We start from the raw sequence: 144179 nt of genomic DNA on the forward strand, positions 1-144179 counted from the left end.
CTTGTCAGAACCAGTAGTCCTCAGGTATGCACCGTCATAGATCTAAGGTCTAATTCCATTCTGAACCTTGTTGCTCTCAGCAAACCAGCCTGCGTTCACACCCATCAATGACCTAATGATCAGCCAGTTAAACCATTTGTCCGAGAACCAGATTGGTGTAGCTATAGGTCTGGCACGAGCCGTGTCAATGTGAAAATGCTCAGGGAGACCAAAGCCTTTTAAGTCATAGGACGCCATTTTGGCCAACTAGTGAAAGTATACATCCAACACGATAGCTACTGAAGCTTTCAGACTTGCTCCACAGAGCAGACACCATTACTAGATGGCCATCAGTGCTAGAAAACAACAAGCACATTGTGTATCCATGTTTTCTGTCACTCTGGATACGTCATTCGGATCACTGGTCTGATTGGTTGTAGGTTTATCCAATTGCGTACCAAGGCAGTTTCATGCACATCTGTCGGCCATGCCTCTTGAAAGTGGGAGGTGACCCTTTTCCAGACTCATACTCAATCTCAAATGAGAGTGAGATTCAGTCTCTTGTTAGCCAGGTTTCTGGTCACACACAAAACAGTCGCACAGTGACAGAAAGTTGACAAATGACTGAAGGCACAACAAGATTGGTTACACAGGACTACGGACCAAACTGAGGGAGGATTTTGCAGACGCGACGAAAGATGGAAAAATAAAAACTCATTCTAGATAAAGAGTAATTACAGTGAGTACATAAACATGTCAAGATTGTGAGTTGCGAGTCATTTTTAGCACAATTTAAATCAATGGCAGCGAAGCAAGAAAAGACGCACTGCAAACTAAACGTTCTCCGAAATGCATAAACACCTAGAATTAAAGACGCTCACGTGATTTTATTGTGTCGCGTTGAAAAATAACATTTTTCATTTATGACTGTCATTGTACCATTAAAATCTATAATCAATACGACTCCTAACTAGAATAGCCCAACACACGCACACACTGTTTCAGTCAAAATTATTTTTTAGATAGATGTTGCTATAAAATAACTACAATGTACGTTGCCTCTCCCACATTTCTCTCTCTCTCTATAACCAAGCAAGCTCATTCTCACACACACAGCCTCTGTATCTCCCTCCCTCCTCTCTCTCTCTCTCTCTCTCTACTCCTCTCTCTCTCTCTTTCACATGAATGTCACCTCTACTGATGGTGGCTGCTGGAATTCACGCACACATACTCTCACAGCCACTTGCTGACTTTGGATGGGAAGAGGAGAAGGAAGAGGAGGAGGAGGAGGAGGAGGAGGAGGTGGTGGAGGGGGGGACATGTTGAGGACTGTGAGAAAGGACTGTGCCATCAGAAGAGGCAGAAGAGGAGTCAGTGTCTGTCTGTGTCCATGTCTTCGCTCTGTTCCCAGCGTCTTCCTCACAACGACAGCCAACATCCCTCCTGCTGTTCCAGCTCTGGATCTAAGTCGGCTGGGTTACCGCCTGGACTCTCTGCTCATTATTCATACATGCCGCCGTGTTTAAATGGGAGGCAAAGTTGGACCTTCATGGACTGCAGGAATGGTGATAAAATGTTTGATTTCTCTTGCGCTTTTACGAGCTTCTTAGCATTCAAAATGACTTCACTTTTCTACAGTAAAAACATTTTTATATGTAAAATCTGAACTTCTCTTCTTTGGTATTGCCTCTTTTGAATAACTTAGTTATTTTGCAGTATAAGATTCAGAATTTGGGGTGCATTTTGATGTGAAAAATGAGTGGAGAAGGAGGGTAGCAATACCTTCATCTTCCCCTTTTTTGAAAGTCAGTCACTCATTGGTCTTCAAAGTAAAAATGTGACTGTGGCACTTTTTCTGAGTGTGCTCTGTTGGTGTAAGATATTTATTTTTGGTAAAAGGAGTGGAGGCTTTATGTTGGACCGGAGGTGAAGTTTCACCGCTTCCAATTTGTCCCTCTCCAGGGGAACACTCCAACTAAACTCTTCCCCGTTAACCCACTTAGACGCCCAATCTCCCCTGCGGGGATTTTTCTGAAGCACCCATCCTACTCTAGTTTTTTTGAGGAAAGCAATAGCAAAAACCAGCCAAAGGGGGCAGTGAGAAGGAAGGCACCCCCCTCCCTAAGGTGTGAGGGGGGGAGAAGATGGCAGCTCTCGCCAGCACTCTCATTAGACAGAAACGAGCAGTCAAGGACGACCACCCCAACCGACCGGTAGCCAACAAGCGCAGGCCCTGTCCTAAGAGCAACAAGTCCTTGTGCCAGAAACAGATCCTGGTCCTGATCTCCAAAGTGCGACTATGCAGCGGTCGAAAAAATCAAAACGAGAAAAGGCCAGGTAAGTCACTGCTATTTCCATTTTTCTCTACTTTTTCCTCTTTTTTTTTAAGAATCAGAAAATCTGAACCAGAATATTAGGGATGAGCAGATGGATTGGATATTGGAAAAACAAAAATAAAACATAAATCTAATACGATCCAAAAACCTTGAATATCACATAAATACTTCACAGCAAACAGGCTGTAAAGGAAGACATGTGCCACCACCATCATGTGCCCAGAACATGTAGTGATTATATGAGTTATAATTATTTTAAACTAAAGGAAGGGAAAAAAAAACTATTATTTATAGTATTTTAGTATAATTTTGTTAAAAAAAAGAGACATCAGTAGAGACTCAAGGCTGTGATATCCGACATGATAAAGTATCCCTACAGAAAACTATATTAATTAAAAAAAAAAAGACTTGATCATGTGTTAACTCAATAAGGGGTATAATGTTACACAATTATTATACAATTAGGCCTACTTATGTTATTTATTTGACTACAATGAGTTTCTCTTCCCAAATCAAATTCCCTCTCAGTCTATTAAAGTTGCCAGGAACAACATTCTATGCTTAGGTCCTCTTCTTTGGTCTTTACTGACATTGATGCCTTTTTCATGTTTTACCACAGAAGCCTCAAACTCAAGGCCCGTGGGCCAGATGTGGGCCTCCAATTGACTTAGTGTGGCCCTCCAATTGATATCAAGCTATAATTCTTTATTTTTTTATTTTTTTTTTACAGATTAACAGATTAAATTTGCATCATAAATAAGTTATTGTGAACTAACAAACACTTTCATTTTTTAACGTTGAATATATATATAAATAATATAATATAATGTTATGCTCATACCGTCTACCCCTACTGAACAGTTGCTTTTTACCCAAACATTTGAACGATAGTACAATTGATTGCCCCCCTCCTGACCAGACTAGATGCTCATCTCATTTGTGGTGCTGTCTGTGTGACAAAAACACTCACTTTGGACAGTCTTCTGTTAAGCTTAACTGCTGTATAAGCCGTTTAAGCTGGTTAAGGGAGGGAAAACAAGGGGCCAAATGAAATTCTGATTAGAAAATGACTGACAGTGATAGTACAAATATAAATCTTGCACCCAGACCTGTAATTTTAAATACGGATAAAAAATATCAGTTCCTCTGATCTATGCCTCTTTGAAAGCATAACTTCCACACCAAGGCTGTGAACATGTCATACGCTGTCAGTCTCTTATCAAAACTTATTGATATGTCATAGCGCTTTTTTGTTTTGATTTTCTTAATTGGCATCCCTTTTGGTGCGACTGGTAGACCACTTTATTATTCAATACACCGTGAGAAGGGTTTTTCTTGGTAAGCGGTAGCATACTTTAGTTAAATTATGCATAATACAGAAATGCCACTGCACAAAATATGTTTCATACAGAGGCCCGGATACTTTCATGGCTGATGGAGGCAGAAATAGTGAATTTAGAGTGTTGTATTTCCCCTGGAGGTAAAGCCTGCATCTGAGCATTTTGAGTGTGAGAACGATGAGCGATGAGCAGAGCTTTGTGCTGTATGAGGATTCTCATTTCGTTGTGCGTCACTCAGTCTTTTGATACCGCTGTGCTTGGCTTCAAAACACCACTGTAATTCAAAAAATTTGGGAAGAAAAGTTTAGGCAAGGGCCTTGCCTTGGAGGCCACCATCTTGCGCCACCATGTTTCTACAGTGGCCCAAAGGGACATGCATTTTATGTCTTCAAGGGGAAAGTCTTCCTGCAAATGGAGAAGAGCGGCTGCACCCACATAAACCAAGACGAGACAGAAAGAGTGGCGAGAGTTGTGAAGGATAGGTTTACATCCCACTGGAATGTGAAGGCCAGCATACATAGCGTCATATGTCCCATTTAATTTGTGTGTTCAGTTGTTTGCACACTATGTTGGTCTGGTGTTGCACCGTTAGGGGGTTGATTATGGATGAAATCATTTCATGCTCACATAATACCATTACTATCAATGCTATATCATTTTTATAAGAATGACATCTGTGATTTATTTATTTTTTATTTTTAGATATTCTGTTTGCTGTTTAAGCCAGAAGGTTCTGTGTCATGGACATCAACCTCATCAACAACTCTCACACACATTGGCCCATGGCAGGGTATCATTTTCCAAGAAGTCCTGACTGTATTTTTTTGTCATTTAGAAATATTAACAATTTGGAAAATTCACTATCTGCTTTTGTACTACTGTATTGTCCTATTCCAAATTATGATATGAAATAGCCAATACCAGGGTATGAGATAGATGTTCTACTGTGAACCTGATAATGCTGCCACCCACAGGCAAGTACAATAATAGACACTACAATTAAAAAAATGATTATTTTTCTTTGGCTTTATACCGGGAAGAAAGATAAATCAACCTCAATCAGCTGAAACATTTAAAGTACAAGTCATAAAAATATCCCCTCTGACTTTGTCACCCCCACAGGAAAATATGTTACTAACCACCTTTGCAGAATGATTAAAAATGTTGCTAAGTGTTTAAAAATTAGGTTTCAGATCATGTTTAATTCAGCAAACATTCTTTGCTCCGAGACACTGGGGGTGTGTGTCCACTGGAGGAGACAAACACACACAGATTTCTGCCTCTGTGGGGACCAAATTAGCTGTACTGTTCCTCAGTGATTGTACAGAATACTCATGTAAACACTCTGGTATCAAACCACATGTGGAGAAGTAACATTTTCACCATTTTGGCCACAGTTTAACAACATGTTCTACACAACTTCTTTAGCTACAGTGCTGCTCTCCGTCTCCCTCTTTCTCCATCAGTGGTACTGCAGCCTCACAGCAGGGGTCTGCTCTTTCCTCTGTTCTTCTTCTCTACTTCATTTCCTCATCTTCAGGAATTCTAATATATTATTGTATTATAGTTTTTTTTTAATACAATCATTTATAAGTATTTATAAGTTCTAATAAGTAAGACACATTTTCAAGCTAGCTAGCAAAACAAAGGTAGTAGTGTCAGAGCAGGCACAGTTAGTGATCAGTAAACCTCTATTAAAGCCTTTTTTTATATATATCATTACTGCATAATACCAACTATAGCTCCAGTGCAACATTGAACCATGCTTTTAGACACACTTAAAAAAGTATGGAACTGAAGACTGCAATATTAATTCCGCAGTTGTGATTTTTTGCTGCGCACGCAGCCACTTTTTTCCATGTAATGCTCGTTTGAAGACGAGAATCTGCATTTTCTTCACTCGGGCTAAATATTTTTCACTATTTTTAAACCAATACTTCATGCATATATAGTTTACTTTAAAATGTCTGTGGGTTTAAGTGCATATTGTAGCATCATATGCATATAAAATGGATGAATATAGTCAATTTGCTATGGTTACACATGTTTCTACTTTCGTTTTAGCGTCACACCCGCACAGTGTGCACACATGAGATACATTTACTACTGCCATAAAGCTAAGTGCCTACTCATTTGGCATAAGGATAGACATACACCCTGCATCCTATATATGTGCCAGGCACAATGTAGAAGACACAGGCAAACCACAGCATCAGCCTGAGTTTGACTTGCCTCTCTGCCCTACACCCATATACACTGCAAAGACCCCAGAAATAGTGAAACTGGTTACTAAGCCAATAAGTACTACACACAGAAATGTAATAAATAAAAGAATGAGGCTCATGTCTGAAAAAGCCACAGCAATAACTACCATTATCCAGTATCTACCAAGCCTATTCAACTACATATTTGGAAAAAGTAAAGGTTCAAGTTGCTGGAGATTTGCATTTCCCACGTCTGACCTGTCGAGCTAGAACTTGAAATATGTTGCAAGAATCTTGCCATAATTTCTAATAACTGAAAAGTGAACATTCCAAACATACAGTTAAAAATAGAGCACATTGGACATTTGTGTAGCTTATTATGTTGGACTCTGTTAACTCCCCTTTGTTCAAAAAGCCTGGGTTAATACACAACAAATGTTTCTTAACAATCATACATCAACAGACCACATCCAGCAACATTATCTGATGAAGAGACTGGATTATAGTCATTTAAATAAAAGACACAGATAGATATTACCTGGCCAACCTTGGGAATTATGGTACAATCACATTCCACCATTAAAGATGATTTACATCCAGAGGTGAGGGAGATTTTCTTACTTCACTTTCACCACTGTTTGTTCAAGGCACTTGGAAAGTAGAGTAGCACCTTTGCATTGTTCCCTGTCTGAGTTTGTGCCTGTAGCGGCGCGATGCCCCAATAACAGTCAAGGTCAAAGACCGCCTCCTCTCACCTCACATTTGTTTTCATGCACATTGGCTTCTTCTTCTGCAACTTAGGAATGGACATTTTGCTAAAAGAAACAAAAGAAATAGGCTGATGGAATTAAAAACAGACATGATACAGAGTGTCTGCAATGAGGGACATTCATGCTGCTGTGAGGAGGACATGTGAAAAATTTGGTGTGGAAAATGAATGATGCTTGGCATTTTCAAGCAAAGAGGTGGGCAGTGACGTTACACATCACTCGTCAGGTAAGCCTGCAGAGCTTTCTGAAACGATGACTCTAGGTCCAACAGTTGGCTTTCGTATATGCTTTACTAGTGTACCAAGAAAACAGAAATCAACACTGCTCTACTGACAAACACAGAGAGTAGAGTGGAGCTGTTCGGCTTAATCAGCATTGTGTGAAATCATGTGACAATGATTTAAATGACATTTGTTACACACCATAGCTTTAACATGCATACATGCAAGAGACCCATTAAAGAACTAATGTGGCCAATGGAAAAAACTCCCAATTGTCAGTAATCTGCACTGTTGCCCTGTTTTCAGATCAATTCAACTAATTAATGTATAGCGATTAATCAATAATCAGCCTCTCCTTTTAGTTCAAGGTGGAATTTGACCTGATATTGAACTGCCTGACCCTCTTTATCACCTTTTAAAGCTCTCTCTAAATTAGAGTAAATTAATCTAAGCACACAACACAGCCAGGAATAGAAAATGCACAACAGACCTCTAGACCCAACATTATGATACAAAGAACAAATAAGGAAATGCAAGTAGACTTCACAGTAATAAAATTATCAAAACACCTGAGAGGGCTCAGTCATTAACTAATGTTAATATATAGTGCTGACCAGTGGTGGATGCTGGTATTTGAAACAGGGGGAGTTCATTTCAAGCCCAGTTATTTATACATCAATTCTTACATAAATTGGAAAGGACATGCATTAATATGTAAACATTTAAATGAGCAAATTCCCTCGCTAAATCCACACAGGCCTGAGGCTCCACTGTCATATGTTTCTGCAATGCTGTCAATCAAAAACTTGTACCACCTTTTCAGACAGCTCCTCCAATCACCATGCAGAAGCCTAGCATTCGTGTCTGCCCACTGCTCTATCGACTCCCAGAGAAGCTGAGCTTCCGTGGAAGTGACATTTTTGCCGCATTTGTCCAATCACCGCCAAGAAAGAAAAAAAAAAAACACCTATTCCGTGCTATCCCATAGCTGAGCATCAAGTGGTTTTTATGCTGCTACAGGAATACAAAAATTACATTAGACAACCCGTCATCCGTGATAAACAGCTCATTTTGAACGAAATCGTGACATGTTTGGCGATATTTCAGAGGAAGCTGAGCTACTCCTGCAATCTTAGAGCAATCGCCACTGGTGCAGACCCAAACACCTTGTAGCATTGAGTGGGCCGTTTGGCTTGGAGGTGCACTGTAGTACGTATGTTGTAGGGGAAAGTATCCGTGAGGATGGTTGACAGTTGGAACACAAATGTCAGCCCTGGTTGGCGGGCGGCAGACTGGGTTACAAGGAAAGATCCAGCAGAGGATAGCATTAAGCTGACCCCCAGAGATCAGGGCTGCAAAGTCGCTTACTCAACAACACCTGATCAGACAATGCAGCGTTAGGTACCTTTTCATCAGTGCTTCACCGACTGTGACAGGGGTCAGAGACAGAGAGAGGTGAGAGAAAGACGGAGGGAGGGTGATTTGGCACAGATAAACACAAGCTTAAAGTGGTGGTTCAGGGTTTTTTTCTAAAGTGTGTAGTTGTATGAGGTATTGACACATAGTTAATGCTGACCTCGCCACGTGTGCGCTCCCACACATTGTCCTCACAGCCAGAGACATGGATGCTAGCCAAAGACCTGGATAGAGCTGAAGTTTTTACAAAAATGAAAGAATATAAATGTCCATGGGAGTGGTGTTCTATCCAGTTCTTATAATACATCCATGATGCTAGCCCTCACTGAAAGCATGGCTCCCTGTGTGCAACAAAAAACAAACTGTATTTAGCCAAATGGTTCACTCAAAAACATCTATGCCTACTTAAGTCTGTAATATTTTAATTCTGATGCTTGTCAGTCATGGCGTGGACACAATGGAACCCAGGAGCTGTTGCTTTGCCGTTGACTTATTGAGTCTTATTTGAGTTGCTCAGGTAAAACTGAACACAGGATTTGAATCACTGAAACAACAAAATAACACATTGGAACATCACTGATGGAGGCAACATCAAAAACTCCTGTGTGCCCGATTGTAAAATTAGCTGTTTTCTCTGGACTTCGGTGTGGAGAGCAAGCAGTTTACAAAGTGACACAAACTTTACTTTACACTTGGATAAGGCTGTCCAACAGCGAGATGAAGCAGTGAAAATAAAGATATCACAGACTTCAAAAGTCATAGATTTTACGTGTCTTTTGCTGGGTGGCTAATGTCTGGCAACCATGTTGTCAGCGAGGGTTAGCGTCCTTGTCTTGGGCTGGTTTTACAGTGTGGATGAGTGTCTGGCACATTACCGCTGCAGTGCATTTCTCTTTTCCTTTAGACACATGATAACTACTGTGAATGTTCACACTGCCCACATGTGAGTGAGCCATGTGGCATGCGTCTTAGAGTGGGCTGAAAAGTTCACAGGCTGACTAAAATTAGTATTAGAGACACCATGGTGTGAACAGACATCTGCAGAAAAAGAGGGTGAGCCCCCAAGGACATTAGGGGATGATGCTCCAGCTTTATCAACTGTGCAATAGTGGGCAGGTGAATTCAAGAGGGTTAGGGAGAGCCTCGAGGATGACTCAAGGTCAGGATGTCCTGCCACAGCCACCACCTAAGAAAACATTGATCGTGTGTGATGGATGTTTGACCGTTAATCAGATAGCCAATGTTGCAAGCATCATCTGTGAAGGAGTACAGACCATTATTTTGTATGGTTTTTGCTCAGTGGGTGCCACACTTTTTGATACCTGATCAAAAGTACACCAGGCGTGTCATGCTGCAGGAGAACTTTTAAAGCAGATTCAGTTGGTTTTCTGGAATGTTTCCTATCTTATCCTGAGTGTTGGGTGCAGCTCTTCAAGACAGAGACAAAAAGGCAGTCCATGTAGTGGAAATCAGGGCTGGGGGGGTCAACAGAGTCTGACGGCTCCGACAGCATTGTGCATCATGTGCGTCTGCGCAATATCATAGCCCAGAGTTTTCCGAAAATATACTACACGAACTCGTGAACTGTTGAGGAATATTTAGATTATTTGGCTCGGAGCATGTCCTCGCACAGAGCGAGACTGAACATAGGCGCTCAGCTTTGCGGCCGAGACACAAATAGCCTGGGGTGCGCCTGCAGTTATAAAACGAATCAGCAATTATTAGACTAAAACATTGAAATATGCCAATTCTGATATGAGCATGTACGTTACCGTTTTTATAGAATATGCCATGTTTGTCGAGCTGTGACATGCAAACTGTTGCTTGCAAACTTTGCATGCAACTTTTTTCCTGCCACCTGTTTTTGTAAAATGCTGCCACACTGCCGATGTCTTTGACATGGATGTTAGAGGAGGACTGACTTTAGCCTAAAATGAAAAGCTCAAAATGAAATAAAACCACCGGACATTGAAGAACGTGGACGTCCTTTAATCTATCTGTCTCTTGTGGATTGGGCTAATCCAAACTAGTGAAAACAAGGGGGGTGTTCTCTGAAGACGCACTGTTACCTGTAAAACAGTGGTGCTCTGAAAACACCCCCATCAGAATTTTGACTTTTAGTGACTATCAGGGTGAGAGCTTCTATACCAAGAGCATCCAAATGCTTCAACACCAATCTAGGAAGTATGCAGACCACAGTGGAGACAATGTTAAAAAATAAACCTCATTTGGTCAAATTTGACCAGTGCATCTTGGTCAGTCTATGAACATTTCAGCCCACCCTTCTACAGCCAAACTATGCATGGAAAATGATCTTTCTTCATTCATTCGTTTTAGTGTCTATATCTATCAGACACAGTATTCCACAAACACCAGTTCCTGTTTCGAAGAAATGTGCAGCAACAACCGATGCGCAACATCATACTGAACAGTCCCCGGGATTGGATTGAGTACAGAGTGGTATTAAGAGTATTTAAAAAAATATGTTTTCTCATTTTCAAAGTCAAATTCTATAAAATCCATAGCAGAAGCTGCAAATAAGCTCAGTGGCAGGAGGCACACACCTCGTGTGAATGACAGATGTGCACAAGATGCAGCAGATCAGTGCTGCTGCCATCACACACTGCACACACATCCTGTGTGAAGCCAGCCTCAGGCTGGTTCCCAGCAGCAATAGTATGCTGGAGGCAAGCACAGCAAAGTCAGCACTAACTATGTATCAGTACCCCAATACAACCACTACACTTCAAAAAACCTAAACTATGACTTTAAGGAGAAAAACAAAGACTGACATCAGTGTGATGTAAGCGAAAACTGAATCTAAAGGTGGCAGCAGTTGGAAGTCATGGGGGTGGACACAAATGAAGAGATAATCAAAAATTCAGAAAGAGGAGTGGGGAATGATACCAATGCAGATTAAAGGAACAATGGGTGGGGGGAAAAAAGGAAGAGTGAATCAGCCTGTCATGGAGGCAGCATGTGGAGAAGAAGATGAGATGTGAAACCATGGGGCTAGATACACTGTATGAGTAAAATGGCTTATTGCAAACAAAGTTCCTCTTGTTTAATAATCTGGCTAGAAATGAGTTCATCTTTCCCTGAAAGCTGATGATGTTTGGCATTATTGATCCATAATTAATCTTTCAATAAAAACAAGTAAAGCAAGTGATCAGAAAGAGAACAACTCTTCTGCACATTATTTTGGCTCCGTTTACAGCTTCACAGCTTAATCTGTAGCATCACAGGACGCTTTGACCAATCACAGAGCGGTTTGGTGAGTGGGTACTAGAGCTGAAACGATTTATTACTAGAGCTGAAACGATATATTTAACGAAATTTAAGATTTCCAATTGTTTAAGCTTCTTAAATGTGGGTATTCTCTTAATTTCTTTGCTCTGGATAACAAAGAAATCATTAAAAGTTAATCATTTTGGTTTGTGGAACATTTGAGAACATCATCATTTCCAGGTTTGACGAACACCGATCAACATTTTTTAAGGTTTTCTGATATTTTATGGACCAAACGATTAATCGATTATGAAAATAATCGTTAGTTGTTGCTCTAGTGGGTACTTCTCTTAGCCACGTGACACCTACTCTGCATACCTTAGGTCCCGTGCAGCAAAAGTGTGACAACGAAGAAATTGGCAATAGGGTCATATATTGAGTATTTAGTATATACAGCAACAAAAAAAGGGCTATTTAATGTTGAGATAAAGTAGCAAACAAAGATACCACAAACTTATTGTAGAGGTGTTGGTTTTATTGACAATGCCGGGATGCTAGTGGGGCTTGTGCTGCTCGAGATGAGAGATGAAGAAGAGAGAAGAACGCAGCGGTGTTACCAATAAGAATTCCAGCGACACTTTTATATACATACTGTAGATATAGTTGTTGTTGTCGAAGGTTAAAGCCATTTTTTGAGGTATCTGCCATTCCCGAGAGTTATGGTGGGAGCATTGTCTTGCCATTCAGGGCTACAATTGTTTGAGCTAATCTTAGCTGAGCCGCCAGGCTGTAATCTGAACATAAAAGTTATGCCGTCAGTTAACGTATCTGTGCTAACCAGAGGAGAGAGGTGACACAGTCATTCCGCCAATACAGCTGCCAGAGTGGATGTTCCATCGGAGCCGTGTTGCCAGGCAGAGCTCACACAATAAGTTCACATGCTGACACACCACACATGACAATTCTTATGCTGATAAAACTCTATGAATGGATGATGTGAAGGTAGATTGCTCTGCATAGCCTATTCATAAAGCTGCCTTGAATTAGCAACCTATCAGCCAATCAGAAAATAGTATTTCTTGTTGCCGGGTAAATACACTGGTTTCAGAATGGATGCGCTGTGTTCTGAAACGCACTGCTCCGCCAACTAATTTAATTGACTGCACTGTGTGGATCCCTGATTCTAGCTGTTTAACTAAAGCTCAACTTAACAGCACTTTTAGCTCAAAGAGACATGGGTACTGCTGTTTGTTATTGCTTGGTTTAAGGACATCTAGAGAGGTAATGATGAGATGAGAAGAGAAGGGGGAACAAATGGGGGAAAAAAAGTCACAACAAGAGAGGAAGGAACTTCTAATTCTAAGGATAAGACACATTGAGGACCCCTGTTTTCACCGAAAAGCGGCCGCATCAGTTTGAAAACTAAATTTAGAAAACTAATTCTGCCATTGTCGTTCTCAGTCTGTTAGTGTAACTGTTAGCAAAGATGTCGGACACTGTGTTTACATTCTGGACTAGCGGTTTAGTTTCAAGCCTCGCACCCTGAAATGCCTTTCATCTCCAAAACACTGGAAAAAAACAGTTGCCACTCAACTCCACTCCTACCTAACCCAAAACAGCCTCAATGACCAATTCCGCCCCCGCCATGTTACTGAAATTGCTCTCATAAAAATCACCAACAACCTCCTCATGGCAGCCGAATCTGGATTATTCACCATTCTCATCCTCCGTCATCCGAGTGCGGCCTTTGACACAATTTCTCTCTCCATTCTCCTCAAGAAATTATCTTCCATTGGCATCACTCACACACCCCCAGCCGCACCCCCCCCGGACTGATTTCACTCCCATCTCTCAAGCCGCACTCAGTTCATTCAGCTCAAATCGTTCAGATCCCAGCCCTCCTCTGTCACTACAGGTCTGCCCCAGGGGTCAGTCCGGGGACCCCTACTCTTTATCATCTACCTCCTTCCCCTTGGCAATATTCTCCACAAATTTGCTTCGCGGATGACACCATGCTCTATTTATCCAGCGAACCAAATTCCACACACCCCCACCCCTCTCCCTCACCAACTGCTTATCTGAAATAAAATCCTGGTTCACCTCTAATCTCCTCAAATTAAACAGCGATGAAACAGAAATCCTCATTATTGGCACTAAATCCACATTATCCAAAGTTGAACGTTTTTCACCTCACCATTGACAGTTCCTCCGTTCCCCCTCCACTCAGGTTAAGCTGACACCATCATTCCAATCCAACATCAATAGTTACCTGGTCTGCATATTCCATCAACATTAATTGTCTCCCCCCCCCACCCCATTACAACTTCAATCCTTGTTCATAGCCACGTCACCTCCCGCCTTGATCACTGCAACACTCTCCTCTCCGGTCTCCCTCACAAACCCCTCCACAAACTTCAACTGGTCCAGAATTTAGCTGCCCACAACCCCTCCATTTCACCCCCATCCTCCAACAACTCCACTGGCTGGTTAATTTCAGACTTGAATACAAAATCTCCCTGTATGCTTTCGAGGCCACCCACAACCCCGCCCCTCCTTGTCTCTCTGACCTCCTCCACATCACTACCTCCTCCTCCTCCGCTACCCTCAGATCTTCCTCCTCCATCCACCTCACTGTGCCCTCCGCCCGCCTCAGCACCATGGGGAGCACAGCTTTCAGTCGCTCTGCTCCCCATCTCTGGAATTCACTCCCACCAGACATCCACAACTCTGACTGTCAAATCACGTGTTCAAAAGAGCTTACTCTCTGAAATGTCACGCAATTATCTGTTCACTGTGTCGTCCTGTTTGTCTGTTTTTTATTATTGTCTCTGTAAAGTGTCCTTGAGCGTTTGAAAGGCACTTCTAAATAAAATGCATTTCTATTATTATTATTATTATTACTATCCCTTATGAAAGCACACCTCTCCACCTGAAGGAATGTGCTACTACTGTACATGCACACGCGATATCATATTATTGATGCAGCCATGTCACATCACTCTGAATACCTTGTGCTGAACATGTCGTTTAGTGCCGCCGATATGTTCCTGTCATAATGCTAATGAGGCACATATGTGAAAGCTGAATGTGTGTCAGGGAGCCAGTGCAGTTCCTATTTGCCTCGTGCTCGACGTGCTCCCGTCAGTGACATTAATATGCAGCAATAACTCGCTCTCACTTATGTGAACCGCTGCCAACGTCACAAGAAATGATTTATGAGTCCTTGAATATAAATAAAGAAGCCGCTGTTGGTGCTGCAGGTGAAATGATGCACCCTCATCCTCTCACGACCATGATATTAAAGGCAAATATTGTGATTTCAAAATAACTTAAAAAATATCTATATGAAACAATGAAAAACTAGAAATAAGCTAAAGTAAATCAGTAACAAAAAAATATAAAATATTTGCAACACCAAAACTTTAAACTAAACTAAAAGCAACAACCATGATATTTCATTTATTTCCTCATCACTATCTTATCATTCAACAACAAATATACCTTGAGCATCAGGGAGGAAGCATATTTCTCCAACTGGCAGCAAAACATCCTATGACAGAAATGCTGTCTAATACAGAGGGACATTTCAGGACACAGGGACTCAACAGGGATGTGTGTGGATAGATACAGGCCAGGATGTAACAGTGGGATTTCCCCTTTAGTGACTTTCCATATCAAGTCCTGCACCTTACCTGGCAGCCAGTGTACTTTGTAATACTAACAAAAACACAAATTTCACATTCTCACAGATTTTACAACTGCATATAAACAATTTATAATGCGAGGAATGCAATTATGCATGTATATAATATCTTGTGTGCACACAATCCATTTCTTGTGAGCAAAAGTTAAAAAGATAATCTCTTTTGGGGACTTTAGGGGCTCCGTATAGGGAAGGAACTTATTAAGCCCTATACCCTTACATTATGTCTCTATATTCTAATGTAATGCAATAGTTAAGTGTTGCTTTCTACATGTACATATTGTTATGTAACACAGACTACTCTCTGACATAGGATACATTATGAATTGGCGACCATCACATTTCTAAGTCGCAGTCAGTTTTGGTTTTAAAATGTCTAACTGTCCAGTCGTAATTCCGTCTCCCCCCCACCGTTACGTCTGGGTCAAAACATGTAGCATTTCTCAGTCTTTGTCTCTGTGTTAACCAACCACTTTTATGGCTTCATCCTTTACTCTTTTCCGTCTCTCTTTCTCCGCCCCCCCCACCATCTTCCCAGAAGATTGATAATTACTAGCAGCACTGTAGAGCTCATGGCCCACTTTAGGAAAGGAAAAAAAAAAAGAAAAAGAAATCATGTTCTCCTTTTATTAGAAGCACAGTGTAACAACACACAAGAGACACAATCCCACTTTCTTGCACATGCGAGTGCATACACAAAAAGCAAAAGGGGAATATATATATATATATATATATGTATGTGTGTGTGTGCGTGAAATCAGAAGATGATGAAATCAGAAGGAGGGAGGGCGGATGTCAGGGAGTCCTGAAAATACAAGCCAAGGAAAACCCCTGTTGTTCGGTTTGGTCAGAGCAGAGGAAGAAATGCCCTTGGCTGCTCAGTCATGCAGGCCCCAAGTAATTACCTCCAACCTTATCAGAAGGACCACTGCTGGAGGGATAGAGGGAGATCAGCGAGCAACATACTGCACTCAAATCAAGCCAGATAAATACATTAGTGTAATGATAACCAGCACCTATGCACCATACATTGCGCCGATTAGCAATAAACCCCAACCACTGCTTATTCTTCAGAGCAATTACACTGCAGCGAAGGCTTTAAATGTCCTTGATTGCAGCCATGATGCATGAAGTGATTACCTTGGGTTCTTATGTGCACTGACCTCATTTGCACAGACACATACATAATTGCTGTGTGAATGCTTTCACTGTAGCACTCGGCTCCGGTCTCCCCGTGGTATTTTCAAAATGATTATCAGCACCAAATGTAAATTGATGAGGGGCATACCTGTGTGTGCTGTGCCGCAGTTACTGCCGAGATTACAGACAGACTCAATTTAATACACAAAATGCTCTTGTGAATATGATGTTTTCACAATGTTGTAAAAATTTGACAGGCAAAAAGGAAACGTCTCAATTCCTGTTCATCAAACATTGGTAAGGAATCTTTAAGGACACCTCCCTATGTTTACATGGACAAGTAATCTAAACAAAATAATCATGACTTCCTGGTTTGGTGCCATCACATGTCTGATCCACGTAAAAGTGACATATTTTCTTTATAATAATATATATAATAATTATATCCATTATATAATTTCCATTCCAAAAAAGAAGAATGAGCAGACACAAAAGTCACAGATGTGGAAGAGGAGTCAAATGAGGCTTCTTCTGCATGTGTATCGATAGCACAATTAGATCATTTCATTTTCCAGCCAACTAAACAATCAAATTGCCAATTGTGGTTGCAGAAAGTTAAAATTTTATAACTTGGCTGTTTATTCTTTGTTAAATTTACCTGTGGGAGACAAACATACTAAACTGAGGCAGCAGCTCCTGGGTTTCCATGGGCTAAAAAAAGCAGATTTTCTCTATGGACATTTAAATGGAGACTTCAATTTTTTTTGGACTATCCTCCAACTATTGGCCATATGCAGGAATTATGACGCATATATATGTTTTTTTTTAAAATAGATATGTTTTTTAAAATAGGTGTCCCAAGCAGTAGTATAAATAACAGCAATAGTTTCCATGATAAGAAATAGAGATCGACGCAAATAAAGCACTCCCTGAACAAGTGCCTGACCAACGGCCTGTGTTACAGCTGCTGCTGTTCCCGCACTGTGCAGCTCCAAAATTCTTGGATATAGTCTGTGTGAGTAACACTCAAAAGCCAGACATGCCAGATATGCAACACAAAAGTTATCCAAGTATCATGGAAACACAAAATCTAATATCTAGCTCTGTGTGTGTATAAGAGAGACAGATTGAGCAGGGACAGGGGAGAGAAAAGTAGGTCATGTAGAGACTGGCAGTGTTTTGATAATTGCTCAGAAATCCACAGGGGGTGACAGATGTTCCACACTGGAGCTTGAAACAGGTGTAGATTTTATTAGGTGAGCCTGATGTCAGAGGCTATAATCAGTTCTTCCTTGTATCCCTGGTGGCAGCCATATTTTCAGTGAGCATAAGTGTCTCAGGATGATTGTCATCTCTGACTATGTGTCAGTTCCTCATATAACCACACTTCAAAAAACCTGAACTACCACTTTAGGGCTTTTTACAGTAATGTGTGGGGAGGGCACTTGGAAATGACCCGCTGATGAGTCAACATCAGGTTTGCCGATGTAGATAAACAGACAGGGAGCTTTCTTTGACACTCCACTGACCTGGAACAGGGACTGTTTTCGGTCACTGAAGCCCACTCATGTCCCCATAATGGCACATCTCTTCACCACAGGAAATAGCCGGTACAAGTCAAGGCTGCATGCTGTGTGTTTGTGGCTGATTTATTGAAAGCTTTACCAGACAGGTGCCAATGTGCTCCCACAGAAGAATAACGCGCAGTTTCCCTTTAACTATACAGGGCAAAGATTCATCTAGATAATAAGACACAAATGGTGGGATCAATCTCGATTCTAGATAGTCTCCAAATGCTGAGAGGGAAGAGAGATGTCGTCTGTGCCTGATACAAATCATTACGTGACTTGTATGTTAATAGGCAACAATGTTTATTTAGCATTTCACTGTTGTCTAGATCCATGGTTATACTGCAGGACATGTACTGTACCAGTTTTCTACTAAACCATGGAATGTGATTGGAGTGGAGTACATGAAAAACAAATAAAGAGTCACATTATCTCTCTCCATTTGATCTAATTTTGCAGTCCCAGTGTCTGAAGTATACGTGAGGAAGATTAGGATGATAAGAGACCAAATGATATTATTGTAAATAAAGCTGCCTTTATTTACAATAAGCCTATACTGCCTATACTGTATACATTGGCGATAATGGTGTTTGAGAGCTCGATATTTTTGAGAACAGCCATGATGCATGAAGTTTGAGAACCACTGGTTTAGATTTATCACTAGTGACTAGTGTTAATATAGGCATTCATTTAGGTAATGTGTTTGACTGGGGACCGAACTACTACAGCATCCAAGAGAAGGACGCAGGCACCTACTGTATCTGCCCTCACTCACTCATAATCTACTGCTTTATCCTACACATGACATAGGGCAAAAGCAGAGTCGAGCGGGAAGAACATGCAAAACTCACAAACCCGTTTACGTTTTCCAACAGTTTTCTTGGCGATGCTTAGGCTAGTGTTTAGCATGCATGCCTTCTTCTTCTTCTTCTCTATATACATTTGAGTTAGATCACCTAGTATGGACAGCGTGGGCAAAGTCGGTAGGGTGAATCCGAGACATCCTCGCATACGTCGTATACTCAAATTGCAGCCGCAAGCGGTTCAATAAATATGGCAAACAGTGAAGGAGAGAGTGGACAAACGTGTCTTGTGAAGTTTGATCATTCAAACATGTTGAATTAGATTGCACTGTACACAATGTACAGTAGAATATGTGTACAGTCAGCGAGCAGATTGGAATTAAAAGTACTAACATAAACTGTTGATTTACAAAGAAATGTTTTCCAACCTTTAACAAATACAAAGGACAAATCTGACCTTGGCAGATGTACACTAGGTTTTATTAAATATTTGATCAAGAATGAGTAAAGACAAAGAAACAATGTGATTCATTTGTTTAAAGCCTGATGTATGAATCCGTATTCCAACAAAATTACCACAAAGGGCAGAATAAATTGAGTGTGTGTGTGTGTGTGTGTGTACACATATTATGCACACTGTTAAAACAGTGAGAGGGGAGCAGTTGACGGAATACACAGGGGGCTGAATTGCATTGCTGCTATTTGATGACACTGTGTTGAGTCAGTGTTATTATTACGCACAGTTTTGTTCATTTGTATGTTATTAAGAGCTTTGATGCACCACTGAATTATTGGAAGCGAAAGAAAGAGGAGGTTCAGCAGATGGCAAAATACGATGAATCCCATAGAAGTAATATATACACTCCACCTATATATACACTTCAGTTTTTCCACAAACTCTGGTCCGGGTAAAGTGGACCAAACAGCTCTGGTGTGAAAGTGCCCTAAAACATTTTCTTGCAACATGTACACCCTCTGCACGTGTGCAGATGTACACCCCCATTTCCCTAGAGGAGATTCCCATAGATACCACGGATTGATAGTGAATTGTGTTAGTTTGTTAAGTAAGTAGGTATTCAGGCTTCTCTTGAAAATGAGACCCTGTGTCTCAATGGGATTACCTGTACAAATTAAGTTTTAATAAAGTAAGTAAACTAACTTAAACATTACAGAGCGCTGACTCACTTTGGTTTACTTGATGAAGCCAACTTCTTTTTTTTGGACAGGTAATTATATTATTATTTTTACTACTATGCTATTGGTTTTAAAATATACCTGTGTATTATATTGTTGTATATATATAAACTGACACGAAGCATTCACAATTATTTAACGTGTAACAATGTTGTTCTCTTTATCCGTCAAGATAAAAACACAAGACACACATATATACACATCCATGGGGTTCTCCCTGGTGCCGTTCACTTACAGTGGGAAAGGCAAGCGGAGTATCCAGCGAACCAAAGAGAGGGAGTGATTGAAATGATTTACGCGCATATATGTGATCTGAAAACATTTAAATACCTTGCCTGGTGTCTGTGTGTGACCACAGTAGCGTCTTTTCCGGTGCAGCTGCGTTTGTCTCATGTACAGAGCAACATGCTGGACCGGAGCCACATGCTCACCGCTTCGGGCGATCAGCTGTCACGCAGTTAGCATGACGTTGTCTCAGCTGTTCAAAAACAGTATATCCAGGGGAAATCTTAGGTCAAATTTGGGGCAACACACCCACAAGAACATTCACGTGCATGTGCAAAGGTGGGGTAGATACACTACTCATAGATCTGCCTGTCTGAAGCAAGTTCAATACTGATTTATTATTAAATCAGTCCGTTACATGCTATCATACATTTTATCCAATTTATTTTTTCGTTGAGCTTCTTCTTTTCCACCATTTTCTGCATTTCATGGACAAAACAATGGATTGATTGATCAAAAAAGCAATTGACAAGCAAACCACTTGTCACTTGTCACAATTTTGTCAAATGATGTATGATGCACTGTGGTCCTAAACCCAAAGATAATTTAGTTTAGATGAATAAATCACCAACTGCAAAAACAAATAAAAGGTCTACATGCACTCTTCAAAACATGCAACAACAATTATTCGTCAAATCATTGCAGCTTCTTATGTTTAGGGCTCAACAATTTTGAATAAATACCTAATTGCGATCATTTTGACAGGAAATGCGATTGCAATGTGATTCGCGATATCGGAGGGAATGGTCATTTTTACATCATTATATTCATTTTCATTCAAACAACAAGAAACAAAGATGTTCTCTTCAGTCTGTAGCATAAGATGTGTAATAATAATTAATCTAACAAATATTGGCTTGAACAAATATTGTGTTCTGGTATATTTGGTCCTCAATAAACTGATTATCTCTGGTCTCAGGACACCATATGACATCTGGGAAATATTTTCTGCATTTCAAGGACAAAACTGTCATCTGATTAGTCTAATCCAATCCACTTTATTTATAGAGCACATTGGAAAAACACCACAGTTGCCCAAAGAGCTGCACATAAACATTAAAACTAAGTAAATAAATAAGTGCTCGAGTGCATATTAAAAAAACACGATTAGTTCACACGGCTGTGAGTAAAAACTACACTTTCCTGCCTCAGCCCTGTGTGGATTGTGCGAGGGAAGTCTGTAGACATGTAGTTGCTTGTGTGTTATTTCCATTTGTACTGTAAATAAACCCTATTATAGCATTTAGGTTTTACATAATTGTGTTTTCTCTAGTTCTAGTTGCTCATTTGCCGAACGTATGTCAGAATGTATGATTTATGTGTAAATAACAGGGCCTGAAATGACCTCCCTCTGTCTCAAAGACCAGCAACCGCCACTGGTGTGGAAATATGAGCGTGTGCCTAATGATTTAAAATACGCAATATTTGCATTGTAATAAGTTGGCAAAAGTCCACAGTGGCCTTTTTCATGTTTTATTTTATCATCTATGAATCTGTAATGCAGTTGCAGTAAAACCCAGACTGTTATTGTTGTCGCTGGGAGCACACTTTGATTATACTGGATCAAAATTTATCGTGCGTCGGTGTACGGATGATGAGGGCTTTTGAAGTCAACGCCAGCACTGCTGAATGAAACATTAGTTTTAGTGTCCCTGACACAGAGCATGGGAGTTTTGATTGCAGCCATATTGGAAAAAGCTGTCCATTGAGTTTCTGCCTCAATGTGTTTTTCTCCTGCATGTACAGCCGTCACTCTAAATGACAAGAGAGCGTCTACTCTTTCACCGTTTCCTTGCTGTCCCTCTCTCTCTCTCTATTTTGCATCAGTGGGGATAAGTAACCCTCCCTGTTCTGATTGGATGACGTATGATGTTATTAGGGGGGGATGAAAGCGCGCAGCTCAAAAGACATGAAATGAGAGAAGAGAAACGACGAGGAAGTTGCAAGAGACACTGAAATGTTTTGAGAAGCAGATTTGAAAGAGAGAGAGAGATAGTGAAAGGACAAGTGGTGACATCAGTGGTGTAACAATGGGATTAGGTCACACTCATGTTTCTCAACCCTGGCACAATCCCACTAGGAAATAGATGCACACGTCTTGTTCCTGCATCCTCCGTCCTTCTCTTGCTCCCTGTGCTACGGTCTGAAAAAGACATGTGCATGTCCTATAGGTCCCTCCCTGGAGACTATGGGTGGAGTTTACCCAGATGCCCCGCAGTACTCTTGAGGCTTTGTTATTAACAGCTTCTTCATCTATGTTTTATCTCCCATTTTAATGCTGCATCGAAGGACACTGGTCACTTTACCGGGCTTGACCGGACTAAGTGGAGCACCAATGATTCTGTCTATTTCTTAAATGAACACAAAGTAGGCTGCAGGGACTCCGCTCATGAAACATTCAGCCGGTCTCCTCCCTCTCCACCACCACCCGGCCCCCTTCATTATATATCTTTTATTTAGCCAGAGACACTTTCTCCCTCACTTGACTTCATCCACTGATGCCCTCTAAAGATCGCACTTAAAAACATACCTGGTCGCAAGACTGTGGATAGATTGCTGAAGTTACGCGTGCATTCTACTCATCACTTAGTTGAATTAATAACTAAGCATTTCCATATAGATTCTACATTAAACAGTCCCAGTGTGAGTTGAATTAGTTCAAAAAACGTCACCTGGGCAAGTCACTTCTTGTCTAAAAGTTATTGAAAACTGAAAGCCTACATTGTCATTGTTATGCTTAATATTTTAGATTTTCATCACCTACAACTGACAAGAGTGATGAATCACTTTCCAGTGTTACCAATGCAATGGTGACATGGTGTTCCATTGTTATTGTTGTTGTTGTTGTTGTTGTTGTTGCGTGCTCAGGGAGAACAGACTTGTCCCAGATCTCCATTTGAATGGTTTTCCGTTCAAGCTTGAACACAGAAACATTACTGGAGTATTTTATGACAGGATAAGGGTTTTCTCTAGTGTTACTGATAAATGATGATCAATCATCAATTCTTCTGTCAAGCGTGTCCGTGAGCAGCCAATTTGAAGCGAATCAATCTTTTCATTTGTTACAAGTGTATGCTTTTTACTTATATATAGACTGAAGTTAAAAGAGCACAACCTTACACTCTTTTCCAGTCAGTGGCCGAATATCTGTCGAGTATTCTCGCTTGCGACCTCACCAGAGCAGGTACTGAAAAAGGTACCAGGTACTATCGCTAATGGAAAAGCAAAGAAAAACTAATAGAGTCAAATCGAGCCGTGCCGTGTCAAGCAGTGCTACGACTGTAGATCACTGTGTCTTGACAGCCACAAGCACACTGTCAGAGAAAACACAGTCATAAGGAACGGCTCTCATCCTCATAAATGAAGGCTCATGAAACTAATGACATGCCATCTCATGTGCCATCTTAAAAATGTGTTCACTGTCTAATCCGCCTTTAGACAAGGGAAACAGAAGACAGAAGATGTATGTCATTTTGGAAACCGCTCCATGTCCCACACCAAAGTCCATAGAGAAAATGTGTGTTTTGCCTGCTGCTGCCTCATAGGTAAACCTGATATAAGGATTTCAAATTCACAAATGGATCAACAACTCCTATGTGACGTGATGAAAACTTTTTTATCAATGGAGCCTTGTGTGGGAAAGTCCGTTTCTAAGATAAAGCAGCATTAACAAAAGTTGGCATAGATATTTTTTTTGTGAGCTTATTGTCGAGTGGTTACAACTTGTTTTTTTGTCGCGTCCCTGCTGGCAGCCATGTGTTCACTGATAGCGTGTCTGACTCAGGCTGGTTCCTGGCACAGGAGCTGTTGCTTAGTGGTAGGATCAGCTTGCTAACACGGTCATATTAATAAAGCCAACATGCAGACCTTTGTACAACAGTAGGCCTATTTCCATTAAATTCAATATCGTCAGGGCTGAAAAAAAATAACAACATGGAAAAACTCTAAACTTTTTCAGGTTAAATCAGCAGCAAGCGGAGATTCTGCTTTTGACGTCTAACCACAGCACCTTTTTTTTTTCTGCGCTTTCTTACAGATCCACAGCTGAAAGGCATTGTTACCCGGCTATACAGCCAACATGGATACTACCTGCAAATGCAGCCTGACGGCACCATAGACAGCACGGGGGATGAAAGCAGCTCATTTTGTGAGTGTTTATTTCCACAGCCTACAGTATCAGCTTTTGTTTCTTGGCAATTGTAATCGTCACTAGCGCCACTTAGAGCAAATGAGTAGAACAGCAGAAGTCTGGACCTTTTTCATATTCATGTTCACATCCAACACACAGTCTGCATTTTAAAACCGCACACAATGATTCCACTTGAACTCAAAAAAAACAAAAAACAAATTGGCTGCCTGTGCAGCCTTAATTTGAAGTTGGTCTAAATAGCTAGATACAGTAAATGTTCACTGTGACCTTTAGCAGTCTAAATGTGGTATTTGGACCAGCCCTAGGCTCTCTTTGCTGTGGCAGAACATGCCTATTATGACCCAAGTTTAGAGGTTGTGTGAAAAGCACAGCGGGCATCGAGTTCGTACATAAACTGAAGAGAGCTATTCCGTGTGGCAGTGACACTGCACTCATTCAACCTCCTCTAGCTTCAGTATTGCAGTTTGAGTTGACATTCTGCTCTGATTCCATTTCTCCCCCTCTCTTCCTCCCCCAATTTAGCACAGTTCAACTTGATTCCAGTGGGACTGCGGATCGTAGCAATTCAGGGTGCAAAGACAGGGTTGTACCTCGCCATGAACGGTGAAGGGTACCTCTACACCTCGGTATGTACGTTTATTTATACATAAAGTCACCGTGTTACGACAATATGTTGCAATGACACCAGGGGACTGTAGCACAAAACTAGGATAAGGGATTAAGCGCTGGCTTAAGTTATTTATCTTGGCGCATAAGTTACCATGGCAATTTAATATTTGCGGTAAACAACAGGATATGTTAATCCTTCTGCTCAATCTGTTCAGTCAGCTGTCACTCTGATCAGAAATAAACATGTTTATCACGTTATTCATGATCCTTTGGATGTTATTTTACCTCAGTTTTATTGACCTGCATTCAAATGTTACAGCGATTACATGTGGTTCAATGTTAATTTTATTATTACTCATGATTTCATCAAAATAAATATACAATACTCATTCATGTCATCTGTGTTTCTATCACAATATTTTAGATGAGGAATGTGCTGATAGGACACAGTGTTTCAGGACAAGTACCTGCATGTATTGATTAATTATCCGGTGATCAATCAATTAAAGTTTATTTATATAGCACTTTACAATATCTGCAAAGTACGCAAAGTGCTTCACAGAAAGAATAAAAAACACTCAGGAGTAAAATACACAGTAAAGGAGACCAATAATCCAATAAAAGAAGAATCAATACATTTAGAACGGAGGGAAAGTGTCACCGTGCTACTGAATTTTAAATAAATACGAGTTACCTTGACCTGGGGGTAGCCAATAGCCACTGAAAGGATGAGCGTAAATCCCTGTCATTTTCACATAAAATCTCTGCTAAATAAGGCGGAGAAAGGCCGTTAAAGGCTTTAAAATCTTAAAATCAATTCCTAAATAAACTGGCAGCCATTGAAGTTCATATAAAATGGGGGTGATGTGTTTGCACCTTGGAGTATAAGAGGCCAAATCAGCACCGGCACTTCAAACAGAGGCATTTGCATGTGCTAGGACCAAACAAGATGCACTCCATTTTACCTTAATTTAAATGGAGGAAATTGTGTGGGAGCCACTGTTAAATATCACAAATACAGTTGTAAAGAGTTGAGGGCATCACCCCCTTGTTTTCAGTATTTTGGATTAGCCCGACCCACAGGAGACAGAAAGACTACAGAACATCCAGTGGTTTTATTTAATGTTGAGCTACAGTCAGTCGTCCTCTAACATCCATGTCAAAGACATCGGCAGTGTGGCAGCATTTTACCAAATTAGATGGCGATAAAAAAAGTCAAATGCAAAGTCTGCATATCACAGCTCGACGACAAACATGTCATATTAAACGGTAAGCGAACTCGTCTTCGTTATGTTGCGCCGTCCTTTTTGAGTATATGATCATATCAGAATTGGCATATGTCAATGTTTTAGTCTAATAATCATCAGTCCATTCAAAACCAGTCTGTAGAATCTCTCAGCAACGCTTTCATTGCGACCACTGTCGCAAAATTTGGAAGGAATTTACTCTACCATGAGATTAGTCCTAAGAAAGACCGTAACGCGACCAGGTCATGTGAGGCTGGGGCTTCGTGGGTAGCTGTGATGTGGTCTGTGTCAGGCAGAACTCCCCATTTGTAAATGACATGGCCTTAAAACCTGAGGCTCGACTGTCTGAATGAATGAACATTGGGGGTTTGCTTCTTCTGGAAAGCAGATGGAGCAAAGGCCAAGCCATAGGGAACACGGCAATAGGGAAAGAGCCCTTTGAGTAATAAAGGCAGTGAGGTTATGACTGTCTTCATGCAGAGGTAGTTCGTGATACACTGAGGCACCCCTGAGCTCACTCAAAAGCTCTTCGATGTGGGGCAGCGGATGACTATCAGCAACAATGGCCTTGTTAGGTTCACTGAGATCAGCGCATAGTCGGATTGTGCCCCCACCTTTCTGGTTGTTACCACTATTGGGGATATCCAGGGTGAGGCATCAATCAGTTCAATTACGCCTTCCTTAAGCATCATGTCAAGTTCATCAGAGACAGCCTGACACAGCAAAGGGGAGTCGTCGGAATTTTTGCATCCCCACGCACCGAGATTGTGAGTGAGTGTCCAGTTCAACGCCCTGATCAGGTCCCTCTCCCCAGCAGAGCAGAGCCTCCTTGAACCACATTGAGAAAAGCAGTCCATGGAAACTTTTAAAACATCCAAGCACCGGGATGTTCTCGTTTAACTAAGTGACAAGCTTAACTTTAGGGTGAGTGAGCGTGCAGAGAAATGTCTTTTATATAAAGTCTCTGGTATAATGGAAACTGAAGAGCCCGTATCCGCCAGTAGTTCACAATTTGCAGCCTCCCATGAAGCGGTTTCAACATGCAACTTACATTGTATCCTGTCAGCAGCAGCATTAGCGTGGCGTGAGCTTGTCATTAGCGCGACTACTTCAGGCACCGCTTCCCTCACACGTTTAGCAACGCGGCAAACTGAGAAATGTCCAGTCTTGCATTTTACTTGGGACGGTGGGCAGTCGGTCGCATTAGCAACCGGTTAGTCGGTTGCACTGCCCTTGCTGCGGACTCTTGTTGTCCTTCCGGTGACGCGGCCTCTGTGGCGTGACCGCATGCACAGTGGCAACACCCACTGGCGCACTGGACAATTGCACAGCATGCTCCACCCAACATGCAAGCGTAATAGCAGAGTCAAGATCCAGGGACGTTTCCATCAAAATTCTCTCTCGCATTTTTGATGAGCTGATCCCTTAGCATCTCATCTTCCTAGCCACTAATTCCCTTAGTGAAGCCATATCTTTACCCATTGGGACCGACTTTTATTTTTGACTGTGTTGCAAGGATTCAGACTCAGTTGTAAAAATGTATTTTCTTCCTCAAACCAATCAGGATTTAGATTTGTTAATATGCTCTATAGCCCTTTGAACAAATTACAGTTTCATTAACTTCGATGCTCAGTATATAACTGCCAGTTGCTTTTAGGTCAATCAGGACGCTGACATAATGACTATGATCAGGTTAAGTATTTAACTGATGCATTAGATTAACTGCATCTCTCTCATTGAGTATTGTGTATGACATTTAAATAGAGAAACATCAGCTAGAGATCATCATATTACAAAGTTAGAAAAACACAGATGGCTGAAAGAGGGGGTTTTCTACCTTTGCAGGAGGGTGAAAAGAGAGATAGAGAAACTCATTTGAAGTGCAATGCCAAAGACGGAGGTGTTGGTATCACAAATTGTTTTGTCTAATTTATTCATTTCTGAAGAGCACTTTGCTAACTCCAAAATGTTTGCTCTTGTCACGAGTTATATTGTGATTTGAGTCACAATAGTTTGCCATCTTTAAAAAGTGGGTCCCCGTATATAATGTTTGGGAAACAGTGGCGTAATCTACAGCAAACCTACTGTAACCCACTGTATGTGGGATCGCTTACTAATCTATAGAGCACACGAGTCAAATATCAAAGGGGATGTAACCGTAGCACAGTGTGGTTATTTGTGTATTGGTTTACAGAACATATGGACAATTGTCAAAGCACTGAATGCAAGTGTGGATTTATGCATATGAGATGTAAAGGAAGGGAGCATTATGTGTACAAGCTTGATTTATGGCAAAAACACCATCTGCTATCATCTTCTCTTAGCCCTTGATTAGCATGCGTTAGACTTCGGAGCCTCGCCTCTGTGAACAGTGAGGAGAAGGGATTTCCTCAGATGTGCTGAATCCCACACTGACCTCTTTACCAGAGTTTTCACAAACACACTCACACAGTCTGGTATCCATGACTTCAGAGGACATTAAATTGATTTACATTCATTTCCTTACTGTACTTAACCATTAACCACCCTAAGTCTAACCTTAACCTCAATCTATCCATAAATGTCTTTACCTTAAAATGTAATCATTTACATTAGGGGGACAACATAACATAACAACGACAAATCCTATAATGTGAGTGTGTAAACAGATTTGAGTCATTCCTTGAGCACACGCACAGGGTTGTGCAGCTATTGTCCTTAGAACACCACACTGAAAAACTTTCATTTGACCTGGTCCAGGTCTATATACGTCTATATGTATACATAGTGGTCTATATATGCTTTGCAGTTCAACTGTCTTCTTCTATAAGACTACACATGTTGGGTTTGACATGATATGGATCACACAGCACAAAAGTTGGATTTGTCTTTCCCTTTAAAGGCATGCCAAGAGAGAACATGTCACTGGCATGAAGTGATTTTTTTTTTATTTATATAAATTAAAAAAGCACATCACTGTCACCCTCACATCATTGAGAAGCTGAGGTGACTGACTGTGGCTTCCCTGCAGCAATTCCTTCATCTTCTTGCATAAACTGCTTCCTCCGTCTGTTGCTTACTGACAGTTATTGTGCTGGTCTCTTCTGAATAAGTCCTTCTCTTTCTCAGGCTAAACGCCCGCTAGGCTTTCAAATATCATGCCTTTTCCTTAAAGTGCAATAGAAAAGAACTGTTCTGCCTTTATCGCCCCACAGACAAATGTGTTACTAAACACCTTGCCAGAGCTGAATCCGTTAAGATGTTGCTAAGTCTTTAAAATTAGGCTTAAAATCATGTCAAATTCAGCAACATCCTCTGCTGTAAAACTAACTGATTAAGACTAACTGTTTACAGCTTGAATGTATGAAGTGGAAAATCTTTTGGTTTTCACACACTTAAATGGGTAAATAAACAGTGATTTTTAACAATAAATAATCAAAATACATCGATTTCTTTTGTTAAAAGGTCGAGTGTGTAACATTTAAGATTGTTTGTTGGCCGAACTGAAATATACTTCTCATAAACAGTGTTTGTATAATTGTAGCGCTGCTTTATAGTCATTTTAGAGAAAGCCTTTCAATTTTGTAATACATTCTGAACTGATCCTGGCTATTTGTTGATCATTAACACCCGTAATCCGCACACAACAGACTGTAGGGCCAGGTCCACTGCTGCTTTGTCTCAAATCTCAGCCTCATTACCTGTAGGTAGTAACAGGAAATGTCTGATCCTGGAACAAAAATCGAATTTGGCATATTCTTGCCCCATTTTGTACTCTGGAAAACTATGCGTAGACACACAAAGTGAGTGTGTGAAAGCAACAAAAAAGGTAAACTCCTGCTGAACTCCAACAGAGCGACAGAGTCGTCTCTTTTACTCACGCGGACGACACGCACTCTCCCTGGGTATTCAATCTGTGATTTGAATGTCGTTAAACATGGTGCCTCCAGCGAACAGACGGAGTACTTGAAATAGGGCTTGTCAGATTTTGGGAGGCTACAGCTGTTATTACACTGTGAGAGCTTCATGCTGCTTTCATCGCAAAGGCTCTACTACTGGTGTGAATGTGTGGTACAAACAAGAATTTCACCATGTTTGTCACACAGCTCTCAAGCTCTCCAACAACGTGCTTCTTATACAGCAGGGATTCTACAAGTAGGGTCTATGGACACCTGGGGTTCTGCAAAAGAATTCACAACAATTTCTGAAATTGTGCCTTATTGGGTATATGTGGACAGCCATTTTAGAATCTTTAAACTATGAACTATAAACTATGTGTTATTAAAACATTTGTGCTTTGCATTTCAAGCAATTTATAAAGAAAAAAAGCCCAAAATATGAAGTATATAGGATTTTGGATTGTATGGGATTTGACATTTTTCCTTTTCCGATATCCGATCCAGCGATTTTGAGTATCGGATTGGTATGGATACAGTATTGGCTCATACCAAGTTTGTATAGGGACGGTGTGGGTGTAACACTGGTGTTACGGACGGACTGTCACCCTGAAGATTAGTGCAACACACATTACCTTAACTGAAATACTGTGGTAGTCTAATACCACATGTAAATAATAAAATTGTTAGACCTTAAATGTCTAAAATTTCAGACTAACACCCAGATGATGCAGTCGGGGACTCGGGTGCTCTGCTCATGTTCCACATGAAAGCGTGTTCCGGGGAAGGCAGAAGGATGACCGCTATGGTAGTGAAGTGAGAGAGTAGGAAACGTTAGGTTCGGGAATTGACCCAAAGCTATCGGAGTGAGGTCGTGAGGTACTGACATGAATGTTGAGAGGTGAACCGTTGGAGTATGGACCTTTCAGAGAGCTCTGCAGGCTCAGTCTGTAGTGTCGCAACGCTACCAGTGACCGAAGTTACACACTGGAGCTTTAATCACGCATTTAAAAACATACTGTTTGACAGTCACTTGCATCCAAATCCATGGAAACAGATCAGATGGCTCTCTTGTTGGAACATTTTACATTTTTACTGGGTTTCTGAGCTACGGAAGAGGAAAACCCCACATCGTATTTCTTGCAGCATCTAAGAGAGCAAACGGTAGTAACCATATGCTTAATCAGTTTAAAGATTAGATGGGACCCTTGGAAAATGTGCTCCCCACTAATCTCTTCATCAGAGAACTGCATTGAGATGCAGGGGGACACCCGCAGCCAGACAGCCTCACTTTTACCTCTGCACAGCAGAAGATGTGGACAAAAAGAAGCAGAAAGAGCAGCAGAGAGAAAAAGAATAACTGGCCAGAACAGGAGAAAGGCAATAAACTGCAGAAGTTTTTACGAAAAATTGAGACTCAGGGAAGGCAAAACTGATTATTCATATGGACTCATGATCTGTGATGCAACCATGGTGATGCTGAAACACAATTGAATCACTCTATTTGGTGCGTTGTGTGAGAAAATTAAAAGCAGGGGGAGACGTGCAGCTAGAAATGGCTGTCAGTGAGGGTCATAGAGGGTGACTTCAGCTTCCACTCTCCTCTGTCAGTCGCTTTATATTGACAGGAGCTTTCCAGCTGTCAATCATCCCAGAGTGTGTGCGTGTGTGTTTGTGTATCATACACTCTGCTCTTGTCATGCGAGTATCATGCCTCGCTAGCCATCATCGTGCAGCATCAGAGACACGGCATATACACATGGTGGTGTTTAGACTTTATTAACTGCCAGTGCAAATCCCTCTCAAAAAAACAAAAACAACTCACAATGCATCAGCAGCATCCTCGGCTGTAGCGGTGGCTTCCTGCGAAAACACTCATGCAAACAGATCATACATGTCCATGTAGAGTGTTGTGACACGGCACTATGGGAATATGGTGGGAATAATGCAGTTAATGGGATCCCACAGGTTACCCGCAGAGCACATGTGCAACAGAGTCAGTGGATGCGGGAAGACTGCATGACACTGTGACCCCTGCTGTCCAAACAAAGGGCCTGCAAATCGCTGCACATCAAAGGCTGTAGGTGGCTTCCCATCAGCTTGATTTTGTGAGCATTTTTGATATGCACATAAAAAGCACAAAATCCAAAAAGGTTTTCAAGTGCCACATTCCACTTGAGGACAGATTTGCATATCAATAAAAAGGGTAGATGTGTACGAACGCAATGGAAACAGATTCACAGGACACTGAGAAATATGAAATTGCCGGACTGTCAAAACAGCAGTCATGGCAAATATAGCAGACTAGAGAATGAATATGTGGCCCGATAAGGAACCTACAACTTTACTCCACCTTGTGCAAGACGCAGATATTTCTAGAGTTATAAATTGATGCAGCAATAAAACACCACCACATATATATTAATAACATTAATGCCACTCTTTATTTATGTAATAGGAACTTTGGTGCCACCTATACTGCTTATTTTAGCGAACTGACTATTTGTGTTTACTTTATAGCAATTGATTGGTAATTGGAAACCCATCTTATGTTCAGATTGCAGGAAAATATGAATATCTGCACTATTAATTGGGAGTGATTTGGGATTGAATGTTGGTTTTTTTGCTGGGAAAAGAGAATCTATATTTATTTTTATTTTTCTGGAGGTCTGAACATATGCCAAAAGAAAAAATGTAGATATAGCTACATTTTCGGGAGTAGTCATTCAAATTCCATGCCTGCGCATACACGATGAAATGAAAGTCAACAAGATATGAAATATGGCTGCATGCATTATCCTTTTAGTCATTCCTCTTATATCCTTATATTGTCCTTATATGCAGGGAAAAAAGGTCAGATTCCAATAGATTTTACCATTCAAGTACTAGACTGTGTCTCATTAGTGCTTCAGTGTCGTCATTTGGCATATCTCCAGTGTATACGGTGCCATGGATAAGCTTTCTGAAGCAGGTAGGATAGATGTAATCAGACATGAGGGTAGGAGAAGGAGGTGGTGTATTGCAGGGAGGAGGAAGTGGGATGGTGCTTTGCATCTTAAGAAGGTTTTTCCAATCTTGGACATCCGCGGCACAGATGCTATTCATTACCGTTCTTCCGATGCTTTCATATAAATTCATTTTTGGCTTGAAACGCATGGAAGAGAAGCGACCCAAGGCTCCCAATAAATCATGGTTTAACGTGGAAACACTCTGCCGCCATTCTCCAAACATTGTGCAAGACTCATCTCAATCTTGTGCACTCACTCAATCTCACAGGTAAATGTGATGGTCTGAGTGACGTCCTCGCCCCGGGGTTTGTCTCTGCACTTCAGCTGAGGTTAACTCAAGGTCAGTTATAGAGATGGAATAGCCACACCATCAAACTTCCATCATGTCTGGGGCAGGGACACTGGCCATTGTCTTCAGACATTATCATAACTCACTTTCTGTGTTGCCTTCTTTTTGTGCACACGTTCTCTTCCAGACCTTTGGTGACTACTTGAGTGAAACACATCAGATCATCGGATCATCAGATTACGAAGGGTTTCTCTGGTGTCCTCTCACGGTCCAAAAACATGCAGACTTGGGGCAAATTGGACACTCTAAATTGACCATAGCTGGGAGTGCGAGAGTGAATGATTGATGGACTGGCGACCTGTCCACGGCGTACCCCACCTTTCGCCCCAAGGTCAGCTGGATTTGGCACCAGCGCCCCCTGTGACCCACATGTGAAGGATAAAGCAGTAGAAGATGAGTGAGTGACTGAGTGAGTGAGATTATGAAGGGGAATTAAGGGAGAGGTTATCACTGGTGTCATTTCAAAGTTTAAGCTGAAGTGTATTGTACTGCAGTGATTGGTACAGTCCAGATGGACATCAGTGTTAGATCCTTGGTCCTGGGGGATTTGCAAAGAAGCAGATCTCTCCTTTTTCTCCCCCCTTTCTTACAATGTCCTTTATTACCTAGCAACCTCTCTGTCCTTTCTGAGTTTCGATGGGTCTCCTTCCTTCCTTCCTTCCTTCCTTCCTGTCTCTTCTACCTTTCCCCTTCCGTCTACCACGCTTCCCATCCCACTTGCTCTCTGGCCTGATTAATAATGAATGAAGCAGATCATCTATTGATCCCATCCTCTTTGTGTTAGCGCAGCAGAAGACCTGTCAGAGGATCTTAAAATAGCGTTGCGATGGGAGTGAAAGAGTTTGTTAAGGGTTGGGGTTTAATTTCTTAAAAGTAGCGTGAAATGTCAAAGAAGATATTTAACATTCCCAAATCAAAATATTTCCAATCAAACTGTTTTATTGTGGACCTCCTAAAGAAAATGTAAGAAAGTAATAATACTAATAAAAAAAATCTTTGTAATTATTATTATAAATAGTTTCCTCTCCATTAGTCCCATGTACTTGCACTCAGAACATCAACATTTACACACAACATCCTCCCAGTTCTCCCTTATCTGTTTAAATCAATCCCATCTCCCTGTTGATTAGTGTTATTGTTGTTGATAGGACTGTTATTTTTATATATACACACAGTATTTAGGGATTTATCATCACTACTCGCATTTATATATTTATTTATTCATTGTCTTATTTTCTCCTATTCTATTATGAATAATTATTATTTTTGTTTTGATACTTTGTCTTCGCTAATTCTGTAAATATAATAAGAAAGTGTAAAGAAAGAAAAAAGAAGGCAGTAAGGGCACAGAGTCCTGGTTGTCACTTCCTCACTGTGAAGGGGAAAAGTGATGATGTGTGATAAGTGTGCAACTCGAGGTCTCCTATACATTCTCAATCTACTCCTGGCTCTTTATTAATGCTCACCTAGGCCAAGTTGTGATCCTTTGGCCCCTCATCTGTCGGCCGGAGTCTCCGAGAAATACTCCACTCAGCCATTTCTGCCCTGCTGCTCTCATTTAATCAATCCAGCAGATTGGCTTTGCTCTCTGACAGGGGAAGGACCCTGACGGAGACTAAGAGAGATGTATACCTGTCGCTACCGGTTAAAATCTCCCATCAACATTATGCAGGGTTCAGTAGACCTTATGTTGAGGACAGAAACAGAGAAGAGAGAGACGGGTATCGCGCTGTGAGAACGTATCATTTACGACGACGAGCAGAACCGTTGGATTTCATCATAATTAGTTTGTTGTCTGTTCAGATTTATCCCGTCATTGACCATTGACAGTAAATGGCAGGAGTCTATATTATCTTTTTTTGTATAGGAGGATGAATTTCAAGTGTGCCGTTACCTGAGGAATACAAACACCGCTAACTCGGTGGATCCAAACATTTCTGGTGACCTCTAAAATAAGGTCATGTGTATTGACCAGGGATGCACAACATTATTGGCACAATATGTATTGTTGCCCATATGGCAACACAGGTATGGAAAATAGTTTAATTTCAAAACAGAACAGACTACATGAATTCTGCACAAGGAAATCCCATTGAGATACAAGATCTCTTCTTCCAGAGAGTCCTGGTTAAAATTTCCGATATAAAACTCACAACAAAATATAAAAGCTAACAGGAAGTAGTTAAAGTAGAGTAAAAAAGTGAGACAAACCAGAGAGAAACCAACAAGATGCTTCATCTGAAGCCCTCAAAAAAGATATGTATAACATGTTTCTTTCACGATGGTCCATAAAATGGCTTTGACGGTGTTTAAAGAAGGCAGCGTCTGTAGTGAAATTAAACAAACCACAATGTGTTCTATATTTTAGATTCTTCAAACAAGCCACCTTTTGCTTTGAGGACAGCTTTGCACTTTCTTGGCATTCTCTCAATGGGAACCCAGAGGTTCCCATTTTGTTTGAGACCATCAGTTGACAAAGAGTGAAGGAAAAGCAACCCACAAGTGCTACACTTCCAGGAACTCCTTCAAGACTGTTGGAAAACCATTCCAGGTCATCAAGCTGATTGAGAAGATTGCCAAGAATGTGCAAAGCTGTCATCAAAGCAACATGTGGCTACTTTGAAGAATCTAAAATATAAAACATCTAAAACTTTGTTTAACAAACAAAGTTTTACACATACATATACACATACATATATATATGCATACATATACACATATATACATACATATACATACACACACACATATATATATATACACACACATATAGATATATATATATATATATATACATATATATATACACACATATACACACACAGATATATATATATACATATACACACACACACACACACATACATATGTATATATATATATATACATACACATATATATATATATATATATACATACACACACGTACTACATTTTCAAGTGCACAATTCTTCTGAAATTCTCAGATAACAGGCTCCACTAATAATTCCATATGCATTCCTTCATAGTTTGGATGTTGTCAGTATTAATCTACAATGTGGAAAAAATAAATACAGAATGATTTGTGTCAATTTGACTATAGGGAGGAAGTCAGTCACATATTGGCATGTTGGATATGGATCTTGCACCCCTAGTATTTACATTAGGGCTAAGAGGATATGTCACTATTCATTTCGATCACGAAGGAAAGGTCATTTTTACATCATTATTCTCATTTTCATTCAAAAAAAAACTTATTTAAAAGGATTAGGAAGTGTGATATTTGTGCAGCTCTGTGAGAAACAAAGACATTCCCTTCAGTCCGTAGAATAAGATGTGTAATAATAATTCATCTAAAATGATATTTTGACACACATTTTGTGACTCCTGCACTTTGAAAATTGCAGTAAACTGTATTGTGATTTTGATAAAATTTAAAGTCATTGTTCAGCTCTACTTCATGGCATGATTCTTAGATTCATCCTGATCCTCTTGAATGATTATGAATTTTCTGGGAAAAGTTCTAATGCTCGAAGATCATGGAGGTGTATGAAGACCTCTATTTACAACCATTAAAAAAAACATACATTAATCTTTCATGGGCAACAATAACAATAATGATAATAATAATAATAATAATAATAATAATAATAATAATAATAATAATAATAATAATAATAAATATAGCCATACTAAATACAGTAAATAAATATGCACATTGTGTCAAAAATTATTTGAATAGTGTTTTCGGGGATTTTCTTCATGACTAATTGTCTTTCACATGTAGTGTATGTACTGTATGTGTGTAGATTTTATTTGTGATTTTATTAGCGTAGGTGTCAGTGTTTCACTGCTTTCATCCTCCCTTCAATGTTCCTTTGGGAAACAGTTATGTTTAGCAGAAATGTTAATGCTGTTTCTCATCATACAGTATGTATCTTTCTCTTGTTGTTCCCAAAGGACCAGGATGTTCTTTTTTTTTTTTCTTACAGTACCACAAAATGTCCAGATATAATTTTATCGTGTTTTTCCCTCAGGAAAACATCACCTAATTAATGTTTTTCACTGCCCGTGTCCGTGCACTTTTTCATCACTGGAGTTCATGATCAAAGCCTTTTCCTTCTGACATTTGTATATTATTATTCTCTTCTTGTGCTTTGTTTGCTAATATGAACGCACATCCCCCCCCCCTCTCATTTCTAGGAGAACTTCACTCCCGAGTGCAAGTTCAAGGAGAGTGTGTTTGAGAACTACTATGTTACGTACTCTTCCATGCTGTATCGTCAGACCCAGTCTGGCCGCTCCTGGTATATCGGTATCAATCGTGAAGGGCAGATCATGAAGGGCAACCGGGTGAAGAAGACCAAAGGAGCCGCACACTTCCTGCCCAAAGTTATAGAGGGTTTGTGTCCTTTATGTGTCCTTTATTGCAGACAACTGATTATCTTAAAGTGATGGGATGGTTTGACTATCAAATGCTTTTTTTAAATCTATTAATATAATATAAAACAACATACTTCTTGTTGTTTAAAGAACTAAAACTATACTGACTGCCAACTAACAACAAAAAATGAAATTATCCAATCTACTGACAAATAGTTTTTTCTAATTAGAGAATTGAGAGAGTAATGATACTGGCGTGTAATTATCGTTTCCTGTCTCCATCTTTTGTATAATGGGATATGAAGAATAGGATAACTTTGGCCGTTTTCATTTCACATGAGAATATACCCGCTGTGAATAACAAATGACATATATAGATGAATGGTTTAAGTCGTTTAAAAGTGATAAAAAGACAACGTCATACTGATATCTATGTCAGTAGATACACAACCTTGCGACACCAGTACACAAAAAAGTGGTACCGAGTCATCCCTACTTGTTATGACTTATGAGGGTAGAGTTTTATTAAGCAAGCCTTTCGATAAAACAGAACTATGCATGCTTTTTGCATCAGCGGTGAGTTTTTACAGCAGTGAGGATAAAGTGGTAGACAGTGGTGTCGTAAAAATGTGTACTCCAAAACTGTTGGGGGAGCTCCATAGAGAAAAGGGTGGAAAAGTGACCAGACTTGCAAAGTTACACTTTAAGTGGATGAAATCTGTTTTTCCTTGTGTCTTCTTTGGCAGTTTTTCAGCAAAAGCATAAGGGTCTACTACGCACCTACATTTGAAAAAAATAAAGAATAATAAACAAATGCTTTAAAAACCAAATCAGTTATTAACCAACAGCATGCATTTCCCGTCTCACAGTTGCCATGTACAAGGAGCCGTCGTTACACGAGCTGGCCGGTGAACCGGTGAGTCCTCCCCGGAAGACAGCCAAGACGTCGGATTCGCTTTCTCTGAAGAGCGGACGGAAAGAAGCCCCCAAGGCCGACGCGTCATAGCAGAGGAGACTGAGGGTGGTACAAACGGAGGGCACCAGTGACACTGTGGAACGCAGTCACCAAATCTTCACTGAGCCTGGCTCAGGGAATGGCTCTCACAGGCCACCATGTTCCAGAAGTACACTACAGGATGCTGAGGGATACAGGGTCAGCAGTTCATCGCAGGGATAGAGAGAGAGAGGGGGACAGGGGAGTTCCTCCCTCACCTTTCACAACGGAGAGAAATCCCAGCATCCCAGTCAGAACTACTACCACCTCCCCTACGTCTTCCTAACACACAGTCTTTCATTTCACTTTCATTTCTCTGTCATACTAAAGCTTCTTTGTCCCGCTGACAATTTAATCTTTTCCCACATGCCTATCTACCGTCTGCTCCATTGTACTGTATATTCGACACACGCACGTTTCCACAGCGCTGACTTGGCATCGTAATCTTTACCCCGCGGGGCCCCCCCGCCCCCGCCCGCCCCATCCTCTCGAGCCCTAAAGTTGGTGGCAGTGTGACTCAGCCCGCTTTCCACCCACCGCCTGCCAAGGAAGCTGAGCTAATCACAGAGGTCAACTAAAGCTCAAAGTGAGATTTAAGCAGCTCAGAGAGGAGCGATATCTGCACGAAGCACTCGGGTCAGGTCAGATCAGGTCAACACAGCAAGATGTGCGAGTAAGAAGTCGTGCGTCTAAAACTACTTTGACAAAAGTCGGTCACATAAAATACAACATTTTATTTTGTATGCTTCATATTTTAAGTCTTTATGTCAGCCAGAGAACAACTACGATAATGACGGTATGTAAGGTAGAAATTGTTTTGAAGCTGAAAAGGGAGCCACTGCCTGTACAATTATGGAATAGAAATAAAAATTAATGTTCTTCCAGGGAAGATGAGCCATAAAAGAGATCATAAATGACTGAGTCTTAATCCCGACTCCAATTAACAGGATCAAAGAGCAATATCTGTACCAGCAAGCCAGAAGAATATTGTCAAACAAGGAAAAAGAAAAAAGGTGTGAATGAGCCACGTGAAGCCTCTCTTCTTTGACAACGTAGTGTTGCAACATCTCATGAAAGGCACCACGTGAAGTACTGGTCTGTGTTTTAAAACTGGAGAGAGAGGAGCTGGAGTGTATTATTTCACTCAGCATCAGTAAAGCCAGGGTTGAAGCCAAACATCAAAGTGAGAGGAGCCTCTGGGCTGCAGCACTTGTTATTCGGAGGATGTTCTGGCAGCTTAAACACTCACTATACTTTATCAAATCACCCTAGACAAAAAAAAAAAAAAAATTGTCTCAGTGTGATTGTGTTCAAATGCTCCTGTGTGTTTGTGGGGGTGGGGGGTAAGTGCACTGCACGCATGCTGAGGTTACAGATAGAGATGCATCACAAAGCCTCTGCTGTGTGCCGCAGAAAGGACACAACACTGTCTATTTGATTTATATCTGCGTTAGCTTACTATATGGTAGAACTGTCTTGTGCACCAGTTTTTCCCTTTGCGAGAGTCAAACACAATATGTGATTGTGTCACAAATTGCAACAAAAAGCAACAAAAAGAACAAATTGATTGCGGTGAAATTCCAAAGTGGGATAATGATGAATGATGAACGTACAGTCCTACTAATTTATTTTAAAGTGCCAAAAAAGAGTGTCTACATCTTTCTGTTCAAGGAAATCCTGATTTATAATGGTCCCATTTAAGATTCTTGTTTTTTTACTCCAATCTGCGACTCATAAAAACAGTTTATTAACAAAATGGGCAGTAAAGTCATTTCAATCCACGCTTAATTATGCAGTGTTTAACAGAACAACAGTTATGGCCTTTGAACATCAGCAGCGTCGTGAACAAATGGCACAAGATTGCAATTAAAGTCATAAGTGAATTTCAACACAGCCTCTCTATTTATATTCATTATTATGTCTTATTATAAAAACCAAGAATTAAAAAAAAAACACCTGGTGAAGATGAGCTGGTGCTCAGTCATTTTAGTGACTAAGAAGAAAAGGAAAACCTGTGTGCAGTCAACACTGAAGGAGACGGGGGAGCTTACTTGGTTCAGGAGCTTAAATTTGATCACTTTACTACTTCAGGGCTAACTTTAGAATGTCTGCAAGACAATTTTTTGAAGATCTGAGGAAGCTCATTTTGGTTTGTAAACAGTCTCAGCTGTGAGCCTTTGCTTATTGGTTGATTTTGATTCGCCAATAACACGCATTCAGATGGATTAAATGTGTACCAGTCGGAAGCCAAACGTCCTCTAAAACCTCAGTTCGAAAAAGATAAAAGCCTTCTGAATATATATAGGAAGAATATTAACAACGTGCATCCAGATTGTATTTCACCCTAATTGGAATTAATGTCAACTTTGGTGTTACCTTCATGTAAAAATGGAGGTAGTCTTCTGGTTGCCATGACCAGAAGCTCACAGACCCTCACCCAGGCTACTATGGGACAATACCAGCTGTCAGTTCCATGAGTGTCCTCTCATATGTGTCGTCCATATTCCTCAAAATGGGATATATAAAATCATACGTCAATACGTTGCGTTCTATTGAAGACCCGAAAACTTGCAGTTGAGATCAAAGGGAAGGTCTACAGGATGGTAGTGAGACCTGCTATGTTGTATGGCTTGGAGACAGTGACACGGTCTAAAGATGCTGAGATTTCCGTTGGGAGTGACCAGGATAGTCAATATATTGGACAAAGGATGTTGAAGATGGAGCTGTAGGTCAGGTGGATGAGGTTCATGAGGACAGTTGGTGTAACAGAAGAGGACACAAGGGAGAAGAAAGAAAAAACAAGTGAGAGATGGAACCTGATAGAAGACGAGGTTTCAGAATAAGGACTGTCAGGTTATCTCAGTGCTGCCTACTTCCGTTAGGTGCTGTCCACACTATGAAAAGTCACTGATGTTTAAAAAAAGGTCACCACAATGTTCTGTTACAGCGAATGCGCATGGATCGTACAAACAAATGCAGGAAGTCCGTAGCTATGTCAAGAAACTGGAGACATGCTCACGACTGGAGCTTTAGTCGTGTTCAGGGTCAAATAATGTGAAGAGGGGTCACAGGAGGTGAAGGTGAGGCCGTATGCATGTCGCGTTTCGAGGGCGAAGCAAGTCTGAAACTGAAAGTGTGTCGAATTGTGGAGAGGTCAGCACGTGAGGCAGTTACTGAGAAGAGTGTGATGGATTAGCAGGTGTATTCTTGAGGGAAGATGATAAGGAAGTTCTGCAGGAACGCATGCAAGATTGTTGGCAGGGTTTCGTGCAGCCGGAGCATGTGATCATGAATGTTAAACAAAGAGAAATGTGTAAAGCACTATACGCTTTTCTGACAGGGGGTCTATGGAGGTAATCAGTTGGGGATTTTTTTTTTCAATTAAGTACTTCCTTTCTAGGGTTTTCCAGAGGGATTTGCTTCAATTTGGATTTAGATATTCTATCCTTGTAGCCGATTTTGCATTGGAGACTTACAAATCTCTATTTTTTAACATGTCCTTTCACCACTAAATTTCTTAGATCCAGTGGGGATAGATGGGTAAGCACAGCATATACAACATTATAGGCTTTTTTCATTATTTGTGCAACCGAGTTAAAAAAAAAAAAAATCTGTGAAAGAGGCTTTAGTTTCCACATCATTGCCTAAATCAAATTACCACCTTATGCCCAAACCTTAAAACAGAATGTATTGTATGCATTGTTTTGTCCAAAAATACAATATATTCAGTATATTGCCATAAAGGAGCGGATATCACAGAAATTGCTTTCATTTTTATGAAAACCGCACTCAAATCTATTAATTGATTATTAAAACAGTTAACTTAATTCACTATTACTTCACTCATTGATTAAATCAATTAAAATGTACAGCCCTACTCTGTCATAATCCATGTTAAAAGCCGTCAATATTCCTCCAGAGACTTCTGAGCCATAAAAAGCAGCCAGTGCTAGAAAGCCAGAGTTAGTTGTCGAACAGTGACACTGCAAGTAGAGTAAAAATGAAGTTGTGCAGAGGAGCAAGTATGAAATGTATGTGAAATGCAAGAATGTAGGACAGGCAGCTGTAAACAGGAAGTGCATGAAGATAAGGATGCAGCCGTTAAGTGAAAAGAGTTACGCTCTTGAATGTAAATGTCACGCAGCCGCAGAGTAGAATGGATATTAAAATGACCCGTGTTCTTTGAAGAAGTCGGAAAGTCCTCCGTTTTGCCACTGAGAATGCATTGGCGTGGCGCCGTGGAAACGTGGGACATGGAAAAATATAGATACCATCCGTCCACACGATTTGAAGACATAATCCCTTTCCTCTCATCCGTCTCTACAGCCTGCTCATTTTATGTTAAGCAATGTTGCCTACACTAATTCAGAGTAGGCTTATAAGGTCTCTGTGTGTGCGCGTGTGACGAGTCAGGTAAGACAAGACCGAGGCAAGGAGAAGAAGAAAGGGCATGAGGCTGTGGAAACAGTGATCGATAGACTCAATAAAACATAAATGAGAGAACAGCCACCCGGGGATGGGTGCAAAAAAAAAAAAAATCTCCCAAGGTCATGAGGAAGGGCTTTGATTTCCATCTGTAAACTATAAATCCACACAATTTTGGTTTTTGGTGTATTATTTCTTTTTTGTAACAATGCTTCTTGGCAGTACATACTGTTAGAAAGCCTGTTTGCGTCCCTTTTAAATGGTGCCACATTTGTAAGGAAAATGTATTTGTGGGTTCAGCAGCAGAGTCGAGTATATGGGTGTGCGCTCATGAAAAACTTGCCAAATCTTCTGTGCCAATAACCAAACAGGTTATTCTGCTATTGACTGTTTTGAGCTTCATCCTCACTGGGAAAACACTCTTTATCACATACTATCTCCAGAATTTGGGATGGTCTGCCCATAGTTCTGACCTTTACCCTTAAATGAACACTCGGGGGCTCAGCGTGCTATTCTCGTCAGAGTGACCAACTCGACCACGTTGGCTGAGTTGCGTCAAATGCTACCGGAGGCCCCCGTTTGTTAAATGAATAAATAGTTAAATTGCCAATATGTCTTGTATCTTCAGACTTCAAATCATCCAATCCAATAAATGATGGCCAAATAAGAGTCAATAGCAGAATAAGCGGTATGGCATTGGCAGAGATTTGACAAGTTTTTCATGGGTGCAACACAGACACTTAACTCTGCTGCTCAACCACAAATGCATTTTCTTTGCAGATGTGACACCATTTAAAAAAGGGAAATAAACAGGTTTTCCAACAGTATAATGTTTTTAGCCAAGAAGCAGAGTTACAATAAAAAGAATCATCCAACACAAATGTCCTTACTTTACAAAATGAACAGTTGATGTGAAGCCACAAGATTTGCGGTTTGACCGACACTATGTCAGTGTTTGACAATTCACAGACACAACCTGCAAACAGGCGCCTGGTGGAAGCTTTCAATCACACTGGTGTCTGTGTGCAGTGATTTATCCTCCATTTTCCTTTAAATTGCAACATAATTCACAACACTGACATTATTTCCTAGTAAAATAAGACACTGACACTAGTGATTAAGTCCATTACGTCCTCAGGAAAATGATTAGAAATCAAGTGAGAGGTAGAAGCTCATTTTTCCACAGACTTCCATTCACACTGAATTGTTTTTACAACAGAGTCGCCCCCAGTGGCTATTCTGTATATTGCGACCTCCTGATTGACTTCACCAAGGAAACCAGAAGACTACAGTCTATGTTGCAACCAGTTTAAAACATAAAAGGGAATTATTTGTCTTGTATAGAAAGGGAATCCCCCTAATTTATAACACAGACTGCAGTCTTCTGCGAGATGTCATCTTCCATTGCACCGTACAACTAAGCAAAACAGGGGGAATTAAGACAAATGAACACTAGCAACATTTTGTTACAGATCCAGCAACAGAAAATAAAATTAAAATCTATGACACAAGGCCATTCTGGGCTAGGTATCTGCCGATTTTACAGATTTTTACAAAACACGAATATGGGATTTTGTTATGTGCTTTTGCTTTCAATCAAGAAAAATGAATACATGTCATATGGTCCAAAATAGAAACAATCTACAGAAATATAATCCATCTGAAATGCAGATTTATTAAACAGCTGCTCATGACTGTCCAAAAACACAGTTATCCTCCAGAGTAATGGTCTGTTAATGTTATGCTGCAGTTGGTTTTGTAGTACCAACGTTTAAAAATATGACCGGTGAAAAGTGTACCATGCAGATTGCCAGAGAATTGAAAATGGAAAATCTGTGTACAACTAGCTCCCTCTAATGGAAGTAGTTGGTTACTAAAAAAAAACTGTGGATGAAATTCCTATTCTTAGAATCCAATTTATGCAAATCCTCCTGCACCTCAAATGTACACCTGTCCTGAAATCGCAATGCAAAATGTGTGCAGTGAGACACCTCGAGGGTTGATGTTTGGCCGCAACACGGTGTCTGCATATTATACAGAAGCTGTTTATTTGTACTTAGTCATTTTGCACCTGTAGTCTGAGATTAAGTGAGCAAGGTCATTGAGAAATGTAAATGTATGGAATGTTTGTGTATGTATGTCAGGCTTTTTTCTCTTTTTTTGCAGAATTGTATTTAAATATTCCATGTTGATATTTGGTTTTCAGTTGTTCCTCCTCATCATGTCTCCTCCACTGTAGGAGGCAGACAGAATAGCTGTTTTTCTCTGAATGCTCCGCCTCCCTTTGGTGTATTTTTGTCTGCATTGCTGCATCCATGCTGATTTGTCTCTTGTGCGATCTCCACCCAAACTGAATCCCACTGTGCGACTGACTTCTGTGTTACTGTGCAAGGTGCGCTCCATTCAAGCGGGAAGCGGCTGGAAAACAACATCTCAAGGCGACACGTGTCCTGGCCTCTCACACCCAGCAATGACCTTAGTGGTCTTTAAAGTTACAATGGTCACGCAAGTCTTCCAGAAAGTTCTCACTCCTACTGTAAAGGACTTGAATTTCTTTCAAACCTTCTTGTCTTCCAAAAAACTGCTAATTAAATAAAGAAAAAATATTAATAATAAAGAAAAGAACAAAAAAAAAAGCCATAAATAAAATGGGCCTAATCCACAGAGAGAAGGTTTGAATCCTCAGGCAGCTCTTGAGTGAAACCAGGGATTTAGACACATGTTGGACTCCTCACAATCAGAGCCAAAGCAAGCAGCAGGAATAGAACTTCTTTTTTTTTGACCACTTGGGGAGGCAGCACAGCAGGAAAGAGGACCAGCAATATGCAACACGGGCTGACTGCCTGCACTCAAGGACAGGAAACAAATTCAACTCGCCGAACAAACTACAATCAGGATTTACATGCTACAAAGGCAATCAGAGGCTGCAATAATTACCAACGGACACGGGACTCTTTAATTGCAAAGTACGCAACGCAAACGCCGTCACATTAGGGACGACTCCCACCAAGTAATCAAGCCCTCCATTCACCCTCGGTCCATGTTTGCCATCAGACCGCTGTATATTTAACTCCTGTATGAATTCAAGGGGGAAGTCATATTCTGGAATATTATTCAATAAAAATAACATATATTTGTATGATTGTAAGCGGTGCCCTTCTGTGATTTGTCTTCTTTTTGACCTTTAAAATGCTGTAAAAGCATGACGTAGGTCAGTGCGCTGAAGGTCATGAACCCATTTGTCCATTCTACTTTCTTATAATGAGCTGTGGGCTGAGATACTGTGTCTGTGTTGTAGTCCATAAAATACATTGTGGGAAAGGTGAATTAAAGAGGTTGTTGCAGTGCATCCAATTGATAGTGATAGTGCAGTGGGATTGTATGAAGTACGACATTAGATATTGTTGCCCCTCTGAAAAAAGTGGATAATCAGAGGAGAGTAGCACCATGGTTTAATTCCTCACATACTAGCACTCTTAAACAAGCTTTATGTAGATTAGAGCGAAAATGGTGTTCTGAAATCATACAAAAAACTTATGTATAAAGCTAGAGCTGCCTATTCATCTTTAATTGAAGAAAATAAGAATAATCACTGGTTTCTTTTCAGCACTGTATCCAGGCTGACAGAGTCCTTGCTCTAATGAACCATATATTCCTTTAACACTGAGCAGGAAAATAGGAAAAAGGATATTTTTTTCTCCCTGAATTAACAGCATTGGTATCATCATCCAAACCTGTCAGATCACATCCCCACCAAACCGTTTAAAGATGTTTTACCTTTAGCAATTCCATATTAAATCAAATTAATCTATCCTTTAACTGGATATGTACGCTAAGCTTTTAAAAGCTTCTTCCCAGATGTTTTTGCCGATTACCAACCTATGTCCAATCGTCCCTTCATTTCTAAAATCCTAAAAAGGCAGATACAAATCAGTTATGTGAATATCTGTGTAATAAGTTTTTTTTTGAGGATTTCCAGTCAAGTTTTAGATTACATCATGGCACAGAAACAGCATTAGTTAAAGTTATTAACAACCTTCTCTCGGCCTCAGATAATGGTCTCATCGCTATACTTGTCCTGTTAGATCTCAGTGCTGCATTTGATGCCATTGATGGTGATATTCTATTACAGAGACTGGGGCAGACTCCTGGGATGTGTGGTACTGCCCTCTGCTGGTTTAAATCCTACCTATCTGATGGATTCCAGTTTGTTTACATCAATAACGCCTCATTGCATACGAGTTAATTGTGGAGTTCCAAAGGGCTCAGTGCTTGGGCTTATACAACATGCACTTCTATTGACGCTCAGCTATATTTATTAATGAGGCCGGATTAAATAATTCAGGTGGTTCAACTCCAGTCAATGTCTCAGAGACAGCAAGTCCTGGATGATCTGTAAACGTTCTACTTTTAAACTTGGACAAAACTGAGGTCATTATACTTGGTCCTAAACACCTTGGAGAAAAACTTTCTGACCACATTGTCACTTTAGATGACATCACCATGGCTTCCAGTTCCACTGTGAGGAAACTTGGGAGTTATTTTTGACCAGCACATGAGCACACCTGAGTCAAACAAGTGACTTTTCAGTGAATAGTACTTGTGTATGTAATAAAAATTACATATTTCTATTCAAGGTAGGTGTTCTGATGGCTCTTGTGTCACAGAGCTACATCCAAACCTACAATGGTCCATTGTTGCTGTGAGCCTGCAAGGTGGAAAACTTTGACTTCCAAGGAGAGGGTGGTCCCTGAAGTGAATGATACAATTTAGGCTTGTGATTAAAAGACAACCATAACAGAACTCAACTCGACTAAAGCTCATTCAGAACTTAAAACTGTTCACATTTGGTTATATTTTATCAAAAGTGGGTATATTTATTCTTATGACAATAAATTACCCTATAACCTGTAGTAACAATACATACATGCCTCTTTTTTTAAATCATTCTCATATGAGGGGGTTTCCTATGTTTCTTGATGGGATAGAAGCACCAGGCAATAAACCCAACAAAACCTTACGTGTACCTGGTGTGCTTTTTCAGACTTTTAAATTCACATTTGCACACTCGCTATCCCCCATCAATGCAGCAATAGCTTGTTTTAGTTCAGACACTTCATTTATTTTAGTCATTCACTTTCTAAATTGCTTATTTTAACCAATAAAGGCTTGGCTGAAGTCTTTTCTCTTCCTCACAGTGCGCTTTTAACTCCACCACCCACGAAAAAAAGTCAGCCTCACTCTCCAAATCCCGAAAGTCCGTGGTCTATTTATGGACGCGCAAACGTCACGTAATGACGTCACACAAAGTTTATTGAGGGAAGTTAAGAGTCTGCTACCAGCATTGGATTTACGCATATACAGACTGTTATGTGTGCATACGATAATTACAATGGCCATTCATTAACCACATACCCCAATGGTGCGTTTGCCGGCATTTGATGATCCGACATCCACATGTCCGCTGCTTGGAATCCCGGTGGCTCCAATAGCTCGCTCCAGAGTAGTTTCTATAGCAGCGTCAACTTCACCTGTCCGCTGTGCAAACGGGTCCGGGTTTTTCTTCATCCAAAGAGGCAATATTCTGCCTATAATAGCGACTAAGTCCCATACTGAGGCGCTACTGGCTGTGGCTTGTTTGCTGTTAGTTCTTGTTTTTACGTGCACTCGGGTAAAAGTCCCGACCACGTTCTTCTTTAGTGTCTGTAATCAAATCAGCGATTTGAATTCCTTTTCCATTAAACAGGCACATTTCTATTTGCAATAAACAAATCAAAAACGAAAACTGTTTGCCTCCAAATTAGCAACACCTGAGTGAAGTGACAGGTGACTCAAATCCCCCAGCATGACCCAGGGCCGGTGTCAGAAATAAAATCTACAGCCCCCTAGTGGTTGGGGTGGGTGGGAAACTTACAACTTAAAATGAGACATGGCTCCTACAGATGGGACTTCTGATTATTGCTTTCATTTCGTTTTTGCTGAATGGGATATCAATAATGTTGTCCTCTTTAAGGTGCTTAAAATCAAAAAATGCTATGTCACGGAAATAAAAAAAATAATAATAATGAAATCACCTGTGGAGGCGTGGAAGAACACCATCCAATCATAATGAACAGTCCGGATTAATTAATTGGATTGCGATTGCTTCTTTTTGCGAGCTTATGTCACCCTCTGCCCCAGAGAAACAGCAGGGACAAACTATAATAATGAGGTTTGTAAACAGAAAACACAAATCTGCACTTTCAAAACAAGGAAGGAATCTGAAGGGAAGTGATGTGTACATAAATGAACACTTATTGCCAGGAAGCTACATGGACTACAAACTGTAAAATATTCCTCAAGCTGAACGGAACACCAGAGGAAGTCAAACGTGATGGTCACTAGAGACATGGAGGACCTGGACACATTTCTACAGAATATTTTTCCTATATTATATACTGTACGTTATGTAATGGGATATAATAAGCAACATTTTTACTTTTTAATATCCAATTCAATCCACTAACTGTATAGACAAGGGCATTCTTGCACTTTGTGAACATCATCTTAGTTATGACTGACTGCTTTTTAATAATAATTTCTTTATTATTAGTTTTAATTGGCTGTTTGCACTAAAATTCACAGACAGCTCAGCCACTTAGCTGGAAATAAAATGGCTGTTTGCAGCCTGGTCCCATGTCAACATTAACCACTAGGTGTCAGCACTGAACTTCAGAGTTATGCTTGTTTGTCTTATGTAACGTCTCCTCCATGTCCTGCACCCTTAGGGTAAACGGAGTGTTGTTATGGTTGCATTAACACACTGGTGCTCATTTCTAATTGTTAAACAAGACTGGACTTACAAAAAAAAACAACAACAAATAAGTTAATATTATCCAATTTGAATTCATTATCTTAGCTGAATATTTGTAAAATCAAGTGAGGGAGTCGGGAGACCCTCATTTTCAATGCCGAGCATAAACATTAAGCAAACTTAAAATATGTAATACATAAAACACAAGATATTTCTGTTTTAGTTTGTCCCGAAGTTGACTACCAAAGATTTATTATGCAAAATATCAGAGGAAATTTGAAGGCAATGACTTGTTTGGGAAAACACATTTTAACATATTCAAGAAATATAGATATCTTCATACATAAACTTGGTTTAAGTATAATTCATGCAGTTTTAGTGTTACACGTGTGTCATTAATTGTCAAGCACATCAGGTGACTCTGACTCTGTTGGGAGTCACAGTAAATGCTGATAATACATTTTTCTTGTTTAAAAAAAAACAAACCACAATTCATCACGGAGGCGAGGTAACCACAATAATGTCTGGGTGTTTATTCACAATTTTACTAAAAGGGGACGTGCAAATGACTACATTTTTGTTACTGTCACGTTAAGATATTTCTGTCTTGTTTGTCTGACCTTTTGTGTATATGCTTGAATGTTATATCTATCTCAATTTGCCGATAAGGACAACAGATATTAAGAAGCCATTGGCTGTAATCTGGCATATTTACATGTTAACAATTCACTCATTCTTTATCCTCTACATGAGAGCAGTAGAGCCCTGCTGGAGCCCACCCCAGAGGATGTAGGGCAGGGGTGTCAAACGTATGGCCCGCGGGCCAGAACCGGCCCACAAGGGGGTCCAATCCGGCCAACAGGATGAATTTGTGAAAGTTTCATACTATATACAATACTTCATTTTTCAGTTCCAGATACATGTGACTGAATGTTGTGTGCCTTTATAAATCCACTGTGATCTGTGAGTTGTAATTAACATGTGTAAATGGCATAATATTGCTGAAATTGCAATTATTTATCTCAAGAAATGTCAGGTTTTTCATAATGTGTTTTGTAAAACAAAGGGAAAAATTAGGGGTTCTTGTTCATAGGTTATTATGCTATTGTTTTACTGCTCTGGCCCACTTGATATCAAATTGTCCTGTATGTGGCCCCTGAACTAAAATAACTTTGACACCCCTGATGTAGGGCAAAAGGTGGGGTACACCCTGGACAGGACGCCAGTCCATCACAGGGCCAACAAACATGGACGAACAAACACTGAACCTCAATTTAGTGTGTCCAATAAACCTCTGCATGTGTTTGGACTGTGGCAGGAGTAAATGAATGCGATATTGTGATCAAATAAAATAAGCTGAAGACTGACAGTTCAACGTAAGTCACATGTTTTCCCTGAAGAAGTAAATAGTCTCGACTCACCCAGAGAGGCCACACCCTGTGAGGGAGTTCAAACACTCTGACATTGTTCCTGTCAGTGTCATTCTGTTCCGTCTCTACATGACTCACTTGATTGGTCGAGAAACTCTTTCACAGGCAAAACCGTCCTTACTCCTAAACTATTTGTTTTGCCAAAACTGTGACTCAGCGGGTGACTGTCAGTATCAATCTAAAAATATATGCAGAGTTGCGTAAGTCTCGTCGTAATTTCAAAACATAGTGCAAACACTGAGACATGGTCATGCTATAGTAGAAAGTGTGAGAAACATGCCTGTCTTAGTTAGGCCTCCATGTATGTGGCACACTGTTTGTTTTCAAAGAAGTGCCGCGGCAGCAGACAGGCTCCATGAAACCTGTTTGACTGGTAAAATAACTGATTCAAGCCCCAGTGTGACATATGAGGCAGCCACTGGTGGGGAAATATAACAGTCAGCATGAATCTGATGAAGCTACACTCAACAAGACTGACATTTACACTTTTCACACTGAGGTATGACACAGAGATTTAATGTAGATGAAAATGTAATGCCATTGTCTTTTTGCTTCATCCTCCACATGAGGGTCGCTGACATCGAGTGAAAGGCGGGGTTAGGGTTCTCTGGCGTCACTTGTCCAATGAAGCTAATCACCAAACTGCATGTTTTTGGGAACCTGGAGAACCCGGAGTGAATTCATGCACACATGGGGACAGAACATGCAAACTCCACACAGAAAGGCACTCGAAAGTCTAACTGGGATTGGAACTGCTGACCTTCTTGCTGCGAGGCAACAATGCTAGCCTCTGCGCCGCCATGTGACAATCAACCGTTTTCATTCCACAAACACAGCATGCTAAGTGCAAAGCCTGCAATTTAATTTAATAACAGATAGATAATTATCTGTCATGTTATGTGAATGTGATCCATCATTGCACATTTGAATTTAAACTTTCCAGGCTTTCATATAAGTTTTGAGTCACTCCTGCAGTTGTTTGAGTGTAACATGTACTGTATTGTGTCTATGGCAGAGGAGTGGAGTTCAATTCACTTTACTTCTTCTTCCCCTTTGAACAGTAAAATTCAAATAAGCTCAGTTATAAAAAACAGTCTATTGAACAATAAAACCTTGGTCCAGTTTCCAGTTGTGTACTTTATTTGTGGTCATCAGCACCATAATGTTCAAATACTTATTTCTCACTTTGTGTATAAAGAAAATGAGTGTAGGTTATATAACCATCACCTTAGCCGATCCGGGGGGAACAATGCTTATAATACATTTGCACTCACAGAGTGTCTTATAAATGTATTAAATATTCTCCCAACAACAGAACCTACTGTTGATATGTTTATTGTTATATGAGAGTTTATTTCCCACTCAGCTACTGCTTACATTAATCTAATTCCCCATTTGTGCCTGTTTGACCTTTAATGCACAGCTTTACATTAGTTATTTAAAAGAGATCTTGGACAACAGCCTTAAAGAGTTTTTCCTACTTTTCCACCATCAGACATTAATAAATGCACTTTACAGGTTATTATAGTTAACAAAAACTAACAAAATAACGAAAACTAAATTTGAAACTAATAAAAACTCCCCAACTGCTATATCCTTGGAACAGATCTTGTTTTTGTATCGCATACAACATAACAGTACATCAATATCACATAAAAATAAATTCAGATTTTCTCAGTCTTTGAGAACCCTGGTCTGCAATATGTCATTTAACAGCCTTTAGTTATTGTGTTCCTTTACTGTGGAGCCTTCAAGCTGCCTGTTAACCTGAGATCACTACAGTCCACGTCAAGAGTAAAATACACTAACCTTTGCCCCATTGCCTCCAATTAAATGTTGTGCATTGTGCTGTGTGTGTGTGTGTGCGTGTGTTTCTGCATGTTCTTGGAGTATGAATGACTGTGCCTGGGCACACACTTTGTGTTCTCTATTTGTGTGTATACATTTGCTTTGCTTCTTCTTTCTTTCGTAAAGTACATTGATATTATTGTCATAAAACGTTATACATATACAAAGCAGCTGGGTGTTATTTGTCCTCACACTCACACATACTTTTTTCCCATGGTCATTTTTAAAATTGTATTAGTTATGAAGTGCTTGTTATTGCATTATATATTCAATCTGTATTTTTTTAGTCACTAAACAGCAATTCTTATGTATGATGTAGTAATAATAATAACAATAATATATATTATATATATTATAATATATATAATATATATTTATATATTATATAAAGAGCTTTTTATTTTAGTTAAAGTTGGCTTTTGGTTTTGGTTCACGGCAGGAACAGACTTGTTGACACTTGTCTGTTTATATTTTTCTTGGTTTTATCATCGCACTAAAGTACCCTCTTGAGTCACAAGACGTACACTAAAGTACCATCTAGGGTGGTAAAAACAAGTGCCATACTGGCTGCCATTCATTTGTGGCCTCTAAAGAAAAATATAAATTTAAAAAATGCATTCTTTCCAAGCCCTCTTGCCTTTTGCAACAAGAAGACACAGGTCTGTGATCTGGTAAATACATAGATGAATAAAATAAATACAGAAATATATGAAAATCGACCATTAAAAACACATTGATAAATACATTTATTTATTCATTTATTAATGTGTTTATTTACCCATTTATTGTTTTATTTATACATTAATTTCTGTATTTATTCACGCTTTCTTTTATTTATTTATTTACTCATTATTTTATTTATTCATTCATTGGTTCATTCATTCATTTATGTATTCATTCATTTTTTTCTGTACTACATTACATTATTTGTAATGTATTTACAAATTATGTATTTAATTATTTATTTATTCTCTCTTTCTTTTGTTTATTATGATAAACATTATAATGTTTATTATGATGTCATCCATGTGACATCCGGGTGTGAGAATGTCCATATTCATTAGTCGCCCCTGCCCTTCAAAATGTCTATGCGCGCCACTGGTGTGCCGACAACTTCACTCCTTCAGGAGGAAACAGTGACGTCATGAAACCTCCGCCTTTCTCGTCGCCAGTAATGAGTCGAAACTGTGTGCGCGTCCCCGCCCACCCACCTGTCTCAGAAACCGCCTGAAAAGCTCGTCCGCGCTCTTCCCTCCCCATTCAAGGTGCGGCTGAGCAACAGGTGCGTGAAGAGGAAGAAGACAGAAGCGCGTTCGCCGAATTACAACACATTTTCGCTCGCTAACGGTCATAAAGTTTGTCAACAACAAACCGAGTTCAGCTACAAAAGCCGTCAGTCAGTGAAGAGCGAAGTTTTTGGTTTGTACCTTCACAACAGGTGGACGTCGACACCCATTTTCTTATTCAAGTCGTTGAAGTAGCCAAGAGGACAAAAAAGAAAAATGGCCAACAAGGGTCTGCAGATCCTGGGCTTCGTCCTGGCTCTCGTGGGCGTCATTGGACTAATTATTGGCACAATTTTGCCTCAGTGGAAGATGTCCGCGTATGTCGGCGATAACATCATCACAGCCGTGGCCATGTATGAAGGACTGTGGATGTCCTGCGCCTTCCAGAGCACAGGCCAAATCCAGTGCAAAGTCTATGACTCCATCCTGCAGCTCAACAGTAAGTTACACAATTAGTATAACATTATTATTCATTGGAAATGAATGTTTTAGTAGGTGATTTGTTATAATTAACAGGCAAACTTTTTTTTCTTAGACTCATAACTCTGTGTGGTGCAAATTGTAATATAATAGTATTTCTTGGCTGTAAAGTGGATTAAAGGTGTGTAATATATGCTTTTTGTTTACTTGGAGGACATAGTAGTGATAGTTTACCTCCCCCTTGAAGGCCCTTTGTGATCTGTTACTAAATGACTGTGGCTTCGGTTAACCGGTTTTGTCACATATTAACTTACCTTGTATTCAAACCATAGTGTTAAACGCACTTCCTGTATTTACAGGGTTTATCAGGGCTCATCTGCTTAGTAAATACCCCCCCAAAAAAAACAAAAAAACAAGTCAAACTGATTAATCAATTCTTAAAATAGTTTGTGGTTAATTCACTATGTGATTATTAGTTGCAGCTTTAGTGTGCATTACTTTTTCACCTAGGTAATGATTAAATCCTGTCCCCTCCTCCTGCATGTGTGAATACAACCCTGTATTTCAAGCCTTGCATTTCACAGGTAGTTGATTAAACAGCACCTGTATGGGCCAGTGTTTAGTCAACATACCTCAGAAGCAGGCCAACAAACGGATGCTTTGTTTATGCCCTGTAGGGTAAAGGCTGCAACTTCCTGCTCTGTGAGGCCAAAACTATGTACTATTGTATCCGAAATGTCTTAAAAAATCACGTTACATGGTGCTTTTACTTTCATTATTCTAATCTTTTGAGCTCATAATACCCAGATTAAATAGGCTATGTCAGCAGCACAAAATTTGATGCATTAGTTAACTGATACTTGTAGAATATATATCACAATCCTCTTTAAGCATGAACCCTTTTATTCTCTTGTTCAGAAATACCTCTTCAGAATATGTAAATACACCATGTTTTTTTTTCCCGGATATTTCACAGGACATCAGAACTGCATAAAACAAAGGTTAAGACCATACATTTTCGGAATATTTTTGAACGCCAACAGACATTCTTCTCATTCTAGAGTAGCCTGCATTTCTAAAATGTCCACCTGCTGAAAAGTGGCCTGAGAGGAGCTGAAATTGGGAGTGGCTTCCTTGTAATGAAACCTGGTCAGACCTGTTTCAAACTTGCGTGCATGCAAACCCCCCCTTCCTCAAGAGTTTCTGTGCTCTTCCGGTTAGAGCCAGTTTCTTTTTGTGTTGCTGAAGGGAGCGGCAGTGAGGCACAGCAGACAGAAGCTTGTCTGTTCTACATGCACAGAGCTTGTTCCGCAGCATGTGAAAGCAAACCTGCTTTAAAAACAAGTGTTATCTTCACAAATAGTTGCAGACGTGACTTTATTTAGCCACTTTTTTTTTTTTTTTTTATAATAGTTTTTCGATATTTTTCACAATTAATAATGAACTCTATCCTGTGCTTTTCATCCAGGTGCCCTCCAGGCGACCCGTGCCCTCATGATTGTCAGTATTATAGTAACACTGGCAGGTTTAGGTGTAGCCGTCATGGGAATGAAGTGCACCACATGTGGAGGAGATGACAAAGTGCGCAAGTCTCGCATTGCTATGGCCGGTGGCATTATCATCCTGGTTGGAGGTAATAAATAAATACATAATAATCTTGTTGGTTTTTCTTTAATCCCTGGATGTGGAACAGTTTGAGTGGTAATGTTCACGTTGTTTACTCTGCTACAGCTTTGTGTTCCATTGTTGCCTGCTCCTGGTACGCCCACGACATCATCCAAGCCTTCTACAACCCTTTCACCCCTGTCAATACCAAGTAAGTTACACACAACACTGTGCTGGATATGTTTGTTTTGTCATTTGTATGAAAACTTGAACTTAGACCAAGTGGAAACCGCCCATGATGGTCATCCATAATAATTGGACCTTGCATTTTGAAGGTTTGAATTTACGTTCTGCAACCGGACGTACTTTGTCGAAATAAATATTAAACACTTTACCATATTTTGTATTAAAAACAATTGTGAAAATGTGCCAAAATCAAGTTATTGTGAGTGGGTTTTTTTTAACCACTATATAATCATATATAATAACTGAAGCAGAGGCCTCTTTGCATCAGATTTTGCTCTTTTTAATAACTGGATCTTTCTGTTTTCAGGTACGAATTTGGATCAGCCATCTTCATTGCCTGGGCTGGAGCGTTCCTGGCTGTCGTGGGAGGAGGTATGCTGGCAGCATCCTGCCCCCGCGACAAGTCCACGCCAAAGTATCCCATCTCAAGACCCCCCAGCAGCAAGGAGTACGTTTGAGCGCGACAGGACTCGGCGTTAGGGGTTGAAGGAACACTTGGACACTCATGCTCGTCTAACTCAGAGATTGAAACTTTGAAATGCTGTATTCCAGGAGGCTTTTTTTTTAAATTGTTTTTTATGTTGTATCTTAGTTTCTTCAGGGTTCCCCTGTGATGTTACTGTAATACTACGAGACGCAGTACAAGTTTTAAATATTAGCCGTTTACTCGTAAGAATTGTCCCACTGGCCTTGCCTGGAACGGCAGAGTGATGTACTTTCCACTCAAGCTGACACTCTAAAGCACTAAGTTAAACACCATTTTATTGTTCAATGCGTTATGTGGTGAATGTTTGACTCGCTGCATTATTGGAGTTCATGTGTTTGAATGCACTGAGCAGAAATCAGACATGGCACTGGACGACTTGTGAGCCATTTATTTCAGTGGAGGCTTCATGTGTAATAGTTCATCATCTGGCACCTGATAAACAGTTTAAATGTATTTGTGACCCATTTACATGAACAAGACAAATCACGGACAACGCTGTAGACTAGTTCATGTTAACCACATGCTGAGTGACGTTTTCATGTATAAACGGCCGCTTACTGACTGCTTTATTGCCAAATATTGTTGTATTTTGCGTACATGCAGCATGCAAAAAGTTGTGAACCATTTCTGCATCCGATTACTGTTTGTGTGAATGGGCTTGGCTTCTGATCATGTTTTTTTATTTACAGTAGCTGTTGCTGCACGTTTTGTTTTTAAAAACTTTTTAATGTGTGATGTGCAGAGTTATTGTTGTACATAAAATAAAAGTGAAAAATATATTGTTTCTGGGTTCTGGACTTTTTTTTTCCAATACAAAAGTTGTTCATCTTAGAATTGAGTTTAATGTTGGCTGCACAATTTAAATATTAATCAGTTCAAAGAGTGGAAATTTGAGTTTTATACAGAATACAAGTTAAAAACAAAAGGGTAAAGACATAATATACATACTAATAAAGTATATGTGCAATATGTTAAGTATAGTACGAGACTAAAAAATCTTGTTCGCTTACCTGTGTGTTACTAAAAGGACAAAATTCAGTACATTAATTTAGATTCAATTAAATTACAGTCCAATGAAATAATACAATCCCATAGGTAATCAACAATTAAAACTGTTTTAGAATCTAAACAAGTATGTCACTCAATCAGTACTTAGCAGTTTTTCAGTTACTATTGTGGGTGGTTGTGTATCATTATTTTGTTCACTTTTTTAAAGATGGGTTGTAAAACACATAATCAGCACTGACTGGGCTTTGTGTGCCCCCTGCTGGCCCCTGGCACTGAGACCCAGATCACAGGCGTGTGCGCTCATAAAGAACATGTTAATGAACAAATGTTTGTGTCACACTATCTTCCTGTTAAACAGCTTTTTTCCTCCCAGGAAACCTACGTTTGTAAACCGCTCACTCCTCCACACCAAATTCCATAGAGAAAATGTGCGTTTTTATCTTGCAGTGCGGGACACGTAGTCTGCTGCTGCCTTTTTTTGGTAAGTTTGTGCCACTGAGGTAAACTGAACAAAGGATTTCATGTACTGAAGTCACAAAGTAACACATTTGAACTTCCTGATGGAGGAAGCAGTTCATCGACAACTATGTGACGATGATGTAAAATCACTGCTTTTCTTCATGGAATTTGGTGCAAGGGAGCGAGTGATTTACAAAACAACACAAACTTTAGTTTCCAGTCAGACAAGGGGAGATAAAGTGGTGGATATATTCATAAAATATTGTAAACTGTGCAGGGATCATTCCACACACACAAAAACACAGTGAATATTTTTGGCAGGTGCTTTACAAACAGAGGTGATTAATCAGGGAGTGGCCTGCAAGATGCAAGTGATGATGAAAGGGTTACAGGAAGTGGGAGTGAAACCAATTGAACACAGTTGATGATACACTAGTTAAAAGCGTGTGTGTATTTCCATGTAAATGTTCGAAATGTAGGAGTATACAAGGACATACTTGAACAATTTAAAAAACAATAAAATGTTTCTGCCGTGAATGCGACAAGGCTTTGGCGGTTGGACAAACGTATTTTTGTGTAACTTCTAGTTTGTCTTTACGTCCCTTATTACATGCTCACCTGTGCAAATGAACATGGTCGCGAACGAGAATGAAAGGCTGTCATCAGTGCGCATTAAATGTTTAGTTAAAACATTGACAGTCGCTAATTGCACTTAATGTTAATTAACGCACCCAAAGAAAATGTCACTGTGACTGTATCACAAACAAGAAACACCAAAATATCCACATTATACGTTTTATTTCATCAATCTGGGAAGAGTCCATCCAAACCCAACGCATAATCAAGTCTGACAAAGTCGTTTCGTGTAAACATGGAATGATGCTGGGTGAAGCACAGACACACTTCACCCAACTTGAACAAATATGACATCATGTGCCGATTCTGTTAACTTCGATGACAAGAGGGCTTTTACTTCTGGACGATACATGCAACGCAGTCGTGCAAAGTTTTAGGCGACTCATAAAAATTTGTTTGCAAATTCTTTCATTCAGTCACTCAATAAGTTTTTACCCCTATTGGACATCAGCTGCATTCAATGAATGGGAAAATGCTTTCTTATTTGTCCTTATTCTGTCATGTAATGGACAGATACATGTTTTATTGTCCGTGCATACAAGTGCTCCTGAAAATGTGGCGACAATTTTATTTACACATTTACAAAGCTTCAGATTTTGAAAGTTGGTTCTCATTTATTCAACAAATGGATGGATTTCTCTGGCCCTGTGAGAGTTAACCGTCACCATCCACATCACTGCTGATCCCGTCTTTTCATACAGGGCGCAGCTCGAGCTGGATTAGACGGAACAGATTCATGACAAGTGGAAGGGATTTGAGTTTGGCTTTTTGAGGGTTTTACGAGGTGCTATGGATATAAAGAAGTCATAAAAAGAGACGATAAAACTAATGGCGTTTATTCGGGCTGTTATTTAGTTTCCTTCAGTGCCTGTCTCCACTTCCACAGCTCGGCAACATTCTGAAAGAAAATACAGGAGGTAAACAGGATGATCTAACAGAAAACACATCTGATCTGCTCTTTCTGCATGTATGTTGCTTTTTATAAAAGTAATTTTCTTCCACGTTTAAAGGAATCAATTGACTTCTCTTTTTATACATCATGAATCAGAAGAAACCTTGAATTCAATACTGTACCTTGGCATCTGAGACTTTATATCCGTTCTTCACAAAGTTCTCAAACTTAGGCTGGAGTTTAGGTAATGTCACTCCCTGTAAAAGAAACAAATTATTTGTCATTATTATAAAACGAGCAAATTAAAACTGTTCACACAGGAGGAGGGGGAGTAATAAAACTTGAAAACCACAAACCTTCTTCACTGCCTCCATTAACTTGGCTTTAATCTCAGGAAGTGTTAGGTTTGCTTTGGGAGTAGGTGGGGTTTTGGGGGACTTCTCGCCTTTGCCTTTATTCTTTTCATATTAGGAAGATGAAAATGGTGACTTTTTAAAAACTGAATACATGGAACATTTATTGACTTCTTAAAAAAATTGAAATGTCCACTTTACGCAAACTAATAGTTACCTGCTTTGCTGGTGTGCTGGGTTTTGAACTCTTGCCGTTCTGAGCCGCTGACTGTTTGGTTGGTTTGGCCTTTATAAAACAAAACAACAGAGACAATAAGGTACAGTTTCGGCTACTGCAGGCAAGAGCGACTCTAAATCCTGTTCATTACCTTAACGGGTGATTCTTCCTCCTCGCTCTCCTCCTCCTCCTCATCATCGTCGTCGTCCCTGAAAGAATAGAATCAAGAATTGGAACCATAGTTGATGTGAATACTACATACCAAGAATTGGAGAGAACAAGGATTAAGTTTTTGATCATTTTTTTCTCCCTACAACAAAAAAAAGATAAGACTAACTAGACAGCTAACTCAGTTGGCATATTTTCCTGGAAAAAAGTCAAATCTCCATTCAGATTTTATGTGTAATTGTATTCCTTGTCCTTTACAGGAGAAGCATGGTTTAAACCCTCACATCACACACGATCCAGCTGTGTCAAATCAGATTCTGCCACTGCGGTTGGCAGCAGCTTCAGGTTAGCAGGAGATGAACACTTCAACACTTCATTCACCCCCGTCCCGTTTATGAAGGGATTTCGATCAACATTCAATTTACAAAGCAAGATCGCGACACCCCTAACATCCAGGTATTTAAACATAAAAGCAGCAATGGTAAGAGGGGAAACACTTTTCCTCAAGTTTGATTTGTAAAGCTGTGGCACATGTTTTAATAAATGAATGAAAATTACTGTTCACATGCTTTCTCCACCAGTGGGAGTGTGAAGAATTTATGACACCTTGTGGCCGAATTGCATATTGCAACCAACAGAAGAACATTTTCTCTAAAACGGGAAAAGGTCAGAACCCGTGTGTTATGAAGACAGACACTCACTCATCCTCGTCATCATCGTCGTCGACGTCCATTTTCATTTTTTTCTGGAAGGAGATAAAGTGCGGTCATTTCAACTGTGACGCAAAGACACTTTATGAACAAGATAGATCACACATGAACAGAGCTGAAACAAACCAGAGATTTAAGTGCAGGAGAGGACGCGGGTCTTTTCTTTGACGCCGTCACACCCTCACCCTCCTCCTCTTCTTCCTCCTCCTCATCATCTTCATCAAAAGACTGATCAGCGTCCATCACTTTAAATGCAAATCAAAAATCTTAAGACTCTCTTCCTCCACTAAGAGTGGATATTTTTTGATACGACGTTCTGGTTTCACGCGCTCCGACAAATACTCACTGACGAGGTGTTGTCCACTGATATGGATTGGACCTGGACCAGAACCAGCCTTCAGACGGAAAACTGCAGGCGGTGTGATTGTGAAACTCCCGAGACAAACCTGTGCCGAGAGTTAAGTGAGTTAACTCTAGAGTGGCCTTTATTGTGTCTCACAGAGCAAAGGATCACATTTATCAGCACGACGAGAAGATCTTGTCTACTCACACTTGGCAGGGTCGAAGGTTTAAGCGAGACCAGGACTGCTGTGACTTTCTGACCCTCTGCGTCATGTCCTTCCACTTCCACTGTGTGGAGTACATCTTTTGTGGTGGAGTCCACACAGGCCTAGAGATAAATATCAACATTCACAATGAATCCTTTTTGCATTGGACCGTGACCACACACATCCTCCATCCACTGATTCTTGATCCTTATTCCCTCTCCTTTAGCACAGATTGGATTTTCTGTGATGTATAGCATTATAGCATATTAGATCAAATGTTTTCCAGAGGCAAACCCTTTAAAAAATAAACAAACACATGCCAAATGTGGCTTAAATTTATATTATATAAATTTATATGCCAAAAAATGCTCCTTGAAATAAAATAACAAATCTTTCCTGCATGACAATAATATACAGTAATTAATCCAAAAATACAATATTACAATTTTAACCAAAATTGAAACAAACATGAAATTGTATCTGTGAAAATTAATGCTTAATTGGGTTTGTATAATTTTCTCAATTATTTCACATATTTAACACAGCTTGTTGATATAATAAATAATATCTTTTTATTATCAATATTTACAACTTCAGGCTTCCATATGTCCAAAAGTGACTGACAGTAATGGAAAATAAGTCTTTATAAAAAAACTCTATGGTGTGTGAACTATGAACCAGCTTGTTCCCGCCTCCTCAGCACAACCTGAACAATAATAATCTAACACACCAAGAGAGGCGGGGCTTAAGGCAGAACAGCCAATCAAAAACTTCAGAAAAAGTGTGGGCGTTGAACCCTCTCATCAGGAAAAGTGTAGGCATTAAAAGAACCGCCCCAAGGGTGCGATTCCCCAGTGTGTGTGTGCGCGCTCATGTATTGTCATTTTAACGCAAAATCATTTATATCGATACAAGCGATACTGTCCTGTGTTATATCTTGTTTAGAAATATATCGATATATTAAATTATCGCCCAGTCCTACTACAAACACATCTATAGCTAGTTAATTTTGAAGTGATATTGTCACAGGCTTGGAGTCGCTGTCCGCCTGGAACTAGTTCCCTGTCGACACCCGAAAAAAATAAGTGTCCAACTTTTATAATCGGACACATTTTAGATATTTACAATTATGATGTCGGCTATCAACTGGGAAAAATCAGGTCCATTGAGCCGTCGTTCCAAAACTCAGTAGCCAGTCAGCAGGCAGCTCGCTAAGGCCCACCCGCAAACCAAAAAACCATAGTGCAAAGAACAAGTGTATTTACAAATAAAATACAATATTTTTGAATGATTGAATAGATTTTACTTGCTTCTTAAAAAGTGTCATTTGAACAATTAGATCGGACACAAATTTAATTCCATAGTTTAAAAAATTCTCGATTCCACCTTTGCTTTCGAAAGTCGAGCTCATGAAGTGGTTTCGATCAGCGACGCCCCTAATACTCAAGTATTTAAACGGTGCTGCTGATTAAGAAAGGTAGGTCTGACTGCTGGAGACAAGCAGCAATGGTAAGGGGGGAAACACAGGCTTTTAGTCGAGTGCAAAGAGGAAGGGTTATTTTGAGGTATATTTAGGATTTTCAAAAATAAAGCCTATGTTTAAGTTTATGTGAAGAACAGAAAGTTACACTGCTCCCTGTATAATGTGTGCATAACACTGTTCATATTGATGATTATCACATTGACTTAACGTTTCTGTTCATGCCCATCACCATTGCTTACCATCCTGAGATCTAGCTGATGCTCAAAGTCGTCATCATCGGGATTGAACTCCACGTCTTTTCCAGCCTCCAACACGCAGCCTGGAACAAAGAGTTCAAATGTTAACAAGCTAATCTAATAAAACAAATGCTGCCTGTGTTTGCAAGACACGAGACATTTGAAGGCATCAAATATTGATCTACATTTTATGGACCAACAACACAATTCATTTCCAAAATAAATGACAGATTGATTGATAAAAAGAATCATTAGTTGCAGCCAAACAAGCGATTATTTGGTTAGTTATTACGTGTTTCTGTTGGGAACAAAAATTAATTATTTTGCGAATGTAGACAAAATAAAACATTTGAGGATGTCTTTCATTTGAGGTTTGGTAAACGATATTTGACAAGTCTTTCTGGGCCAAACAACTGACTAATCAGGAAAAATAACAGGCAGATTCATCTCGAATGTACAGAAAAAAATAAATAACTAAAAAAGTAAAAAAACAACTTCTTATATTTACTGACATCGTCGTGAGACAAACTTTAAGGTGAAGCGAAAGTGAGACTTAAGGTCAGACAAGACTCAGCGTGGTCCACGTGAGTTTCCAGCCACGATGATATTTTTTTTGTAACGTGTGGCATCGGTTCAATAATGTACACGCAGTTAAACCTACTGATGCGTCAGCGTGTGCACATTTTTAATGTTAAGATCATGTGAAGTTACCAGGATCAGAGCTGCTCACAAACCGCAGGCGGCGCCATGTTGATATCAAACACGTGTACGACCACGCTGTTCAGCGGGACACACTACTACATTTACATTTAAGCATTTAGCAGACACTTTTATTCAAAGCGACTTACAAAAAGGAATAAGCTACATAGAAGAAGTCTCGAGGGAAAAAAATCCACTAGATAGGAACAGTGGACTGACAAGAAGGTGAGCGTGCAGATGGAGGTTAAGTGCTAGGACAGAAGATGCTCTTAGAAGAGCTGGGTCTTCTACTACAACCCCCTCCAGCAATTTTACATTCCACTCTCACTAACAACACAACATTTAACACTTATTATTGTTATTTTAATGCGACCACTTAAGCGTCACCCTCCATTTTGAGTAGGAGACGCGGCTACATGACTTAGTTTCCTCGAAATTGCTGTGCTAACAGCAGTCACTCATGAAGACAGAGACTTTGTCCGAGCTTTATATCGCAGAAAAAACACACGTGACTTTATCTCACCGTAAAGAAACGTCTGTGGTGCCATTGTTTCCTCGTCCATGCCGTCCATTGTGGGTGTTAAAGAGCTGTAGGTCTGCGGTGGAAGACTGACAAACTACAACTAAGTGACGAACCACACGTGGCTCAGCAGCAGTCGCCTCGTGTCTTCTTCGGCTTGAACAAAGAAAAAGAGCGGCACAGCGACACCCCACGGCACGGCGGTGCAGAGCAGGGTCTTTTTCTTTTTTTAGGGTCTTTATGGCGGTTGGCAAACAACGATTTGGTGCTTTACCGCCACAATCTGGTATGGAGTGTGGATCAAAAATGCAATTGGAATGTAAATTATTATTATTATTTACTATTATTGTTATTATTACAATAATAATAGTAAATAATTATTACAATAATAATAATAACAATAATAATCATCAAAATCAGAATACTTTTATTATCCCAAAGAAAATTGTTTACAGTTCGTTCATCGTTACAGTTGCTCCATATCAGACTCAGAAGTACCCGTTTTTTAAAGAGCACACAAGTTAAAAATTTAAAATTTAAAAAAGAAATTAAGAAATTAAAAAAGTTTATAATATAATAATAATAATATATGTACGTATGTTTACACTAAATATCAGCAACTATAGCTTACATATCAACATAATATGGGATGTGTAACACAGGGTGATTTAAAACAAACATGTTCCCAGTTTATAGAAATATTCACGCCATGTGTTCGTCACTGTTTTTGCTTGTTGTGGGTTTGTACACTGATAGATTTGACAGTATTGATAGTTTGTTTTTATTCTGTTAAATGCACTGTGATGTGCCTGCCAAATATGATCAAAACATTTCATTTCCAAAGGCAAATATTTTATTCCACCCAGTCATAAAGCCATGTACACACATCCTGAAAGGAATTAAAATAAAAACACCACACCATTTAAAAAATGTACATATTTATTGTATGGCTTAACTTGTTGTTTTTTTACTGCTTGTGACATAAAATAGCACTGCTCTAAACTACGATGGATGTATCACACAGCAAAGAGCAGCTCCAAAAACAACGATGGTTAATATTTTAGTGTCTAAAACTACTTTGTAGCCCAGTGAGACTTCTGTTATGCTGCTTTTAAACACATCATGACTCACAGACAATCCATCTGTAGGAGGCAACATTTCCTGTTTGTACACCATTGTGACAACATGGATTTGGTTTGGACGGAGGAAACAGTGCCACATGTTCACATGTACAGATGGAGCCGTCATCAGGAACTGGATTTCATCCAGATTTTTTAGGCAGTAACCACCATCCTACTGTGTTGTCAGGAGGGCGCTTCTGTTGCTATTTTGTCAATAAATGATCACGTGTGCAAAACGAGAACATTTGTTTTTCCCTCTTGAGTTCAGAATGATTTAACATGTTTAATTTCATCTCAAAATGTACTCACATTTATATCACAATACCTTTTTTTTCTGACACACTGATTTGACCACAAGAAGCAAGACAGCAGGTAAAAATACAGTATAAAGGAACTTTATAAAGCCACTTCTTTCTTTTCACAAAAAAAAACAAACAAAACAGAAAGACTTGGCCACAAAAACACAGTATAAGACCCACAAAATGTGCTGTTTCAAATTTCTTTAACTGTACACGAGAGACACCTAACAACAAGAAACAAATTGATTTCGCAGGCAAGCTACAGGCAGGTCAAAATGTGTGTGTGACACATCATGAGATGACTATAGAAATCCTTATGGCCAAATTCCCATAGCAACCTTTGGAGTTAAAGCAAAAAAGCACTTACCAACATGCAATTATTGTTGCTGATTGAACAAATAGCTTTGCAGTGCCGGAGCATCTTCATCTTTAACAAGTCAATCTTCAGTCTGTGAGAGAGAACTGAGGGTGGTGTGTTGGGTCCCAGTCACTTTGTATTCTGTGGTGAAAACGCCATGACGAGGCTAAACAGCATTCCAGTCCAGTCCCTTCAGTGGAGTCTCTGTGGGTTTGGCTGGATCCTGACGCCAGCTGGATGAGATGGGAGGAGAAGAATGGACTGGACTGGATGTATTGTAGATACGCATCCGCACACATGCACCAACAGCGAGTTGTCTCATTTGCCAAGTCTTTGTCTCCATCGTTTCTACTTGCCCTACATCACATTTTCAAACAGCTGCATGGATCTCATCATGGTTTCATCCTGGGGAGAGAAGAGACAAATAGACATGGAGAATTATAACATACTGAGTGTTGTATGAGGCACTGACACCCTAGACAACCTAGTGCAGGGGGTGAGTCAGTGACACCATAACTACCCCTTTAATGCATACTCAACCGTGTGTAGTAAGACTGCAGCTTTCAGTTAAACTTTATTTGTCTTTCATATAAACGTATTATATTTACTATATATTATAATATATAGTAAATCTATAATAATAGATATATTTTGATAAATTGGTAGCATGTGGTTAATTATTCCCATTATCCTCCTATTACTGAAGAAATGAAGATGATTATAGATGTAGAAGTGGAAGTTACCTCCTGACAGGCTACAACAAACTCCTCTAAAGTCACCACTCCATCTTTGTTTTTGTCCATTTTCTGCAAAAAAAAAAAAAAAGAGAGAGAAGAAACACAGAACATGACATGAGTCAGTGTCAAACTGTATGGACACTGTATGGACCACAGGGATTTTGATGGACAGTCACATAAAATTGAATCAGTCTGTATCTGAAAACACGTACAAAAAGTCGCAATAAAAATAGTTGAATTTGGGAAGCGAGTGTGAGGGATGTCTAAGTGTTTAAATAGCCATGGTCATATAATGACTTGGTAACAAATCAACGTTCACTGTTAACAAAAGCAATGAATTTAATTAATTAAGAGGGACAGTCCAGGTTCTTCAAAGTCCTGACACACAGTCTGTGCTGACTCAACCCTTTCCTACTTAAAAATGAAATTTGTAAACCGCTCACTCGCCACAAAAAAAGCCCATGCAGGAAATCTGTTGGTGTGTTTTTTAGATCACAGCACAAGAGTTGTTTATCCCCTGGTGCCTATAAATGTGTATAGATGAATCCAAACGAGGGCAGCAGTAGATCAGCGGCTCCCCATGAGCTAAAAATGCTCATTTTCTTAATGGACGTCCGTGCACGAGAATGAACAAATGAGATTACAATCTTTAGTTTTCAGTCAGAAGAGGCTGTCTAACGTCAACATCTACTAAAATGCCGAACATGTTATTTGGATACCATAAATGCAGGTGTAGATTTTACGGTTAGACTGGTGCTCATTAAATATTTACTCTAGTTATCTACCCGATGGTGATGAAAAGTATTTTAAGATGCACTAATGTTACAAACTTTCAACCCACCCGTGGGGTGATCGCCAAGCGAGGGGGGATCTTTCTTGTAATAATAATGAAATAATATCATTATAGAATTTCCAGATTATATACAATTTTTTGACTAATACCGTTTTTGTCAAGTAAGATAGTAAAATAGTATATTTGACTCAGTAATCACGTAGCACATATCTCCTATATTCCAGTTGGCATAATCCGTCACTTATACATTCACATAATGTTATATATGTATATATGTATATATATATATATATATATATATATATATATATATATATATATACATATATATATATATATATATATATATATATATATATATATATATGTATATATGTATATATGTATATATATATATACATATATACATATATACATATATATCCTTTATCACTTTTGTGTGTGGTAGGAAAATTATACATGAAAGGTAAGAGGTCTGATGACCAAACAAGGTGCTGGACTAACTGGCTCCAGTGTGCCAAACTCACTAGGGGCTACTCCAGTGACTGAAAAAAGCGTCAATAATAACGTCAATAAACATTTTCCTGAGTGAATGATCTCAGTGGTTTGATGAATGTGCAATTGGGTAAATGATGTTCTCATCGAGGAAAATAAATAGGTGCAAATATAGGTCAAATCTCAAGGCTTCAAAAGTTTAGATTATTATAGGTGACATCTCAACCAGATGCAACTGTGCTGATCATGTGCCAGTATACCTCATTAAAGCTGTTAAAAAATAAAACCCTAGCTTTTATGTTAACTGTAGGTTCAACCTGGAAAAAGGCATCCACATGCTGCTGTGGGACATCCCCCTTCAGTGCAGGGTAGGTGTACTTTCCCATCATGTCATAAATGGCCCTCACGATCTCAGTCATTTCCTGGAAGAGTACAAAGCATGTATATCACCACAGCTCAAGGACAAACACTGATACAGAGACTCATAGCAGTGAAAGCACAGTCGCGGTCTCACTTCTCTGTTTATGTATCCGTCTCTGTTAATGTCATACAAGTGAAACGTCCACTCCAGCTTTTCCCTCAGTGTCCCCCGCAGCAGTAGAGACATCCCCATGACAAAGTCCTGGCAGCAACAGGTAAAGGACAGAGGAACAGGGTCAGATTCTGAGAGCATCATAGCAGGAAGAAGCAAAGAATATATTATATATCGTATAATATTACAATTATAATAGATTTGTATTACCTTAAACTTAATGGCGCCATTGTTTGATGTGTCAAATGCATTGAAAAGGTAATGTGCATACATGCTTGCATCTGAAACACACATAAATAAATGGGTGCGGTCTCGCCTTTGAAAAGAGAAATGTGCATGGAGATATTCAGAAATAGTGCACGTTACCTCCATGAGGGAAGAACTGGGAGTAAATTTGTTTGAATGTCTCCTCATTTACGACTCCGCTCGGACATTCCTGTGAAAGAGGAGAATAAGTGACTCTCACAAGTCACTCTTCATCACCCTGTCCAGTCCGGTGACCCACATCACAGAGTCAGAAAATGAATAAATAAGAATTATGGGCCACAATACATATCCTAGGTACTGGGAGAGGTAAAAAGTTAGAATAAGCATCGATCTCTCAAGCTGGTTCCCAGGACAGGTGGTGCTTCTTTTTTTAAATCAAATATAACATAGAGTGATACAATTTATAGTTGTCTGAGGAGGAATCCTAGTAATATTTATGATCCTTTGATCGTCGTCACGATCGTGAACAAATACCTGCGAAACTGTATCGTGTTACGCCTGAACCAATTAAGTTTATGCGAATAAAAAGTGAAAAAAAAAGGAGTTTGGGATTACATTCTTGAAACCACGATAGAGGATCTGCAGCTCCTGTTTGGTGAAGTTAGTTTGGGCTTCCAGAAGCTCGAGGCCCTCGGGTCTGTGACACACTATCGTCAACTCCAGCTCGTCGTCCAGCTTGTCTGCAGGCAAGAGAAGACGAGAGAAGGACGTCAAGACATTTACAATCCCTGTTTCACATGCAGCCTATCCAATCTTTCGAGATGCGAAAGATGTAATGTGCGGGACAGAAAGTCAGCGAGGCGGGTACAACGTGAAGTCAGCAGGAAAAATGAGGCCAAAATAGATTAAATAGAGAGAGGAAATGATGGGATTAAAGCTGCAGTGGACAGATCAATGGGGGGAAAAAAACTGCTGACTGTTGAGTTTCATGTGCATCGTACATGTGCACATACAGTAAGTACTAGGGTTGCACATTTGTACATTTTTCCTTAACAGTTGTGGAATGAGTTAATAAACGGGAGTGAATTAACCGATCGTAAACAATAAATTATAGAAACACAAGTCTTTTTTTTACATTCTTTCAATTCTAAACATTCTATATTAGCAGCCAATAAGTTATACGAACCTATAAGTACACCATAAGGTCCCAGTAAATAACCCTAATTCATAAATAATGGTAATAATAATAATAATAATAATCTTAATCTGTAAAACTCTGTAGGGGTTTAAGGCTACATTTAATTGAACAATTGCTCTTGTTTAGTAATTAATGGGAGAGAAGAGAGTTGCAGCACCCTAATTTGTTGCTTTTGTCTCAATGGGCAAGGTTGTAACTGTATTATTGATATAAGTATTCCCTATATTAGGCGGACTCTTTTCACTGTGGTAAAAAAAAAATTGGCACTATCACGTGAAATCATCAGTTTTTGCTAATCATCCCATAAGTGAACACGAAAGAAAACCCATCTAGAACATAGTCATCGTCCAACTGACTAAATTAGAAGATAGAGTTACCAACAAGGTTCTAAGGTAACAATGCATTACAAGGGTGAGCTCTTTAAGGTCAGAACATTTCAATATTGACCTATTCCTTGCTTGTTTAAGATTCTTTGCAGCATAGTAAGTTGTTGCCTGCGAGTAGCACTGCAGAGCAGGTGTAGTGGAACAGCCATTAGGAGGCGCCTGAACTGACCTGTGATCAGAAGGTTAAAACCTTCCATTACACTACATTTAGTTGTGTTAAGGGGCTTTGTTAATGGAAATATGGTGCTGATTTTGAAGACAGTAGAGAAAGGTTCTCATTTTGCTGCGGGCAAGGATTTGTCACTGTGACCGACTTTTTTTCATGATTCATTCATTATCTATTACTTATCCTTTTGAGTTGGAACCAGTCCCAGCTGACAGAGGGCAAACGGCGGGTTACACACCCAAGGTCACCTGTCATCATAGGACCGAGAGACAAACAACCATTCACTCTCACTTTCACGCCAATAAACCTACACCCACTCTGCATGTGCATGGGCTGTGGGAGGAACCCACAGGGAGAAGAAGATTTAGGGATGCGCACTTCACATGTGGACTCCAGCATGTAATTACAGCATTGATCCCCTAGATGCTGAGAAAAAATGAGTTGTAATTTAAACCTAAACGCATTTTGATTTAATTTATATAGTAATTCAAATTCCCATTTGCATCATGAGTCGTCTTGACATCATTTATATTTCTGATCTACTATTGCAATCTGTACACATCCAATTTGAAAGTAAATAAGAGATTTATCTTTGTGTCAAATTTGTGTTCTGGCTTCAACTGTCAGAGCTCCAGCAGTGTTCATCACATGTCCCCATGGCTACATATACTGATACTATAATACACCATCGCCATTATACTGTAATTAGCAAAGTCTAATATGTGAATCATTTCATCTCTGCTATATCCTCCTCTGCGCTCCTGTTGCTATCTCCTGGACAGCTGTTGCCATGACGAGGAAAGTGAAATAAAAACCTTTCATCATATGTCGGAGGGGGGGGGGTGCCATTTCTCACTCCATGCGACTGTTTTTTTTATGCTTACAGTGTGATCAGACACAGATGGAATCAAATGAAGGTGAGGAACGAGAAGGAGTTTGAGGTGTTGATGAGAGGAGGGAGGGGTGAGAGAGAAGGTGGGAGTGTGACGAGAAAAAAAAACAAAAAAACGAGAGGAGAGATGGACAATGTGTTTGACGCTCGTAAAAAAATAACATGTTAAACAATTGATCTCAGAGGTAAAAAAAAAAAAAATGAGGATGACGACGATCAGTTAAGTGATCACATATGGAATTAGGTTTGTGTCAATGTCATCAAACGACACTTTTTGAGTTAGTCAAACAACAAGGAACCACAAAATCAATATACACCAATTTCAAACCAAATATTGATTTAATCATTCAAAATGATTGTATTTCATGTGTTTGGGCAAAGAACATGTTTGTATTTTCAAACAAACAAAATGTTTGAAACAAAACAAAAATTTAGAGTTGTTAGTGGTTAATTGATTATTAGAGAATGGTCAATAAGCATGAAAGTAATCAACAGTGATCAGCTGATCATCAGTTTAAGGTTGGATATGGAGTCCGTATAATCAAATGTCACGTTTAGATCATTGCTTTTTAACTAATCAATATAGAGTGTGCAATATAGAGTGTCGTATAGCCTTTTTTCAGCACAACTTAGGCAATCTGATGAAAATAAAATAAAAAATCCACCAACTATATAAACACACCGGAGCAAAAAGCACTCAAAATGTTTAAAATCGGATTGAATTTGTTAAATTGTGACTTCTGCACAATTATAGCTACTTCATATCACTACTGAAAAATGCGATTTAAAATGAATCATAACTTTGACTCAACAACACGTAAGAAGACACACCCCCAGGATGTCCATATAAGGAGTCGTTTATTATTCCCATGGCAAATTACCATGGGTGCACCTGCGGCACAGATTAACTTTATAATAATAGTTAATACATGCTTAATTACAGTTCAGTAATGCTTATTCTGAATAACTTCATAAACTGCAATAACAAATAATAAATGGTTGGTTTAAAACATCAATTACCTGTAAGTAAATAACAGCATGAGGTAATGTTAATTAATGCACCCTTATTGTAAAGTGTTACTACTTACATATAGATATAGATATTTTTGTGATATTTAATGTGCTTTGATCCAACATTTATTATTTAGACGTCGAGCCTTCCCCCAGTTGCGTTTAAGAGCCTGTCTTCTTTAAAAACGTGGACGAGTGAAAGCAGACAGTTCTCACTGCCCTCACCTTGTGAGCGTGTCAGAGAGAGTAATCGCTTTCTTTGCTGCCTCGGCAACTATATTTCTCTCTCTCATGCTGCCAGACATTCATCCTTCATCTTGGCTTGAGTGTTGCTTGCTCGCTCGCTCTTGTATCTACACCCCCCCCCACCCCACAACCTAGTTTCCATGACAACAGGCTTCTCAAGCATACGGCCGGGGAGGTATGATATGTGAGCTGCGTTTTAATTCACAGCCTGAACCCTCCTTCACTCCTCATTTCTCACTTGTTACAATCATATAACACACACACACACACAAAACAACAACAAAAAAGCAACACACACACACAAAACAACAACAAAAAAGCAACACACACACACACATACACACAAGGACAAAGCCAGGGACAGTGGTTTTGCTCTCTAGTTCTCAAGGACATCTGTGCTACACTGTAATCTCCCCTTCAGGACCCAGTGCACGTGTGTTATGCCTCACACCTACGTACAAGTGGGGGAGGACTTGTATCACTTGATCCTTCACTGCTGCTCTCCATGACAACAAGAACAGCTGTTCTTTTTTCCCCCCCCCTCTCCATATTTCCCATAAAAGTGTCAATTGCATTAAACATTTCCATGGAATTTAGTACCAAATGATGACATGCACGTTGTTGCTGCTTTCTGTGCAACACGTAGAAAATCAGAAAAACCAACACACACTATCTCCCCCTTTCACGGTTTAGTCTTTCTATTGCTCTTCTCTCTGTCTCTGTTGACGTACCTCTGGATGGTCTTCTCTGCTTGGTCTGCATGGTCAAAGTGCCCACCACTGCACCCATGTCGTCGCCGTGGAAACCAGCCTGGTCAAACAACTCGCAGAGTAATAGTCATCTATTGATGCCAGGATTCTGCTTCCCCGTTGTTGTGTCTTCATGTGCCGCCGCAGCTCTTGGTCTTAAAGACCCTGCTGGGTCTCGTCCCTGCTCTCGGGTCTGCCACTTATTTAAGGACTCCTCTCCAATTCCAGCTCATTTGTCTTTGGATTACTGATCATTCTCCGAGCTGCTCCCGCCTTCCTGCGCCACTCCCTCTCTACCGTGGCTCGCTCTACACTCATCTGTCAGCCTTTTCCCCCCTTCTTTCTTGCTCTCCCTGTCTGCTCATGCCCTCATGTTATTGGGAGATGCTGCAGTAATAAGACATTTAAAGCTGGCACATCTCACTGCTCGTTACTCTTGTTTTCATCTTCTTACCATAATGTGAATCAAAAATCAAAGATGTCACGGGGACTAACTTTATGTCCACGTGAGGAAGACAACTCACCCTAATGTGAGTGTGTAGACAGATTTCGGTCCCCACAGGTCCAGAAAAGGTCAAAAAGACACACACACTTGTTGAGGATGTAAGTGATGTTACAGATGTGAGTGAATGGGCGTGAAAGGGTGAATGGCAAAACTGTGGGTTAGTAAAACAGCTGTGAGGGGTCATCAAGACCAGCAAAGCGCTATATAAATACAAACTATTTACCATACTGAGTGTAAATATGACAATACTATTTGTTGTGTGTGCTTGTATTTGTCACCTCTTTCTGACCTTTTCTGGACCTTGTCAGGACCGGTAGTCCTCGTGGAGACCAGAGGAGACCAGGATCTGGTCAAGTTAGGGCTAAGATTGGAATTGAGGTTAAGGTTAGGCACTTAACTGGTTAGGATTAAGGTCTCCATTTTTAGTGTAGCATTACAGCATATGTACGACTGCGTTTTGAGTCGTTTTTGGAGGTCTAGAAACATTTCTCCGAAACATTCCCACGTTTACGGGGGAAACATTTTCGAAGCGACAAAGACGGCGTCGCTCCGTTTCCGTGTGCCTTGTCAATGCAAGTCCACAAACAAGAACATTAGAGTGTTTAACGGTGTAGAGGAATATTCATGTTATCGTGTCAATTTCAGATAACTGGACTGTGTGCGGGAAGTGTGGGAAGTGAGTCATGTTTATATCCCAGTGAGTACTGAGATAAATTATTATTCCAAAAAGTGTTCAGTTGGTGTTTGTATTTTTTTCTTCTCCTAATTAAACATTAGTCACTGTCTTACAATCAGTTAATTACCAAAACAACAGATAGGGCACTCTTATAAAGCCATGTAGTGGAAAACAAAAAAATACTCTCTGTGTATAAATGTTACGGCTTCAGAAAAACCTCTCCTGGTTTAAAAAATGTATGCACCAGCATTTTTCCTTTCCTTTATTTTAAACAGTGACGAGCAGCAAGAGGAAAGGTGCACACATTTGCAACAATTAGAAAAGGGGAAATGTCTGATTTATGTCAGCAAGAGGATAAACTAGTCTATCATTAACTCAATATTTATTCCCTCATATACTGTAATAGAGAGTACGTCACTGTCGAGCAGAGGTCTCAAACTCGTGGCCCAGGATAAAGCAGTAAGTAAATGAATGAATGAATGAATGAGTACCAAGTCTCAGTGAAGCTGAAGTTAATTATATGCCATACAGATGGAAAGAAAGCAGTGTATGTGTGTGAGACTACTGTATATGTCACTATGTCACTGCACAGACTCAAACAGCAGAGGAACACTCGTATCATCTAATGCTTGTGGTGTGAGTCTTTGAACAGCAGGGGGCAGCAGAGTCTTAACTATCATGTAGCCATACCATCACCTAGTGTTGTACTGTAGTCAAGACCACCTAAACCGAGACCAAGACGAGACCAAGACTCTGAGGGGTCGAGACCGAGACAAGACCGAGACCGTTAGCATCGCTTCGCAGAATTTGTTTTTGTTTGTGTTTTCTTTTGGAGGTATTTAATCACAGTAATGATATGAACAAGTTAATCCAAAAATGCACAGGGAATGTATTGATATCCCCACAGTTGTGGTCTTGAAATCCGGAGTCTGCTTTGTTCGTGACCGAGACAAGACTGAGTAAAAATGCGGTCGATTCCTAGACGAGACCTTCAAAAAGTGGTCTCGAGACCAGTACTAATGCGCTATTGCTATCGCTTTATTTAATTTTATAGTAAAGTGTGCTGTAATTTTTATTTGTAAAAGGCGCTATATAGATAAAATGTTTATTTACTTACCTACTAAATAAACCAACACCCTATTTGTGACAATCGCCTCTAGGGAAACACATTTATCTAAAACAGATGAATGTGTTTTTATAGAAACGATCAATACATAAGGTGTTGAATCACCTCCAGGGCACACAATTGTTCCCCTGATTGATATGAATGGGTTTATACATTTAGTAATGGGCAACACACACACACACACACACACACACTAGTGCAGGCTCACCACACATGCACGTGCAATTGTGGGCTTTTATAGATGTTCCTTTTGCTTTTTTTCCATTTGACGAAAGACTCAAAAACGGGAAACATGACCTGGAAGTGGTTGTATATCTTTCAAAATAAATGTCTAAGTGATACGAGTGCATATCAGTGTGCTGTTAGAAGACAAATACAAATACATGTATAAAAATGTATACAAATACATCTATAGTTTATAGTAATATCATTTGAGATGATTATATTATTATTCCCATTATGATACTATAAATTATCCCAAAATGTCCAGTTAATTTTCATCAATTCCTATTCATTCCCATGGGATGTTTCCTATTTGGAATATTTCCAAAATTCTCAAATAAAAGTTCCCATGGAAGTTTTCTGGAAATGTACTGGGAATTTCCCTCTCCTTTGTCACCTCAGTCTTCGCCTACACTCCTGTTTTTTCCCGGTTAAGATGACACAAATGTCAACTGCTTAAACGCTGTAGTATAAAGTCAAACGTTTCCATTATATTCAAGTCAGTGTCAAATGAGTTCACAGAGTGCTGATTAAAGCCTATCAGCTCCCTGTAACCATGTGTTTTATTCTCATGTCTCCCGGCAACCAAACCACACTACGCGCAGAAAGTGCTACCTTTCATATCATGACTGACAACGGTAGTGTCATGGTATGATTTATTTTATTTATTTAACCAGATAAAAGACCCATTGAGATGACCTGGCCAAGAAAGGTACCAGCGCATGTTAATAAAAACGGGGCGATAACAGTTGCAAAACAAACATTGGAATATAAAAGTGCAAATAAATAGACAAATAAAGTGCAGGAGTTATGGTTGCAGTATTAAATAACACTGTTCAATGGATTCCTCGTGTTGCTCGGTTTTAAGATAAAAAAATAAAATGTTTATCATTTTAATTCAGTTTGGAGTGTATTCCAAGCAGAGGAGTCAGAGAAACTGAACTGCTTTTTTTTCCCCATTTTGGACTGACCACAGGTACGAAAAGTCATCGGAAGCTAAGGTATAATGGCTTTTTTTTCTCTAAAAGAAAAGAGCATAAATAAGCAGGAAACAAGCCAAGAAGTGCCTTATAAAACCAGAGTCAGTTAGTGTGTGTAAGGTGCAGGTGAAGTCAGTGTGGGTAATTCTTCATCTATTCACCTGCAACCAGGCTCCTATTGGACGACACCAGCTGTCAATCACACTGGTGTCCACTCAAATGTACCTTATTTATAATCTATTTTCCTCTAAATTGAAACCTAATTTAAATGACTTAAGTTCAAACTGAGTTATTTTTTGCAGCTAGTTTAGTCGCCCACCAGTGGCTATTCAAAATATTCTTACTTCCTGTATGGCATCACCAAGGAAACTGTCAGACTCATTCAGGAAATGCAGTTTTGATGCACTGTATTTTTATTTCCACAAATTTAGGATTTTGGATGCAATTATTATTATCAGTGGCCTGAACTTCAGGATTCAGGGGCCATGTAAGTCAAGCACAGTATCAGTCACATTTTATTAATCCCTTGCGGGAAATTCTTTCGTCACAGCGCTACAAAGGTAACGGATGTTATAGCAGCAGTTTTTTTTTGTTTTTTTTTTAAATTACAAAGTTAAAAACTATAAAAATAAGTACGAATAGACCTAAGAATAGAATTACACAGTTAAAGAATACAAATAAAATAAGATAAGAATAAATTTACAAGAATACAAATAAAATAAGAATAAATTTACAATGTGTGCATTATACACACATAACTCACATAGCTTGGAACAATAAATGCAAGCTGTTTGAATCAAAACTTATGTTTTTCAACGCATCCATTTTCATCTGGGTTTCATTCGTCTACAGTCAGAACAGTTAGATCATAACCAAATACAAAAAGGCATTAAAAATAACAGCGAGTGTTAGTCACCTGAGGCAGAACACCACCCACATGGTTTTCCTCTACTCCGATACTTGCAGTGTTTAAATGTATGAATATGAATATGCGGCACATGCTGCTAAATGTAAGAAGAGCCTTTAAAAGGTGAACAGAGCCTTCATGGTCCATGCATGTAGGTGCGTGCAGGCAAATCTGCAAATTTACAAAAGACAGTGTGATGTGCAGTCAGTCTACCTGACATACTCGTGTGTATGAAACTGAATGTTCATGTGTGTTCTTCCATGCATATGACAGCAGCCACAATGTGCATAGATGATGTTCCGGGACATGATTAGGGGTCAGTTGAGCAGTGAAAGGTCTCAAACGCAACCACAGAGAAATGATGATGTCTTATTTATTGTAGCCACACAGTAAGATCTCTTTTCATTCTGGTGTTTAAAATCTAGTCTTATGCGCCCAGACATTGTATTACTCCTATTCATTTTCATGTTCAGGGTGCATATAATTGCTTTACAATACAACAATTAAATAGAAAGGGATGATGCGCTAACTCAAATTATGTATACACGATTTCCAGGTCATTTACCATGTGACAGAAGAGGAAAGAATAAAGTTTGTCCTACATCAGGCCTTGATGCTTTCATAATAAGCAGGCCTAAACGTTCGTAACATTTGGCTACACAACATCAAAAGCACATTTTCACAGTTTAACTCTAGTTGTTCACTTACGTACGGTGTTAATATCATAAGAGAGAAGAAGATGTTGTAAACAGCAGGAACGGAGACAGAATGAACCGAGTGAGAGAGGAAAGAAAGAGAGATGGATGTTTGCAAAGGTTTTATAATTTCACGTAAAGCACTTTGGATAACTTTCTGCCTTACCTCTATAAGTGCCCACCAGTGACACTCGGTCCGAACCTTGAAACTGCAACGCTAATTCCGCACTTTTTTGACCCGCTCGTAGGGGGACGGGACCTCACTCCCAGAACGTAAACACTGTCCGCCATCTTTTCTAACAGTTACGCTAACAGGACCAAGTGTCCCTGCTGGGTTACGTAACAAGAATGAAGATATTTCTCAACTCCGGGGGAAACTGAGGTTAGTAGCATATCCATTTTCTGCCATTGAACCCTTCTTAATGTCATTCTTGTGTATGTTATGCACCAAAGGACTCGAGACAAAGTCCTTGTATGTTAATACCTAAGTCTGACACAAGTGTTACGTATAAAATGTCACAGTACCTTTTGTTAGGGTTCCTGAGACTAATCTCTGCAGGGACTGGATTAGTTTGAGCACCCCCTGACTGCAGCAGCTGGTACAGCCAGCCATGCTGAGATAGTGGTGGAGGTAAGTGCTGCTGGGACAGAGGCCTCACCAGAGAGAGAGAGAGAGTGAGAGAGAGAGAGAGAAAAAGGTATCCACAATGTCCTGTCAGCACATATTGCTATGGTGTGGGTCCAGATCCTTGACGCAAAGAAAAGTCTGCCTCAGTAGATAGCGTGATGGGACTTATGAGGCAAAGAAGCACATAAAAGCTGAGATGATAAGAATAAAACAAGTTGCTGTTTTAACTCTTCCACAGAGTTACAACAAAGGAACACACGCGGCGCTGAAGTTCAGAGGCAGATGCCGAAAAGGGAGAAAAATCCAGTCTTGTATAAGCAAACGTTTTTGAGAAGATGAATTTTGAAAAGTCTCTCTCCTCCTCCTCCTCGTTATGTTCTTTCTGTCTTAGCTTCTGTCCTCTGGTGTTGTGAAGTATCAGTCGTCTTCCAGCCAAGACACACACACATGAGTAGTATAAATATATTTATAAGTAAGGGTTTTCCTCTGAGCTGCAGTGGTGGTCCTGTGGCTGTGCTGTGGAGGAGCTGTGCTCTGATGCAGAGAGCAACAGCTCTGTACCGAACCCCCTCTCTCTCTCTTCTTTCCACCCTCCTATCTCACATTGGTGATTCATCCCACTCTAATGTGGAGCTGCTTCACCTCCCATTTGTTTTTCTAGAGTCGACATAAATCTATGTTCTATGATCATAATAATGACTGCCGCATAAAGAAAGACTATTTCAGGGAGGTTTATGGCTGAAGCACAGCCCTATATGACCAGCGATAATTCCAAAAATATGTCAAGGTTCGTACCACAGAACTTGGATCCAGTATGCACGAGACTGAGTCAGATACGAGAAACCAAAAATGAGGCTTTATTGCTCTCTCAAAAACAGGAACAAAAACGCTATTCAAAAACACAAAAATAAAAGAACGCCAAAGGCAAGACAAAAGGCGAAAAAACAATCCTATAACTAGAAAACGAAAACTAGATCAACTTGGATCGTAACTCTAAACATGAACAAGGTAACGACGAACATGGAGACAAAAAAAACACACTGGCAAAGGGAAATGAGTGACTTAAGAAGGGGAAAGGGGACCAGGTGCTGACAATCAGGGAATGACACCAGGTGCAAACAATCAAGGTAATCAGACAAGACAAGAACAAGGTAGACGAAGTGCAGACCAACAGGAAACCCTAAAGCCTCACCAAAATAAAACAGGAAATGACAAAAACTTCACTCCCAAAACAAACATAACTAACAAATTTGCCAATGCTGCCGAATGTGGGCAAGGGAAAGACTGCTAATGTGGAACAACTGACACATAATCAGTGGAGGTCGAGGAGAGAGAGAGAGAGAACCCCCCAGCAAACATGCCCGTGCGGGCCCCAAGTGGGACAGTGTGGGCAGGGCACACCCACACTAATCCCATTTGGGCCCCACATTTCTAAATGGGAATGGTCTTGGACGTCGTGCCTGCAAGGAGGCCAAGATTCTCTTCCTTTCAGAAAGATTGGAGTTTATTAATCGGATGCCTGGGTCAATGGAACTGTAAGTAGCCCTGTCCAGAAGTAGTTGTGCAAAAAGACACTGCGACAGCATTGCTCATAAACAAGCTGTTGAAATAGCAGGGATTTAAAGGTAGTTCGTTTAGAGGAGCAAATACTGTTGCTAAAGAACTGTTGCCTTAATGAGATGAGCATTCCGAAAGCACACCCATCTGGATATATTTTATTATGTATTTATATCAGTCAGCTGTTAGAAACCTCCACAAAGTTCAGATAATAATTCAAACCCTGACAAAAGCCCAAGGTTTGCCGTTTGTGCTGTTTTGTGTCTCACTCCACTGAACTGGGGAATTGCTCACAGGGAAGAACATGACACACTGCTTCCTCTGTCTATTTTTCTCCCACTCATCCTCTGTATTGTCCATATTTAATATATTAATCTCTTCACAGCCGCTGTGGCATTTTAGTGGCTCTCCCTCCAACAGTTTATTACAATCATAAATGTCATTCTTCACAAAAAGTAAGAAACAGCTTAAGGAAAAGCATCGCTTTTAGTTTCCGTGACTTGAGGTGCTTGTCCTATTCAGAACCCAGGGAAAGAGCACTTTACTCACTAAGTAGAGCTGCTCTGACTTCGTTCCACCAACTCGTCCTTTACAGGAAAACAAAAATAATCCACAACCACTGTCTTCTCCATTTTCATTCAAATTATTAATGGTCACATTATTTGCACACTAAAGCAATGTAATTACAATTCTATATCCACTTTGAACACTGGTAAAAATAATGCAGAATAACGCAGAAACGGATTATCTTATAAGCAGCAGGCCCTGTTACATTGCTTACACTGTAAACACCTCTTCGTTAAAATATCCATAAAGAATTGATGAAATAGGCACTCACCAATACAATTACAATGCAGGTTGTGTCACTGGTAAACACACTGTCCTTTGTACAGCAGATGGGACTTTATTTATTTTCATGCCAATTAATTGTGATATAGGAAATGATGATCATGTGGAGTGAACCTTAGATAGCCCTGATGAAAATAAGAAATGTATCCTCTCTCATCACAGATGGTAGCCTGTTGCCCAGGCCTTATATACATAAGGCAACAAGCACGATATCAGATTATCACACTTTGTGTGAACACAGAATGAACAAAGGATTGTATGGCGTGAAACCGCACAGGCTGACGCAGGTGAAACCGGGTCAGTCTGCAGATTTCAAGTTTACACAGCCTGTTCGCTGCTTTAAACAAGGCAGTCAAACAAACACAGATAACACTTGAGTTAGACGAACATGTGGATACACGGTCCGACACATTCAACAGACCAGCCCAGACACTATGCCTCATACTTTGAGTCAATGGGGTGAAGTGAGGTGTTCTGGCTGACTTTGGGTCCGGTCAAATTCTATGGAGTTGCGGAGCATTGACGGGCTGTTGACCAGCAATGAGATTAGAGGATTCTGCTTTATCACTACTTCACACATAGATGTGAAATGCATTGGACGCTGGGAGCAGGAGTTCTTAGACAGTATTAGAACGTTTTCTGCATGGATGCATGCGGAGTGAATCAACAGCGATCAGCAACAGAGTTTCACTGACTGCTTGGTCCCCTAAGACAACTATCAAGACTTTGTAGACTCGATCTCTCACTCCCATGCACTACCAAAAGAGGGGAGTGCGATGGAATAAACCTGAAGGAGATTTTTCGAACCGAAGTTGCTCCTGGAACTTTAGTTTTTCCTGCCTTGAAATTTGTACCTCTGTCAGACAGGATTATGATGCCTCCTCGGGTCCATAAGGAATGCCTCAGCATCCAAATTTCCAGGTGAACACAATGGGTAGTCAGACACTTGAAGAGGATGCCCCAGCATTTCTCCACTCCACGACTGAGCTTGACAGATAGGGGTCCGAAACAGTCAGCTCCTGTTGACCGGAAAGAGAGCTACTTTAGACATAGTTGAGCAGGATGTAAATCTGCCATTTGGTACAGCTGTGTTGGCTCTTAGGAGACTGTTCTGAGGGTGGTGTGAGTCGAGGATGACCTCTGTGAGTTCTTGAATCTGCAATATGTGTCCCGACAAATGCATTGCATCTGCAGGATTCAGACTTAAGCCAGTGGTTGAATCGCTCCAGTAGATGATTTTCTGTATTGACAGGCTTAGCTTGGTTGGTAATGTAGTGGTCAACTGGGCACTGGAGAGGGCAGCATTGAGTTCCAAGTGAGGCATCTGACGTTTAGGCGCAACTCTCCTGGATCTTGCCAGGATAAAAGAGACATGTATATGAGCAGCCTTATTCTCCACTCTGAGTCACGAGACCACATCAGATGCACATTCAGAAGCATGACAAAACACATATGCTAGATTCTGGTTGATCAGCACATGGCAGCGCATAACAGCTGGGCATTTGCACACTGTGTGTTCCTGATAACTCCAACTCCCATGACGTCCATCAGCAGGATGAATCGGTTCATCCCAGTCCCTTTTTTTGTTCCACCACAGGTCTTGGTCTTTTCACACCTACACCTTATACAATAAAAATCTGGCCTAACTTTCATTTTCAAGCATGCAGTTTCTTGATTGTGATATGAAACGCCTGTATAAAATCGAGATAAATGTTAAATTAATGCACTCTCCCTCCGATTTTGTGTCTCACAAGTATCTTTCACCTTAAACATGACATATTTTTGTGGAAGCTGCCAGAAAATTTCACAGCGAATGAAATTAGTTTGACTTTTTTTGTGAGCATGCTCATGTCTATGTGAGCACCATATAGTCTTGTTTATTTATATCGCAGTAACATTACATGTGTTACATTTAACTCTATTCCAATGTCACCTGGTGATACTTTATCAGGGCAAAATATACTGTGTACCTTTTTTCTATCATCTCGTAAAAAAACAAAACAAAATTGTAATAAATGTGTTGTGGGGTTTTAGCTTTATTAGCTTGATGTAGTTCAGTGCAAAATATATTTAAATAGGCAGGAGCATCTTGACTGTAATTTCATCAGTGCAACCACTCTCAACAATAAATCTTTCACAAATGCACTGTGTAGTTGCAGTTAATCAGTAGAAAGTCACTGATGTAATCCATGTTGAATCAGGCCCAGCTGACACATATTGTACATTAAAATAAACTTGCTTGACACTTATTCACCAGCACTAGCAACGTCAAGGGGAGGGGCAAATAAACAATTAGCAACATTTTAACCACCTGCATCACTCTGCATCTAATCTCTCCAGTCACGGGTGCAAAACATGTCAGCGTTCCCTCACTCATCTTCTACCACTTTATCCTCCACATGAATTGTCCCTATTTCACCAATGCCACTGATATCATGATATCCTTTTAGAGATGGAAGGCAAATCTACTACACGTTTCCAGCTGTGCTTTCCCCCGGTCTCCTCTTGTTGCAGACCACAATTCACAAAAGAAAATGTATCTACAGGCCGTTTTTAAATTTTACTTTTTTAGTTTTTTTAAAACTGTCCATTTACAAGAATACCACAATAAAAACAAGAGTGAAAAAAGACAAAACTGTGTGGCTCTTCATCTGGAAGTGTAGGCACAACCCCAAGGTCCTTCATTTAAATTAAGAGTTGACTCTCCCACTCGCAAAAGTCTGCAAGCAACTGGATTTGGCTGTGCAGACACGTGTGGAAAGGACGTTGTTTTGGCAAACTTCAGGAGCTCCTAAAAAAGGGAACCCCTAGCATACTAGAAGCAGACTTGACCTGCGATGATAACAAAGAAGTGACATCTAGCAGCTTTTGTATACGTCCAACGTGGAGTTTAGTGAAGAGCAGCTGTCTTTTGATGTGGCTGTTGCTTCCCTTTTAAGCGACTAGCTCCACGGAGTCCCCACTGGCAAAAGTCCTGAGATGGCATTACTAGATAACCATCATGCCTAGCGGATCGTTGGTCTGATTGGTTGAAGGTCCATCCAATTGCGCACAGAGTTACGCCTCGTGGGTCACTACACCTCATACACATGGAGTCTGGCGTTAGGCTAGTTACATAGATAGACATGATGCAATTTATCTTGTTGGAGTGAACACGCAGTAAAAATCCGTCATGTGGAAAATAACAGCCACCTATCATTGACACACATGAGGCTTTTATTCAGCTGGATCTCTCAATAGGCTAACAAAAAATATTACATTCACAATGCAGTGCGTTGGGTTTGACATGAGCTTGTTGTTGTAGGGTGGCACTAAACAAGAAACAGCTAACTGATACCGTGAATGTTTAATCTGGTAGTGGAGCGAGTTTGGAATTACAGTGCAGCAGGTGTACAGTCCAGCACAAGCACAGTGTTTCACTTGGGCTCATCAGGTACAGTGTTGGGCTCATGACGCACGAGACCATTCCCCATTTCAGGTTCTTTCTTATCTTCGTGTTTCTCTAACTGCTGGGACACCTTCTGTCCGTTCACGCAGGTCAATCTGTGGTGTACAGATACACGAGTAAATGGTAGTTTCCTGCAAAACTGTCCCGCAGAGCGAAGCAGGTCTACATAGGCCCTGCGAAAGTCCCTGTTTAAGGCTGGATACAATATTGGGTTCAAGGCGGAATTAAAGTAGCCCAGCCAAAGAACCACTGAGTGTAGCGTATTGGGAGGATTGGTCTTTTCCTTTATGCTTACGCAGGTGATGTAAGTGAAGTAAGGGAACCAGCAGATGACAAACACCCCCAGAATAGCTGCAAGGGTCACTGTGGCCTTATGCTCACGGACTGTGGCAACAGTTGATGCCATACGTGGAAACGATGGCGTGGCAGCACGAATACGCCGCACCTGTAAACAGAAAGACAGATGAACTCATTCACTTATCTGACAGTTTCAGGACGTGGCTCAACAATTGACTACACAACACGCAGATAAATACTTCACTTGAAAAAAATACTTCATCATCATCATCAAGTTCATTCAAACTGATGAGGAGCTAGTTGTATAAAATCCTAACATTAGTTTGAATGAACTTGTTGAATGAACGATTGCATATGCATATCATTGCATATAAATTTTAATTAAGTTAATTGAATTAAATTGTCTCCATAGCATTTGCTAACTGACAATTCAAATTAACCTACTTGAATGACATAGTCATCGTTAAACTGAGTTTGAATTAACCTAATTCATTTGAGTGCCACCAAGTCATTTTCAAAGTTTGTCAAACGTTTTCTTTTTTTTGTGTGTATATTTCTGATGATCCTGCCTACTGCAGCTTTAATGTGTTGAATGTATAGATCATAATAATGTATAAAGAAGTAGTTGTCCAGTTGCAAAACAAAAGCCTTGCGATTTGCTATTTGATGGGCACCATGTCAGTTTCAAAAACTTTCAGTCACATGGTGTCCACTCATATGTGGCCTGATGTGTCATCTACTTTCCTCAAAATCAGATCATAATTTAGAAAAAGAAAAAGTGATTTTGACAATTCCTTCCTAAAGGAAATGTTCCCTGATGTCATAAATCAAGTGAAAAGTAGACGTAAGCCTCAGATTGATGCACATGCTTTGATTTATGACCTTTTATGTGCTACCTCAGCATGTTCTACGAAACTGTACCCAACACTGACCTGTTCTTGTGCCACTCTGAATATGCAAAGATACATTCCAATCATGAGAAGCAGAGGCAGGTAAAATGCGACAGAGGTATAAATAAGAACGTAGTTATTGTTCCATTCAAACTGGCAGTAGTGTTCCTTTTTGTCCTCATCCCCCAAGCCCCAGTCTGAGTGCTGCACCCTGTAGTCCACCGTGTTCCACCCAAGGTGGATGGGTACAAAGGACATAGTAAGGGACATGGTCCAGATGGCGATTAGGGCCAGCGTCACACTGAGTGGGGTGACTCTCCGTGAGTAGCTAAGAGGAGCCGAAATGGCCAAGTATCGGTCCACACTGATTGCCATCAGGGTCAAGATAGAGGATGAACACAGCATGACATCCACTGAGAGGTAGATGTTACACAGGGCTCCTCCCAGGGACCATTTGCCACCACGCAGCTCCACAGTGGCGGTGAAGGGCAGCACCAGCAGGCCGAGCAGGAGATCTGTCGCTGCCAGTGACACCACGAAGCAATTAGCAATGCGCCACAGTCGACGGCTGAGTCCCACGGCCAGAAACACAAGTACGTTCCCACCAATGGTCAGAATGATAAATGACAATAGGAACACCCAGCGGAGGGCTGTGGAGATCATGGTGCGCTCCTTCCTCAGGCACCACGTGACTGAAACCGTGCTGCTGTTTGAATCCCAGGAGAAAAACGGGAAAAGTGCTTCACGTACTTATTTCCAAACTTTTCAAAAGCGTGGATCGCTGAGTGGAAAACAAATTCCGGGCCGTCATTTCATTCGCTCTGTGCTGCTCTCAAAGGCCTCTGTGGCATCTGCGCTCCTGGCGAAGAACAAACACAAATGACAATAAGCATTTCACATTTCACCATATATAGATAATATTTTATCACCTGTGCAAATGTTTTTACAAAGGCACAAGAGGAGATAAAATAAGATCATTATTACTTCTCTGAAATGTGCAGTGTTACAACAGCAGGGACGGACAAAAAGTCAAGACAAAATAATACAATGATGAATAAATAATCACTAGGAAATTTAAGAAATACAGATAAATAGAGGCAAATTGAATATTAAAGAGCTGCTGCACACATGAAAAACTGATTTTGAACTGATATTTTCAGTTGTTTTTCTTGTTTTCATGGCTTGACAAAATCAAATATACACAGTGTAGAGGGCTGACACAAGGTCAGTGTTAATGCCAGAAAAAGGTCATTAAGAGGTCACAAATACAAGTAAATCAGTAACTGCATATACTTATTTTAGCCAATTGAGAAAATCCTTCATTCAGATTTACCTCGGTGACGCAAACTCACCAGAAAGGGGAAGCAGTAGACCACAACGACTTTCACAAAAGGCTGTCTAATGGCGAGAGAAAGGGGTGAACACATCCTTGAAACCTTGTTCTTTTTCTCTGCGAGGTGTTTACTCAAAGCCTCAGCTGTTCTCGTGCAACACTGACGTGCAAATTGAATCAAACAGCGAGCAAAACCGATTACAGCGAATGTGATAGCAAGATGAAATGCATGGTGTGTGCCCTGCGTGTGTTGCTTCTGCATTTTATGAATATAAATCTAGGACATGTATACGACCGGCTCGAATGCTGTATTTCTAGAGTAAAACTGTAGTAATGTTGTCCAGTATAATTACCTGAGACGACATTATGTTTGATAGTGTGGTTTTTAATTTGCTGTCCGCCTTTTTACAACAGGAAATTCACGTCATGAACTCTTTAATTAAGGCTCTGACGCAGAGATGACCGTGCTGTTTACATAAATAGATGAAATTATACAACAGTATTATCATATGATGCAATATTATTGTTAATAAAAAATGTGTTTTTTATTTATTTACAAGCAGGAAAATCACAGGCAGTTTTATCATGGTTTCCTGACAGTTACATGTGACTGTATTCAGGGTTTTCCCACTTTCTGTGTTATGACAGCCACAGCATGCTTTGCTTTAAGGCTGATTTACGTCACTCATCTAAGTTAATGGTCCTAGTGTGTTGTCCACATCGTTATTTTCACATTATAACCTATCCTGTTTTCAGTTTTTCATGCATGTATATAGTCTAAATCACATGGCGTACCTGACCTTTCGGGAAAAAAAGGTTTTCAGTGACTCAGTGGTCTTGTTTAATAATGTCATTTTGATTCTTCTCAGGGGAAAAAAACTCCCTTTTTTCCATGACACCTTTCTTTGTTTAAAGTTAAGATCGGACTCTGGTCCCAACACCAGCCTCACTGCTCTCTCACTCAGTGTCTCTTTGTCTTTTATTTCCCCCACACGAAGCACACCGCTATTGCACCGTGATGCAGAAAATAGATTGTCTGAAATGTTTTTTACATGAGAAGAAAATGCATTTCTCTTTTAAAATGTTAGTTATTTACTGCGGGATGTTCAAAAGTACACAGGCACACAATTGCACTTCCACTGTTATAGGACACATGAGAACAACTGGTTAACTAGAGTCAGTACACTAACAGTGTGGCTGGTGACTTAAATCACAGCATGGACCACAATATGGTCTTTGGTCTTCAGCTGCAATGCAACAAACATTCAGTACATTTATATAGTATTTAAACATTGTGTAACACATGTTTGTTGTTTTCTGCCCATAAAGAAGAATAAATGAACTGATTTATTTCACTCAAGAGCAAAAATCAATCTTGGGGGGGTTAGATATGGCTTCTAATATCTTGGAAAATAAAACTTGAAGAACTTGATTGATTAATCCGCCTACCTTCACGCAACATGGGTGCTGTGGCTGGTGAGTCCATTCAGGCTCCTGTAGAAACATGGCGACACAAGATGGGGGGGGGGGCCCTCCATAAAGCAAGAACCTCTTCTAAAGCTACAAAAAAAACCAAACAATTTGTATTCAATTTTTAATATCTTCTAAATATACACTTATACAAACATATTTATGGGGAGTATAATTCATGTTCAGACAGTAAACCCTCTTGAGAAAATCCCCCACACTGACGAGTAAACAAAGTTTATCTAGTGAGTTATGAGTCGACCGTGTGACAACATATCTGGCCCAGTGGTGCAGTGGGAGAGCAGACCATATCGATGACTTATTTAACAACATGTGAAAAGGGAAAGCACAGCGTGCATTGGGGGTAAATCACCTGGAACTAAATATTGAACCACTTATATGATTTGTGTAAATTCCTTTTGTGCCCTGGCCTCATTCACCCTTTTTTAATCATTATTTTTAGTTGAATGATTCATTTAAACCAATGCAAAGAAAGCAGTGTCTGGGCATTGAATCTAGGCTACTGAAGTGAAGGCTGGGACATTAATGCAATAACAGCAGTTATCACAATGCATGTATGCACTGTGCACAAAAACTTTGATGCATAATAACACGTCATCGCTGTGAATGTTTTACTTCAGATGTTCATCTAGACGTTTAAAGTCATAAATACTGGTTTCTTCACGTGTCACACAATTATCACTATCAACTTTTTCATTAATAAAAGTTTGCACTATTTTAGTTATTTTTTGCATTAGCTGCACAAGAGTTTGCAGTGGCTTATTTCTATTTTATTTCATTCTACAGTTTACTTTATCCTACATTTTCATATTTGGATTTTATTGCTATTTCCTTTACAACAATGCAGCAACTGTAAAGTCGAGAAGACGCAGAGTGCAAAGAATGTCATTACTGGTAATAACGTTTGCAATGTCGCATTGTACACACAAGTTACGACAATAAAAATATAGAATGGAATCATGATAGGTTAAACCTATAATGCCAAAAGATTAACATACAGAACACTGACAGTTAACATGCAGAAGTATAAGAGTTATACCCGTGTCTTAATAATTCAAATATGTTAAACGGCTATGATAGAGTAGCCAACTGTCTGCATACCTATCACTGTCCTGTGAATGTACAACCAGAGTGTGATACATGAATGAATCTCACAAATGCAGTGTGTATAAATGTCCTGGGTTCTCAACATGTAACACCTTTACCCCCCCCCCCAAATGAATAGGTTGACTCACCTCATACATGGTGTGTACATCAGGTTCCAGGACTTAAGATCACGAATGTTCTCCTGCGATTGCTTGAGCGCAAACTGCCCCCCCATCTCATTTGTTATTCTCTCTCCTCCCTGCTTCTCCTTCGAATCTCTGATCTCACACACAGAGTCTGGTCACTGCAAGCACTGCTCACTCCCTCTAGTGCACAAGTGGGGCACCTGAGGCTTTTTGTGATGAAAGAAAATGACACAAAAAGCCTTTTAAAAACTGCATTACACAACACAATGTATATCTATCCTGAAACTAAATATTCAATATTTCAAAAAAAAAAAAACACATTTAAAAAGTTATAAATAACAGTCCAAATAGTTGAACTTGTACCAGCATGTTCAGAAACAGAATTAAATGTATTTAAATTTAGTCGCTGTGGAGACTAAATAGCCACATTCTGAACTATACAAAAGACCAAATCAAAGTGGATGTTAAAGAGTACTTACCACAACATGACAACAACGAGGATTCCCCTCTGATACTTTGGGACGCAGGTAAAGCTGAATTACGAGGTCAAGAGGCCAAGGCAAAGACGGTGAGACGAGTTTCACTCAGAAATGTAACAAATCCACAAAGATCCCGATCCAAAAATGAGAGAATAAAATAAATAATATAAAAATAAAATATGAATTTATAAGAAAATAAATAAATAAGAAATGAAAAATAATGAAATAAACAAGATATACACACAAAAAAGAGTAGGTAGTTAATTAGTTGGAGGATTCTTACTTGGATTTTGTTTTAAAACCACCACAACTGAATATCAGAGAGATTTTAGTGAAATTAATATATATATTAATAAATAAATATATATATATAACTGACTACAATGCCCTCAAATTAAATATAGATATATTCATTTATTTCAGGATTTATGTATTATTCTTTTATTTGGCCATTTATTTATTCATTTATTTATACATGTATATTTATTCTTAATTATACATAATATAACATAAATACAACATAATTTAGGAGCATTGTTGGTGGGGCTAGATGCATTAAAAGCTTTCAACTGTGTAAATTGGGCATTCTTAGATAGCTTTTTAGACTCATTTGGTTTTCATGGCACTTTTTCTTTTAAAATAAAAGCGCTTTATGATAAGCAGAGTGCATGAATTAAGATTAATGGAGCAGCATCCAACCCTTTGGTATTAGAAAGAGCAACAAGGCAGGGTTACCCTATACGCTCTCTCGTTTGCACTGCTGCCTCCACAGAATTTCCCTTTCTTAGAGATAGGACGAGTGACAGGAGTACTCACTCCTGTCCATATTTCAATAAAGCTATAATGACTGGAATGGAAATACGATAGTGAATGCAAAGTTTGACCTTGTGTGCCTTGTGTACTCTCTGTTTCAAATTGCGTGATTACACATCACTGCCCTTTTCAACTAAAAATCACCTCATGTTTCCTAAATGAAAATTAGTTAATGATTAAATCAAGTTTGAGCAACCAAGCGGGCTAAAGAGACAATAACCTGATTAACTTAATGGTTGTGTCATTTAACCACACTAATGGTTGTGTTTATATTGGAGAAAGTCATTATCCTTTAATGATGGGTATATGTGGCAAGTTCATATCTTTATTTAACGACTTTGACTTTTTTGTTGATTTAAATGAATGAAACAATAAACAGGAAGATCACAGTGGGAACAGGAAGCAATAAAGTATAAATAAAGAGTATTTGTGGAGGAGGAGGACGAGGAGGAGGAGGAAAAGGCCTGAGAATCACAGAGGCTGGAGATACTGTTTGTTCAGCCTGAAATAGCAGTAGTGTGTGCTTTGCTCCATACTGGCCAGGTCACAAACAAATGTCCTTAGTGAGAAACACTTACAGGGAAGGAGAGTTTATTGTGACTCTACATTTGTGAACAGCCTTCCAGTCATCTTGGATGCACTGGTCCAGAAATGAAGAAATCCTCTATAGAATATGGAAAATCATGTTATTTAATTCAACATGTCATTTCTCTAAAATGTAAACATACACATTTTTCTCTAAAATGTATACATGTTGATATAAGGTGACTGAGAACGGAATACACCATGTGTTTTAAAAGTAGAGTTAGGTAGGATTTTGTTATGGCAATAACTCATGATCTGAAATCAAAAGGAGCTCTTTTCTTCCACCTACTGGATATGAGTGAGTACTGAAGTTGGGTCTCACCCATGGAGGAGATGATGGAGAAACTTATGCTTATAAAAACAATATATGCTGTGTTTTCATATAGAGTGCCACCACATTCAAAACATTTTTTTTGACCAATAGTAAATACATATTTAGTTTACAGTCATAAAAACCTACCAAAAAAACAGTGACATTTTAGGATGTTGGTAAAAATGACAATATCACAGCCATGGCAATACATCAATGTATTTTATATCAATGCTATCCCTAATACATTACAGAGAAATATGTTTCCATTACAAATAAAGAATGTATATATAGTGCAACTTACATAGACACTTAAAGGAATAGTCCATCTTTTGTGAGCTGGGGTTGTATGACCAGTAACCAGTTTGGCAAACAGATGCTCTGAAAATGTGGCACAAGGAAAAACTGATTACAGCCATTTAACATAAGACTCACCTCATACAATATACACCTGTTTCAGTCTATAGTTCTTCTAACCAGTGGCACAGATTGCTGCAGGAATAATACACAACTCCTTATATGGACAGCCTGGGTGTGTGTGTTTTTTTCCATCTTGTTTGTGTTGTTCAGTCAAAGTTATGATTCATTTTATATCACATTTTTAGTAGTGATGTAAAGTAGCAATAATTGTGCAGAAGTCACAAAATAGACCGTTTTTTTTTCTCTTTTTGTTAATCAAATCGAGCCAAGTGAACTTTGAACTGTGACATATTTCCACAAATTTCACAAGTTCGATCCAATTTTAACATTTTCAGTACTTTTTGCTCAAGTGTGTTTATATACGTAGTTGGTGGAAACAAAGGATATAAGACACACTTTACTGCACATTCTTAGAACCTCTGTATATTCTGTACATTTTAACATAGAAATGGAAAACAAGCAGCTGAAATGCTCTGTGTTCTAAGGGTTTTTTGACTGTAAACTGAAGTCTGTAAAAACCACTCACTCTCTTGCCCATAGAGGAAATCAGTATTTATATCTCACAGAAACAAGGGAGCTGCTCACTTAGGAATATCTGAAGGAATGATTTTAAACGTTTAAAAGTCTCTAGATAAGGTATTTGAACTTACTGGTGGAGGCAGCAGTAGATCAACCACTCCTTAAGCACTCTTTTCTTTGGACTTTGGAGTATGGTACAAACTTCCATACAAAGTTTCCATTCACAATGGGCTGGGCTAATGGCAAGCAAATATATCATTGACTTAAGTCAGCGTGAAGTGGCTGAATGTGTTTTTCCTTATGTATATCTGTGTATAGATAGTTTTCAAAGAAAATTGGTTTCAGAAGACACATTTAGTGAGATTAATTAAAAATGATTATGTCTAGTCTTTTCAACAAGTTAGCTGTAGAAAACTCAGCCATAGACTTTCTATTAAATGCAGTCAGCCTACATTTCTCAGTTAGCAAACTAGTCCACGGGAACTCCAAAACCCACTTTCTTGGGGGGAGTTGGTGGTGGACATGTGGTGTAGAGGGACAGGCTGTTGCTTTGTAAATGCAGGAGAATAAGACTATTTTTCACGTCTGCCTGGAAGTTCCCTCGTGTCAGTTGTTTCTGGACACTCATGTAGTTACCTGCGAACATCCGGAACCACGTTACTGCGCGTTACCGCGAGATCTTCGAATCACGTGGACTTCACCCAGCCAATCAGCAGAGATCCAGCCACGTCATCGAAAACGTCATCGTGACGTTCGACAACTTCCTTGTTGTTAATAAAGGGATGCAAAAAGGTCTTCCGCGGCATCTACGGTGATTTCTCAAAAACTAATGATGGTAAGATGATGAAACTCACACATTATGTGGTTGAGTAGTTGCGCTAAATAATGACAAAGGTGTCCTTTGTGTAGGACTTCATGAAATCAGTGAAATTATGGCATGAAAAACGGTGTCATCTATTTGTAGACAGCCCGATGCGTCTAGTAAGCCATACTTATGACTAAGTTTTCCAAACGTTTGTATAACATTATACAGTGATTCAGTGAGAAAGTTATAGAATTTCTAAACTATTTATTGGAATTTTAAAGCTATAAATAGTATATAGTACAGTATGAACTTAAATGGCATGTATAATGCCATTTCAATATAGAGCAAAATATTGTTATTGCTGTTATTATTATCATCATTATTATTATTATACAACAAACTCTCTTTTGCAGTTGTTTGTTCAGATGATTTATGGAGAGAGGAGGGGGACAGTTGTTGTGCCAGCCCACCCTGCCATCAGTGATGATGAGGAGGTGAAAGATAATGGCGATGTGGCAGACCCTGACTGGACAATCCAGGTCCAAGTGACCTCTTGCCATCTGCATGTAAACGGGGACAGCCAGTGACAACAAAATTAGACGACCTCCATGCAAGTCCATCAAGGAGATGGGGAAAAATGAAGTCCCCCGTGCTATGTGTGACTACATAACCAGTGACGATGGGATCCTGGCCCTCAGGTGGAAGGACAACAAAATTGTCACTGCTGTCAACAGACATGGGGGTGGAGCCTATGTCCTCTGTCTCAGGTATTGTGGATTGTTTCTGTTGTTGTTGTCACTGATGTATCCGTATGTACCTGTTCTTGTTATTACTTAGCTTTTCTACTATTTTTTAATCTATTTCTATTCCATTCAATGTTGTAATTTTGTACTACTATAGAGATGGGCTGTTGCAACACCTGAATGTCCCCTGTGGGGATCAATAAAGAACTATCTAATTTTGTCTTAGGTACTGCAGCGACACCAAGACAAAGGAGCTGTCCAGCTGTCTTCAAAAGTAACAATGCCAACATGGGTGGCATTGAGAAGAGCGACATGTTGGTTCACCTCTAACACACCTCATGAGGTCAAGGTCAAAGAGGTGGTATTTGTTTATTTGTGTTTTTCTTGAACATTCTTATACATATACAGTATCCTATTTTTGGATAGTCATGAAAGAAATTATATTTTAACTGCTGTAATAATTATCACGGCATGTTATTTCTCCCTCTCTCTGCCCGCCTAAGATAAATTTAGAAATGCGTTGCACAACATGTAAGCGAGATAGCAGTCATGTACGCACCCACATCTTGTGTGAACCAGGCCCTATACATGTTGTTGTGGTTCTCTTTGTGCACTTGTGACTCACTCACTTGAATCCGCCTACAAAGCAGTAAAATGTATTGACCTGTTTAACTATTGCAGTTGAAGCCCAGTGTCAACCCACTGTGACTTCATGACACTTTTGTCAACTGCTCCTTTGAGGCCTTGGGTTTTGCACTTTGACCAGTGTTGTTTTTGAAGCTGGAAGAAACCATTTTAAATGACAAGGTGAAGCTGGGGAGTCTTTGGAAACAGCAACAGATTTACCTGCATTTCTACTGTATGTGGCCCTCAGGTCGCAAGTTTGTCAACTCTAACCCAATGCTTCATTTTTCATAACTGGAGAGTACGCAAACAACTCTGCTTCAGCATGTTTCAGTGCACAGGACACAACATGTCTGAGTGTGCAGGCCGTCGCCCTCAGCTTTTCTATGCATGGGCTGGTGAAAGTTGCTGGACCTCAACCCGGTGAACCAGTGAACCAAGATAATGTGCTGAAAGTGCCTGAGGGCTTCAGAGGGCTGCAGAGTGGGGTGTTCCTTTCAGCGTTGTTTGGAAGGAAGTCATTTAATTCAGAGTGTATATCAACAATGTCACTTGACGGAGATTGGAGAAGTTCTTTCAACCTCATTTGCCTGTCAGAGGTTCAGCCAGTGATAGTTTTGTGTGAAGTGCGTGTGTGTAATTGTATTTGTTAACTCTTTAGAGCTTTTCCTTGCATAAAAACTGACCCTGTCAGGACCAGTAACTTCATTTCTGAAGAACTGGTTAAGTTTAGGGCTAGGATTTGAAATGTGAGTAGGTTAGGGTTTAGTTAAAGTTAGGGATAAAGCTTTGTTTGGGCTGTCCAAACGAATGGAGGTCAATGTGCTGTCCCTAATGTGGGTTAGAATTAGGTTTAGGTTAAGAGTGAGTGTCAGTTTTAATGTCAGGAAACCCATTCATGCAAATTAGGAGCTGTTTTACACATATACATGTTGCATATTGAATCAATAACAATTTTAATGGGTAGGCTGACTGCACTCTTTACATGGGCTAAGAAAAAAAATGTGGTGATTTTGTTTTCATATTTATGTATTTACAACCAAAGGAACATTGCAAGTTATACCACAGTTATAGTTTTTTTTTTTTTTCCAGTTTTACAATACAATATTGTGTATGCCCTATGGTTCAACATTAAATGTGTATGTTGACTATGTGACAAAAGGGGTAGCTAACAAAATTTGATATGTATTTTATTATTTGCAGTTAAAAAAAACAACAACACACCACCACATTTCACCTCAATCTCAACTGATTTGGGGAAACGACAACAGTGACATGAGGACTGTCGAACAAACAAATGTGAAACGTGATTTATACATTTCTGTCTTTGCAAAGTCAGGACAAACTATCTATGATAAAGACAGATGCGTGACACACAAACACGTGATTGACGGGTGATATAAATAATTAGTCAGATAACTGAACGATTATTTATTGCCCATAGATGTATGTGTGTAAGTTAGTGGTGGTTGCTGGTCTTTGAAATAGGAGAAGCTCATTTCAGGCCACATGGAAAAGTGATCATTATATAAAACCTGCTATAATGGTTTGTATTCACAGTGTATATGTACAAATCTGCAATAAACAGCTGATTGTGAATGAACTAGTGCCACCTAATCATAAATGTAAAAAAAGCATTATAACATAAAGCTGTAGTATATTGAAATGAAACAATAGTCATCTGCAAACCAGACCTGACTGAGGGAGCATTTGTGTGTGATATTTTTTCTGGAGGAGAGTCATGTGTCAGAGACACTATGGAATGACAGAATATCTTGCTATTTGATCCAGGTACACTCCCTCTCTGGAGGAGGGTACAGGAGCTGGGAATCCGGTGCTAGTTTTATTATGACCAAAGTTATAACTTTTTGTAAAAATCTAGCGCCCAAGATTTGTCATTAATTCCAAATGTACAGTAACTGTGCTCAGTCAGACTCTCTCTACTCAGGATACTCATTGAGAGCTTCTCTCTGTGCGAGAAGGTCAGCCTCTTTCCTCTTGAGCTCGGCGAGCTCCTGCTCCACCTTCTCCTGACGCTCATTTACTCGCTTCACTTCCGCTGCCTGCCAGGATCTGATCAGTTGATGCACCTCCGATCTTCTTTTTTGCAAGAAATTGATCCGCTCATTGAAGACCCTCTCGGTCTCCTCCACTTCCTTATCAGCAGAGGAAGTGAAGACCTCCACCTTCCTTGCAAGTGCCTTCACGTCCTCCTGTTTGGCATGGAGTTTCTGCCGGAGCTTTCGTCGGCTCGAGTTGATCTTTCGCTGATTCACAGTCCTTTCCTTCTTATTCTCCCCCACTGTGTTGTGGCCTTTGTGCTGATGCACGGAGCAGAGGTAACAGATGCGCTGCTGATCGGTGCGGCAGAACATCTCCATCACCTCACCATGATGAGAGCAGATGTTGTCCTGGCGATCCTGGAAGGGGTCCACCAGCGTGTGTTTCTTTAACGCAGATAACTCCTTATGTGGCTGGAGGTGTTTCTCACAGTACGAAAACACGCACACCAAACAGAACTTGACAGCTTTCAGTCTCGTCCCAGTGCAGAAATCACACGCCACGTCTCCAGGTCCAGCATAGCAGTGATCAGCAGGAGCAGCTTGGAGACTGATCTTCTTCAGCTCCTCCACTAAACCAGCTAGTACGGCGTGTTTTTCCAGGACAGGCCTCGGTGTGAAGGTTTGTTCACAGTCGGGGCAGCTGTAGACTTTCTTCGTGTCCTCTGCGTCCCAGTGAATTTTAAGACAACTCAAACAGTAGCTGTGTCCACAGGAAATAGTCACTGGATCCTTCAGCAGATCCTTGCAGATAGAACAGCAGAAGAGTTCCTGATCCAGCTGAGCTGCAATGTGTGCCATTTTCAGCTCTCGGTCACGGCAACTGTGTTGCTCAGAGGCGGAAACTAGTCTGAGCTCTGTTTACAACAGTTTTTTTTTTTTTTTTGCAGTGGGTGGGGCCTATCGGCTCCTGCAAATCACCACACGTTTGCACAGACTGCAGATCTGAGGGAGGAGGGGACCAGGAAATTTGAGCTGCCTCTATTTGAAGGGAGAGGATTATCAGGATGTGACGAGGAGCCTGACAAACAAAAGGTGTTTAACTCTTTGTGTGATGTAAAGTGCAGATAATGGAAAACAAAGCTTTGCTTACACTACACACATTGGAAGAAAATGATACTTTGTCTGGTATAGCTGAAGTTTTTGAGCATTTGCGAGGTCAGAATCCACTCTGGAAAAAGAGTCTAAAACCCAGCTTTTGGCTAAAGCTTGAATCCATAATTTTGTCTCTGAAACACTGTTTGATTACGTAAATCTTCCTCACACCCTGACAGACTTCTGCAAAGTTTCAAACAAAGGTGTGTGTGTGTGTGTGTGTGTGTGTGGGGGGGGCATGAAACAGGGATGCTCACTCTTCCTAAAAACCTGTTCAACCTGTCACCAACTTACTGTTAAAGCTGTGTGGTTGCTGTTGTTCTCAAGAACCATGCGTAAAAGTAGCATAACAAGCAAAAAAAAAAAGACAATAAAGACACATACTGATCATTGCACATAATCATATATTGCCTGTTGTGCTGGTTTCAAATTCCCGAGTTTCGGACTCTAATTGCCCAGTTTTTAAGCCTCTTCATCCTGTACCATGTGATAAAAAGGCACTGTCCAGGATGTGTGTGATCTGAGATGATATTAGGGGCCCTGCTGAGACACCAGGAACTGGTGAGGTGATCCAGGGGCAACCAATGCTTTTCTGGGCTGGTTTGATGACCCATGGTGCACCAGTGCACCAGCACACTCTCAATGGTGAGAGTGGTAAAAAAAAAGAAGAAGAAGTGTGCAGCCTTGAATTTGCACCCTTGTGATTCACTAAAAGACTTTGCATCAAAACCAATGAGCGTTGAGATTCTGCAACTAATGTCATGTCCATGAAGTTCACAATAGAGGAAAATAAATAAATACCTCCATTGTCTGCCAGGACACCCTCTATACACAGTCACTATGATGTAGAATGGGACAGGATCTACTCTGTACCTCCTCAAGTCCACAATCATCCCCTTGGTTTTGCTGTTAAGCATGAGATTATTTGCAGAGCCCCCCTGCTGTGCCATCTTCTCGAACTTGGCTCTGTATGCTGACTCGTCAAGGGCCTTTGCGTCCTCGCTCGCTGCCATCATCATTAAGATTGACCAGCTAGTGATTACTGCTCTGATTCATTCTAGTGTATTCATTTTCATTAAATAAAAAACATTATATTTTATTGTCAGTTCCGGTAGTTAAATGGATCTTAGTGACAGAGCTGTGTTGAGGCTATAGTCTCTTACAGTGGCAGTGAGCCCATGCACATGTCCCACAAGTCCCATTGTTGGAGGAAATTTAATTTCACTTGTCGTTCTTCTTAAGAGAAGAAAATTAAGTTTCCTCAAAAGGAGATATTACAGTCTGTGCAGTCTGACTCACTGCTCCTTCTTATGTTTGACGGGTTAGATATCCTAACTAGATAACGATGAGCAATCAATTTCACCCAAATGGAACAGATAAAATGATTTCCGAAACTTGTTTTATATTGCATATTTATTCTCAGGAGAAGCAGGTTAGGGGACACATAGAGAGGAAATGTTCTCATGAGTGGAAAGAGCCAGATAGATTTTCTTATATCAAACTAGATGAAGACATCTCTGGCTGTGGGAAGCCATACATTTTCAGCAAGAATGTTGACAAGAAATGTACATTCATTTGCAAAAGTGATATATAGAAGTCCTTACAGGTGACAGTGATAGTGCAGGTAATGAAGAGCAGGGAAGAATTAAAGTACAAATCCTACTTGTACAAAGTTTGACAAAATGCAGGACAATGAAACTCCACTGTGTAAGAACCTTATATAAAGTCATTTCACTCTGCAAACGCTTCTGCTGGTCACTTGTGACACTAACCTAATGGCCATCAAACAGCACACAGGTCTCGATTCAAGGTCTACGCCTGCTGGATTTTCCTAGGTAGCCACTTGAACATGGTCCTGCACAGCTTTTTGCTCTTCACTTTTGACTTTGTTAAGTTCTTGGTGATGACATTTCGGAGCAGGCTAAAGTTAAAAGGTTGGGATAGGTGAGTGGAGGAAGCGTTGTTTCTTCTGGCTGAAAAATTCAGAACCTCCGAGAAGCGTCTTTCCTGCTGCCTGAAGTCGTACTCCACGCTGGACAGACAGACAGAGAAGCAGGCCAGAATTAATAAAACCCCAGAAAACACACACCTCTCTGTTTTGCACATTCATGTGAAGGTGTAGTGTGTCCTGATTTTTTTTGTCAAGTAGAGGGGCGGGGTGATGTTGTTGACTTTAGGGCCACAATTCAAACACAAAGCGTTAAAATTTTTCAAAGATTAACCAAATCCGAGGAAAACAATGTAACCCCCATAAAACCAACATTGATTGGCAAGTTGTGTAGCGATGCTAACCACAACAAAACTTGTTTGTAGTCTCTAGTACACACCATAAATTGGTCCAACAGTATTCCCAGGCACTGATGGACATTTTTGGACTGTAGTCTGTAATCCATGATAGCAGTATTACAAAATGTTTGACTTTTTTTCTGACAGCATGTTGGATCTCCAGCAAATATAGCATCTGATTATGTGATTACATATCAGAATCTTGAAGGATTGTCCCTAAGAGAAGGGGTCACAATAAAAAAATGGGATTGAGTCTTTTTTTTTTCACAAAATGAAGCAAATTCAGCTGTAGCCGAAGCATCTATGGTGTTCCAGTAGGGCTTTTTTTAATGCTACAAATCACTGAGAACTATTTTGCTAAGTTGTGTTTTACCAGTGGAAAACTTTGTGCTTGTTGGTTTGGGTAGGAAGACATTCCCCAGCATGATATCCTTTTATTCTGAAGGTACTTTTTTTATATATACTGTATATATCCTTATTCCGTGCCACATCTTACCCCTCAGTTTAAATTCCACATTAGATAGAAACATACTTCAACGTTGTGCGTATGTTTAATGTTCAATTAATGTTTTATTTTTCTCTCTCCGATTAGCCATCCAGAAGCAATAATATTGCTTAGCGTTGCAGTTTCAAGCCTCGGACCAAGTGTCACTGGTGAGTGCGTAACAAAAAAAAGGAAGATATTTCTCAACTCAGGGGAAAGTGAGGTTGGGAAGCACAATTTGTTTTAGTAATACAGAGCTAAATGCAAATCAGTGAAGTATTCCTTTGATTATTTCTCAGTTTTATCAACATCAAGTAGCATAAAATTCAAATATGCTGGAACCAAAATGTTGCTTTTGGGCAAGATTTGAATTATAGAGCTGTATTGAATGCACACAGACAACACTGTAAACACAGTTATCTCACCTGTATATTATACAAGCGGTCTTCTGGCAGGTTGAGCAGGTTTTGACGTCCTGTCCAGTTTTGAAGCATCGCCGACTAAAATGAACGGAAGTAAATTGTCAATACATTTCAAACCTCATTCAGTCAGTTTAACAAGTGTTTCAGAAGTGGATCCTACTAAAAACCCCGAACCCTAAAGCAGCAGTTACAATTGTTCAGGAGAGTTCCAATGCATCTAAGAATCAAGTTTTGTTTTTTTCCGCAAATCTACTTGCATCACATCAGACAGCTATTCTGAAACATGACTTCAGAGGCCAGTCACAACATATTTGCACATTATAGTTGATGAGGATAACTGACAAAGGCACATTGCCTGAAGGCCATTTAATTCAGATTGTTTGTCCCAAAAGAGCTCCACGGCCAAGTACATCCCTGTCACACTGAAGAGCATGTCATCCAGACCTGATACTGCAACAATAGAGGTTCACATCATTGCGCTACTTTTTGAACCCCAATTTAGCAATGTTTGCTGTTTTATATCCTAGTGTAGGTAATGATCTAAACTAATAATATGTTTGTACACCCCTCACCTCTCTTGCACCAAAGCCCACAAATAAAATCTGTGTTATGGGGACACAGCAGCTGCTTGTGTCAAGGTAAAGGTAAATCCAAATATAGATATTCAAACACTTAACTCACAAAATAACACATTTGAACTTACTGATAGATGCAGCTGTGGCTCTATGACTCCTGTGTGGTGTGATGTAAAGTGACTTTATGAACAGACTTTGGTATAGGGAGTGAGTGGACAGGAAAGTAACACAAACACCAGTATGAAAATATTATAGGCTTAATCAGATGTAAGTTTTATTGTTACCCTTTTGCCAAGCGAGGGTCTCGTTTTCCCAGAACGTACTGTTTAGCCGTGAGTTTGCCCACATAGCGTCACACGTACCCTGATAGCCACACTACATTCCCCATCATGCAACACAAAGCAGCGGTAGCCGCGGCGGCGTTTCCAAGCCGAGTTTAGTATCACGTTTGATCAACATGTTCGGGTAAGCTACCTGCTACAAACAACTATAACACACGTCTGTTCAAGCAACTTCATTTATTTAATTAACAGCACAGCGAACAGTGAGGTACCCACTGGTTCAGTTACATATTCCATTGAGTTAGTTTTCTAGTTTACCAAACACAACACACAAGTCGACTGCCGGTCTCCAAGGTCCGTCCACAAATTGGTCCGTGTGGGAACGCGAGCCACATTGGAGCCCGATCTTTATTCTGTCCCTGGACAGTGTAATTGGGGTTTGCTAATGGCGGGGGGTTGTGAGTTGACGTGAATACTTCTTTGTATCATTATTATTGCTGATGTGATGTATTTAAAAGACTATGTTTGAAGGGGGAAATATGTATGGATATATATAAGGTATTATGAGGTGATATTATGATGTTAAATATATTTACTATGGTTATTATAATGATTGGGCTTGAAGATGTATTACCTATCCTAGTGAGTTCTCCCAATCAGTAGCTGATTGGTAGGCTTATTTAAAGCTAGTGGGTAGGGAGGTTCAGGGGTTTTCATATGGTGGCTTATCAGCTTGCTGTGAGGTTGCCTTTCTGCATATCTACCCAAGTGAATTATGTTTTTTCCATGAATGGCAGGTTTGATTTCCGTTATTTAAAAGTATTTTCTTTATAATTTTTTTTGTTATTATTTTTGCACGTGTGGCACCTGTAAATAAACCGGTACCATTTTCTCACTTGAATCCTCGGAGTTGCGTCCTGCTTTTTGCGTCCCGTCCCGTGTGTGAATTGGGGGTGCAATACCCCTTTTTCACAGTCATGTAGTCCTAAAACATGGGTCTCATGGCCCCTTCCAGATGCAAGAGCATGGACAGTACAGGCAATGCTGAGTGTAAGTACCTTATGAAACCACACTTAAAAAAAACAACTATTGGCTGTTTTTGCCTTTAACTGTAAAACATGAAGCATGAAAGCGAGAGGGAGACGCAGCAAAGAGCTGAAGACTTGAACTCGGCCACTGTTACAAAATCATTGTTAAACACTGTCAACAACGAATGAACTTTAGAGTATCAAACCATTATGCATGCACCAAACCATACAGTACATTGTAAAGCCACCAACCACAATGTCTAACTATTCCGCACAATGTACAGCATAGCATACAACACACACACACACACACACACTCTTCTCTTACCCACTTGTGGGAGTGTGGCACGTCTCGAGGTCATGGATGATGTTAAGCAGAGTGGTGATACGGTCCTTGTTGGCTGCCAGACTGGCCTCCACTGTCTCCAGCTCCTGCTGCAGGATGGCTGGTCTCCAGCATTGTGAGGATGAAAGTGGCAACAGCGTGGCTGCATCTGTCGGGTGGGAGCGAGTCAGACTAGAGTCCACTGGGCAAAGCTGGGTCAGAGCAGGACTTAGTGTTGACTCCATCTCAGAGGACCGGAGGCAGGGAGGGGTGACTGGTTGCAATGTTGATGGGGGCGTAATTGAATTACATTCCGGGCCTCCGTGGTTTTTAAATGGCACAGGTGCAGTGAAGGAAAGCTTTGAACGTGAGTCTGAATGTCGGTGGACTCGGATTTGCGTGACATGGTCAACTTGGCCTTTACTGTTTGCTGCGGATGAGCTCATGAAGTTTGTTTGTGCTGTTGAGATTGTCGAGTAACTGTAATGTGGCGGATTATCTGCACTGGATTCAGCTTCAATATGTGTATGCTTGCTTGATGCCGCCAGGGCAAATAGTTCTGTTTTTGCATCTGTCTCTTGGGCTGTGTGTACTAGTGGGGAAGGATCACAGTGTCCCTCGTGTTCCTTTTTTGTGCATCCTTGATAATGTTGCTCTGTGTTTACGTGGCTGCTCGACTTGATTAAGGAAATGATATTCTGAAGCTCAGCGACCTGTGATGGTTTTGAATTTTCATGCTGCTTTGACTCATGCGCAACAAATTCATTGCTTACATTCTCGCTTAATTTGTTTTTATCAGTATGCAACCGAGTACTGATATTCATTATCAATTCGGGATTGTTTGTGCTCGCATCAGTGTCTCTGCTATGTTTTTTTGACACAGTTAGCAGCCTGGATAATGTGAGTGGGTTTGTTTTGGAGTCGTTTTCCTGATTGGATACAGTACAGACCACAGACTGATCGTTGTGACTGGGTTTATTTGTGCGTGGTGTTTCAATATGTCTCACTTCATTACTTTGGTTTTCTGTCCACACACAAGATGATAAGCTTACTGTAGACGGAACTTCCTTAAGACTGACGGATGACTTTTTCAAGCTGGCACTCTGAGTGCTGTGACATGCAGATGTGGAACTGGTAGTCACACCGGAAGTCGAGCCAAGTCGTGACTGTTGGGATTTAGTGGTAGATTCATGAATTAAAGGCTCGGAATTAGTTTTAATCAAGTGGATTTGTCGAGTCGCTCGATCTGATGCAGCGCGTTTATTCAAAGAGCTCTCTGCAGCAACAATGCCGAGGTGGCGTAGGGTCGAGTCTGATGCGCTGGTTATTTTCGAGTCGGGACATTTTTTTTTAGATATTTGAAGGCATGCATTTGTTGCCGCGTCTACTTGTGTTGCGTTTGTCGGGTGCACCTTTTGGACTTTATGCATTCTTGGTGGGGGCACTTTTGTGGACACGTGCGCGGAATTAAAGGACACAGTCTTTTTGTGTGTGTTGGTTTTGGTTGCATTGTGAGGTCGTGTTATGGCAGGTACAGTTCCTGTCCTGGGGACCGTGGGATGAGTGTGCGACTGTGGGTCCTTGTGTTTGGTTGCGGCTGCCGTTTGTGGAGTCAGTGTGAGACTTGTTGGTCGGGGGATGTTATTGTCCTGCGTAGGTTCTGCAAAAGATTGGACATTGGTGTCTTGTTTTGTTTCTATAGTTGCTTGCGTGATAGTGACCGTTTTCGCATGTGGGATGTTTGCGAGTTGATTGGATGTTTGATCACCTGCAGTGCGAGTATGTGACAAAGAGATCAGATTGTGTCCAGATTGTGCGTGAACTGGGCACGCTGGGTGTGCTGTTTTTCGAAACCTCGCCTCCTCATTGTTCACATGTAATGTCTGTGTCCCGTTGTCTCTGTCTGTGACGCTGTCAGTGATTTGATCCTGATTTGGCTTGATGTCTCTGTTTCTCTCAATATGAGACGTGTGGAAATGTGTGCCAGTCGAGAGCGCTGCGAGGGCTGAATTTAATGAAGACGCGCTGACAGCGGGGTTGTTCGCCCCCAAAGTGGCAGCTCTTGTGGTTACAGACTGTCTCCCACCACAAAGGCTGCATAATTTCTGCACTGTACCGAAAGGTCGGGCAACAGATGACAGCGGCGTCCTCCCACAATGCTCTGCGTGGTGACCTTGCTTTCTGACTGGGTCTCTTTCGCGAAAGGTTCCACTTTTAATTGGTGCTGCTTCATTTCCGTCAACACTGATTCCACCAATTGCTTCTGAATCCACCACGCTACCGTTAGTGTAACGCACAGCTGGTTTCAGCTTAGGCCTGACATTTGTTATGTTGTCTGCAAAGTGTGGATTGGTCTTGATCGCCCTGGCAAAGCAATAAGTCCCATTTCTGTTCCTCTGAATGCAGGTCACATTGTGAGAGGTCTCGCCTCCAAGAGCTTTGAAAGTCACTTCCTTTTTGGTCTTGGATTCCCCACTTTTCTGTTTTAAAATAGCCCTTTTGTCGTTGTCCTCGTAGTGTGTTTCCTTGTTGAATATTTGATTATTTCTCTCTGATAGCACGGGTAGTGTATCAGTTGACGGCTGTTGGGTTGGTTGTCTGCTAATCCCCGGTGACGTCTGAACACCGACACTGCAATGAAGACCCCACGTGTGCAGCAGGACCCCTGCAGCTGTGTCTTCTCCGGTTGTCTTCAAACCACACACTCCAACCAGAGCAGGAACTCCTAAAACTGGCACCGGAGTCATCACGTCACCCACTCGTCTCCCCATCTCTTGTGTGACTGACTTAAAAGTGGGACTTCTCAAGAGAGAGGCAGCATTTCCACACCATTTCATCCCTCTAAAGGGAAAAAAAAACCAAAAGAATCACCAAGCTTACAATGAGACGCATTTGAGCTAATGTCTTGGAAAAAAATCCAAGTCAGAATAGTACACACGAGACAAGGAATTGCTTCAGAAATAAAAACAATAAATAGAAATTCTGGCTCTCACTTTCAAACTTTTAGTGTGATGGATTAAAAAATAGGAATGGCAACACATTTGCATTGATAATCAGAGGAGGGAACACATTTAAGTGTTTTATATTCTGTATTCGCATTTTACAGATCCCCTCTCAATGTCTGACACCACAGAGAATAATATATTTTGTGGAGTCAAATTCAAAACAACTGCTGCAGTGAACTATCTCTCTCTCTCTCTCTTATGAATAATGTCCATCATACTGTGGCAAGCAGCTTCAGGCTCACCTTGGAAAGAGGCCCTCATGTATAAACTGCCACCACAGTGAAGACTTCATTAATGGTGTCCATATAACTGCAGCACACTTTTACTGATGGGGCATTATGTATGCGAGTGTGTGTCCATACCACCTATTAATGCCTTGTACATTAGGAAACAACATGGAGTCAACGCGCGGTGATTGTTTGTTTGCCTCTTGTGCCTCCTCATGTTTTGAGCTTAGTCAAGTGACCTCTGTCTGTTGTCACTAACGCCAAGTGACAAGTGTCCTGTCGTGTTAATTCACCATCCCCACATGAGGCGAAGGAGACGTAAACATACTACTGCGGTGCCATTGAAACAAAATAGAAAAACAATCTTCTATTTCAGCAGAATTCATGCCTTGTGTGTGGTTGTTTGTATTCTGCAGAGTGCAGACATACCTTCAGTGTTTGCTCGATCCTTGCTGCATGCTGTCTTGAGTCCAAATATCTGTAGTAGTTTGCTGCCCTCTGTTTTCGCGTGCTCTTTTTTTTTTTTTTTCCTAGAGGCTCGAAGTTCATCTGTCCCCACACTGTAAATCCTTTGTTTGGTATCTGATCCAAACTGATCCAGAAGAGTTAATGAGTCTGTCGGCCTATTGTTCAGATTCTAACATGACCCGTCTCTTACTGATGAGGCATTAAGCCAAGTGTCCTTACTCTGTCATCACCCTTTCTCTTTCTCCTCTCGTTTTGGTCCTGCTGCTCTCATGCTCTCTCCATAATCACAACACAGCAGTATGCTACACTACAGTATGCTGGCTGCCCTCCAACACACTCTGTCCTACTATTTCTTGCCTTCCTACCTCCTCTCTCTCTCTCCCCCTCTCTTATTTCATCATCTCTCTCAATTCATGCATGTCTACAGCAGGGTGGAGAAGGAGACTGAGAGAGAGAGAGAGGAAGTGACTTGCATCAGTGGAGTAGGGACTGTGTGTAAATTACCATAAAAGCAGGAAAGTCAATTGACAGCGGCAGTAAAAAAACAACAACACATGTAACACTGTAAACAAAACAATAACAGCGACAGAATAATTGTAATTTGACACATTTTATTGCATTTATTGTCTGACTGTATTTTAGGCTGTTTCCTTTTTTTTGTATGTTTCTTTGCAGTATAAGGAAGAATAAGTGTGGTGGTCTTTCCAGTCTGCTCTGTGATTGGTCAAATCCTGTGTCACGCTCTCATTTAGCCACACAAAAAACAAAACAAAACATGAACTATCTCTTTAAGCTCTTATGAAGACAAAATACACCAGGTAAAGGGTTAATTAAAGGCCACGAGGGATTTATTGCAAAATAATAGCAACCATGCACTACTTTATTCACTGCAGGAGCAGTAATGGCTCACATTGTTGACAGGGAATCCGCCATCAGTGTGCTCCATGTTGAAACGGATGAAAATAGCAAAAGCAAGACATCATCTTCAGTCAGAACATTAGGTTTACAAAACGAAACCACTGAAAATAACATATTTATGTTCTTGCATGGGAGACGTTTTTATAAAAAAGTTAATTTCGTGTTTACAGTGATGCTACTATAGTTACAATTGGGTTTTAAAAACATTTATTACAACGAGAAATGCTGTGCCGTTTGAAGTTTGAAGTATGCATCGTTTTGTAAAGAGGAAAAATGCATGGATGTCATGCATAGATAGGTGCAGTGAATGATTCACAGCAGTGTGGGCTGCCGCGAGAGAGATCATAAAATGAAAGTAGAAAGGTTTTGTTTAACTTTCAGCTTTACAGTTAAGCTTTTAGTCAGAGTCGCCTTTCATCTTGTTCCTGTTATTCATGTTCATTGACTTTTCTGGGGCAGTTTGTAGAATGCTTTGTCGTCTAAAAACTATTTTCTGCCTGTTCATAACATAAATAAAAAATAAATCATATGTATAGAAATATCTGAAAGTATACTTAATCACCATTCCTTTTTTTCCTTCCCTTTTAAAAGCATGAATATGTTGTGCATATATATGTTTGTACAGTTTTTAAATTGAAATAATAATTATTTACCGAGCACAGACGCATAGAATAGAATGAATCCATATGCATGTATACGAGTGTGGAATGTGGTAATAATTCAAAAATGTACAGAAAAACTCATTTTATATTTATCATATAAAATGACTATATCATTTTAGACTATATCAAATGAACAATGTGGGTCAGTTGCTAGTTTGAGCTTTCAACACTGGGTGGCAGTGTTGCTAGAGAGATGGGTGTTGACTTAAGTGGGCGTGACGATGGGGGTGACTGAATGATTTCTCCAGGCTACAGACAGATGGCGATCGTGCTGCAGACGCCAACAGATCCTCGCTTACTGGACGGCACTACAAATGAGAGCTCAGTCAAATGGAGGACAGGGTTTCTCTTCTAATGCTTTTTGAGTTCCTGCCAGCTTTAAATGTGCTGATCAGCTGCTGACTCGTCATCTCAGGGGGAAATGGAGAGTAAGCACTTGAGGATTTTATTTATGTTTTAATAATAAATAAATCTTGTTTTCCCTGAAGTCACAAGGCCAGCTGGAATTTCACCATTTGTATTCAATGACGTTATTGACAGACAATGTGTTTCAAATGTGTTGCAACAGTGTGGATGTTTGTGGTGATGTGGTGAGTGTTTTCACATGTGCACAAGGACACAACGTCTCAGTTTAGGGCCATACCTTCCAGAAACACAACCGTTTGAATATTTCTGAGTGAAATGACTGAGCTTTGTGACAGTTTTGTAAGGAGATCACTGCCCTACATCCAAAGTCCATTGAGAAATTGGACTTTGGTGGACAGCATACAGGGGTTGGTGTTCCACTGCTGCCTCCATCAGTTGGTTCAAAAGTGTTCAAAGAGACACAAAAATACTCAGTGAAGCAGAAGTAGACTAGCAGCTCCTGTGTCCACATGAGCAAAAAACCTTTGGTTTGCGGAGTAAGTGACACAAACTTAATTTTCCTAATTTAAAAAGTCTGTCTAGGGCCAACACGGTTGGTGTAGTGGTGCAAAGTGCAGCAAGAAGACCTGGGTTCGCAACATGCAATAAGGGGATTAGGTAAATTAGACACTCTAACTTGACCATAGGTGTGACAGTGGATGGTTGTTTGTCTCTGTATGTTGCCCTGTGATGGACGGGTGATCTGTCCAGGGTGTACCCCACCTTTCGCCCTATGTCAGCTGAGATAGGCCTCTTTGGCTGGGGGTCCAAGTGGGATTGGGGTACAACAATGCAGCGCTGGCAACTTTTTTGGTGAGATTTGGCGAGCGTGACCAACATTTTGCCACACATGCAGCCACATAAGACGGCGGCGGGGGTGTGTACATTATAATAATTCAGCGTCCTGCTGGAGATGGACATTCTGTACAGCATTTTATTATGGGGGTGCCGGGGGTCCTCTCCCTGAAAATTGTGGATTATGTGATGTACTGTATATATACTGTACACTATACTGTACATCCTGACTTGTAGGGTCTTCACAAGTAAACCTGAGCTGAGCATTCAGCTTACAGTGATCAACAAAGCAACGTTGGGGCTTAGCTGCTCCCACATTATAACCGTAAATACTGTAGATACCTGCCTATGGCATGTAAAGTTTAAGAGCATAAATACTCCATACACTGAGAACAAGACTTTGAAATCAACTCACGACCATCATATAAGATATTTAAGAAAAACTTTATTCGTGACTTATAAACAAAACACATTACCAGCTGGATTAAATCAAAAGAATCACTATTATCACCTTTTACAATGATGAACAGGGTGTACAAAAAAACTTATTAACAGGTCTGCACTGTCTCAGTCGACTGGCACGTGTCACTTGATGCCACATCCAACGACTGAAGAACATTCACTATACACAAGCAGAGGATACATCAACTTGATTTTTTAACACCATTTTATTTATTTTTGACGTTTTTTTTTTCTTCTTTTTTTTGCTTTTTGTTTCTCTACTGGGCAAATAATAGCTATGGAGGGTGAGGAAATGGTTTTATTTCACAACAGTGTTGGGTTTTGAGCGCGGTCTCGAAGCGTAACACAAGTTGAAGAGTCGATTCTTTTTACAATGCAAAAGTACGGAGGCTAAAAACAAAGGCATCTCTTAGCATTATAACACAATAGCATTATGTACTGTATATCTAGAAGTTTAAACTGGTTTCTCAACAGGATAAAAAAAGTGTGATTCTTTAAGGTTTTTCCACATATTACTGTTTGCAATGTTTGTATGCACGTAGTACTTTTGTACGAGTGATCGTCTGGTCGTCCGATGCGTGTCGTCTTTTGAGAATGTGTATCAGAGGTATATGTACTTCATTACGCATTTCCCGGTGGAAAAACATATCTATGTATATTTATATATATATATATTATCCATATAGTATATGTTTCCTTTGCTTATAACATGCAAACAGCCACTTGTTGATCTGACAGCACAGAAGTACACCTGAAGGACAGGGAGGAGGAAAGGAACATGTGCATGGGTGGGACTGAGCCTGACAGCAACACCTATACACCCCCAAATGTGATCAAAAAAAAAAAACATAGAAACACCGCGGTGGGATTTCATGACACTTTGATGCTGTTCCACCATCCACTGGTCGCTGTACACGTCTCAAAACACACAAAGCCTCTTATGTCAGATCTGGCTCTTGGCATGTCACTGCCTATAAAGTTGATTTGGCCAACACGGCTACTTTTTGACACATCACTTTACAGTAATTAAGCAAAAATAATGTTTAGTTTATGATCTTGGCAGCTTTTATTATACCGTATACTGTATGTATATATATCACGCTGCCAAGTCAATCCCCAACCCCACCCCCTTTCTCACTGCTACTGAGCTCCACTACACTTTCTATTAAGACTGTACAATATTTAGAAAACATTGGCGCTGGTTTTGGTTTTTTTTTGGATCAAATTCAGTGAAATTAACAGCTAAGGTATTTTTTTAATTTTAATTTTATCAGACTTTCAGAATGATAATGGTATCAGTAGGAATGCAACAAAACCACAAACAGTGGTATTGAGGTATTCCACTTAAGTATTTATTTATTCCAAGTAGTATCATCGTTACAACAACATTATTGCATATTGCATGTTTTCCCAATATTGTGCAGCCCTTCATTCTATAAGTGTGTGGTTTTCATTGAACCTGCCTCCCTAATGGCCGACAGGAATAGGCCTGAAAAAAGCAGGTCTAAATTGCCAAATTCAACTACCGTGACTGTTCTTTTTTTTTTGTGAGTTTTCTGACTGTTCTTCCTCCCTCTTCATCATGTCTCATTCTATCCAGCAGAGATTTGGCTTACTTGTCAGGTGAAACACAAAGGAAATCAATGTGAAAGATGGCATAGCTGTCAACAACAAGGAATCAAAAATACACACTCTGGCTGAAGCTTGGTCCAAACGACAAAAGATGTGTGTTTGCGTGTGTGTGTGTGTGTGTGTTTACTATATAGGCAAATACACAAAAGTTGCTGTGTCGCAACTGCACAGTTCACTGAGGGACTGATTTCAGGGGGATGATGTCCAACCATTTTGACGATGGCAACAAACTGGGAGTAGAGGGAGGAGATGGCACTGAAGCAGTGGAGGCTGTGGTGCAGAGCTTGAAGAATGACTATTTAACATTCATAGATGTAGAGAAGAAGAGGGGTCAGGCTTTAACAGAAATTAAGCAAAAAAAAAAGCAATGTTCCTGTATTTTAGCCATATAATACACTCCCAGATTAAGGGTGTTGCTAGCCTTCAGTCCTGGATTTGGTGTGTGCATTCTTTTGGGATACTTTGTGTGTTCACGTTGTATGTATGTGTGTTTGTGTGTGTGAGTAAGAGGAAGTCCTATTTGCGTACAAAGATGTTTGTGTCGGTAGTGTGTGTCAGATTGGGTGTTCTGATACACAGTGGGATTAAGGCCCCGTCGACCTGTGCCATATTCCAAGAGAGGAGAGTCAAGGTCAGGGGCCGGGCGCATCAGCTGCACGCAGGTTCCCTTGTTCTATCCATAGTTAGCCACTAATCCTGACTCGTGCATTTGCTAAAAATAGAAGCAGCAGCAGCAGCAGCACCACAAAAAAATAAAAGTTTTACAACATAACCTCGAGTAACAACTAAGTAAGCAAGCAAGAAAGCAGGTGCAAATGATACAAAGTTACACAATTGCACTCACTAACAGTAAAGCAGGATTAATTTCTTCACACAGCATATTTTGTCTATATTTTGATTTTGTCTGTTTGTGTCCATTTTCTACACACGACTGACCTCTCTTGACTGCCTCTATGTTTATCTAGTGGTCCACCATGTTTGCGTGTTTCATTCTGCCAACGTTGTAAATCGAGGACAGTTCTTAATTGCAGCTGCACTCAAGCTACATCATCGTGTGATAACAAATCTAACTTTATAAGTGGTAGTGCATAGAGGTTCAATTGCTGCCTGGAAGTGTGAGATTCCCAAAAACGCAATGCTGTGCTTTGATATAGTTAGCAGTGACGCTAGCTTTAACATGACGTGTAGAAAATTGACAAAAACATGCAAACACGGTCCCGTAAGTGTCCAATTTTGATTCTTTTTACCAATCATAATTTGAATCTGCCAGAAATCAAAGAAGTTCGCACCAATCGGCAAGGTAGCGCTCCTGCGGATTATCTACTCGTCCTAAATCTTAATGTAGCTACAGTCATAAAAGTCCCCCCTTACTTTACACTGCACAGTCGAACTTGCTAACTGCAAATTAACTAGCAGTCGCAAAGTCGCTTCTTTTTATACATTAACTTGGGAAAAAACTTAGTTGGTGTAACCCAGTCCAGGTCCAAAACCTCTGAAATGTGCTATGTTACACTGAAACAGAGCTCTTCATTCCATCACCCACCTTGTTCTCTTAAAGGTGCTTATCTCGTGGTACGTGTACTGTACGTTGTTACTTTTTAATTTTTTGTTCCTTTTTCTTATAAAAGACCACACGGCCTCCATAACACTAAAAACAAATGGCTATTTCATTTTACTAATTCACCTCCAAATCAGTGAGTCAAAAAGTAAGGGGCCTGCATAAAGACAGCTGACAAAGGTGTCTCAGTATGCAAAGCAGGAATCACAGCAGGGCTATTCAAATCCAATCAATTGCTTGCTGTTTTGAGGTCTATCTGCTAAGGACATTTGTGTTCCATAAACTTTGGCCAAAGTTAAGGGCCAAATGAGCCAATAAACTCGGCTTGCATGGTGAGGGGGCCTGGTCTAATGAGGGTATGGCCGCTGTACAATGTCTATGCAAATATGGTGCAAAGAGGCTCATAAGCATTTAGATAATTTTTCAGGGCTCTTAAATTGGGATGATAGTTTGTTACTCGCTCTGTTTTCAAGTCACCCCTTCTCCTCTACTCGTCATCCTTCCCCTTCTCCTTCTTGTCCTTCTTGTCCTTCTTCTTCTTTTTCTTCTTCTTGGCCTCATCTTTTTTGCCAAAGCTTATGAATTCACCCTTGTCATCCACAGGGCCCTGATCATGGCGGATAGAAATGATGGCTGGGGAACCGGGGATGATGAAGGCTTCCGGGGGAATCTCTCCAGGCTTCAGGGGCTGGGGGGGACCATAGCTTTGTCCAGCACCGTATCTGAAGTGCCAGCTGTTGCTGTCGACTCCAGCACCAACTGGGGGTGAAAGCTCTCCACCACCCTCTCCATCTATAGAGGTAAGAAGAGGACAGGACATGAAGTCGTGTTAAATATGGCTAATGATTACAATTATTCACTTGGCAAATGTAAACACACAACTCCTAAAAGAAGAATAGCTATTTGATTATCTGTTGAGCGCTTGATGAGGAAATTGGTGCCACTTCTCAAATATGCTCCATGCAGCTTTCAGAGCGAGAGGATTGCTCTGCATCCCGCACTATGACTGGGCTCCCATGAGCTCAGGGGTCTTGTGAGCAGCAATGTGGGGTCACAGACACCAGCACTGACTGATACTATTCCACCCTGCCTGCCAGCCACGCCCACCTTATCAGCCAACTCAGCTCACCTGTGTACCACTACTCTCCCACTCATCAAGCACCAGAATATAAGCCTGTGCAGTGTTTTCACTCCTTGCCAGAGTGTTCTTTGCACTTGTGATGCCAGATTCTTATTCTGCCTTCTATCTACGTCCCGGTAAACTTACCTGCCTTCTGGCCCTTTTGGAAATTGTTTGTTATCCTGCCTGCCCCCAAACGGTACTGTTGAACTGAGCTCACCTGCCTGTGTGCTACATTTGGGTCCAAACACCACCCGTTACACATCATTCTGTAGCACCCCATTGTCAATTGGATAACTTCTTAACCATAGATCTCTAACCATAGAGCTAAATTCAGAGGTGGCAGGATCTAAACCTTCAACCCGTCTCCTTGACCCCAAGTAAGTTCTACCATATTTGCCAACGGCTAATTACCGTCCTGTATCTAACCTCCCATTTATTTCTAAAATCCTTGATAAAGCTGTAACAAATGATGGGATTATTTGTACAGCAATGATTTGTTTTGAGAAAACATAGTACCAATGACTTTCTTTTGGTCTCAGACAATGGCCTTGTATCTATACTGGTACTGACCAGAACATTTTATTACAAATAATGTAGCATGTTACTGGGACCAAAGGAACTGCTACTATTTAAGAAACAAAACAAAACAAAACACAATCTAAACCTCCGTTGTTATGCAGACGACACGCAGTTGTACATTTCCATGAAGTCGTATGACATTGATCAAGTTATAAAGCTCTAGGAATGTCTCACACAACTTTCAAGTTGTGCTCCTTAGGCAACTCCTACCTGAACACCTAGTCACCCTGGATGGCATTACATTACAATGGCCACCAGTTCTACTGTAAGGAACCTTGGAGTTGCAATTGACCCAGATATGTCATTCAGCTATCACATACAACAAGTCTGTAAATTAGCCTTCTTCCACCTGTGCAACACAACAAAAAGCTGACACATCCTGTCATTAAAGGATGGTGAAAAGCTGGTTCATGTACACTAGATTGTCTGAGGAGTCTTCAGTTGGTTCAGAATGCAGCAGCACAGGTACTGACAGGAACCAGGAAAAGAGATCACATCACTCCAGTGCTGAGCTCTTTACACTGGTTCCCTGTGAAATTTAGAACAGAATTTAAAATCCTCCTCGCATATAAAGCACTTAGTGATCAGGCTCCGTCACATTCCAAAGACATGATTCTTCATTACCATCCAAATTGACCACTCCGGTCAGAAAATGGAGGCCTGCAACAGTAGACGGGTAACAAGCTCCTCTCCTGTGGAGCCAGCTTTCCTCTTTCATAAAGCCTATAGTTAGGGCTGGTTCTAGTGAACTCTGAACCATTCAAAACAAAAAATGTCAACATCAAATTATCTGAAAAGTGGCATGGGGAAATCTTTCATGGTTCTATACCATAGAGCACAGCAGAAACGCACAAATCTGCAGCTTCAGCTATGGAACTAACGGTGTCAGCATCACACATAAGCCTCTGTCATCACATTTGTCACTTTCGGCAGAGATGGACAGAAAGATTACTCACACACTAAAAATGATGTCCACCTCCAGTGTAAAAAAAATAAAAAATACAACATTTATTGACAATTAAACTCATTGGCAACTAGCTTGTCATTAATTTTTTTTTTTTTTGTGTTGTGTCGACAAACATAACCTCTTTTTGCTTAAGGTTCTCGTACCATCAGAATCCACCACATAGAAGGTTCATGGATGTTGTGAAGGAGGACATGTGGGAGGTTGGTGTAACACAAAATGATCCGCTGTGGCGACCCCTAAAAGGAGAAGCCGAAAGAAGAAGAAGAAGAAAAAAGAAGGATTGCTGTACACATTAAATTTGTGACAGATTTTCGAGGGGGCAGAAGCAGCTCTTTTCGCGATATACAGGACGGGTCACATTTGAACTAATCCAAACAATGTCAGTGTTGGCCCTGTACACACCGGTGACCTCATTAAGTCACCTGCCAAGTTTGACGCCTGTCAAGTGACCCACTGGACAGTTGAGTGAGGAAGAGTCAGCAGACAAAAATATTCCTTGCATTTTATAGATAGATAATTTACACTTAGCAACTAGCCTGGGACCAGATTATTGGTCTGAAAATGTTGAAAAACACCCCACAAGAAAACTGCATCTAACTTGTTTTGTTTGAACCGTTCAAAAACACAGAACAAGGCAAGACAGCCCTTCTTGCCACTTACTGCGTTAATCTGACGCACACATGTGAGAAATAATCCAAATGAAGTGACATTGTGTTGATAAATAGCCTGACAGTGGAGCAATATAGCCACAGGGAGTAGATATTTTCAGGACAATGGTTCACAGTAGGGAATGTTGGACATTACTAACCCTCACTAACCCCCTATGTGCAGCACATTTTCTATCACACACCCTTTACACCCATTCACACACTGCCAGCACAGCAGTCAGGAAATAATGTGGGATTAATCGTCTTGCCCACGGACACATCTGCATGTATACTAGCAGAGCCGAGCATTGAACCCATCACCTTTGGTGTTCAAAGATGACTCGTGCTACAGTCGCCCCCCCCCCAATCCCTACACACGACTGGAAGATTGGAAGCCAGAGACAATGATGGACATGACGGAAAGAACCCAAGTTGGAAGCAAATACAGTGAAATGATTCAGAGAGAATATGATCTATAAATCGACAAATAATGTAAAGGGGAAAGCAAGACGGCATTTACAGTAAGGTCTAAGGTTTGTGAGGATGTTAGATGAGAGGAGGAGTGAGAAGGAGAGATGGGGGTGGGTGGGTTTTGAAGACACGGTGCTCTCAGGCCCACACCAGTTCCTGCTGCGTTGACCTACTTTCAGTCTGGATTTTATTTAGATCAAACACAAGCCATTTTTAAAAGCTCCTATTAGATTTTTTTTGATTTCAATAATGACACTGTGGTTCAGCAATTGTCTTATAGGGAAGAGAATTATATACAGTATATATATATATATATATATATATATATATATATATATATATATGTATAAAAAAAGAAATGCATATCTTCCCTCCGAGTCCTCACAGTGAACTCATTGAGCATAAGAACAATTATATGAAGGTAGTGTAATGGACACCACACACTTGTCAAGAGATAAAGTAGCTCTGCATTGACCACATCCAACTGATTGCTGTTACATATTACTGAGACATGACTCACTGTAAATTGATTATATACCGTATGGTGAAGGACACTGTGAGAAAGAAATTGATATTTGTCAAGGAAATCTAAAAAAAAAAAAAGGAAAGAGAAATAAATAGATAATTGACTTCCTTAATCGTTGTCGGCAGATGTTACAATTACCATAATGTTATTAATGAAGGCAGTGGTCCAAAGCCATAATGCTCGAGTGTTTCTGAGGATTATGACATCTGGTGGTATAGTCTGTCTGAATTTAATCTGGGTATTAAACCCAGGAAGAGGTTGCCGTGCACTATTGCTATTAATAATTAGGAAAATGGGAAAACAGCCTTTCATTTGATGAAACGGAACAGGAAGTGGGTGAGTTAAAGTTAAAGTTAAAGGAAATGGACAGACGTCTATGAGGCAGAATGAGGATGAGCTTGTTGGTGCAGTGCATTTCACTGCTGTAAACAATGCACCTCCATTTTATAGAGCTCACATATTATTTCCAGTTCCCTGATGACATTATTTGGACACTCAGTTATTATGTCTGATGGAATATGGGATATTTCATGGGCACAACATAGAAGTGGTGCAAAAGGGAAAACAAGGAAGGTTTTATAGATATTGGTCAGTCATTTCTGAGATGATATTCATTTCATTTTATTTCACTGCTGGAAAGATGAATGTTTCTGTGGATGAAAGCCAATTTGCTGCCCTGCAAAATGGCTGTATTAGCATAGAGCTCCAGTAGCTGACATCATACAACTAACAGTAACGCCCCCCTGGCAGTATACGATGCTGTTCCCCTCTATAGATGTACAGTATATACTAGACAAAACATAAATCAACCAATATATCGCACAACTCCTCTCTTCGCCGGCTGTTTTCATGATAAAAGTGAAGATTGCAGTTCTTGGGTTCTGTCCAGATCCTCTCTGGGACGCAGATGCAGATGACTGGAAACTTAAGTTTGCAAACTGCTGACTCTACAACACCAAAGATCCGAAAAGTTGGTATCACTTATTGTCTGACAGTGGAGCAATATGGCTATAGGGAGTATTTATTTCACACAAGTGATATCAACTTTTCTGACTGACACCAGCGTCACAAAATAACACGTTTGACCCGACTGATGGAGGCAGCAGTGGATCAACAACTCCTGTGCACTGTAAAAAAATCAATGACTTTTCTTGATGGACTTTGATGCGGGGAGAAGAGCAGTTTACATCAGCATCAGGTTCCTGTCAGAAAAGGCTGTCTCATGGTGAGATAAATAGTGCAGCAGATGATTTGTGATACAAGCCACCACATTTGGCAGGACTAATGCCTCAGCTAAGACCTACCTTTTCAGAAAAGCCTGTTAGCCATCTCAAAATGCAATATGGTGGGCATTTTATTTAAGACGGTTGTCACGTCAAATGTCTATTTCGGGTAGAACTTCAATGGCTGGACATGTGTCAAGAACCAGTGAATGTGTCACTAATTTGATTTGTCATCCAAATACATCTAGTTTGATACCTAGTTCATTGACACATGTACAGCCATTGAAGTTCGACCCTTAAAAAGGCAGTTGACGTGTGACCAGTCTTTCAGTGCCCTCACCATATCAAGAACAAGTAATGACCTGATGGACTGACCTTGATCAAATTACATCCTCTGCTCTTTTAAGCCTGCATCTTGGAGAGTCCCCAAAACACTGGTCACCACATTGTCTGGACAAAACTTCACAATTCTGTAGGCTAGAAATCCAGAAGCTCAGTCTCAGCATTACATTATACCTCCAATATGATATCTGTCCTCTTGGACATCATATTCTTCAAATGTAGGTTGCCTGAGCCTTTAAATGGTCACTCAGTCTGATGTCATCAGTATACCTCACCACTCCTCTCCCCACCGTAGCGCCTCCTGGTGCGGGCACTAGTCCGGGCACATGCGGTTGCGTACATTCAACCGCAGAAGAAGAAGAACTACTCTCGTTGTAGCTGCTGAGATGCAGAGCATCCACCGTGCCAGAGGGGGAGCTGCGTAACTGAGAGCTGAATTTGAGGGGAACCTCAAGCCACTCCGGAACCAGAGACAATGTCAGGAGTATCTTTAATGGGCTAAGGAGAAAGTGGTCCAAAATCATCTTCTCGGATGAAAGTCAAATTGACATTTTTCATTTAGAAATCAAGAGTCTGGAGAAAGAGTGGAGAGTCACAGAATCTGCTTGAAGTCCAGTGTGAACCCTGACCGCGTCAGTGATGATTTGAGGAGCCGTGCAATCTGCTGGTGTTGGTCTGCTGTGTTTTACGAAGTCAATGCAGCTGTCTACCGGGGGATTTTAGAGCACGTTGTGCTTCCGTCTGCTGACAAGCTTCGTGGAGATGCTGATTTCATTTTCCAGTCGGATTTTGGCACCTGCCCAAGTGTCAAGAGGAAGGTGAGAGACACCAGACCCAACCATGCAGACGAGCTGAAGGCCACTATCGAAGCAACCTGGGATCACCTCCATGCCGTGCCGCATTGATGCAGTAATTCATTCAAAAAGAAGCCCGACCAAGTACTGAGTGCATACACATGAACATACGCTTCAGGGCCGACATTTATGGATTAGAAATCTAAGAAATCTAAGAAATTAGAAAAACCTTTTTTTTTTTTTCATTGGTCATTGAAATTTTCTGATATACTGAACGTTGGGTTTTCACTAGCTCTAAGTTTCACTTTTTGATTTGAATTACTGAAGTAAATGACCTTTTCCACAATATTCTCATTTATTGAGATGCACCTGTACAGGCAACGCTGAAACCTAATGCATGGCATATTTGATTTTACCATGCGTGCACCTGCTGGTGACGCACTGAATTGCATGTCTACCATGTGGTTGTGTGGTGTTTAAGTAGGTGAATATTGTCTCATATTTAGTCTCCTCATTTTTGTATTGAGCTGAGACATCCCTGTCTGTCTGTCTGTCTGTCTGTCTGTGAAAAATGAATTCATAAGGAGGTTGTGTCAGGAGCACGTGCAGCTATAAAGAGCCTTTGCTTCCTATGTGCTACCATCTCTCAGACACAGTGTTTGTAACTCTGACGCTGTCTCTGCAATGGATTATGGTAGCCGCCTGTGAGCGGTACATTGTTACTCCTTGGGCGGAGGTTGCCATGGCACCTGATGTAGATGCTCTGGGTGTTTGAAGCCTCATTTCGCTGTAATCTGATGTCCTATATTTTCAAAATAGGTCTGTGCTATTTCCTGTCTAGTCTGAGATTCAGTTCCATCTAAAATGAATCCCCCTGGTGATTTGTAGCACATGCACAAATCTGTCAGTTGCGTCACGCACTGTGTGATTTAAATGCTGCACGTATTGTGCATGAGACCCACAACACTTTTCCTTCAGTATTTCCTCTAAATTACATAACGCGTTTTTTCTTTTTTAAGTTCCTATTTCCCTGTTCTGCCTCAGCTCCACACTCCTTAGTTTTTGTGTGTGTGTGTGTGTGGCTAAATCTTCCATTCAGAGATATGACCGGTTTCCATGGAAACTGCCTTCGCCCACTCCCTGCTGATGGAGGGCGCGGCTGCTGCAGCAATCTCTCAGTTAGACAGTGTTGCCAGGCAACAGGTCACATGGCGTTCCCTAGCAACAACACTACTGCAGGAACAAGCCAATCCTCTTAACCTTTTTTTGTCTCCTCTCTCCCTGAATATCTCCTCTGTTCTTCCTTTTTCCAAAATTGTATTTAATGTTCATGAATCTCTTTTTTTTTTTCTTTCTCCATGACAATATTTTGCATATTTTGACTCGCACTAGCTTGTGTCCCCCTCTGGCTTTAGACTCCTAGTCTGCACCATGGGTCACTTACATAAACGCAGTATTGTGGCGGCTGCCGCATTCAGAAGCATCGCCGCATATCAGACGCATATCAACCCGCAATCCGACACACCGTCTGTGCATCACCGTAGTGACACTCCTGCCAGATGAAATCCTACTGCAACAATGCACCTGTGACAGAACCGCAGCATTCCCTACTTGAAGACAATGCTCAAACAGAGGCAGAACTGTCTGCTCCAAAAAAACAAAAAAAAAACCTGACACAAATTGGAGAACGGTGAAAACGAGTGTCTCGCACAATTCCTCAGCTCTTCTCACAGAGCACAGTCGGTGCCGGCGGAAGACAAGCTGTCACTGACTCACACAGTGATCGACTGTGATGCTACGCGTCACACCCAAGCCTCTACCTGTGTCCTAATTCCTGCAGCCTGACAGAAAAATCAATGAACGGCAGCTGTACTGAAGAACAGGATTACTATGTTGCTAGTTACAGTCAACCAACGCAAAATTCACTCACTGTGGTTTCCCACCTTGGGTGGTGCTACTAAAGGTTCTTAGTCATTGGCTTTGAGTCAGTGTTTGTCTGAATGATCAAGGCCAGCTCTGTTTACAATGACAGTACAGTGATGATACCCAAGAAATAGAGTAACACAGTTGCCAGTTCTGTCGCTTTTGTGAGATCATGGTGTTGGTTCTCTGTAACTCTGCATTAGGCCTAGAGCTTTTAGTGTCGTCTTCTAGTGTCATCTCGGCTGTAAGAACACTATTTCATTTCGAGTTCATGGAGATATTCAAATAAAAATTCTATCTGGATGTATTTGAAGACAGATGTGCCTTCCGTGTTATGGATGCAGTGCATGGATCGTCTCCAGTGTGATGGACACAAGCGAAAGGAAAAACAAGCAAAAGCATCAAAAATCCCCCCGTGGTGTGAAACACTAAAGACAGGGGTGCTTGCTCTCTCACCTACTAAAATCTATGCCCACTTAAGTTTACAAAGAGCATGTTTCTGCTTTATCTCGCCGTCAGACAACCTTTCCGACTGGAAACTGAAGTTTCTGTCACTTTCTAAACCATTACACTCCCCAGTCAAAAGTATTCATAAGATATCATAGATTTATATCGATGCTATGATCTGTTTTTGTCACGCGGCTAAATTCTGTTTTTCCTTATATCCCCAGTGGCAGTGATGACTTCAAAGGGGTGGCCATTTTTTTCCCAAATACAATCCCTTCATATTATCTTTACTTTTATTAAATTGATTATTTGCACATTGATCTGGACAACCTTAATATTACCCAGTCTTTTTATAATCTTTAATCGTCTCCACCTTTCCCCTCCCCGCTATACCACTTCTAATCTTGTTCACAGCCAAGTCACCTCCCACATTGACTACTGCAATAATCTCCCTCACAAATCCCCCCCATATACTTCAACTGGTCCAGAATTCAGCTGCCCACATCATCACCAGAACCCCCATCATTTCACATCACCTCCATCCTACAACAACTCCACTGGCTCCTGGTTAAATTCAGAATCCAGTTCAAAATACTCCTGTACACTTTCAAGTCCATCCACCATCTCAAGTCCTCACACATCGCCACCTCCTCCCGCTCCCTCACATCTTCCACCTCACTGTGCCCTCCGCCCACCTCTCTGCTCCCCATCTCTGGAATTCACTCCCACCACACATCCGGAACTCTGACTCTCTTCCCCTCTTCATATCCAGAGTCAAAACTCATCTGCTCAAAATAGCTTACGCTCTGCAGTTTCACTGTTCCACTTTCTGTTTACTGTGTCTTTCTTCTCTGTAAAGTTTCCTTGGGTGTTTTAAAAAGCGCTTCTGAATAAAATGTATTATTATTATTAGTAGTAGTAGTAGTAATAATAATAATAAAGAAGCTGATACATCATGAGAGCTCCACATTTCCTCACCTGCAGCACTGGAAACAGTGGGCCAGTTCTGGACAAGCATCCCCTGGGCGCCCTGCATCATTGAGGCTTCCTCCATGTGGACCGAACTGAAAGACAGGACACACAAACAAAGTATTCACTACTACTACAGAGACAAGAAAGTGATAATGACCGATTCTATAAAAACATGTGCACTGATGCATGGACATCTGATGTATTTACTGCCACCAGCCGAGTCTAATCTGTGGATAATTTGAGTTTAAGGGGGCATTCACACCAGCCCTCCGGGTTCGTTTAAGGAGGTGTGAATGCGCAACCAAACTCTGAAGCCACACCAAGGAAGCGAACTCTAGTCCCCCTAAAACGTAGGTCTCGGTTCGCTTCAGGTGTTTGAATGTGCAAGAAAAGGAGAGAGACTGGTACTGAACTAGGGATGTGGGTTAGTAGGTGGTGGCGAGCTCATGAGCTGCAGTGCGGCGCGCGTGTCTTAGGGTTAAGTGTTAATGTGAGCCGTCTCCCTGTGTCCGCGTGCGTTATAGGCACTGCCATTCCAGAGAAGGTCGGTGGCAAATTGCAGCGATGATTTACGTCGAGCCATGTCGCGTTAGTTACAGCGACTTCATGACACGATGGCCCTCGCACCACAGAAATGAACACTAATGCCCAATTAAATCAAACTGAGACTTCACTGCTGAGCAAGTAAGCGTTGTTAGCATGAAATTGTGAAAAGCTGCTACAACACAAGTGGGGATACTCATGAGTCCATGATGTTCCAGCTGTCCTCGCATCAAATTAACAAAACACCCCATTACAGATTTGAATGAAACTGTTGTTTATGTTTACTACTACTACTACTACTAATATTATAATAGAGAACTGCTAACTATTGGGGAGGGACAATCTTACAGCAGGATGTTTAGACCTGAAACTATTGACATGTGTTCTTAAGAGCTGAATTAATGAAGTCCTACAGTTTCAGTGTAATAGTTGTTGTAGATAGAAGGGCTGGGAGAAAACACTATATTCAATATTTCACCTTTTGCAATTGTTACCCTTTAAGGGTTTAAAGCAGATACAATAAATCACAATTATATTGGTTGGGATAATCATGACAGGATATTTTTTTTAAATAATTCAATGTCTAATATGTAGTGTCTTTGTCTCGTCTAAGGTCTATTGTATATTTAATTTGTATTTGGTCAAACAATGCAGCCCTAGCTAGAGAAAACAAGAGTGCGTGCATGTACATACAGCAATTCATCATGTATGACAGGAGCCTGCAGTGTGCTGTGCTGTCCGGCCTCGCAGCTTTTGCCCTCATCTCCAGGCAAATACGTACAAGTACACACTGAAACGCACACCTCGCGATCGCAGTACATGTACGCAGACGCCCACATAATCGGAGAAAGGTCACAGACAGCTGATTTGTCCTTCATGCTTCCTGCTTGGAGACTGTAACGCGGGGAGGCAGTGCTCAGAATGATGATGGCCTGTATAATGTTACACTGCAGAGGAGGATGGCTGAGGGGGGCGCTGAGTGCACCTGGCTTTTCCCAAAGGATGAGGATGAGGATGGGGTTAAAACAGATGGTGAGGGGACCTCGAGCAGCCATATCTGGAAAATGACTAATACCCATCTGATAATCTAATATGCTACCCCTTTTTCTGTCATTTATTAATTTAAAGGGCAGTTGGGAGAGGTACTGACTGCTGGGACAAAATAAAAATAAAAATAATTAATGTAAAATACATATGCTTGTTTAAGTGTTAGTATCTTAGAAATATATTTGCTGATTTATTTTTTGTTATTAGATGTCTTTTTGAGACCGTGCCGCCCTCCCACATCAAATTCCATTTGGAAAATTGTAATTATTAAGCAGAAGGTCTACGGCTTTGTGTACTTTTATTTATTATCCTTATTATTGTTACTATTATTATTATCGTTGTTGTTATTTTTACAATCTGTCCAGGATGTACCCTGCCGTTGGCCCTATGTCAGCTGAGATTGGCACAGTGACCCTCATGTGGAGGACAAAGCAGTAGAAGAGGGATGGATGTTTTTATAGAGAGCAGGCATCCAGCACACTCGGGCTCTGACAATTCCTTTAATACGAGTCATTTTCAGTTCAAATGAACATATCAGAACAGCATTTAATCAGCAAACCCAGGCACAGTTTGCTGAAATTTTCTTTATTTACTTTTCTTTATTTTCCTATGATTTGCCTTTTTCATTTTGCAGTTGCTGCTATTGATACATGTGGTATTTATTTGTAATAACTCGTGTTTTGTCAAGACACAGTAAAACCTTTAATTAAACATTCTCAATGCAACATCTTATACTGGATTCATAGCATAGATCATTTGAAGGAGCCATTATGGCTCTCCTCCATGAAATGCATTCAGCCTGAGATCTATTCTGCTTAAGGCTCTTAGTACAGACATGTCCTGCCAGATGTTCTATCCGACCTTTTGAAGTGTTGCCCCAAAATAAAATGATGTAGCATCCCTTTCACGGAAAAATATTGCTGCCAATCCTTACTTTTAGTGTTTAATTTTATGTTTGTACCAAGACGTCAAATCCATAGGACCACTGTATCCTTCAGACTGGTCCTTTACTGTTTTGACGGTGTAATGCGTCGTCGTGTCTTTCGATCAATTTAGTAAATTACTTTCCCAATTGGAGGGAAATAGATGATAAAATATGAGTGGAGACCAGTGTGATTGACAGCTAGTATCATCTACTCGGAGCCTGGTTGCAGGGGACGTCTGTGAACTTCTGGTTTTCCACAAATCTCGAGGCTTCAGAGTTTATTACGTCACTGAAGGAACTACGTCTACTTTATACACAGTCTATGGTTGTAGACCGTGCAAAACAGAACAAATGCAGACATGTAACTTTATTGAGATGATCACAAGACGGCAAGTGCTTACCTTTGCACCCCTGCCCTCAGAGATGCGGAATATCGCCAGTCAGCATTTGGAGCTTTTGGCTAAGCGAGCAAAAGACAAAAACAGGGGGAGAGAGAGAAGAGGGAGGGAGGGAAGAGTGTGAGTTGAGTTTGCTTTCATACAGCGCAGATCCAGGCTGGCTGGGCCATGGCCTCATCTATTAATCATGATGCATATCCCAGCTCTGTATGTAGGAGCACTGCAGTCCACACACACACACACTCACACAAACACATATTAACATCCACATAAGGACTCTCAAAAGGGCAGTGAGTGAAAGCAATATTGATGGAGTTTTCGGACTGACTCTCGCTGTACGGCTCTATAAAGGCGAGAGCTGGGAGATGAATGGCCTATGGAGCCTGTTCATGCAGCCTGTGTACATGTCTGTGAGCAACTGGAGCAAATCTGTTTGTTTTTGATGAAACTGGCCTCTGTGCTTGCGACTGGTAACAGCCCCTTAAATTATTGCTCCTAAAAATAAAGAGCCATTGTTGCTATACGGGGCAGCCACATCCCATAGGGACTGCTTGATGCATTATCACAGTAAGGATTGTGCCTTTAAGTTCAAACAACATGGGATTCTAAGAGGTGCAGAAGTCAATATTTTTAATGAGCTAATCTTCCATTGATTGTGCCTGTTCCTTTCATAGTCATGTTCAACATGAATCGGTATGGCACTTTTACAGTAAATTGATTAAAGGACTGAAGCACCTGCCCAATGACCAATAGGGGCCCATTTTACCTACCTATTTTATATATATATATATATATTTTTTAAATGTGGTCCATAGAAGTAATTCTTGATTAAAAGTGTATTTTAAGGGCTAAAATGTCAATTTAAACATCTTGAGAACACCTATTACACATCTACAAGAGTGTATATATTTTTATATAAAGAAATATGTCAGTAAGCACCCTGAAATGTCACTTGTAGAAACATTTTCTTCATCAATGTGGTCTGTCTTACTTGTAACTTTGTACTTTGTGTGAATATGGTAAATATTCACATTTAGGAAGTTGAAATCAGAGATTGTTGAGATGTTTTTATCCTATATTTAATATAAAAAAAAACTGGTTAACTGGTGAACCATAAATTGGTTAATCTATTACCTAAAACATAAAATCAGGATTATATCTATCAAGAAATGTTTACTAGATGTTTACTGTTTACTAGATCCAAATCCAAGACATGGCAATTGCAATATTAAGGGTTTTTAGTGAAGAGATTTTAGTTGTATGGCTATGCCCAATGGGTAAAGGAAATCCCTGTCACACTCATCCTAGACTTTGCAAAAGTGTGTCGCTTAAGTGTTGTGCAGCGTTCCAGTTGAGTTTTCTTCAACTATTCAACCCCTCACGAATGCACGCACAAGTCAAGCTCACACGCACAGAGAATGAGCAAGAGGGTGCGTCCTGCTCTTGGTGTACATGTGATGACAACCTCAAACAGAAACATGAATCTCTGAATCATCAGAATTCACACAGGAGGCTTGAAAAAAAACAGAACTGACACTAATGCAGTGTGAGTGCTGAGCTAAGTGAGTGAGCGCAAAGTGCTAGTGGGAGCTGAACAAAGAGAGAGAGAGGGAGAGAGAGAACATAAAGGAACATCATCCCACAGATTGGAGGTTTTTTCATATGAACATGTGTTTGCAACTGGATTAAATCAAATTGAATTAAAAAAGTGAATAATGAGTAAAAATGATGATCCATGACCCTCTCAGGTATGCACACACAGACACAAATAGAGAAGTAATGACACACCTCTGGACAGAGTTGCAGCGAGGCATCAGGCATGCTCAGTCTGCGTACAAATCCACTTCCACTGGTGAAGAAGCGGTCAGCACCGCTGCCCCAGGTGCCACTGATGGGACGTCCGGTGTTGTAGAACATGAACGTGTCACTGCCGGAGGTGGCGGTCAGACAGGTCTTGTAGCAGTAAGTCTTTGTCAGGGAGCCGTTCCCCCGCACTTCGATGTAGTGAGGCTCCACTTTGAGGTCCCTACGGAGCACCACGTTGTTATTAGGCTGACCCCCGGCCGCACTGTTGCCTCCTCCGCCTGCACTGACGCTGTTGTTCCCACCATCTGGAGGGGGCTTCTGTGACACACAGCAAGGGGAGCAAGAACCTGGCTGGGTGCAGTATGCGTGACAGCGGACAATAGCCAGCACCACCACAGTGACCAGGAAAACAAAGGTGGTGGCGCTCAAAGCCACAATCAAGTAGAGGGTCACGTTGGAGAACAGCAGTGTGCTGTGAGGTCGCACGATCTTCTTGGGGTCAGGAACCACTTTGGGCGGCACCTCCATGACCGCCACGTTGATGGTGGCAGTGGACGAGAGAGCTGGCTGCCCATGGTCTTTCACCAGGACAGTTAGAGCAAACGAGGTGGAATTGTCCTCCAGGATCCTGCGCGTGGTTCTGATCTCACCGGTGTGTTCATGGACCTTGAACAAGTCCAGGTCAGTGGCCGTCTCCAACATGTACACCATCCAGGCGTTAGGACCGGCATCGGCGTCATAGGCTACTACTTTGGTCACCAAGGCACCAGGCTCTGCATTCTTTTGCACCGTCTCCAACGAGCGCGTGCCGTTGCCAGGAGGGTTGACTATCAGTGGTGCATGGTCATTCTGATCCATTATATAGATGTAGACTGTGGCAACGCGGCTGAGTGGAGGAATGCCCCCATCTTGGGCTTTGACCTGGAAGTGAAACTCCCTTAGAGACTCATAGTCGAAGGCTCGCAGGGCATAAGCCTCCCCGGTATCGGCCTTCACAGACACATAGGAGGTGACAGGGATGCCGTGGTTGTTGTCATTGAGCACTGTGTAGGTAATGCGTGCATTCTCCTTGATGTCTGCGTCTTGAGCTTTCACAGTACACAAAGAGGCCCCAGGGGCATTGTTCTCACCCACGTAGACTGTGTACGAAGTCTGCTCAAATCGTGGTGGGTTGTCATTAACATCAGCCACGTCCACGTGTATGGTCTTCTGGGACGAGAGAGGAGGATTTCCTCCATCTGTGGCACTCAGAGTGACATTGTAGGCATCAACGGTCTCGCGGTCCAGGAAGGCTGAGGTAACCAGAGTGTAGTAATTTCTGAATGACTTGATCTTGAAAGGAAGGCCTGCAGGGATCTCCAGGCTCACCTGCTTGTTGGTGCCAGAGTCTCGATCGGTGACACTAATGAGGGCTACGACCGTGTCTGCACGGGCGTCCTCCCTCACAGGGCTCGATAAGGATGACAACACGATCTGAGGTACATTGTCGTTCACGTCCACCACTTCCACCACTACCTTGCAGTGTGCTGCCACGGCCCCAGGTCCCTTATCCATTGCCTGGATGTACATCTCATAGGAGTTGGTCTCCTCATAGTCAACATTGCTCCTCACTCTTATTTCTCCTGAATTAGTGTCCATGCTGAACATCTGCCTCACTCTCTCTGGAGTATAGCTGCTGAATGAGTAGTAAACCTCCCCATTTGTGCCCTCATCCAGATCAGTGGCATTCAATTTAATGACCAAGGTGTCTTTGGGTGAATTTTCCAGCAGTTTCACCTTGTACACAGAGCTGTCAAACAAGGGAACATTATCATTTGAATCGAGGACACGGATGTTGATTTTAGCAGATCCCGACTTCTCTGGTGTCCCACCATCCACAGCACTTAAAATCAACTGGTGATAAGGTGTCTGCTCCCGATCGAGGGGCTTTTTGAGCACAAGCTCAATGTGCTTTATATTTATGGAGGGTTTGTTGGATACAAGCGCAAAATGGTCATTTGTGCTGAGCTGATACATACGAACTGAATTGGACCCAATGTCTGGGTCCTGGGCTAATTCGATTTGGTAACGAGAGCCTGGTAAAGCAGACTCTGTGATTTCCAGTTGATATTCGTCGCTGGGGAACTGAGGCGCATTATCATTGGTGTCCACTACATCCACCTCGACGTGGTGCACCTCAGTGGGGTTTTCGATCAGCACCTCCAGATTAATGAGACAGGTGCTGGACATATCGCACAGTGCCTCTCTGTCGATCCTGTCGTTGACAAGTAATTTCCCATTTTTGGGATTGACAATCACGTAGCGCTTCCCGCTGTTGGAGGTTATCTTAATTTTTCGAGTGGAGAGCTTGCGAATATCCAGCCCCAAGTCATGCGCCAGATCACCGACCAGTGCCCCATTTTCTAGTTCTTCAGAAATAGAGTATCGCAATTGCCCGAACGAAAGGCCACAAAATAAGGAAAATATCACAAAATAAAAAGGCACATTATTCCCAATCCAGATGCATTTCCCCGTTACAGCCATTGCAAGCTCATAGGATCCGCAGACGCATTAAACGCAGCCTTCCGCCTCTTCAGCTTGCAGTATCTTGCATCCCAGCACCTCATTAAGGAGGACTAATTGATCTCCCGGTGAATGAAACACACGCGTCTCATCCATAGTGTGCACGGGCTGAGGTGGATCCTCTCCAGCGTATCCATATTTCCTTTGTCCTTCCAGTGCGCGCTGCTGACGGGTGTGTTTCTGTGCCGCTGGAGATGTGAAGTCTGTCAAGGCTGTGGAGAGCTTCACTAAAAGGAACGGAAACTACGTTGCATTTCAAAATAAAATCGATAATAGTGCCACATTTTCCTTTACTTGTGTTTGTTGACTAAAAGCAAAGACATCACTTCAGTTCAATATAACAAAGAGCCATGCGTCATGATTTGTTTTTTTTATTAGTTTGATTTCATTAGGACTTTTTTCTTAATCCACATTTTATTCCAACAGCCTTGCAGTCACAAAGCATGTATTATAAACACCCTACTATATATGGGATATTGATGATATATAATAATATACACAGAAATCCGAATATGCACAACATAAAACAGACTTGACAGTATGTATGAGTTCACATAACCCCAGACTTGCCATATATGATCTGCCACAGATGCTGTATAAGTAGCCTTTATGCTATAAAAAAAAGTCCCGCACACGTCTTTCTGCAACGTAAAGATGTTTATTTTGAAAAAAATAACCGGAAGTTTTGAGATTCAATACAGCTAACTCGACCTTGGAGGGGACCGTATCCCACCCTTTAGCGCGCACCCAGACTCCGGCTCTCTCCTCGCCACTGTGGCGCATGCTGTCCTCCTGCCTACATCCCCACCCGCCCCTCTCTCCTCTGATCCCTCCATTTGCAACCTCGGTGTGCACGGTCTGGCAGATAACAGACGACCACCACCACATTACAAAGCATGAAAAACACACAAACAAACAAACAAACAAACAACACAAATACTGTGTGTCTGCAGCACATGATTGAAACCTTTTACAGTGAGGAAATCACAATGTAACCCGGAGATTTGGCTCATGCAGTAATACACATATGGATTATCACACTGTTGCTTAAATAGACAAATGTGTGGAGAACTCAACATCGCCACCTCCGTTATAATGAAGAAACATAAGGGGGGGGGAATATGATCCCAGACATTCACACATGTCATGTTTGCCTTCCTTTGTCTGTGTGCTGATGTATTTTGCCGGTAGCGACTCTGTGGTGCAGAATCACCGCATGGTGAACATATACATTGCAGGGTGTGTGGGGGGGAGAAGCTTCCTTATGTCAGTGATGAACCTCAGATTGTCAGGGCACATCATTGTATTCGTGCTGCCTGCTGTGGTGGACCTTTAAAAGAAGAAGAGAGACATGATATATGGGGTGTATAGAACTGTCCATATATGGGCTGCTATCCTGTGCTGTATGCTGTAAATGATGAGGGTGGCTCTGTTTATTAACATTAGCAACACCCCCCCAATAAATACACTTTCACTGAGCCTGTAATTCCATTTAAAGTATATTACACATACACAAAAATAAAAAGTCCCCACTCATAATGTTTTGTTACATTCTGCCTCCTCATGAGAAATGGGAAATCTCAGTTACCCACAGGTGTGAATGCAACTGTGGATGTGTAACATGTTCACTGTATGTGCACCAAATCGTCATGAGGAGACAGTCTTCGCCCACACATGCTTCTTCTTTTGTTTTTTTCTTTTTTTTTACAAAGCTCACTGGTTTGCAGTTGAAAACGCGTGAACTATCCCTTTTTATCCTGCAGCGTTCTCAGAGGCCTTGTCATCAACATTCTCTAAGTGCTCCCTGAATGGTTTGATGGACATGAAGCTGAACCGTGTACCGCAAAAATTGATGCGCGTCTGCCTCACCATGATTGAATTTTGCAAAAGCTTCTTGTGGGATGCAGCTCTGTTGTACACTAGATGATTTACACTCTCGTCGGCTCAGCTCAACTCAGCTCCTTCCTTTTTTGTCGTGACCTTAATCAAATCTCTGTGCAACAATGGAGATAATAAACACTGCACAAGCTCTGGGGTCGAAAAAAAATGGTTGAAATTGTGTGATTGCTAAATGCATTGTTTTGTGTTTAGGGATTTCAGGAGTCTGGATATCATGGGAGACAGTAGAGTTGAAATTGTTTAGAGTGAAGCTCTTCAGTAACAAGTGAACACAGGAAGCAGATACTGATTTCAGCATCAAGGCTATGATTATTGGCCCTGTGGTTTGTATTTATATTGCACTTTTCTAGTCTTGATGATCACTCGAAGCTGCTTTACGCTATAGTTTTGACATGTGAGTCTCAATTGACAAGAAATTCTCTTGTTTCAATTCACAAGCTTTATTTCAAACTGATGAAAATCATACAACATCATATGACATTAAATGGTTTATTTCACAGTGTCAATAATCCCAATAATCCCAGCTCTCGTGTGTTAAATTTGAGGTAAAGGCCATCATGAGTAAACAGATACATCATGCAGCCTCATGTATCAAAAACCTGCAAAGCAACAGCGTAGCTGTAGATGGTTTATCGGGATAAACATCAAATCATCTTAATATTAAGCGTCAGTATCAACATTCGACAGCAAACGGGGAGGTCACATTGCGCTACAGTGCGGCAAATGTGTTCAAATCACATGAGCAAAGTCGGTCACAACATCTGGCAGCACACGTCTGTCCTGATAGCCTTAAGCAGAATACGTCACTGGCTGAATGCATCTAATGGAGGAGAGTGGCTTCTTTAAATAATCTATGCCGTGAGTCCAATATAAGATGTCACCATTGAATTTTATTGAGCGACTGAGTTATTCAAAATACATGCAACGATGTCAATAATATAATTAGCCGGAACTGCAAAGTGAGCGCAGTGGGAATGAAAATGAATAAAAGTAAAGACATAATAAACTGATGGAAAAGTTTTTATAACAATTTTTGTTATGTGAATTGATAGAATAGAATATGCAAAGCTGACTGTTCCCCTGTCTGGTTATAAAAAGCATTGTGGATGTTGTGCGTGTGCGTGTGTGAATATGTGTGATTGTGTGTACAGAATACTGTTTCCATAGCAACAGCTGTTTGATGCATGTTGTGTGTTGTTCAACATACTGAAATGTCGAAGAACAACGGTGGGTTTTAGAGGCAGCTGCGACATCCCTGAGCAAGTGAGCGCGCTCATAATGTCTGAAAGAAAAGATACCAACCCATCCAACTTTGTTTATTTTGCTAACTAATACAAAACTGCTTACATGCACGACGACTAACCAGCAGCCGCACGCTGTAAAGGCATCACTGAAGATGAAACATAAATGACACTGTACTTAAATCCATCACAGTCTTCCAAATAAATAGAGACTAATTCAGTCACTGTTCCCCCTTGTAAATGAGACGCCTGCTCCTTATTAAAGCTTATGCTGCTTTACATAAAAACTGCAGTAATTAGGCTTTAAATTCTCTCTTAAGCAGCATTTGTCTCATAAAAACCAAGTCCTCCTGATGTCACTCCTGCGCCTGCTTACACTTGAACTGACTATTGCCATCTGCTGCTTTACACAGGGAAATGGTCTCAATCAGGGGATCAGGGCTGACTCTATGATTTAATCCAAAAGAAATATGATTTTAAACACCTAGACCACAACCTGGGGTGGGGCACGATGGCCCAAAGAGGCAACGCGATTCCCCCTTCACCACCTGTGGGAGGGGCCATGGAGGTATACCCTCCTACTCTTCCATGCAATCAGCTAATTCCCCTCACCTGTTAATCCACGTCCCGTCTCCACACCTGCAGCTCATTAGTTCCCCTGTATATATACCAGCCTCTGCCAGATTTACATGTGTTTTTGTCAAATACGCCCACATTCTTAGTTCTACCTCATCCGACCTGTTTGGCTTTTTGACCCTTGGATTCCTGCCTGTCGTTTGTTGAATGTGTTCCACTTGTTTGGACTGACTCTGTGGTTACTAAGTAAACTGGATTAATAGCAGAGGTGGGTAGTAACGCGCTACATTTACTCCGTTACGTATACTTGAGTAACTTTCTGGATGAATTGTAATTTTAGGAGTCGTTTTACTTGAGTATATACACTACTTGTGAGGCTGCACATACAGGATATACAAATCCCAACAATCTGTAATGGGGTGCATTATTTCATATCTCTTTAAACCCTCACAAAAGATAATCTAAATAGGTTTATGCTACTGTTTAACAGTGAAGGCCTATGTACATATACAGTGCATAGATAATGTGAACAACATGCTCGGTGTAGTCACTGATTTTAGAATAATTTTTTTTATACATCCTATAAATCCTTGCTAACCTGATAAACACTTCTTGTCCAAATGCTGTTGTATACACATAAATGCTTGCGAGTATTGTTTGACAGAGCGTGTTTTCCGATGAAGGACAGGAACGCATGCAGACAAAACACACGCGGAATAAAAATGGAACACGAGGGTTCGATATGTGGTGGCGCGGATCTCTCCTTGATAAAAGGAACAACCAGACGGATCAATGTTTGAGCCTGACATGTCACTCAACTAATTCATAACGGGCAGGGAGGACCTAACCTTAGATAAATGTGAGAACAAAGTACAGTGGCTGATTCCAGAGGTTACTCTTACTTCAAAATATGTATATTTTTCCCCTTATGGATATGTAGGTGATAACATGTACACACATGAACATGATATAGAAACATAAGTATGTTAAATAATTGACTGCAAACCATTTAAACCATCAACCACATGAACACGGTGCATATTTCTAGTAAATTAACTACAAATGAGACCACAATCAAAGTTACTTTATGGCAAGTGTAACACAACATTTTCTAAATTTCAGAATAATAATAAAAAATAAAAATAAAAAAGCACAGTTTTGAGCATGTGCCTCACTGGGGAGGAGAAAAGATGGCAAGTATGACAGTGTCACATGAGTGTACCGCTGCTTCTCTCCACTGACCTACTTCTGATTCTCTTACAGCAATAACCAGAGGTCCTTCATTGTGCGTGGCTTCAATCGAATCTGTGTAAGTGAATATTATTTGCACAATTACCTCTTTATTGCGTCTTGATATCGTTCTTTTTGATGTTATTTTGAGTTGAGTTCAGTGTTTTATGCAAAAAAAACCCCACAAAGGGCTGAGGAGTGTGGTTTAGGTGAAGGTTTGGTAGTGTCTGTGCAACTACACTTGCATTTCTAACAGGTAATAATATGCAAATCCTTTTAAAGAAAAACTTGAAATTTTATTTATTATACAAATAAAATCAGAGAGCCATTGCACATCAGCCTCCTGTGGAACCACAGACTCTCAGCAGTGTGTGGTCACAGTGAAGAGCAGACTATGCATTTTTCTCCAGGCCTTTTTTTTCTAAACATGACAAAGCTATTACTGTGTCTGCTTTTTTGCAAATTGAACTGCAGGCATATTGCTTTTATTTAGTTTTCAATTTTCAAGAACTGGGTCAAAATGTGCGGGAATTGCACACACACACACACACACACACACACATGTTCGACATTCATGACATGAGGGGACATTGCATTGACTTACATTCATTTCCTGGAGACTTACTCTAACCCTAACCACAACTACTACTGGCCTAATCCTAATCCTAACCCTAACCCTAATCTCAATCTCAGCCTAACCTTAAAACATACCTTCACCTTAAAATGTAGTCATTTACGTTATGGGGACTTGCTTTTTGTCCCCACAAGGAAGACAAGTCCCCATAATGTGACTGTGTAAACAGGTTTAGGTCCCCACAACATTAGTAATACCTGGACACACATATACACACACAGATATGGGGAAATACACTGAGAAAGTCCTGATAGTGTCATTTGTCATCACAGCTACACGACAGACAGACTGATTAAAAAGCTTTATTCAAACTAGCATGATCAGGCAGAACAATGAACGCCAAATAAGCAACATCAAAATTTGACAATTAACTTGGAAAATAAAGCGAGGCCATTCTCTCCAAAATATTGTCTTTGATTCCACTAAGTGAGATGAGTTGGATTACATTTGATGTGAGTCTCTGAGCAAACTGTACAATCTGTACTTGGCAAATCAACAGAGGGAGAAACTAAACAAAAAAACCCAAAACAATGTAAAGTTGTTTACACAAATGAGAAATGACAGACTTGTTAACATAGCTAGCACAAGCACCTCCTGTGCCATTTGATCACAGTGAACACAGAAGATATCAAAAAAGTCTACGGTATCAAAAAAACCCACAAAGTATAAAGTGGTTCAATTTACAGTCGTTTACTTTTTCTGAAGTGGTATTTTTTTTGTTTGTTTGTCCACGGGGATAACTGTATTTGTAATACTCTACCAAACACCATCAGTTTATTCATCAACAGTCGCGCAGACGGCGTCTTTTACAATGCAGAAGGCACGCAAGGAGCTCATCATATGTGCAATTTAGGAATACTTTTAAACTCTGGTGGAATCAGCTGGTTGGGGCAATGGTTGCACGTACAACATGGACTCCCCGGCAAGAGATCCCCCTGTCAAATGACATCTAACAGACTGAGCGACAGCTGTGTTTATGTCTGCTGTAACAGTGAGAGGAGAATAATCGAATAATAGAGGTTGGATTTGCCCCACTCGCATTATGTAACCGGATACCTCCGAAAGCTGCACCGCCGCTTAGTTTCAATGCATATTTCAAAGTGCTGTCATCTATTTAACATGTATTTCATTTTCAGCAGTCAGTACTGGAATACTGCTATACTATACAGAATACCACAACATTCTCCTTATTAGATTTAATGATTTATCAGCCCCTACTCAGTGATCCTTTTTTTGGGCCTTTAACAGTAGTGCAACTGCACTACCTTTGAGGTAAAAGGAAAAAAGTACTCTTTGTTTTCCCTTGACCTTATATACACTATCAAAACAACATCATATGCACTTGAATTACAAATATGCAACACAAAATACAACCTGGAAGAAGCTCACAAAAGCAACACTGAGAGTTAGTCAAATCAAATTTCTATAAAAACATTAATACTCGTAAAAGCCTTTCACTGTATATTCCATTCTACCATGACAAGGATAAAAAAACCTTATAATATTCTTGCTCTTTTCGATATATGTTTTTTTTTTTCCTGATTAAAATAAAACTTCCAGTGTGCAGTGAATAAATGTCGTTCATAATTGAAATGCCAGTTTTCATAACCTGGGAGAAATTGGTTAAAATCGAGCAGAGACGATAATACTGTCATAAAGAGAGGGCAATTGGTATGCTGAAAAAAAAAATGTTTTCTGTCATTTGACTGTTTTTGAGGTGTAAAAGTTTCACCTGAGCACACACCTTTCTCATACATCAGCAGTTTATGTTTCCGATTAGGGCTAAAGAACATTTTCACAACTTATTATCGAGTCGGTCGTTTCCTCATGTAAACGATTGGTTGCTTGGTCCATAAAATGCAGAAAATGGTATAAAATATTGATCCTCATTTTTTTGGTCCACAACCATTTTTTTCTTTCCCGAAACCAGAAAGAAAGCCACATTTAAGAAGCTGAATTTAGTCTGCTGGCTTTTATTTTATTAACACGCCAAAAAAAAAAAAGTTACCAAAATAGTTAGCAATTAATAACCAATTAATCGTTGTCGCCCCATTTCTGAAACATTTTCTCTCGTCCCTGTTTGGAAAGACAATGCCACAGTACTGCTGTGTTTTACTGTCTAGCGTCAGATACTTTAGAGCACCACAAATATCTGCACACCTGGTGTTGATTTTCAAAAATCTTAAGTACGTCTACAATCAAATAAAAGAGAAACAGTGCATCTCATATGTCATACCCTAATTTACACGTTCCTTTCATTCTCTTTTTTTGTCATGTTCATACATTCATCACTAGAAGTACAACAAACAGTAAAAAAAACAAAAACAAATCTAGTTTTATCAATAATTATTTTCATCGGAAAGACGACGAGAGCCTTGATAAACAGCAGGACTCATAATAAAGTAGAAATGTCCTATTAAAAAAAAAACCCAAAGCGAGAAAAACATCAAGTGCAAAGCTTGAATCGATGACGTACCCAGCTACAGACCAGTGAGGTTTATGGAAGAATCATATTGACCCTGATTCATGTTTAGTTGTTCAACACGTTGCACGACGTTGAACCTACCGATGGTCTTTCTAGAACTGCAGCGCGCGATGTAATCCTGGAGAGAAGGCAAGTGTGTCCACTGAGGAGCTTATAGGGATATTTCAGGTTTTTGGAGGCGTGGTTGTATGAGATAATGACACATGGTCTGCAGTATTTGCAGTATTTGCAGTGTGTGCTCTGCCTGCACCGCGAACCAGCTTGAAACATGGACACGAACCCCCCCCGAAAACATCACTGTCAGCAAGGACACAAGGGAAAACAGGTTTTTACCACTTAATAAGAGGCTTAAGTCAACAAAATAAAAAAAAAATAAAAATAATAAAAAAAAATATATATATATACATATATATATATATATATATATATATATATATATATACATATATATATACATGTATGTTTGCAGCTTTATTTCTCCAGAGGCAAGCAACTTTTCACGTGCTCCAATATCCATAGAGAAAATCATCCTTTTTAGCTTGAGGTAAAACAGGAGCTGCTGGTCTACTGCAGCCTCATTTGGTAAGTTTGTGTCACTAATGAAAATCCAAACAAAGGTTTTTAAGCACTGAAGTCGCAAAATATTGCATTTGAACTTGGCGATGGAGGCAGCAGTGGAACAACAGCTCCTGTGTTAATCCACTGCTGCAAATGTAAAATTGCTTGTTTTCACCATGGACTTTGGTGTGGGCGAGTGAGCGCTTCACAATGCGACACAAACTTCAGTTTCCAGTTGGAAAAAGGATACTGGCAGGCGAGTGTAGACTTTATAAGGTGAGCCTATTATAAAGTGGCTAAAATCGCTTTTATCTTGTGTCCCTGCTGGTGACTTCATTGTGCAATACTGGTTATATAATGACAATACAGATGCTTTCCTTTCCTTTTCCTTTCCTAGTTGTCAGTCTCAAGTTCATTCTCGGTCCAGTCCGCACTGACCATGTCTCTGTTTCTCATATAAAAACCGTCGCTGTACGAATGAGGGGATTATTATAACATGAGACCACTCTATATTAATATCCAGATGTTCTTCCATAAACCAGTCCATTTCTATATCCAAATACTTTTAAAATACCTTGAACTTGTTCTGTAGAATCATGCAGATTCATGCTTTAAAAAGAGAGGACAGGTCCAAATCTGAGGCGTGTGGCGGTCAATGTTCGTGTAGGGGATTGGAAGGAACTGAGAGCAGAGCAGCTGGAAGGATGGACAGTTCTTGAACAGTATCTTTTTTTTTTTTGTGAGTCATGGAGGGAAAAGTTTCATACAGAGACTCCCACGAAGAGATGATTACATCATGGCAGTTCTCTTCTGTGCTCCTGCTGACAGAGAGAAAGTCAAATTAGCTGAAGCAGAACTTATTCCCACAATAGAAAGGCCCCACTCATGCAACTGTGGATTGTGACTCGTTTGCTGCCACCATCATTGACATGTCATTTGGGTTATAGGGACATCTGTGCAGGGACATCAAAGAGTAAACCAATGTGTTAAAATAAAACGCGTCAAAGATATTGACGTGCTGGAAAACGCACGCAGAAGCAGACGTCAGTGTGTGCTATTTGGTATTTGGTGGGCCAAATCTAAAATAACTATGTCATTACTGTAGGGCACTGCTCACACATTTGGGATGTCGAGTTAGTTGATGCAGTCCCTGCGTTCAGGGGCGTTAACATGCTGAGAAGCCATTCAGGACAATCCTTTAATCCTCATTTTTCCCCCAATTTGTGCCGCCACTCTTGACACGCGAGCCAGATGTGCACACCACAAATCTGACCGGCAGCCAATTAAATTCTAATCTCAGCTCTCTGCCTTGTCAATTTGCGAAACTGGACAGACTCACAATTACTTGATATCAGAGGTGAGCAGAGGTTTTGGATTTGTGATGAACAGAAGAAGACGTGTAAGATAAACATTCACCGAAAAGGAATATGCTAAAGATTTGCATTGGGAAGGGTGACAGTTAATCAGACACAATGTTTTTGAGTCAAACCAAACAACAATTTCAAATGTCTACACCATTATAATGACTATAGTGACATACCTTCAGTTGTAGAAGGGGCTTCCTTTCATTTTGAGTACTTAAGAAGAGAAAAAAGAAAACAGGTTTAGTCGTGTGTATGACATTCAGACTCACGGTTAGGCTCATAATTCCCATAGTCCCATGTCCACAGAGGTCAGGTAAAATCTGTGTGATGATGAGTGCAATGAGACTTGCTCCACTGAGCTCATTTGAACCCTTTTCCTGACTCGTACTCAATCTAAAATGAGATTGAGATGCCGTCTGGCATTAGCCAGGCTGGGTTCATGCTTTAAAAAGAGGAAAGAAAAAAGTTCTAAATCTGAGCCATTCGGTGGCCGATGTTTGTATGGGATTGAAAGGAACTCGGGAGAAAGAACCCTTTGTTCAAAGGATACAAGGACATAGAAATGAGGGCAAATTACTGGTGAGAACTTGCTGCAAACTGGAACAGAATTTGAGAGCAAGTATGCATATGCAAAACACCGGAATGGACCCTCAGTTTAATACAAATGAAACCACGGCTATGCACAGGCATGCAGAAATGTGTGGACAGAACATGGAAATTATGAGCAAGGCCTAACATAGTCCCAACATACAAACATCTCTCTCTCTTTATCTCTCTCGTGTGCGTTCTCATACATAGTCATGATGTTTAACTTTGCACAGCAATAGCAATGTGTCAGGTTTCGTGTGCAACATCTGGATCAGTATCAGCACTTTTAACACTCTGCTGCTAAACACTCTCTGTACTGCATCCCATTTAATAAAGCAACAGCATCTTTCCTTCCTCCTTTGAAGTACCACCCACTAGTTATGCATCTGCAATTCATGACCTACACACTGTATAAGGCATTGGACAGTGGCACATTTGCGATTTGGAATGGTGTTTGGCCTCATTATGCACTGAAATGCTGACTGTTTATAAATTACTTAGGCTTATAACTGAACTTACATTTTTTACATGACATAAACCACAAAAACTTGGTTTTCATTTGCATCATGTTCCAACTTGAAGACAGCACCACCAATAGTTCATTTTCACTTCACTTGTCTGTGACTTTAAGTGATTAGCTGCCCACTGAGAGTGTCTTAACCCTGTTGTAATGTAGCCCAGTGTTCCCTAAACAAAGGGGGTTATCATCTTAAAAGTAACTTGTAACTACAACTTTCAGAAAAAAAGATACATTTGATAATGTAATTCATTCAAGTACATACAAAAAGTAAAAATAATCGTGTTTTTTTTTTTTATAGTGCACTCGTACTGAACTAACACATGGCCCCCATTGGGACATACTGATTTTAGCTCCTTTCAAAAAAGGCTCATCTGAATCTGTCTTATATCTTAGCAATATACTCACTGCTATATCTCACTTTTAGATAGCCTTTTCTGACTGGAAACCAACGTATTTAAACCTTTTACTCTCCCAAACCAAACTCCATTGACAACTATAGTAGACCAGTGACTGATGCAAACAGGAAATGT

General features: G+C 40.5%; 9 protein-coding genes and 1 long non-coding RNA gene across 19 annotated transcripts in view; 3 read left to right on the forward strand and 7 right to left on the reverse strand.

Moving 5' to 3' along the window:
- The first annotated feature begins 1306 nt into the window (after positions 1-1306).
- fgf11b (fibroblast growth factor 11b) lies at positions 1307-39760 on the forward strand. The gene is made up of 5 exons (XM_044042847.1): positions 1307-2316; positions 24224-24334; positions 24860-24963; positions 37608-37806; positions 38657-39760. The coding sequence occupies exons 1-5, from the start codon at positions 2124-2126 to the stop codon at positions 38791-38793; spliced, it is 744 nt and encodes a 247-aa protein (XP_043898782.1). The 5' UTR covers positions 1307-2123; the 3' UTR covers positions 38794-39760.
- Positions 39761-54514: 14754 nt separating this feature from the next.
- On the forward strand, positions 54515-58103 carry cldn7b (claudin 7b). Its single transcript, XM_044042594.1, has 4 exons — positions 54515-55002; positions 56452-56616; positions 56715-56799; positions 57142-58103. The coding sequence occupies exons 1-4, from the start codon at positions 54780-54782 to the stop codon at positions 57290-57292; spliced, it is 624 nt and encodes a 207-aa protein (XP_043898529.1). The 5' UTR covers positions 54515-54779; the 3' UTR covers positions 57293-58103.
- A 1466-nt stretch (positions 58104-59569) lies between these two features.
- On the reverse strand, positions 59570-65416 carry npm1a (nucleophosmin 1a). Its single transcript, XM_044042593.1, has 11 exons — positions 65254-65416; positions 64035-64114; positions 62315-62434; positions 62111-62210; positions 61891-62009; positions 61756-61799; positions 61038-61095; positions 60887-60955; positions 60673-60774; positions 60499-60573; positions 59570-60322 (listed from the first exon to the last, which is right to left on the reverse strand). The coding sequence occupies exons 1-11, from the start codon at positions 65300-65302 to the stop codon at positions 60272-60274; spliced, it is 867 nt and encodes a 288-aa protein (XP_043898528.1). The 5' UTR covers positions 65303-65416; the 3' UTR covers positions 59570-60271.
- A 244-nt stretch (positions 65417-65660) lies between these two features.
- kcnip1b (Kv channel interacting protein 1 b) lies at positions 65661-80705 on the reverse strand. 2 transcript variants are annotated; one of them, XM_044042621.1, is made up of 8 exons: positions 80077-80705; positions 70408-70532; positions 69952-70021; positions 69796-69866; positions 69568-69675; positions 69371-69475; positions 67772-67834; positions 65661-67433 (listed from the first exon to the last, which is right to left on the reverse strand). In XM_044042621.1, exons 1-8 carry the CDS (start codon positions 80162-80164, stop codon positions 67386-67388), a joined length of 678 nt encoding a protein of 225 aa, XP_043898556.1. In that variant the 5' UTR covers positions 80165-80705; the 3' UTR covers positions 65661-67385. The 2 variants fall into 2 exon arrangements, with proteins under 2 accessions (XP_043898556.1, XP_043898555.1); XM_044042620.1 differs by lacking the exon at positions 80077-80705 and adding an exon at positions 74423-74766.
- Positions 80706-81013: 308 nt separating this feature from the next.
- On the reverse strand, positions 81014-93841 carry hrh2b (histamine receptor H2b). Of its 6 annotated transcripts, XM_044042617.1 has the most exons (8): positions 93765-93841; positions 93144-93229; positions 91753-91856; positions 91277-91479; positions 90003-90113; positions 88573-88618; positions 87263-88079; positions 85781-86478 (listed from the first exon to the last, which is right to left on the reverse strand). In XM_044042617.1, exons 7-8 carry the CDS (start codon positions 87881-87883, stop codon positions 86002-86004), a joined length of 1098 nt encoding a protein of 365 aa, XP_043898552.1. In that variant the 5' UTR covers positions 87884-88079; positions 88573-88618; positions 90003-90113; positions 91277-91479; positions 91753-91856; positions 93144-93229; positions 93765-93841; the 3' UTR covers positions 85781-86001. The 6 variants fall into 6 exon arrangements, with proteins under 6 accessions (XP_043898554.1, XP_043898552.1, XP_043898551.1 ...); XM_044042619.1 differs by adding an exon at positions 81014-83604 and having other exon boundaries at positions 86329-86478; positions 87263-90113; XM_044042616.1 differs by lacking the exon at positions 88573-88618.
- A 1324-nt stretch (positions 93842-95165) lies between these two features.
- On the forward strand, positions 95166-101135 carry LOC122779639. Its single transcript, XR_006361594.1, has 4 exons — positions 95166-95234; positions 95618-95971; positions 96174-96305; positions 99522-101135. It is a non-coding gene; the product is annotated as an uncharacterized LOC122779639 (long non-coding RNA).
- On the reverse strand, positions 97745-99500 carry LOC122779638 (E3 ubiquitin/ISG15 ligase TRIM25-like). The gene has a single exon (XM_044042183.1). It carries the CDS (start codon positions 99430-99432, stop codon positions 98512-98514), a length of 921 nt encoding a protein of 306 aa, XP_043898118.1. The 5' UTR covers positions 99433-99500; the 3' UTR covers positions 97745-98511.
- LOC122779637 lies at positions 101122-109270 on the reverse strand. Of its 2 annotated transcripts, none has more exons than XM_044042182.1 (4): positions 108789-109270; positions 105135-107968; positions 102922-102996; positions 101122-101758 (listed from the first exon to the last, which is right to left on the reverse strand). In XM_044042182.1, the coding sequence occupies exons 2-3, from the start codon at positions 107962-107964 to the stop codon at positions 102929-102931; spliced, it is 2898 nt and encodes a 965-aa protein (XP_043898117.1). In that variant the 5' UTR covers positions 107965-107968; positions 108789-109270; the 3' UTR covers positions 101122-101758; positions 102922-102928. The 2 variants fall into 2 exon arrangements, with proteins under 2 accessions (XP_043898117.1, XP_043898116.1); XM_044042181.1 differs by having other exon boundaries at positions 105131-107968.
- A 2762-nt stretch (positions 109271-112032) lies between these two features.
- Positions 112033-132770, reverse strand: LOC122779614 (protocadherin alpha-C2-like). Of its 2 annotated transcripts, XM_044042131.1 has the most exons (5): positions 129975-132770; positions 128190-128248; positions 125280-125365; positions 118072-118164; positions 115989-116051 (listed from the first exon to the last, which is right to left on the reverse strand). In XM_044042131.1, exons 1-4 carry the CDS (start codon positions 132513-132515, stop codon positions 118097-118099), a joined length of 2754 nt encoding a protein of 917 aa, XP_043898066.1. In that variant the 5' UTR covers positions 132516-132770; the 3' UTR covers positions 115989-116051; positions 118072-118096. The 2 variants fall into 2 exon arrangements, with proteins under 2 accessions (XP_043898064.1, XP_043898066.1); XM_044042129.1 differs by lacking the exon at positions 118072-118164 and having other exon boundaries at positions 112033-116051; positions 129975-132769.
- A 5650-nt stretch (positions 132771-138420) lies between these two features.
- The window catches only part of LOC122780155 (protocadherin alpha-C2-like), an 8607-nt gene continuing 2848 nt past the window's right edge, over positions 138421-144179 (reverse strand). The window contains exons 2-3 of one of the 2 annotated variants that reach the window (XM_044042976.1): positions 142718-142754; positions 138421-141995 (exon numbers count right to left, since the gene is read on the reverse strand). In XM_044042976.1, the coding sequence (XP_043898911.1) occupies positions 142743-142754 (12 nt within the window). In that variant the 3' untranslated portion in view covers positions 138421-141995; positions 142718-142742. Of the gene's footprint in view, positions 141999-142717; positions 142755-144179 lie in introns of both variants that reach the window. The other variant, XM_044042975.1, reaches the window with a different exon arrangement.

The sequence above is a fragment of the Solea senegalensis genome, linkage group LG13 (genome assembly GCF_019176455.1).
Source record: "Solea senegalensis isolate Sse05_10M linkage group LG13, IFAPA_SoseM_1, whole genome shotgun sequence".
Taxonomy (NCBI): domain Eukaryota; kingdom Metazoa; phylum Chordata; class Actinopteri; order Pleuronectiformes; family Soleidae; genus Solea; species Solea senegalensis.

Excerpts from the sequence above, each read along its gene's own strand:
- fgf11b (XM_044042847.1), top strand. The coding sequence starts at position 2,124 with ATGGCAGCTCTCGCCAGCACTCTCATTAGACAGAAACGAGCAGTCAAG. Across the intron at positions 24,335-24,859 it reads GGATGAAAGCAGCTCATTTT|CACAGTTCAACTTGATTCCA; the intron begins GTGAGTGTTTAT and ends CCCCCAATTTAG. Across the intron at positions 24,964-37,607 it reads AAGGGTACCTCTACACCTCG|GAGAACTTCACTCCCGAGTG; the intron begins GTATGTACGTTT and ends TCTCATTTCTAG.
- cldn7b (XM_044042594.1), top strand. The coding sequence starts at position 54,780 with ATGGCCAACAAGGGTCTGCAGATCCTGGGCTTCGTCCTGGCTCTCGTG. Across the intron at positions 55,003-56,451 it reads CTCCATCCTGCAGCTCAACA|GTGCCCTCCAGGCGACCCGT; the intron begins GTAAGTTACACA and ends CTTTTCATCCAG. Across the intron at positions 56,800-57,141 it reads TTCACCCCTGTCAATACCAA|GTACGAATTTGGATCAGCCA; the intron begins GTAAGTTACACA and ends TTCTGTTTTCAG.
- npm1a (XM_044042593.1), bottom strand. The coding sequence starts at position 65,302 with ATGGACGGCATGGACGAGGAAACAATGGCACCACAGACGTTTCTTTAC. Across the intron at positions 62,211-62,314 it reads AACCTTCGACCCTGCCAAGT|GTTTGTCTCGGGAGTTTCAC; the intron begins GTGAGTAGACAA and ends CTCTCGGCACAG. Across the intron at positions 60,323-60,498 it reads ATAAAGTCTCAGATGCCAAG|AATGTTGCCGAGCTGTGGAA; the intron begins GTACAGTATTGA and ends ATTTTCTTTCAG.
- kcnip1b (XM_044042621.1), bottom strand. The coding sequence starts at position 80,164 with ATGGCTGGCTGTACCAGCTGCTGCAGTCAGGGGGTGCTCAAACTAATC. Across the intron at positions 67,835-69,370 it reads ATGTGGATGCCTTTTTCCAG|AAAATGGACAAAAACAAAGA; the intron begins GTTGAACCTACA and ends TTTTTTTTGCAG. Across the intron at positions 67,434-67,771 it reads TTGTTGTAGCCTGTCAGGAG|GATGAAACCATGATGAGATC; the intron begins GTAACTTCCACT and ends TTCTCTCCCCAG.
- hrh2b (XM_044042618.1), bottom strand. The coding sequence starts at position 87,883 with ATGATCTCCACAGCCCTCCGCTGGGTGTTCCTATTGTCATTTATCATT. Across the intron at positions 86,479-87,262 it reads TCAGAGTGGCACAAGAACAG|GTGCGGCGTATTCGTGCTGC; the intron begins GTCAGTGTTGGG and ends TTCTGTTTACAG.
- LOC122779638 (XM_044042183.1), bottom strand. The coding sequence starts at position 99,432 with ATGGCACACATTGCAGCTCAGCTGGATCAGGAACTCTTCTGCTGTTCT.
- LOC122779637 (XM_044042181.1), bottom strand. The coding sequence starts at position 107,964 with ATGAAATGGTGTGGAAATGCTGCCTCTCTCTTGAGAAGTCCCACTTTT. Across the intron at positions 102,997-105,130 it reads TGCCACACTCCCACAAGTGG|TCGGCGATGCTTCAAAACTG; the intron begins GTAAGAGAAGAG and ends CGTTCATTTTAG. Across the intron at positions 101,759-102,921 it reads ACCGCTTGTATAATATACAG|CGTGGAGTACGACTTCAGGC; the intron begins GTGAGATAACTG and ends CTGTCTGTCCAG.
- LOC122779614 (XM_044042129.1), bottom strand. The coding sequence starts at position 132,515 with ATGGCTGTAACGGGGAAATGCATCTGGATTGGGAATAATGTGCCTTTT. Across the intron at positions 128,249-129,974 it reads CGCTGCAACTCTGTCCAGAG|CCAAAAGCTCCAAATGCTGA; the intron begins GTGTGTCATTAC and ends TTGCTCGCTTAG. Across the intron at positions 125,366-128,189 it reads CTGAGGGCAGGGGTGCAAAG|TTCGGTCCACATGGAGGAAG; the intron begins GTAAGCACTTGC and ends CCTGTCTTTCAG.